Raw genomic sequence first — 144179 nt, 5'->3', positions numbered from 1 at the left:
CAAACCATGTGCAGGAGGTCAGCGTCTACCAGATAACAACGGGGGCAGGGAGGGTCTGTTCACTGGAAATAGCGATTTATTTTTGCTGGAGTGAGATATGCCCTGTGCACAATATATTCATGTGTAAGACGGAATCTGGTGCTGCGGGGATCCCTCCAGCTGCTTCATAACAGCAAATGACAATATCACAAATGCTCCGGCAGGCATTAAGATGTAGACCTTTTTACAGTGTGCTGTGTGGGCAGGACTTGAGTTACTTTCCAGGGGTTGATGACACTGGGCTCTGGAGGATTCTACACAGTGTTCTTTTAACCCACAAGGCTAAATGCATTTATGTGCATAACCTTGTGTTTATTCACCCTGGTAGGAATAGAAAAAATAATTGTTTGCATCTCCCACCCATGAAACTTTTATTTATCAGGAGGTGTAGCCTTTTTGGAGCTGGCGGGATGGGTGCACCCGATTTTAGGGCATACTGCATCACTGGCCAGCTGCAGTGGTTGGCCTACTGGCTGGCTGGGAAAAACCTGTTTGAAATTGGCTATACCCCGAACCAACTGGCACGTGGGGCCTTGCAGTCGATGTTGTGCCCCGGCGCTCCTAAACCGTCGGACCCACCGGCCCTGCTAATGAGAGCGGTCCATTACTAGACACAGGCATGTAAATATGCCAAAATCCCGAATCCATACTCCCCAAACATGCCGCTGTGCGGCCTCCCCACGAGATGGGGAGTTTTGCATGCCGGGCAAATACGGGCATGGGCACAACAGGGGGTGGAAACAATAGGGGCCTTTTTCCAAGAGGGCAACTTGATGTCTCACGAAGAGTTTGTGAGGGTTAACAGGGTACCCGACACCCAGTTTCTGCTCCACGCTGCGATCTCTCGGTATATTCGGACACACTGGCGGGCGACGCCGGCTGAACCCTCCACATTCCACCTTCTGCAACCCCTCCAGATAATGGGCCATGGACAGTTCCTGGTCAAATGGCTTTACCGGGGCCTCCGGGAGCATACTCAGGTCTCTGTGGTCGCTCTCCGGACACAGTGGGAGACAGATCTGTCACGGACATTTAGCGATATCTTGGTGTACCCTAAAAAAGTGTCCCGCAACTGCAGATTGAAAACTATTCAACTATTGGTCCTCCACAGGGCGTACCTTACTCCCCATGCACTGAGTAGGATGTACAACACGGCGGCTGCAACCTGCCCCCGCTGCCGGCGCCAGACGCCAACCTGGTACATATGCTGTGGTTTTGCCCGAAGTTGCGGGGATACTGGGGTAGGATAACGCACGTCTTGAGCACGATTGCTGAACATCCCTCCTGGGACACGGCAGGGGCCTGTTTATTGGGGCTTTTACCGCTCCCCTTGAAGGCGAAACTGCTGCGCTGCTTCGCCAGCCTGGCATTAATGCTGGTGAAGCGCCTGATAACACAGCGGTGGAAGTCCCGCACACCGCCGCGTGTTGAGGCTTGGGGAGACGAGGGGTTATGATGGGCGGTAGCAGAGCGAGAGGCGCTGTACCGTGAGGAGAGTCGGGGGTTGCGCAAGCGGCCTATCTCCCTGGAGTGGGCACACCTGACTGAATCATTCAAGAGCGAGATGGAGGAAGAGGAGGAGGGGGTAGTGGTGGTTACCCCCCCGGAGTCCCCACCGCATTAGCGGCGGTGCTTGTTGACGGAGATGGGTCGTTGGGATTGTGAGTGTGTGCCTGACTCCGGATTCTGGGAGGTGTGGTGATTTGTATGGTTGGGTTCCCCCTCTAGTGCTGCATGAACTGGCCTCCATCCTTCCCCTTCCATGGGCTTGGGGTGGGTCTGTCCTCCGCTCCGGTTCGCCATCCCTTGTCCTCCCCCCCCCCCAGGGGTCTGCTCTGAGTCCCCCAGACCGAGACTGCTTTCTGTGTAGCATGGTTGGGTATGGTGGGTGGGTTCCGGGTGGGATTGGGGGTTGTGGGACAGTTGGGCGGACACCGCTCCCCTTGAATACAACTGCTCGTAGGCTAGGTATGTAAAGCATAACTCTGGGATAGAATGGTGAACTTTCTAGCGGTCTTAGGATATTATAGTAATATGTCGTGGACACCTATACAATTTGAACGGATAACGCACAATGTCTGAATTGTATCCTGTATTCCCGGAATAATTAAATATTTACTGTGATGTGTACTACGATATACCTGCACATGAAAATCCCGATAAAGTTTGTTTTAAAAAAAAAAAGGAGGTGTAGCCTTTTGTTGCTCTTCCTTGCTGTTTATGTAATATTTGCAGTGCTAGGTGCAGGACCAGTCGTAGCCATGCCACATTCCCTGTCCAGAGTTCTGTGGAAGGGGCCAATCCTCTCGCCTGGGAAGAATCAGTCCTAAATGGAAGAGTACATCGATCTGCTCAGTCACACCCATAGCAAGTGATCCCTGCTTCCTGACTCCACGGGAGCTCTCATCTCTCTGGTCCCTCCCGGGGGTCTACCGCTCCTCTGCGGAGTGGGCGTCGTGGAGCACTTCTTTCAGGCTATCGATGGTCACATCGCATGCCAGGATCAGCCAGCTGCTCACGGACAAGAAGCAACCTGAGCAGGAAAGCTCTGCCTTTAAACCCAAGTGCACCATAAACTGCAAAGAGTTTCCACACTGTGATGGGCTGGCATTAACTGACCACCAGCCATCTGTCCCTTTTACAGCAGAAATGTGCAGAACACACACAGGAATTCTGGGCTGCTAATAGCATATATGATGCCGTCCCTCTGCAAACGATCAGTAAACACCACCACCATGGATTTAGATTCATTACTACTACGACTGCCCCTAATGTATTTAGCAAGACTGCAGCCAGACGTCCTGAAGGTTTCTTTCCCCCAATACACCAGAGCATCGGTTCCTGTGAAGGCAATGCTCCTGCATGTGGTTCCATTACAGCATGTCATTGGTTACTGAGGCCAGGAGGTATTAAAAGGGTGATGCCTTATATTTGTGTTGAACGTTTTCAACCACAAATAGAGCGCTTCACTTTCATCTGTACGTTGTGTTCCTCTCTCAATTCACCGCCAGTCATCCCATCACATGGCTGAAACAAGGATCGTCTGGGCTCTGATTGGCTAGTTGCTACATAAAGAGAAATGTTGCAGCTGCCATTTCGGTCCCCGTGTCCTGAAAATTAAAAAAAATAATAAGGTGGCACTGTAGGGGTATCCTAACCCCTTGCACCTTGGGGGGAGGGGGAGCTTTCAAAGGAACAACCCCCCCCCCCCACCACGGGCCAAATTAAAATAAAATGGGGTTGGGGGTCCTGTGATCGGTGTCCTGCGGAAGCCAGAGCAGCCCCCCAAGGGAGCTCAGGGGGACACACTACCTCTCGCAAGAGTTTTGTGGGATCAGAATTTTTTCTTTTTAAATTGGGCTTGGGACTGAGTGTCTGATGTGAATTGCTATGAACTGGTGAAGGTTGTGTGAAGCAAGGGGTTGGCTGCCCAAGGGTCTGGATAAAGGGCTGGCTTCAGGCCATGCATTGCGGAGGGTTGGCTGCATGCATACAGGGGGTTTGGAGCACTCAGGCCAACACCACACTGCGCACGGCTGAAGGCCATGTGTGGCGTGGTGGGGGGTTGGTTGCGAGCGGGTTTGGGCAGTGTTTGCTCAGGGAGGGGGGCTGCATGCCCCTCTCCCCTTTAAATAAAGTTCAGCCTTGGAGGATGGTGGCCCTGGGTGCAGATTTGGCTAAGGGAGGGGGGACACATGGCCCCTCCCCTTTAAATAAAGTTTGCTCCAGCCAGACCTTGCTGCCAACCCTCCGATGTGAACAGCTTAAGGATTGGCAAAGCCATTAGGTGAGCCAACGGGATAAAAAGCAATGCAGCATGGCCAAAATTTTAAAAGTATATAAATATAAATACACACATATGTGTGTGTGTATATATATATATATATTCACTGAAAAACCATAGGTTTCACACATGTTATAGTTAGCTGTACATTTTACTGATAAAAAACCAATGAAATTCCCCCGTTATAGTTACTGTAGGCAACTATAACTCACGCGACCGTAATCCTCAGCTGATGCTAATACTGTATTTAGACACTTATTTGCCCATGTCTTCTTCCATTAAATTTAAGCTATACATATATTACAAATATTTTTTTTTCATAAAGACACATATGTCATCAGCAGAGGATTACGGTCGCGTGAGTTATAGTTGCCTACAGTAACTATAACGGGGGAATTTCATTGGTTTTTTATCAGTAAAATGTACAGCTAACTATAACATGTGTGAAACCTATGGTTTTTTCAGTGAATTTGCAAGGTTTTTTAAATGCTAATTCCTAACTATAACGTGTGTGAAACCTATGGTTTTTTCAGTGAATTTGTACGTTTTTTTAAATGCTAACTTACTTTACGCCATTCGTGGCGTGCGCGCCCAGTTAACGCAGTTCGTTCCGTGCGCGCACGGTGCGCTTCACGCACCGTGCGCGCACAGTGAGCACGCGGTGCGCTTCGCGCACCGCGCGCCCACTTTACGCAGTTAGTGCCATGCACGCACAGTGGTCACGCGGTGCGCTGCGCGCACCGCGTACCCACATTATGCGGGATGGGCCATGTACGCACGATGCGCTTCGCGCACCGTGCGCACATGGGGGACATATTATGCGCATCGTTGTGAAATGTTTTGTTTATTATTTTCATTTATTTGATATGCCATGCACAAATGGAGCCCTTAGGGCACCATTTGCACATGGGGTGTGGAAAGTGTGGATAATTTTTTTTTTTTTTTTTAATTTTTTTACCGTACGCGTACGGTAAGCGTAATCGGCGATTTTTCGAAAAAAAAAATATTTTTTTTTGCCTTTGGGGGTTGTTTGGGGGCCCGTATATCACTGCTGGGTGATTAGTATCTCAATATACTGCCCCTTTACACATTTTTGGGCTTCATTTATGCTGCCCCACTCTGAGTGCGAGAGAGAAAATGGCGGCCGCCGCTTCCTGGTTTCGGCCGATTCGAATGTTTACTAAGATCTAAGAGCCAATCAGAATCGCACTCGCGCACGCCACCGTACGCGTACGGTAAGCGCACCGTAAGCGCACCGTAAGCTGGCTCAGATATATATATTGATTTAAAGGCTATTTTCTCAGAATCTACTGAACAGATTTACACCAAACCTACAAAAGGCACTTCCTTGACCTGAGGACTACCTCTCTGCCAAATTTCAAGTAATTCTGTTCAGCCGTTCGGGCTGTAGCTGTGTCTAAAGGTCCTATGGAAAAATGCATGGGAAAAACGCGTTTTGGGACCCCCCTTTTATCTCAGCCCCCGCTTGACGAATCCCCCCGAGACTTTCAGGGTAGGAGTGGAGCGTAGCGCCCCACCTATTTTGAAAAATTCACGAGGATTCGTCGACCGGCGCAAAAGTTATTCAAAATAGAATGTTGCGGATTTCCTATGGAAACGTGGTCCTAACTATAACTACCTACTGGCGACCGCCAGTAGGTAATATATATATATATATATATATGTTCCAAATATGCAGATATCGTGCGCTCTCAGGAACAGAGTGATCCAACACAGATGGCAGAACAAACGGGTGTTTATTCACAACGCGTTTCGACTTACAAAAGCCTTGCTCACGTGAATAACAGTGCTACAGTGAAAACAAACTAAGTAAAGTTTGGAGAGCTGTGAAAACAAACAATGGACCAAAAAATCAAGGTGGCCGAAACCCAGCCCAATGCAGCAGCCATCTTGGAGTGGTTGAATAACCATCTCAAACATGAATGTAATCATATATACGTTGTCCAGATAAGCTATAGGCAATCAAATTGACTACAAAATCTTTTGAGAAGTAGGTACTGATGAGGCATGATGTTAAAATACCTGGCAAGTGCCTGTGACGAGTTTATATAAACCACCCCATGTAACTACATTTCAATGGTGGTCAGAGGCAGAGACCTAACCCATATGTGCGGGATATCCTCTATCAACAGGTAAATTGATGGACAACAATCAGCAAAACAGGGGGGGTATATAGTATGTGTTCCCCAAGTGGGGCTAACCGTATTGACCAGAAGAAGGACCAAGTCTTTCACACGCCCAAATATCCAGAACTGGTGATGACCTCGGTGAAGTGAAGGGGGAGAGAGGGAGAAACTGCCCGTGCAGAGTGAGTGTCAGTGTTGGGGCCCCTGCCTCTCCTCCTAGAAAGAAATAAACAAAATCAAATGAAAAACATGGTTAAAAACAGATGCAAAAGAATCTGCATCTTTACAGTTCTAGTACATGTTCTAAAATTGGAAGAAGGGAGGAAGGGAAAAATGTATACTGGTTACACAGACATGACATGATGTAACTTGTAATACATCACACAAATCAGATGCAGATAGGCTGGCGACAGAATACCAATTTTACTCTCTGAGGTGTACGGCTAATTCTTCGTCCTGGTTGAGACCGCCAGGGTCCTTACTTTGAAAGTCAACAATGTATTTGGATTCCCTTTGTCTCAGCCTTAGTACCCTATCTCCTCCCCTTGGATTACTGAGGACTTGTTCCAAGATGTAGTACCTAAGTAGAGTGGAATCAGAGAAATGGTGGTCCCTGTAGTGACGTGCGACAGGATATTTTTCGTCTCTGTGTGTTATGGCTCTACTGTGCTCAAGTACCCGTTTTTTTGCTTGGAGGGTAGTGCTTCCTATGTACCACTTGTTGCAAGGACACACAATCACATAGATGGCAAATGTGGTGCTGCATGTTAGAAATTGCTCTATCTCCTTGTCAACTCCATTGTATGTGGTCGTTTTGAGGAATGTACTCTGTTTGCATGCTTTACAATGGCCACAGGGAAAAAATCCCTGAAGCCCATGTGTGTATTTGTCAGGGTACTCTGTCACATCACTGCGTACCAGCATGTCCCTAATGTTCTTACCCTTCCTATAGGTGATACTTGGACGCTTGGGAATACTATTGTCAATAACATTGTCAGCAGTAAGAACATTCCAATGTTTGGTCAGTATGTGTTTGATATTGTCAGAATTAGTGTTGTAGGTCATGATGATACGTGTGACATCGTCACTCTCCTTAGATGTCTGAGTGGGTTCACTTTCCAACGTAGAAGTTCTAGAGATCCCGTTGGCCCTCTCTCTGGCTCTATTGAGTACCCAATTGGGATAGCCTCTATTCCTAAAGCGTTCAAACATCTCCTCACTCGCTTGTAGATAGGCTTCTTCTGAATTGCAAATTTCTGAGCAGTCACCCAGAGACCCTTAAATGGAGCATCCCCTTTGGTGAGCTTATGAGGGCAAAAAGAAATTGCAATTCAGAAGAAGCCTATCTACAAGCGAGTGAGGAGATGTTTGAACGCTTTAGGAATAGAGGCTATCCCAATTGGGTACTCAATAGAGCCAGAGAGAGGGCCAACGGGATCTCTAGAACTTCTACGTTGGAAAGTGAACCCACTCAGACATCTAAGGAGAGTGACGATGTCACACGTATCATCATGACCTACAACACTAATTCTGACAATATCAAACACATACTGACCAAACATTGGAATGTTCTTACTGCTGACAATGTTATTGGCAATAGTATTCCCAAGCGTCCAAGTATCACCTATAGGAAGGGTAAGAACATTAGGGACATGCTGGTACGCAGTGATGTGACAGAGTACCCTGACAAATACACACATGGGCTTCAGGGATTTTTTCCCTGTGGCCATTGTAAAGCATGCAAACAGAGTACATTCCTCAAAACGACCACATACAATGGAGTTGACAAGGAGATAGAGAAATTTCTAACATGCAGCACCACATTTGCCATCTATGTGATTGTGTGTCCTTGCAACAAGTGGTACATAGGAAGCACTACCCTCCAAGCAAAAAAACGGGTACTTGAGCACAGTAGAGCCATAACACACAGAGACGAAAAATATCCTGTCGCACGTCACTACAGGGACCACCATTTCTCTGATTCCACTCTACTTAGGTACTTCATCTTGGAACAAGTCCTCAGTAATCCAAGGGGAGGAGATAGGGTACTAAGGCTGAGACAAAGGGAATCCAAATACATTGTTGACTTTCAAAGTAAGGACCCTGGCGGTCTCAACCAGGACGAAGAATTAGCCGTACACCTCAGAGAGTAAAATTGGTATTCTGTCGCCAGCCTATCTGCATCTGATTTGTGTGATGTATTACAAGTTACATCATGTCATGTCTGTGTAACCAGTATACATTTTTCCCTTCCTCCCTTCTTCCAATTTTAGAACATGTACTAGAACTGTAAAGATGCAGATTCTTTTGCATCTGTTTTTAACCATGTTTTTCATTTGATTTTGTTTATTTCTTTCTAGGAGGAGAGGCAGGGGCCCCAACACTGACACTCACTCTGCACGGGCAGTTTCTCCCTCTCTCCCCCTTCACTTCACCGAGGTCATCACCAGTTCTGGATATTTGGGCGTGTGAAAGACTTGGTCCTTCTTCTGGTCAATACGGTTAGCCCCACTTGGGGAACACATACTATATACCCCCCCTGTTTTGCTGATTGTTGTCCATCAATTTACCTGTTGATAGAGGATATCCCGCACATATGGGTTAGGTCTCTGCCTCTGACCACCATTGAAATGTAGTTACATGGGGTGGTTTATATAAACTCGTCACAGGCACTTGCCAGGTATTTTAACATCATGCCTCATCAGTACCTACTTCTCAAAAGATTTTGTAGTCAATTTGATTGCCTATAGCTTATCTGGACAACGTATATATGATTACATTCATGTTTGAGATGGTTATTCAACCACTCCAAGATGGCTGCTGCATTGGGCTGGGTTTCGGCCACCTTGATTTTTTGGTCCATTGTTTGTTTTCACAGCTCTCCAAACTTTACTTAGTTTGTTTTCACTGTAGCACTGTTATTCACGTGAGCAAGGCTTTTGTAAGTCGAAACGCGTTGTGAATAAACACCCGTTTGTTCTGCCATCTGTGTTGGATCACTCTGTTCCTGAGAGCGCACGACATCTGCATATTTGGAACATTTAATTTCCGGCGTGCTCCGCCGGCGTGTGCGCCAGCTCTCTCGGGTCCCAGCAATCGGAAGGAGCGCTGCTTTGGATGATATATATATATATATATATATATATATATATATATATATATATATATATTATCTACTGGCTGTCGCCAGTAGATAGTTATAGTTAGGACCGTGTTTCCATAGGAAATCCGCAACATTCTATTTGGAATAACTTTGGCGCCGGTTGACGAATCCTCGCGAAATTTTCAAAATAGGTGGGGCGCTCCGCTCCACTCCTACCCTGAAAGTCTCGGGGGGATTCATCAAGCGGGGGCTGAGAAAAAAGGGGGGTCCCAAAACGTGTTTTCCCCATGCAATTTTCCATAGGGACCTTTAGTCCAAGGTACAGCCCGAATGGCTGAACAGAATTACTTGAAATTTGGCAGAGAGGTAGTCGTCAGCTCAGGGATGTGCCTTTTGTATATATGGAGTCAATCTGTTCAGTAGTTCCTGAGAAAATCAAAAGTAAAATCATATATATATGTGGGCGGAGCCTAACCACACATCTCATCCTGAGATCTGATTGGCTGTCAGCACTTCATCCAAGAAGTGTTGGCAGCCATCTTGGGACCAATATACATGATAGCACCTCATTAAAAAGCATTGCAGTTAATAGAAGGTTTTAAGACTTTAGTTACATTATAAATCATTTGTTGATGGTACCATACTCATTTTAGGAATTGTGGTATGTTCTAAGGTGATTTCACCATGTGAAAAAGCCTTCTGCTGGGATATCATGATTGAGAGAAAAATATTTTCTCATGCTTTTCCCACAGAGGTTTGGAAGGTGATCTATAAGCTAAACTGAGAGCTTATTTTCTGTAAATTCACATTATCTTTCTCAGTCATGTGAGAATGAAGTCTGACATTCTCAGTAAAACATGTACATCCAACAAGGGCAGAGACTGTCAGTTGATTCCTTTGTGTTCTACTGCAGCTTCCCAGAGTGTTCCAAAGAACAACTAGAGCGCTAACAGTCCTACTTATGATAAACGTATGGCACACCTGAAGCCATCTTGCTTGGATTAAAGTGGTAACTCTTAAAACATTTAATTTAAAAAGGAACAAAATGAGGGGGTTCATTTTTCCATAAAAAGTATGATTAGTGCTGCAGAAAGAAAAATTAGGGCACATTTTGAGTGACTTCTCAAATCCTCTTCTATTTCATTAAAAAATTCTGACATGCAGACTGCAACATGCACTTTCAATACCAGCAGCAGTTTTCCCTGGTGAGCAGTAGCTTTACTACAGTGATCTAATGAGCAAAAAGAGTGCTAACATTCTGAATTTATGGCAAATGTGTGACACATCTGAATGCCTTCTTGATGGAATCAAAGTAAAAAACTGAAAGTATTTCCTACTGAGGAGACTGCAGTAAATGAGGAAATTAGGAAACTTCATAACAAATAAGTCTCCCAAGATGGCCACCAGAGACAAAAGAGCCCAAATGTAGCCCAAATATCACCCAGATGTAGCCCAAGTATAGCCCAATGACAGAATGTCCCAGAGTGTTCTTAAAAACAACTAGAGCGCTTACTGTCTTCATTATGACAAAAGTATGGCACACCTGAAGCCATCTTGATTGGAATAAACTGGTAACACTTAAAACATTTAATTTAAAAAGGAACACAATGAGGGGGTTCATTTTGCCATAGAAATTATGATTAATGCTGAAGAAAGAAAATGAGGGCACATTTTGAGTGACTTCTCAAATCCTCTTCTATTTCATTAAAAAATTCTGACATGCAGACTGAAACATGCACTTTTAATACCAGGAGCAGACTTCCATGGTGAATAGTAGTTTTACTACAGTGATCTAATGAGCAACTAGAGTGCTAACATTCAGAATTTATGGCAAATGTGTGACATATCTGAATACCTTCATGATGGAATCAAAGTAAAAAACTGAAAGCATTTCCTACTGAGGAGACTGCAGTACATGAGGAAATTAGGAAACTTCATAACAAATAAATCTCCCAAGATGGCCACCGGAGACAAAAGAGCCCAAATGTAGCCCAAAATCACCCAGATGTAGCCCAAATATAGCCCAATGACAGAAGTGTGCAAAACACTTATTATTTTGTGTTTTCGCAGTGTTATATAGTGCAGACTTGTCAGGTATTGGAGTGCTTTACATGAGTATTGGTTACATCACACAAGAACAAATTCATTTTGGTTGTAGACATGGGGAGACTAAGTGATTGGACCAGAATCACAGAATGTCGAGATGAAGCAGAAACTCCAACCTGGTTCCCCAGTTGCAAAGTCTGCAGTTCTGGAAGTAACACCACATCCTCTCCCCTAAGTGCAACATTTAATCAAGTGGTCAACTGGATAAAAAAACATAAAGGTAACAAATAATTTAAAAGTGCTTTCTCGCTATTTGAAAACTCAGAAAATATGTCCTTATTTTAGTCTTTTAGAGCACTAACCATAATTTTGATGCCAATAAGACCCTCTCATATATGTAATTTCTAAAGGAAATGCTCTAGGTATTACAGTTTTGATTACATCAAGATGACGTCAGGCGTTCCACACTTTTGTAATAAATATAGAATGTTAGCAATCTAGTTGTTCATTAGGATACTGTTGAGAGGCAGAGGCCAGGGGCACGGACTCTGAAAATTGAAGGCAGGTAGGAGGGTGCAAAGGCAACAATTTAACCACACTGAGCAGGCAGAAAGGGCCGTGGCAGCACAACAGACTATGGAGGGCAGTGGAAAGGGGGGCAGGGGCAACAAACCAACAATACAGGACTTGCAAGAGAGGCTGTGGCAATGTAATAGACCATTGTGGGCAGAAGGAAGAAGCAATGGTAGTACAACCATACATGCCAACAGACCCGATTAGGCCAGGAAACGTCCAATGTTTTTAAGCTCAAATGGGCTTTATTTGATCTGTCTCCTGTCTACAATCTCCTCTTTTTCAATGTAACTCAAAGGGGAAAATCAATACCCCAGTTTTTTTTCAAAATCTCCCTCTTACCAAGTTCAAAATGTTCGCAAGTATGGTACATTGGATCATGGAAGGAAATGGAGTAGGGACATGGACTTGGATAACAGAGGACAGGAGGGACATGGAGAGGTGCACCAAACTGACCCTGCAGGGCAGGCATCAGGGTTTGCAGCAGCACAATATACCACACAGGGCATGCGGGAAGGGAGTGCAGCACAACAATCCATAGAAAGCTAGAGGGAGGGCACAGGACCATGCACATGGACAACAGAGAACAGAGGGGCAAGAGGCAATGGTAGCTAGCTGACCATAATGGACAGACAGGAGAGAAAGCTGCAGCATAACAGACCATAAAGGGCAGGAGGGACGGATCAGGGGCATTACAATGGAACAGACAAGCCAGGAGGGAGGGAGTAGGGGTCTGCACATGTAAACAGAGGGCTGGGGGCAAGGGGGCAGAGCAGGAGCAGCAAGATAGCCATGGAGGTCAGGCAGGATGGGCACTAGAAGCAAGACACACCATGAAGAGCAACAGTGAGACTGTGATGGCATACACACAGACCATGGAGGGAAGGTGAGAGGGGTTCAGGGGCAGCTAACTGACCACACAGGGAAGGTGGGAGGGGCCATGGCAGCACAGAAGACCATGCATGGCAAGTGGGAGGGTTAGTGGCAGCACAATGGCTATGATGGGCAAGAAGGAGGGTGCAGGGACATGCACAAAGGACGATGGAGGATAGAAGGGAGGGTCAGGACCTGTGCACAGACAAGAAAGTTCAGGGGAAGGGGCCTCACAACAGACCGCACGGGGCAGGCAGGAGGAGCAGTTGCAGCACAACAGACCAGGGAGGGCAGAAGGGTGTGGCAGTACAATGGACCATGTAGGACAGGAGGAAGAGGATAGGGGCATGGCATGTGGACAGGCAGGGTGGAGGTGGCAGGGACAGGTTACAGTCATCTGACAATGCTAGGCAGGTGGGAGGGGAGTGGCAGCTCAACAGAACACTCAGAGTAGATAGGAGTGGCAGGTCCATGGAACATGGTGGGCAAAAAGGATGGAGCAGGGGCATGCACAAAGACATCGGAGGGCAGGGGGAAGGAGAATAGGGGCAGCAAGCTAAGCACAGAGTTTAAGCAGGAGGTCAATGATGGGGCATAGAATTGGGCAATGGAGGGCAGGAGGAGTGGACTGGTACATCATACTTAATTGAGGGCAGTGGCAGCACATCAGACCTTGCATGGCAGGAGGGAGGAGGCTAGTCCATGGATTCACACAACAGAGGATAGGGAGAAGGGGGATGGGGCAGCAAGCTAACTGTTCAGAGAAGGCGGGAATTAGGAACTTTATTGTTTTTAAAACGTGTGTCTGTGCGAACTACTTAAAATATGAACAAGTATGCAGCATAATCTCACTTTTATTCAGGAAGAAGAGGACGTTGGTGACTGTGACTCCGGGCTCACTTGGCAGAAACACCCCCTGACCCTCCACCCCCTATCGCAAAATGTAATGCCCGTGAAAAGGGTAGGTGAACACAGTGTTATATAGAACATAGTCCTGAGAGCACGATTGAAAATGAAAACTAGGTATAGTGTATTGTATAAACTATGCACCAAAAAGGGTGATATAAGATGAACCGGGCGTGAAATATAATATGCAATACATTGTGCGCAATGACAGATTCATTGGAGAGCGCGAGATAGCACAGGCACTAGCGCGTGCTATGCGATATGCGCCTTGGAGTGTAATATGCACAGGGCAGTGTTGTGTAACCTAACTTGTCTCTAAAGTTGTAATATAAAATTTGTGCTGGGGAGTGTAACGTTGCATATGCACTGTGACAAAGATATGGATCCCAGATTGTAATATGTATGGCATAGCACTGTGCGTTAATAACATAGGAATCGAGGAAGGCACGTTAGATGGGGCAATGTAACCCGTGCGAAGACAAGTGTGGTATGACATATTTGCGGGGTGGTGTTACAGTGGACATGGGCTAGAGAGTGTCATAGCATATGCACTAGCTAGTGGAAAACAACACAGAGGTGTGTGGCACTCAGCAGGCAATGGTGGGTGTAACACAGCATTGGGCTCTGCCAGGAGCGCGCTGTGACTCTCAAGTGATGTTCGTCCCCTTTCCAGAGAGTAAAATAAAAAGTATTACACATCCGGCAGTGGATGTGTGTTTTATTAACCGTGAGGGGGGTTTCTTGCATAGTTTTGGTCGAATTTTTGTCGAATTCCCTTTGAATGGCTTGGTGTGCATGTGTATTAAATGTGCCCGTCAATAGCTACCCATGTTTGTATAAATAAACGACAAGGGTGTCTACCGGGATTAGGCACGGTAGGGCATCAGACATGTCAGAGCTTCACTAGTGGTGTAAATACATTCCACGTGGATTCATTGTATGCATAGTCGCCTTTTAATGAATATCACGCAAATCGTCATGGTGATAGGTACGTACGGTTTGTCCAGCATGTCCTAGGTGTGTCTATAAATATATATTTTTTAAAAATAATAAAAAACAGTGGCCGGCCCTGGGGATTGGGGTCAAAAAAATATAATTAGGAGACAGGCCCTGGGGGATGGGGTCATCAGGGCCAATAAATTAGAATAAGAAGGGGAACCACACAGCCCCCCCTGCTTAAAAAATTAAAAGAAATAAAATACTGGCATCGTGCTGGAGGCCACGCCCCCTCCTTGCAGCACTCTGCAAACGCGCCCCCTGGCGAGTTGTAAGTTGGGGAATTAATTCCTCTTCAATACTGAGGGTCCCTGAGGGCCAACTAGCCCAACAGGCATCTCCAGTATGCGCCAAGGAGCTGAGCTGCAGACAGGTGTTCTGAGGCCAAGCCCCTTTTTACACCTCTCTGCAATGCAGCTCTGTGGCGCTTACTGGAGGTACCTAGTAGTCTAGTTTGACCCTAGGGACCCTTAGGATTCAAGGGGACTTAATCTCTCAACTTAGAACAGCCACAGGGCGCGTTTACACAGTGGTGAAGGGAGGGGACGGGGCCTGAGGTGACGTGTGCAAACACGCACTATGGCACGTTTTAAATTGGGGATATAATTTTCCTTCAATACTGAGGGCCCCTGGGGGCTAACTAGCCCACCAAGTGCTTCCAGTAAGCGCCAATGAGCTGCATTGCAGAGAGGCGGTCCAGGCCGTGCCACTTTTTACACCTCTCTGCAACGCAGCTCTGTGGCACTTACTGGAGGTACCTAGTGGGCTAGCTGGACCCTAGGGACCCTCAGGATTCAAATGAACTTAATCTCCCAACTAAAAACGGACACAGGGCGTGTTTACACAGTGGTGAAGGGAGGGGACAGGGCCTGAGTTAACGTGTGCAAAAACGCCCTGTGGCCTGTTTTAAGAGGTAGTTTTAATCCCCCTGCCCTATTATATACTAGGGGCTTACAGAGGAGGTCATGCTAATCACAGGGGGACCCCAACGCATAATGTTCCCTAGTGTATGTAGGTGTTTTCACTGTATTCTAAGTGTCTTTTAACATAGCACTGGCTCTAGGACTGGTTAGTCAGACTCAGTTACCACCAGTATCCGTCTGAAAAAGTTGAGGGTACAGGATGATTTTGCAACAAGGCTTCTTTCTGCTCTTCTTTTTGTTCTTTCTGCACGTTATCCTTCTTCCTGCACTTTTCTTCGTCTTTGAGGACTTCTGTTGCTTCTTTCTGCACTTCTTTTTTTTCTTTCTGTTCATTTTTTCTTCTTTCTTCACATGTCCTATCTCTGTAGGCATAGTTAGAAATTAGCATTTAAAAAACCTTTGAAATTCACAGAAAAAAGCATAGGTTTCAGGCACGTTATAGTTAGGAATTAGCATTTAAAAAACCTCAGAAATTCACTGAAAAAACCACAGGTTTCAGGGGTGTTATAGTTAGCTGGGCTTTTCACTTGTACAAAACCATTGAAATTCCCCCGTTATAGTTAGTTCAGCTAACTATAACTCACATGGCCGGCTTTAGGGCGGTGCGACCGGTGCCACCGCACCGGGTGCTGGCTTCCTGGGGGCGCCGTGCTTGAAAGTTTTTTATGCTTTAGAAGCACCTGCTGCAGCGTTTCTTTCCGCCGGCAATTACCAGGCCTCACATAAATGTCAAGATAACTCGTGTGATTAATTATCTTCCTGGAGAGAGTTCAGCATTTTGTATAGTTGAGGTTTTGACTTCGGTGAAGTTAGTGCAAAGAACATGTACCAAGTAGATTACAGAGTGCGTATGATGTAAACAGATCAGCAGGTTACTGCTTTCAAAAGAGACATCCTTTTGTTACTTGCAATTTATAACAAAGTCCTAATATAGAATAGTGAGCTATTAACTTTCATCCTAGAACTGCATACACACTGCAAAGTATACATTATTGGAGCATTGATTAATGTTGCAAAAAGGGTTAATTTGGCTAGAAATCGATTCTTATTATTAAAGAAAACTCTCAACTAGGCTGTTTCTTTTTCGACTTTGTGCTTCTCCACACCAAGCACTCTTAAACTATACTGCCTACCAGTATGGATGACATGTGACTCCTACACTTTTAGTCCTTTGGCTTATGTAACATTTCCTATACACTGATTTACACACGTATGATTGATTGTCTCTGTGTAATGTGTGTGTGATGCAAAGTGCTCAGACACCCTACACTGGTATGAGTGGCGCTATATAACTAATTCAATGCATCTGAGAGAGTGTGGTTATGGAGATTTGGTCACTGTTAAAGGCTGCTAGTGAGAGAATCCGTGGTGGAGGTGGTCATTGGAGGGGCGCAAACAAACATTGTCGCACAGGGCGCCACCAACACTAAAGCCGGCCCTGATAACTCGCGCGCCCGCAATGCACTGCTGATGACGTCACATATTACATCACTCATGACATGGTCAGTGACATCTCTCATGACATCACTGATGACATCTCAAATGACATCACTGATGACATCACTGATGACATCATCCTTGTGATAGAGTGGCAGACCTCCTCTCACCCTAATATAACCTTTGATACACACATTCAAAAATAGAGACTAAACTTTTCAAAACAATGGACATACCAATACCAGTTACAACAACCTCTTCAGTAATTCTAAGATCCACATACACATCCACTCATTCACCAACAGTCCTATACAGTCACTCATACATGTACTCACTCATCATATGTACTCATACACCTATACATCCTGTTAGGCCACTCATCCATAGAGTTACTCACACACATAGTCACTCATGCTCATAAAGAATCAAACATACATTTACTTGCATATACAGTTATACACACACAACCACACTTACTTCTACGGAAACTTACACATACTTAGTCTTTTAAACAATCACTTATAGAAACACATACTTATTCATACAGGAACTCTTTCAATCTCTCACTCTCACATATACTCACTTATATACACCAATAGTCACATATACTAGTTTAAAACATATGTAGTTACTCATAAAGACACTATTGAGACAGTCATTTACTCACTAACACACCCATACACACACTCATCCACCCATACAGTCCTGCACACATGCTGTCTTCAACACATACAAACAGTGAGTCACTCATTCATGCACCTATGCACTACGTAATACCCCCCACCGAACCATGCAGACACTCAGACTGATACTCAAAAAAGCAACTAATAACCTATATAGACACCCATGTAGCTACTCACCAACCCATGCAGCCACTTATACACAAAGTGAGAGACTGATACAGATATTTACATATTTAAACATTACTCACTAAGCCATGTATTCACTATGATACACTTAATCAGTCAGTTACACAATCAATTTTTTAAAAACAAATCATCCATTTAGACACTTATATACCCATTTATTCTTCCATCGACCTTGAGATATACATATATAAAACATATTTAATTTTCAGAAAAACACACATTCACTGGATGATGTCATCAGTGATGTCATTTGAGATGTCATCAGTGATGTCATGAGTGATGTCACTGACCATGTCATGAGTGATGTAATATGTGACGTCATCAGCAGTGCATTGCGGGCGCGCGAGTTATAGTTAGCTGAACTAACTATAACGGGGGAATTTCAATGGTTTTGTACAAGTGAAAAGTCCAGCTAACTATAACACCCCTGAAACCTATGGTTTTTTCAGTGAATATATATATATATATATATATATTCACTGAAAAAACCATAGGTTTCACACACGTTATAGTTAGGAATTAGCATTTAAAAAACCTTGCAAATTCACTGAAAAAACCATAGGTTTCAGACATGTTATAGTTAGCGGAAATTTTACTGATAAAAAACCAATGAAATTCCCCCGTTATAGTTAGTGCAGGCAACTATAACTCACGCGACCGCAATCCTCTGCTGATGCTAATACTGTATTTAGACACTTATTTGCCCATGTCTTCTTCCATAAATTTTTAGCTATACATATATTAGAAATATTTTTTTTTCATAAAGACACATATGTCATCAGCAGAAGATTGCGGTCGCGTGAGTTATAGTTGCCTGCACTAACTATAACGGGGGAATTTCATTGGTTTTTTATCAGTAAAATTTCCGCTAACTATAACATGTCTGAAACCTATGGTTTTTTCAGTGAATTTGCAAGGTTTTTTAAATGCTAATTCCTAACTATAACGTGTGTGAAACCTATGGTTTTTTCAGTGAATTTGTACGGTTTTTTAAATGCTAAGTTACTTTACGCCATTCGTGGCGTGCACGCCCACTTAACGCAGTTCGTTCCGTGCGCGCACGGTGAGCACGCGGTGCGCTTTGCGCACCGCGCGCCCACTTTACGCAGTTAGTGCCATACACGCAAGGTGGGCACGCAGTGCGCTACGCGCACCGCGTGCCCACGTTACGCACCGTGCGCACATGGAGGACATATTATGCGCTTCCTTGTGATAAGTAATCTGTTAAATTTAATTTGTAAGTGATGACAATAATATGCCATGCACAGAGAGTGTTTTTTTTTTATTAAAATTTTTAGCGTAAGCGCACCGTACGCGTACGGTAAGCGTAATCGGCGAAATTTTCAAAAAATAAAAATTTACCGTTTTTGGCCTTTGAGGACTCAACTAACATGGCTATGTGCATGGGCGCTGACTAAACAGCCCCTTTATATGTTTTTTGCCTTTATTTACAGCCCCCCCCTCAGAGTGCGAGAGAGAAAATGGCGGCCGCCGCTTCCTGGTTTCGACCGATTCGAATGTTTACTTAGATGTAACAGCCAATCAGAATCGCGCTCGCGCACGCCACCGTACGCGTACGGTAAGCTTACGGTAAGCGTACCGTAAGCTGGCTCAGATATATATATTGATTTAAAGGCTATTTTCTCAGAATCTACTGAACAGATTTACACCAAACCTACAAAAGGCACTTCCTTGACCTGAGGACTACCTCTCTGCCAAATTTCTAGTAATTCTGTTCAGCCGTTCGGGCTGTAGCCTTGTCTAAAGGTCCTATGGAAAAATGCATTGGAAAAACGCGTTTTGGGACCCCCCTTTTATCTCAGCCCCCGCTTGACGAATCCCCCCGAGACTTTCAGGGTAGGAGCGGAGCGTAGCGCCCCACCTATTTTGAGAAATTCGCGAGGATTCGTCGACCGGCGCCAAAGTTATTCAAAATAGAATGTTGCGGATTTCCTATGGAAAAGGGGTCCTAACTATAACTACCTACTGGCGACCGCCAGTAGGTAATATATATATATATATGTGTGTATATATATATATATATGTATATATATATATATATATATATATACATATATATATATATATATATAAAAGCTCCACAATTCCCTCGTTTTGTAGAAGGAGAAACGGCACTCACGGGACTTCGTTACAGCAATGGTTTATTTGTTAAACCGAAAACCGACGCGTTTCAGAATAGATCCTTCATCAGTGTTTACAGTACGCGCTGTGAGGCGCCATTTTAAAGCATCAAGTCAATTATCATCGAAACGGACAAGGGCTGGCAACGCGCCATATTGCGAGCGCCATCTTGGAGAGGTTGTTATTACATTGCCTACTATGTCACAAACAGTCAATATATCTTATAAAACAGAGAATATTCATTGAAAACTCATCACAAGTTCATTTGGTCATATGTTGTTGCTGTTATAGTGATCATAAATCCAATTATAATCTCGCCGTGTATCGGCCACTTGCAACCTGTTATCCCAGGTTGCAAATCTCCCATGTCAGTTATTATTATTGCCGTGTATCGGCTAATGCTGCGAATGTCAATTTCATGATTTCAGTCAATGACAGTGTTTCAAATCCCAAAAGAAAAATATTTGTTTAAACAAAGATTATTCTATTAACAAAAGTTTAATTTCATTAGTCAGTAAGTAGCATTAATTGCCCAGATGAACCGTTAACTCCTCTCCACCATTTAATCCATTAGGGGATTTTAATTGGAAATCTATAATATATCGAGATTCCAATCTTCTCAATTTCAATACTCTATCTCCTCCCCTGATGTCAAATGGTACACAATCGATGCTAAAGTATTGCAACAGATCCCTGTCGCTTTTATGTTTAAGGGCAAAGTGGCGTGCTACAGGATAGTTAAAATCTTTTTTTGTGATCACACGCATATGTTCCAGCACTCTTAGTTTCACACAATGTATGGTACTCCCTATATACCTAAGTCCACAGGGACATTGTAGACAATAAACTGCATGTGTGGTATGGCATGTCATGAATTTATTTATCCTTTTTGCTGCTCTTAAGCCCTTTATTTCATAAGTTAACACCCTTTTGCTAAGGGCACATGCCTTACATTTTCCACAGGGGTAGAATCCTCTCATTTCCTTTAGAGTTCCCTGTCTTTATGTTATAGCATCTAGATGACTATGTACGAGGCTATCTCTGAGTGACCGTGCCTTTTTGAAGGTAATTAAAGGTGCCGCTGGAATATCAGCGCCAATAATGGCGTCAGTTTTCAATACATGCCAGTTTTTTCTCATTATCCTTCTCAGACTGTCCGCGTCCTCCGAAAAAGTAGTTATCATTCGGAATTTACCGGTTTCCTCCTTACGATCTTTTTGTTTAAGTAAATCTTTTCTGGGTAACTGTTCTACCCTTCTGAGAGTGTTCTCTAGGAGACCTGGATTGTAACCTCTCACTATGAATCTATTTAGACTTGCTTTAGCTGCCAAATCAAAGTCACTTTCTTTTGAGCAGTTACGTTTCAATCTGAGGAATTCCCCATACGGAATGCTATTTTTTAATTTTTGGGGATGACTACTAGCAGCATGTAAAGCACTATTTCCGGTGGTAGGTTTCCTGTATAGAGCTGTTGTGATTCTGCCTTCCTGTATCTCAACTTTTAGGTCCAGATAGTTTACTGCCACTAAACTTATCTCCCCCGAAAATTGTAGGTTGACCTAGTTTTTATTAAGATGTCTGATGTATTCCTCAGCTTGATTAACGGAACCATTCCATACTAGGAAGAGGTCATCGATGTATCTGTACCATGATACTACATTATTAGTCCACTCTACATTGGCCGCAGACCATGCCACCTGCTCCTCCCACCAGCCCACAAACAAGTTTGCGTAGCTGGGGGTGAAGCAGGTGCCCATCGCGGTACCTGAGATTTGTCTGAAGAGATCTCCCTGGAAAATAAGGATGTTATTAAACAAACAAAATTCAATTAACTCCAATAGCATCTCATTATGGGTACTGAATTTCAATGCCCGTTTTTGAAGGAAATATCTCACTGCATTTAGACCCTGTCTATGGTTGATGCAGGTGTATAGACTCGTAATGTCAAGGACAATCAGACAGTAAGATGGTTGCCAAGTGAGATTCTCAATATGTCTGATAAAGTCTGTAGTGTCTTTAATATATGACTTCAACTCGAGTACAGCCTCAAATAAAAAATGGTCTAGGAACCTAGAAAGATTTTCTGTTAGACTCCCCATGGAAGAAACAATTGGTCTCCCAGGTGGTTGATTTTTATCCTTATGCACTTTAGGTAAGTGATAGAATGTGGGTAAAATGGGGTTGTTAGTTCTCAGAAATAAGTATTCATCAAAGTCCAACATTGATTGCTCATACCATTTTTTTATTAAGGTGTGTAATTGCTGTATGCTTTCTTGATATTTTGCAGACGTTGTCAATTCATGACAGTTCTTATTTCCCAATTGACGTAGAGCTTCTGCTACATACATTTCTCGTGGGATCAAAACAATATTACCTCCCTTATCCGAGGGTTTGCAGATAATCGACTTATCTTGTTCAAGATCTTTTATTGCAAGTTTCTGCACTTTTGTTAAAATGTAGACTGGACTAATAATGTAGTATCATGGTACAGATGCATCGATGACCTCTTCCTAGTATGGAATGGTTCCGTTAATCAAGCTGATGAATACATCAGACATCTTAATAAAAACTAGGTCAAATCATGAAATTGACATTCGCAGCATTAGCCGATACACGGCAATAATAATAACTGACATGGGAGATTTGCAACCTGGGATAACAGGTTGCAAGTGGCCAATACACGGCGAGATTATAATTGGATTTATGATCACTATAACAGCAACAACATATGACCAAAGGAACTTGTGATGAATTTTCAATGAATATTCTCTGTTTTATAAGATATATTTACTGTTTGTGACATAGTAGGCAATGTAATAACAACCTCTCCAAGATGACGCTCGCAATATGGTGCGTCGCCAGCCCTTGTCTGTTTCGATGATAATTGACTTGATGCTTTAAAATGGCGCCTCACAGTGCGTACTGTAAACACTGATGAAGGATCTATTCTGAAACGCGTCTGTTTTCGGTTTAACAAATAAACCATTGCTGTAACGAAGTCCCGTGAGTGCCGTTTTTCCTTCTACAAAACGAGGGAATTGTGGAGCTTTTATATTGTGCGGTGCACCGCCTCATTCTGGCACCCGCCCCCCTGAGTGACTCGCATTTCGGTGCATTGGAGCAGCATATATATATATATATATATATATTTCAAAAACTCTCTCCTGGTGGGAAAGACATAGCCGCACTCACAGTGATGAAGGTCAAATACATTTATTTACAGCGTGGGCAGTCCTGATGCATTTCGGTCTTCATGACCTTTTTCAAAGGTAAGCCCCGGCATATAGGTAAGACACACCCTTCGTAACATGCTCATTTAATACTTTTTTCCCTCTGGTGGACGCCCTGATGGGACCTTATTCTTAGCATGCTGGAACTTGTAGTGCGCTTACCCCACAGTCACACCCTCCAATGGGTAATGCCGTTTTGTTTAGTGTCATTTCTTTGCTGTATTCATCATTGCTCCGTCGCATGACCATTTTAAGGCTGCACAGAGTCCAAACCGAAGCCAGTCTTCGGCGGCAACCACTGTCCCTGATTGTTTTCACGAGCTGCAAAAGGCGGTTCAATTCGGGACAGTCACGGCGCTCTTTGCTGGTGGTGCGTCACTTGCGGTGGAACCAAACCGCTAAACATTTCAAAAACTCTCTCCTGGTGGGAAAGACATAGCCGCACTCACAGTGATGAAGGTCAAATACATTTATTTACAGCGTGGGCAGTCCTGATGCATTTCGGTCTTCATGACCTTTTTCAAATGTAAGCCCCAGCATATAGGTAAGACACACCCTTCGTAACATGCTCATTTAATACTTTTTTGCCCTCTGGTGGACGCCCTGATGGGACCTTATTCTTAGCATGCTGGAGCTTGTAGTGCGCTTACCCCACAGTCACACCCTCCAATGGGTAATGCCGTTTTGTTTAGTGTCATTTCTTTGCTGTATTCATCATTGCTCCGTCGCATGACCATTTTAAGGCTGCACAGAGTCCAAACCGAAGCCAGTCTTCGGCGGCAACCACTGTCCCTGATCGTTTTCACGAGCTGCAAAAGGCGGTTCAATTCGGGACAGTCACGGCGCTCTTTGCTGGTGGTGCGTCACTTGCGGTGGAACCAAACCGCTAAACATTTCAAAAACTCTCTCCTGGTGGGAAAGACATAGCCGCACTTACAGTGATGAAGGTCAAATACATTTATTTACAGCGTGGGCAGTCCTGATGCATTTCGGTCTTCATGACCTTTTTCAAAGGTAAGCCCCGGCATATAGGTAAGACACACCCTTCGTAACATGCTCATTTAATACTTTTTTGCCCTCTGGTGGACGCCCTGATGGGACCTTATTCTTAGCATGCTGGAACTTGTAGTGCGCTTACCCCACAGTCACACCGTCCAATGGGTAATGCCGTTTTGTTTAGTGTCATTTCTTTGCTGTATTCATCATTGCTCCGTCGCATGACCATTTTAAGGCTGCACAGAGTCCAAACCGAAGCCAGTCTTCGGCGGCAACCACTGTCCCTGATCGTTTTTACCAGCTGCAAAAGGCGGTTCAATTCGGGACAGTCACGGCGCTCTTTGCTGGTGGTGCGTCACTTGCGGTGGAACCAAACCGCTAAACATTTCAAAAACTCTCTCCTGGTGGGAAAGACATAGCCGCACTCACAGTGATGAAGGTCAAATACATTTATTTACAGCGTGGGCAGTCCTGATGCATTTCGGTCTTCATGACCTTTTTCAAAGGTAAGCCCCGGCATATAGGTAAGACACACCCTTCGTAACATGCTCATTTAATACTTTTTTGCCCTCTGGTGGACGCCCTGATGGGACCTTATTCTTAGCATGCTGGAACTTGTAGTGCGCTTACCCCACAGTCACACCCTCCAATGGGTAATGCCGTTTTGTTTAGTGTCATTTCTTTGCTGTATTCATCATTGCTCCATCGCATGACCATTTTAAGGCTGCACAGAGTCCAAACCGAAGCCAGTCTTCGGCGGCAACCACTGTCCCTGATCGATTTCACGAGCTGCAAAAGGCGGTTCAATTCGGGACAGTCACGGCGCTCTTTGGTGGTGGTGCGTCACTTGCGGTGGAACCAAACCGCTAAACATTTCAAAAACTCTCTCCTGGTGGGAAAGACATAGCCGCACTCACAGCGATGAAGGTCAAATACATTTATTTACAGCGTGGGCAGTCCTGATGCATTTCGGTCTTCATGACCTTTTTCAAAGGTAAGCCCCGGCATATAGGTAAGACACACCCTTCGTAACATGCTCATTTAATACTCTTTTGCCCTCTGGTGGACGCCCTGATGGGACCTTATTCTTAGCATGCTGGAACTTGTAGTGCGCTTACCCCACAGTCACACCCTCCAATGGGTAATGCCGTTTTGTTTAGTGTCATTTCTTTGCTGTATTCATCATTGCTCCGTCGCATGACCATTTTAAGGCTGCACAGAGTCCAAACCGAAGCCAGTCTTCGGCGGCAACCACTGTCCCTGATCGTTTTCACGAGCTGCAAAAGGCGGTTCAATTCGGGACAGTCACGGCGCTCTTTGCTGGTGGTGCATCACTTGCGGTGGAACCAAACCGCTAAACATTTCAAAAACTCTCTCCTGGTGGGAAAGACATAGCCGCACTCACATTGGTGAAGGTCAAATACATTTATTTACAGCGTGGGCAGTCCTGATGCATTTCGGTCTCCATGACCTTTTTCAAAGGTAAGCCCCGGCATATAGGTAAGACACACCCTTCGTAACATGCTCATTTAATACTTTTTTGCCCTCTGGTGGACGCCCTGATGGGACTTTATTCTTAGCATGCTGGAACTTGTAGTACGCTTACCCCACAGTCACACCCTCCAATGGGTAATGCCGTTTTGTTTAGTGTCATTTCTTTGCTGTATTCATCATTGCTCCGTCGCATGACCATTTTAAGGCTGCACAGAGTCCAAACCGAAGCCAGTCTTCGGCGGCAACCACTGTCCCTGATCGTTTTCCCGAGCTGCAAAAGGCGGTTCAATTCGGGACAGTCACGGCGCTCTTTGCTGGTGGTGCGTCACTTGCGGTGGAACCAAACCGCTAAACATTTCAAAAACTCTCTCCTGGTGGGAAAGACATAGCCGCACTCACAGTGATGAAGGTCAAATACATTTATTTACAGCGTGGGCAGTCCTGATGCATTTCGGTCTTCATGACCTTTTTCAAAGGTAAGCCCCGGCATATAGGTAAGACACACCCTTCGTAACATGCTCATTTAATACTTTTTTGCCCTCTGGTGGACGCCCTGATGGGACCTTATTCTTAGCATGCTGGAACTTGTAGTGCGCTTACCCCACAGTCACACCCTCCAATGGGTAATGCCGTTTTGTTTAGTGTCATTTCTTTGCTGTATTCATCATTGCTCCGTCGCATGACCATTTAATACTTTTTTGCCCTCTGGTGGACGCCCTGATGGGACCTTATTCTTAGCATATATATATATATATACACAAACACAGTCTCCAAGCACAAGGAGCCGCCGACCCTTTAGGGTGGCCTCATGGAACAGTGAGCATGGAGCAGCTCACCAATAGTCATCACGACAAGGCAAACAAATGAGACCCATTTCTGAGAGCAAGTCATTTATTCCGAAGGCAGCAGCACACATTTCCCTTTCCTTACGCGTTTCGGCAGATGCCTTGGTCACAGGTTGGAAATGATTAAAAAAGCAAAGTGCGTCGTGCATACTTTAAGTACGTAATCTCACATGACCAGTTCATAAAAAATACAGGTTCCACAATGCATTGTACTGAATTTAAAATGTTCCACATAGACTCTCAGTAGATCTGTTATTTAGCATGTGCAAAAATCATTCTTTCAAAGTACCTGCATTGTTTCAGTGGCAGTATAACTCATGCAGCCATATGTTTTTTTAGATTTATTCCTGCAAGTGCTCACAATCAACGTAAGCCTACGTGAAAAAATCATTGTTCCTCAGAACGGTCAAAAGCGGGATGTCATCCTATCCGACTCCCTTCACACAGTCACCTTTTTTCACGCAAGTGGCATTTCCTTGGTAGGTGGGTTGACTGTAGTGGGTCATGCTCCCGATCAAATTCACAAACACAGTCTCCAAGCACAAGGAGCCCCCGACCCTTCAGGGTGGCCTCATGAAACAGTGAGCATGGAGCAGCTCACCAATAGTCATCACGACAAGGCAAACAAATGAGGCCCATTTCTGAGAGCAAGTCATTTATTCCGAAGGCAGCAGCACACATTTCCCTTTCCTTACGCGTTTCGGCAGATGCCTTGGTCACAGGTTGGAAATGATTAAAAAAGCAAAGTGCGTTGTGCATATTTTAAATACGTAATGTCACATGACCAGTTCATAAAAAATACAGGTTCCACAATGCATTGTTCTGAATTTAAAATGTTTTGCATAGACTCTCAGTAGATCTGTTATTTAGCATGTGCAAAAATCATTTTTTCAAAGTACCTGCATTGTTTCAGTGGCAGTATAACTCATGCAGCCATATGTTTTTTTAGATTTATTCCTGCAAGTGCTCACAATCAACGTAAGCCTACGTGAAAAAATCATTGTTCCTCAGAACGGTCAAAAGCGGGATGTCATCCCATCCGACTCCCTTCCACACAGTCACCTATTTTCACGCTAGTATATATATATCCAACAGCCATAGACACGCTGCACATGTTTCGACTCTCAGGTCTTACTCACGGTGAGCAAGACCTGAGAGTCAAAACACGTCAGTGGTGGTGGAGGTTATAGATGTGCATCCAATAAAAAGGATTTTTCTTTACTAAGCTCCTGGAGTGCGGCTTGTCTATTGCTATTGGATTCTTTTCCCTGGGGACATGGTCCATTCCTGATGCCCGCACCAGCTGTAATAAGTGCGCGCCACTTTGGACCGTGTTTGAGATATATATTCTCACCAAGAGAGAAAACAGCAGAAGTTCGAGCAAGATGCCAGGGACTATGAGTTGGGGAGAATCCTGACCTTCGCCAGGAAATATGATACCCCAAGACGTGATTTGAAAGCAAAAAGACAGCCAGTGGTGGAGAATAGGGATACCTCAGAGTCAGATGTAACAAGTGCTGAACATTCGGAGGAAGAACGAAACTCCGGACAAGGGAATACTCGCCAAAGCCTTTTTCGCGAGGAATTCAGCCTAATCAGGCAGACATGGCTGAGAGGTGGAAAAGGACGACCGCCGGAGAACAAAATCACAGAGTCACGAGAAGAGGGGGCCGCAATCATCGGAGGAAACCCTGGGACTGCAAGAACCAGGCGGGGCAGAAATGTGAAATAGAGGAAAAGAACTTAACTATTGTCAATCTGTCCACAAGGAATCTGACCAAGACGGAGGAATCCGTACTAACTTTAGGTCTTACCTTTTGCCCTCCCGAACACTTCAAATATACACAAACAAGGATAGATTTATTTAAATATATCCGTAAGTTGATATTATATAAGTATTTCAAACAACGAAATGCTGGCCAAAGAAGTGTGACAAGCAGGAGCGTGGCAGATGAAACTGACATCCTAATGGCAAATGATCTAGAGAACCTGGCAACAATGGAGGAGGTGAGAATGGGAGGAGAATTCGGCACCAATCCATCTGTTAGTCCAAATGAAGATCTAGAAATCTAGGGAGTAGCACAGGTGGGCACACCATGCCCATTCAAACCGGTCTCGAGATTCTATCCACAAACACCGGTGGATGACATAGATATTTTCTCTGACAATGTCAACAGAGACCTATTAAAACTCAGGACATAGGAACAACCCCCGTGTAAGTGGAATCTATCCTATGTACAAAGGAGAGCGATAAAAGATCTGAATAGCGACAAATCAATTGTAGTGAAACCTTCCGACAAAGGAGGAAATATAGTTCTGCAAACAAGAGAAAACTATTGCAATGAAGCCTTGAGACAGTTGAACGATGAATCCAAATTGTTAGAAAGGCTAGCCTCAGGGACGGATAGAATAAGTACCTGACCCCCCTGCGCCTCACCCTTCCGGGAGAAGTAGCCGAGCACCGGCCGGAGACCCCCTCAGGGCTGGGTCTCGTACCTAGGATGGTACACGCTTGATTTAGTACCAGGCAACACAGAGACACCACACCGTAGATTCTGGAGTACGTATGCTTTATCTAGAGATATCAGGATCTTTATGATCCGCAGAGGTGTATATACAAGAAGAGCAAGGGCTCACAAAGTCTCGGTTGGGGTAGGGGTAGCGGGACAGTCTTAGGCTCTGGGTCAATGCGGGAGCGTATCCGGAGCACGGCTCTCAATCCTCAAGCCGGGGGATACGAGATGATCTTTGGGGCCCAGCCGGACCGGAATGTCTCTTGAGTGTGTCCCAAATCTGCAGGGCTCGAGTCCGGGTGTCGGAGGTCGGACAATCTTTCAGGAGCCGCGAGTCACTCAGCAGGGCTCAGAGTTCTCTAGGGTGCAAGGTGAGCTGCGACCACGTCAGCAGGGCTCGGATGTTTTTAGGCAGAAGTCCGTCTCTGCCAGGGGGAGCCGCGACGCTGTCTGCAGGGCTCACCGAGGTTCCAAGAGTTCCGTCGGATTTTGGGAGGATGTTCTTCAGCTGCGACCACGTCAGCAGGGCTTGTTCTGTTCCAGGATTCAACTGCCAAGGGTCCCGGGGCGCCCCTTGTTATAGGTTGACTCCTCTTTGATGTCCGGAGTCCTCACGGGCAGGGGTCTTAGCGCCTGGGGGTCGGTTGTTGGGAGTCCTTGCCCCGCGGCCCTTTGATCCTTACAAAGCGGGGTCGGGAGGGATCCCAGACACGCAGCAGGCGTGGAGCCAGCCCTCAGGGTGGCCGGAGGGGCGATCGAAACTATCTCTTGGGAAGAGGCCAGGTGTGAATGAAACTACTCCTCCCTCTCCTACTCACCAGGAGCTCTCTCTCCCCCCAGCCAGTATGGCGCGGCTAGGCCGGGGTTGCGCTTGGATCGAGGGCGGCCATCTGGGGTACTGGGCCGGGTCACTGGAGGCCGCGAGGCCGATGGAAGGGGAAGGGTGCCCGGTGTCGGGAAGATGGAGGGGAGGACGGGGGTGACCCCGGGTTCTGGGTCGGGTAGGCTGCGTTAGTCAGGGTCGGGTGGGGTGTAGAGGTTAGTCTGGTGTCGCTACGGGTCTGAATGGGCCACGCCACGAGGCCGGGTCCAACATGCGTCCCCCCCAGCTGAAGGCCCGGAGAGAACTACCCATCCTCTTGGGGGTTCTCTTCGCTGAGGCGGAAGAATCTGGAGAGGCCGTCAGCGTTGGCGTGGTCGTTGCCAGGGCGATGCTCTACTGTGAAGTCCATCCCCTGGAGGGAGATGGACCATCGTAGCAATTTGGGTTTCTCCCCCCCATCTGCATGAGCCACCGTAAAGGTCGATGATCCGTCTGGACTCGGAAGTGGGTTCCGAAGAGGTATGGTCGCAGTTTCTTTAGAGCCCAGACTACGGCGAACGCCTCGCGTTCAATGATGCTCCATCGTTGCTCTCGGGGCAGTAACCGTCGGCTAATGAAGGCCACGGGCTTATCTAAGCCCTTCTCATTGAGCTGGGATTGGACGGCCCCAATGCCATGCTCGGAAGCATCCGTTTGTACCAAAAACTCTTTGGAGTAATCGGGGGCTTGGAGCACAGGGGCCGTACACATGGCGAGTTTCAGGGCGTCGAACGACTTCTGGCAGGCAGGTGTCCACTGCACCTTTTTAGGTTGTTTTTTGGACGTGAGCTCCGTGAGGGGTCCTACGAGGCTGCCGTAACCTTGGATGAACCTCCGGTAGTAACCAGTGAGGCCCAGAAAGGCGCGGACTTCGGTTTGGGTAGTTGGTGGTTCCCAGGCCAGGATGGCATCAATCTTAGGTTGGAGGGGGGCGACCTGCCCGCTGCTGACCTGGTGCCCCAGGTAGACCCCCGATCCTTGCCCAATCTGACATTTGCTGCCTTTTACTGTGAGGCCGGCTTGGCGCAGGGCCCCCAAGACCCTCCGGAGGTGCTGGAGGTGCTCACCCCATCCGGAACTGAATACCGCAATATCGTCCAGATAGGCGGCGCTAAACTATTCCAGCCCGGCCAGGACTCGATTCACCAGTCTCTGAAAGGTGGCCGGGGCGTTTTTCATCCCGAATGGCATCACTCTGAAGCGATAGTGCCCAGCCGGGGTGGAGAAGGCGGACCGCTCCTTGGCGCCTTCCGTGAGTGCAATTTGCCAGTATCCGCAGGTCAAATCGAAGGTTCTGAGAAAATGAGCAGACTCAAGGCGGTCAATGAGCTCATCTGCGCGGGGGAGAGGGTGAGCGTCGGCTCAGGTGACCGCATTGAGCCCCCTGTAGTCCACGCAGAATCGTAGTTCGGGGGCAACACCAGGGGCAGCTGCTTTTGGAACGAGCACCACTGGGCTGGCCCACGGACTGTCTGTGGGCTCGATCACCCCTAGGGATAACATCTTCGATACTTCCGCCTGGATGCAGGCCCGGATTCGGTCGGGGACGCGGTAGGCTTGGTGCCGTACCGGTGGGCTGTCTCCGGTGTCCACGTCGTGGACGCACCAGTCGGTGACCATGGGGACGAGGGAGAACAGGTCGGAGAACTGGCCCAAGAGCCGGTGGCAGTCCTCGTGTTGTTGGGGTGTGAGGGAGGGGGCGAGGATCCCCCCTCCACGGAGCCGTCCTTTTCTTTGGCCCGCAGGAGGTCAGGAAGAGGCTCCGTTTCCTCTTCCGCCCCGTCGTCTGTGGCCAGAAGCAAGCTCAATTCCGTCCGCACGAAGTGAGGATTGAGGCGGTTCACGTGGAGGACCCGAAGCGGGTTCCGAGGGGACTGGACGTCCACCACGTATGTCACCTGACTTTTCAGTTCGACCACTTTGAAGGGCCCGGTCCATTTGTCTTGGAGGGCGCACGGCTACACTGGGGCCATCACCCAGACCTGCTGCGAGCAGCGTGGCGTTCTGGTCGTACCAGCGCTTCATTTCTTCCTGGTTCCTGGCTCGCCTCGAGGTTGGCTTCGGCCAGCTCTCGGAACTTCCGAGTCTGGTTCCTGAGAGTCAACAGGTACCGGAACACGTCCTGCGGGGGGTTACGGGGTGCCGTCTCCCATCCCTCTTTGACTAGATTTAGGGGACCTCTGACTGGGTGCCCATCTAGTAATTCAAACGGGCTGAACCCCAAGGACTTCTGGGGGACTTCCCGGTAGGCGAACAGGAGGCAGGGGAGAAGGACGTCCCACTTACGCCGCAGGGGCTCCTCGAGACCCATGATCATTCCCTTCAGAGTCCGGTTAAACCGCTCCACTAGGCCATTGCCTTGGGGATGGTGAGGGTAGTGAATTTATAAGCTACTCCACATTGTTGCCACAGGGATTTCATATATTTTGAGATAAAATTGGTGCCCCGGTCGCTCACGACCTCTCGGGGGAACCCTACCCGGGAGAAGATCCCCATTAAGGCCCGGCCCACCACGGGGGCCGTGACGGTGCGGAGGGGGATGGCCTCCGGGTATCGTGTGGCATGGTCCACTAGGACGAGGATAAAGCGGTGACCCTGGGCGGTCTTGGGTTCCTGGGGCCCCACGATGTCAATTCCGTCCCGCTCGAAGGGCGTACTGACGACTGGGAAGGGTTGGAGGGGAGCCTTGCGCTTCCCTCCACTTTTACCACTGGCCTGGCACGTGGGGCAGGACTTGCAGTGGGCCTCTACGTGGGCTTGCATTTTTGGCCAGTAAAAGTGCGTTACTAGGCGGTGGTAGGTCTTGTCCTGGCCCAAGTGGTCGGCCAGGGGTACATCATGGGCCAAGCCCAGGAGGAAGTCTCGAAAGCGTAGGGGGACCACCAGCACCCGGGCTGATCCTAGCTCGGCAGCCCGCTGTTCGCTATACAGGAGGTCATTCTCCCAATACAATAAGTGGGTTCCTGTTTGGTCGCCCCCGGCTTGGGCGACGGCCTGCTGCCGGGGTCCGACCAGGGAAGGACAGGTCGCTTGTTCTCTGCAGAACTTCTCTCGGGAGGGGCCCCCTTCGTGGCGCCACTGGGCCAACTCGGGCAGATCACCTAACTCTGTGATCTGCGCGTGGTCGGGCTGCACGAGCCCATCGTCGGTGAGGGGCTCTTCTCCTGGGGATAGGGCGTGAGGTTCAACAGGGTCGTCTCCGGTTTGGTCAACGGAGGTGGTGCTGGGGGTTTCGTCCTCGACTCCCCCGCGGGGGGGTAGTCGGGCCACCATGGATCGGGTGGTTGCGCACACCCATTCTGGCAGTCCCATCATCCCGAGGTGGGTCTTGCGCTCGACCTGTCTCCCGGGGGAACTTTCCAGGTCGTTTCCCAGGAGGCAGTCTACAGGTTGTGCGGTTCGGACAGCTACCCGTAATGTTCCGGTTACTCCCCCCCCATTCGAATGACACCAAGGCCACCTTACACAAACTCTCAGTGTTGTCGGAAGCTATCACAGGGCAAAAGACATTTGGGATAATCTGGTCCGTCTGGACTAAGTGGCTGAGGACACCAATGATGCTCGCCCCGGTGTCGCGAAGGGCCTCCACCGGGTGGCCGTTAACCTTTACTAGCTGGCGGTACTTCTTGGTGTTTGCGGGTAGGGGTGCCCTGGGAATCATATCTTGATCTCCTAGAGAGACCAGGGCCATGGCTGCAGGTCCCCATCCCTCGGGGTCCTCAAACTCCTCCCCTAGGGTCGCGGTGGCCATGTGTCGGGCTGGGGGAGCTGTCGTGGGGGGTTTCTGGGTCATGGGGCACTGAGGGTCGCTGGCGTAATGCCCTAGCCGTTGACAGCGGAAACATGTGATATTCACCCGGGGTCCTTGTCTGCCTGGGGTGGCGGCACTGCCTGGCGGAGGAGCTGGGAACCCCGGGGGTGGGTTCCTCGGGGGGCTACGCGGGGGCCCGGATGGAAACTCCCTCTGTTTCCCTTGATTTTCCCCCCTCTCTGACGGGGAGGTCCTTGATGGCTGCGGGGGTAGTCCCCGACGGGGTTCCGGGGGACCCGGGTGTTTACCCAGTGATCTGCTTCGACGGCCAGCTTCCTCGGGTCTGCGAGCTTGCTGTCGAGCAGGTGCTGGCTTAGTTCTACAAAACAGTTTGTGGACAAGTGTTCCCAGGCAATGAGGTCGGTCAATTCTTCGAAGGTGGTTACCTTGCTGCCCTTGATCCACCCTTCCAGCGTCCGGCTGTAAAAGTTCACGTATTCCACCCAGGTGGTGCCTGGGATCTTTCGGCAGTCCCGGAACTGCTGCCGATACATTTCGGGGGTGAGGCCGTATTTCGCTAGGAGGGCCTCCTTCATGTGGCTGTAGGATGTTTGCATAGAGGCCGGTAGGTCGAGGAGGGTGTCTCGTCCTTCGCTCAGGAATTGCCCCCACAACCCGGCCCTCCAGTCCTTCTGTGGGACGCGGTGGGAGGTCATGGCTACCTCGTAGGATTTGAACCACTGCTGGATGTCATCATTCCGACAGTACTCTTTGACCACATCCTTAGGGATGTGGACTTTCGGTTCCCCCAGGGGTGCGGGTTCCTGGCCCCCCGAGGGTCGAGCTCCCTCGCTCCTTGCTCGGAACTCTATTTCTTTCAAGCTGCGCTCGTGCTCAAGCTGAAGTTTTTTTTTCCTCGTGCTCCCGTTGCAACTTCTTTTCTTCTAGCTCTCCTTGTACTCGGAGTTGTTCCACTGCTAGCTTTTTTTCGGCTAGCCTTATCTCGCCGTCTATTTTCAGTTTGGCCATTTCTAGTTCATGACTTCGGTCCCTTTCCCTGTCTGTGACGTCTTCCGGGGACCAGCCCCCACTCGCTGCGTTGCTTTGCGCTTGGGGGTTATTGCTTGTTCTCGGGAAGTTCCTGAGCTCGTCCGCCCGCTCTGTCTCCTCACCGACGTCGTCCAGTCGGGGAAGGGAGGCTCCGGACTCCACCCAGGCTTTCAGGGCTTGTTGCATGTCTTCCTTGGTGTTCAGACCAGTGGTAGCGATCTTTCGTTGTTTGCAAAATTGTTTCAGCTCCTTGTGTGTGTATTCTTCTAATCGCTGTACACAAAATGTAGCACTCGCGTCGGTTTCAGCGGTGCTCATGGTGGTTTCTTCTGTCGTCTTTGTTCGGTAGTGCGTCAACCATTTGTTGTACGATCTCTAGATTGTGGGCTCGGATCCCGTCGCTTGCCACCAGTGTTAGAAAGGCTAGCCTCAGGGACGGACAGAATAAGTACCTGACCCCCCTGCGCCTTACCCTTCCGGGAGAAGTAGCCGAGCACCGGCCGGAGACCCCCTCAGGGCTGGGTCTCGTACCTAGGATCGTACACGCTTGATTTAGTACCAGGCAACACAGAGACACCACACCGTAGATTCTGGAGTACGTATGCTTTATCTAGAGATATCAGGATCTTTATGATCCGCAGAGGCGTATATACAAGTAGAGCAAGGGCTCACAAAGTCTCGGTTGGGGTAGGGGTAGCGGGACAGTCTTAGGCTCTGGGTCAATGCGGGAGCGTATCCGGCGCACGGCTCTCAATCCTCGAGCCGGGGGATACGAGATGATCTTTAGGGCCCAGCCGGACCGGAATGTCTCTTGAGTGTGTCCCAAATCTGCAGGGCTCGAGTCCGGGTGTCGGAGGTCGGACAATCTTTCAGGAGCCGCGAGTCACTCAGCAGGGCTCAGAGTTCTCTAGGGTGCAAGGTGTGCCGCGACCACGTCAGCAGGACTCGGATGTTTTTAGGCAGAAGTCCGTCTCTGCCAGGGGGAGCCGCGACGCTGTCTGCAGGGCTCACCGAGGTTCCAAGAGTTCCGTCGGATTTTGGGAGGATGTTCGTCAGCCGCGACCACGTCAGCAGGGCTTGTTCTGTTCCAGGATTCAACTGCCAAGGGTCCCAGGGCGCCCCTTGTTATAGGTCGACTCCTCTTTGATGGCCGGAGTCCTCACGGGCAGGGGTCTTAGCGCCTGGGGGTCGGTTGTTGGGGTCCTTGCCCCGCGGCCCTTTGATCCTTTCAAAGCGGGTCGGGAGGGATCCCAGACACGCAGCAGGCGTGGAGCCAGCCCTCAGGGTGGCCGGAGGGGCGATTGAAACTATCTCTTGGGAAGAGGCCAGGTGTGAATGAAACTACTCCTCCCTCTCCTACTCACCAGGAGCTCTCTCTCCCCCCAGCCGGTATGGCGCGGCTAGGCCGGGGTTGCGCTTGGATCTAGGGCGGCCATCTGGGGTACTGGGCCGGGTCACTGGAGGCCGCGAGGCCGATGGAAGGGGAAGGGTGCCCGGTGTCTGGAAGATGGAGGGGAGGACGGGGGTGACCCCGGGTTCTGGGTCGGGTAGGCTGCGTTAGTCAGGGTCGGGTGGGGTGTAGAGGTTAGTCTGGTGTCGCTACGGGTCTGAATGGGCCACGCCACGAGGCCGGGTCCAACACAAATATATTCGAGTCACTGAAAGGGACTACATTCGGAGCATACAAGAATTTGAAAGTATGTTAATGAAATGGTTTCGTCAAGGGATCCTATCCACAGAGGAATACCAGTTCTTGCAGAATAGACATCCAAGGATTCCGACTTTTTACCACCTACCGAAGATCCACAAAAATGCCACTAGACCACCGGGACGTCCTATAGTCTCCACTATAGGAGGCTTGACGGAGAACCTGTCCAGATATGTGGACTACTTCCTGTTCCCCTTTGTATTGCAGTTATCTTCATATACTCGGGATACGAAGGACTTTCTGAGACAGATAGAGGGGATCGAGTAGGAGGAAGATTTTGTGATGATCACCCTAGACGTGTCCAGTCTATATACCAGCATACGGCACGAGGACAGATTGGAAGCAATAACATTCTTCTTGAGGGGGAGGCCCCTAAAGTTCTTGGGACATAACAAAATGCTGGAAAAATGTATTCACTTTTGTTTAAATCACAACATTTTCCTTTTTCAGGACCAGCGTTTTAGGCAGATACAGGGTACAACGATGGGCACCTGCTTCGCCCCCAGTTATGCAAACCTTTAGTTGGCTGGTGGGAGAAGCAGGTGGCCTGGGCCGATTCGGCTGAGGAGTGGATGGATCATGTAGTGTGCTGGAGACGTTACATCGATGACCTCTTCATAATCTGGAGAGGGTCGATAGAACAAGCAAAAAGGTATTTCTCCAGCCTCAATGAGAACGATTTAAATCCGGAATTCACTGGGGAAATGAGTACCAAAGAAGTAACCTTCTTAGACCTGAGAGTGTTTGTGTATGAGAATAAACTGCATACAGCAATATACAGAAAAAAAGACAGCAGGCAACTAAGTCCTTCATGGAACGAGTAGCCATCCTCGGAGTCTGATCCAGAGCATCCCCTAGGGGGAGCTCTTGAGGATCAAGAGGAACAGCTCTAGGCCGGAGGATTATCTTGAAGCGGCATCTCAAAGTCTGGGTCGCTTCAAAGTGAAGGGCTACTCGAAAAAAAACCTACAGGCAGCTCACCTGAAGGGATTCAATGTGGAGAGGACAGACCTTATACGGGGGTCCAGCAAGAAAAAGAGTAACGTAGAGACCAACAATTTTAGGACGATCACCAGATACTCGAATGTTGCTAGTAAGGTGAGGAAAATCATGTATAGAAACTGGCGAATTGTGAAATCTGATGTGATTATAGGCAAGGATCTACCCGAGAGACCAGGTATCACCTTCAGACGAACAAGATCCATCAGGGACCATCTTGTGGAAAGTCATTTGGGGGCAGAGAAAAAACACAGGGTCTGGGTGATCTACGAGGCTCCTTTCCCTGTGGTAAATGCAGGGCCTGCGCCACCAGTAAGAGGGTGACGACATATGAGGTACCTGGGCTAAAAGGAGCAAGAAACATCACCAGATTTATGACATGCAGTACCACATTTGTGATATACTGCCTGATTTGCCCCTGCAACCTTAGGTATGTAGGGAGTACTATAAACCAGGTGAAGATGAGGGTCCTCGAGCATCAAAGGACCATTGCCAGCAACGACACGAGTTACCCGGTGGCGTGGCACTTTGCCAGCCACCACATGCGAGATAGATCCCTGTTACAGTTTTTCTGCCTTGATCATGTCCCCAAAGATGTTAGAGGAGGAGACAGGGAGAGAAGACTGAGGAGACTTGAATCAAGATTCATTATAGACCTCCAAAGCAAATCCCCGGGGGTTAAACAGTGGAGAAGAGCTCGCTATACATCTGGGAACACCATGACTCCTCTAGAGCCTGATAAGAACGTAGGGACAGGACTATAGCAAGTGTAACCTATTTGTGGTGAATAGGGCCCATACAGGGCTTAATAACATCCTTGGTACACAAGGTATTGTTGGTTAGAGGGGTGGGTCAGACCTATAGTGGGGTAATCAATTTGCTTGAACTGATAGCCATGGCCCATATAGGGCAAGAGTAAGGCTAACACTCCACAGGCGACATACTTAGATCTATAGTTAAATATAATGAGATATTTACTGAACAGTCCCCACCAGGCAATACAGTGTAAATATGTACATATAAACAATGTAATAATGTATATAATGTAAGTACCGGAAACAGGCTGCACTTCGAATGAAATTTAATTCAATTTAATTTTATTTTCACTCTCTGATTTAACTGCATTTGCATTTAAGGCTTGTGAATATTTGAAATTTCGTATGAATTATGGTAATATGAGAGTGCAATGAATTTCTCACTCTGTCCTGAAAACACGTTCAAAGATGGCGCCTATTGTATTCTAATATGCTTTGTCCGTTTTTTAATCACTGCGAAAGCTAAGTGTTTATATGTTGCCATGACAATGAGGGCGCCGACATTGACAAAGGAGGTTTTGCCGAAACGCGTTTGTCGTGTTTATTTTTGTTTCGCCCAAAAAATCTGTAAGAGATTTGCAGTAACGAGAGTGCTGGTTGATTTCTACTTGTGTGGGGAGTTGTGATATATTTATATATATATGTGTGTGTGTTTCTCTCCACACAGGAACGTCACTCACTCAGGAGCGATTACTGATAAATCTTTATTTAATTTTTACCACGACAACAAACCGACAGATGGATGTTGACATTGACGAAGGGCAGCGGGCCAAAACGCATCTTGTGGTAAAAATGAAATAAATATTTATCAATCATGTGTGTCAGAATGGTGTTGTATGAGTGACCGCCCTTGCAAGCTGCAGCACCCGTCATGTACGAGAACGGCAGCCACAGATGGAAATGCGGAAACTAACTATATCTATATATATCTATATAGACACAAATCTGGACCATGTAAAAAATATGGCACACATTTACTAATTGTGATTACAGACTTTTCGTGACTCTTTTGGATAGTTTGTGTTTGGGTCTGTTTATGTCTATCTTCCCTGATGCATTATTATGAGGGCACTGCTCGGCCTTGCCTACCCACTTACCTGTGCCCAGTCCTTTAACCAGGTCTGGCACGCGCACACCCAGCTCCAATACTTTCCTGAGGCTCACAGCTCGCACTCCTGCCAACCACCTCTGCCTCTTGTGCATCCTGCGTCTGTCTAGCAATTCTCCTTTTGCTGCTCTTAGCTTTTCCTCTTTTGCCTCTTTGCCATTTTCCTTTCACTCTCTGCACTCTCGCTCAGCTCTTTTTCTCTGTTTGCTAACTTTCCTTTCAGTGTTTGCACACTGACTCTTGCTCTGCTCTTTTGCTTTTTGCCTTGTTTTTTCTTCAAAGAAAACATACTCTGCTCCATCATGTCTGCCAACACCAGCGACCTTCTAGGATACTGGACTTCAAACTGCACCTCTCCAACAACTCCATCCGAGAGGCGCCCTCATCTACCAGTCTTGAAAATGCTCTTCACTGGAACAGTCCATCCCGAACTGCCAGGCCAGGTTCTCCCAAGACCAGAAACAAGCATCCTGGGATATGTTTCGGGGTAGCACCCCTCATCAGTCAGGCTAGCTTGAATCCAGTGGCGCAGCAAGCAAGGGACCCACATCTGGGCATACGGTTGGCCACTTAGGGCGAACATGGCAAACACAACAAGATGATGGATGGAGTACTGAAACTTTTTAACCACTCGCACCAGGCAAGAGATCTGGGTTTAATCCATCGTTCTTTTGCTCACTATGCCACCCCAGTTTGGACCCAGCCATATGCAAATCAGTCTTGACCCTGCTCCTCTTGGGAACAGTCTACCCGGAAACCGGCCCCAGGATGCTTGTTTCTGGGCCAGGGAGGACCTGGCCTATCAGTTTGGGGTGGGCTATCTCCATGGGAAGCAGGATCAAGACTGATTTGCACATGGCTGTTTTTAAACTGGAATGGCATGGGGAGCAAAAAAAGGATGGATTTAGGTGCAGATCTCTGAACTGAGGTGAATGTTTAACATTTTTCAGCATTCTGTCCATCAGTTGTTCTTTTTGCATATGTCACCCCATAGTGGTGGACAACCAACTCTCGATGACCACCCAAGTCAAAACTGTTGCCTCTTCCTGCTTCTGCATCCTAAAGATCCTCAGAAAAATCTTCAAATGGCTCCCAATAAACACAGGCCGACCGCCACCAAAGCACTTATCCCCAACAACTGCACTCTATGTCGGCATCACCGCCCAACTGACCAGGAGATTTCAAGTCATACAGAACTCATCGATCAAACTCACTCTCAGGTTCCAACCCTGCACACACATTACCCCACATCTCAAAGAGCTCCACTGACTACCCATCCACAAACGCTCACTCTTCAAGCGCCTCACCCACACATACAAAGCCTTTCACAACCTAGGCCCTGCTTACCTCAACAGCTTCCACACCCTGATCAGAAACCTACGCTAGGCCAAACTCCTGCTTGCTCACATCCCCTACAGCTACAGAACCGGAGGTTACACATTCTCGTACCTCGCACCGATGGGCTGGAATAACCTCCGCCTGCACATCAGAGCCATCTCCTCTGTCCTTAAGTCCGCAAGAAACTAAGTCATGACTCTTTACCTAGAACTCAGACTCAGTCTGCTCAGATCCCTTCTTATCTAGCGCCTGGTTACCCCCTGGGTAAGATGTGTACTCTACAAGTAGTCATAACAATAACATGCCCACGTACAAATGTTCCTGGCACCACAGCCCCAGCAGCTGTACTGCTGAGCTCCTTCAGAAAATGTGATGTGTAATGCACTGACCATTAAGGAACCAGCCTGCCTGGCCCTGTAAGCCAGCTCATATTGACAAATATTGAACCAGCTTTCACTGGCCCTATGTATGGTCCTGTCCATTACATAATGACATATAAAACCAGCCTTCACTGGCCGTAAGTTCCAGCCCATAATGACATATAAAACCAGCTTTCACTGGCCCTATGTATGGTCCTGTCCATAACATAATGGGATAAAAAACCAGCCTTCACTGGCCGTATGGTCCAGCCCATAATGACATATAAAACCAGCCTTCACTGGCCGTATGGTCCAGGCCGAGCCTGCAAGCAGTGATACACAGCTGACACTTTCTTACATGGCTTTTCCAAGCTGGTTCTGTGAGCTGGTGGTGAGTTGTTCGATGGGGGTTGTGTCATCTGATGGTCCATCCCCACTCCTTGTTTTCCCTCCTCTCTTTCCACGCCCCTCACAGCTGTCAGAGCTGATGGAGCGAGTGGCCATAGGCTGGAAAATGAGACTGGCAGGGATGATGGCAAATGCCAGAGGATTGTCCTGTGAGGAGCGGCTCAGCCCTGCAGACAAGAACATCTGAGATAAATGCCCACGAGAGAGACGCCGTGAGCTAGAAGCAGACAAAAACTGCTGCAAAATCAGCAAAATGGGATCCACTCACGTGGCTCAAAGAAACTGCCCCAAAAATAGACAAATACATCTGTACAGCCTGGAAACTGTAACAACCCACAAGTGGTGAGGCCGTGGTAGAAATGTGGTCCATATACTTACTTTGGAAACACTTGTATGACGTATCCTGCCAGCACAGTACCGCGTTTTTTATTGGCTGCAGGAAGGCGGCCCCTTTCCTTCCCCCTCCGTGCTCTCCGCCCCGTCTCCTCCTTCGCTCCTCCCACTGGTCTCGTCCTTCTCTCCTCCTCCCGCCTTCCCCCCGCTGTCAGTGCTGGGGGATGCTGGGCCGGCTTCCCTCCCCTCCAGGCTGCAGAGGATGCTCTGGGCTCTTTCAGGCTCCCTCCCAGACTGAACTCTCCTGGATTCTCGCCTTCCCAACCCCCACCAGAGACTCCCTCCGCGCCTCTCCTTTCATACTCGGGACCGGTGACGAGCGGCGGCAGCCGAGGGGTCTCTGCCTGTCAGTGCTGCACCGGGAGAGGAGGTGGGGTAAGGGGCTGAACTGCCACGTCCCCTGCTGACTGCGGGAGGCCGGTGGGCGCCGCTGATGTAAGCGGGGAGTGCAGACTGAGAGCAGGCCGGCACCACGGCTGCAGGGGTCCCGCCTGGTACTGCAGTGCCCAGCCCGGGCAAGTCCTGGGCATGGAGGAGTAGGCAGTAACAGCCTTTCATACCAGTCAGGCACCAGCTTCTCTGGTTGCCCAGGAGGGCCTGCCTGGCACAGCCTCTCGGGAGGCCGTCCAAGACTGGCACCAGCCTGGATGCAGGAGAACTGCCTGTCACTGCTTGGCACTACCCTCTCTGGATGTGGGAGACCTGCCTGTTACTGCCTGGTACCAGCACCCCCGGGTTTCCTTGATCTGCCTGTCTCAACCTGCCACTGCCCTCTCTGGAGTCAGGAGAGCTGCCTGTCTCAGCCTGCGACTGCCCTCTCTGGAGTCAGGAGAGCTGCCTGTCTCAGCCTGCCACTGCCCTCTCTGGAGTCAGGAGATCTGCATGTCTCAGCTTGGCATCCGCCTCTGAATGCTCAGGATCTGCGGTGCCCAGCCTGGCAATAACCCCTCCCGATGCTCCGGAAGTGCTCGCCCAAGCCTGGCACCAACCTCTCTAGGTTCTCTGGACCAGTCTCTCCCAGCCTGGCACTAACTAACCTCTCGGATTCTGAGGTCCTGCCTTCCTCGGGCTGGAGCCAGCCTCTCCGGATGCCACGGGCCGGCCTGCCAAAGATTCATGCCGCTGTTCAGGAACGGGTGGTCCCAAAAGAACAACATTTAACTACTCAGGAGCTGGCACTGACATCTGCATATACCCAAGATCTGCCTCACCCAGCCTGGCACTAACCTCTCCGGTTGCTCAGAATCCGCCTCTGCCACGCTGGGAACTTTTCTCAGTTTCTGGTAATCCGTTTGCACTTGTGGTAATCCTTGTACTGGCCTATCTTGAAGCCCAGGGTCTGATTCTACCAGCTTATTCCAGAACTCTGTCTCCATGCCAGCCCCAGCCTGGCACTAGCATCCCCAGCTGCCTGGTAATTGCAGGTCTGCGCCGGATATTACATTCTCTGGATGCTCTGACCCTGCCAAGTTCCATCCTGGCACTGGGCTCTTTGATGTTGTATTTTTAGTACACACCATGCGTGAGAGCCGCAGGCTGCTTGCTCCAGCTAAGCTTTGAAGCACTTACCTCCTCACCTTACTCCTCGCCCGACCTTCCCGATCTGCCCCTGTGCCAGGGACGTGGCGCTGATGCTGAGCGCAGGGAGAATGGAAGAGTTCCAGAGTGAAGAAGAGGAGCCCTGGTACCATCAACATGACCTGGAGCAGGGTAAGGCGGGCACCACGGGGCTGGGCCACAACCGGGTAATGGGATGGAATGGTGGTGGAAGGGAGGCGTAAGTGATGATATGGTGCTGGGAGAGAGGTGTAAGTGATGGAATGGCGGTGGGAGAAAAAGAAAACGTATGACAGAGCATTCTCAGGTATTGCACCAAGAATCTGGAACACCCTACCCCCTGAAATCAGACTGACCCCCTCAAATGCTTCATTCAAGAAATAAGTTAAAGTGATATTGATGAACACATTTCTGCCATAGAATCCACGATCCCCACTCCTGAACACTATGAAACCACTCAGTCTCGAAGGCATGCTTATCCCTCCCATTTTTTAGGTCTCGCTGAGACAGCGAAAGCTGTCTCTTTGAGACATTTTGTAGTGGGCTTTTAAAAGTGCAACCAAGTCAGCCTAGACCTACAGTGCATGTGCGCGGGCGCGCGCGCCGCTTTTACCCGGATTACTTTCACTTTCGCGGCCGCACGGCTGCTTTGATGTTTGATCGCGATCGCGATCGCGATCACTTTCGCTTAGCTGTCTGTTTGAAGTTTGATGTAGGGGCACCTACAAGAAGAAATCCCATGAAGTCCTACAAATGTCAGCTCCTTTGTGAGTATCTTATCCCAAGAGAAAGCTGCCGTCTGCATCATGAAGCGTATCTCTGCTTTTAAATGTAAAAGGGAGCTATTCTTGATCATCAAGGAACATGAACTCGGCAAAGTCCGAAACTTTCAAAATCAAACCTTTCCAATCGCTCGGTGACAATATTGCCTGAAATGCAACAGGAAACATTATTAAAATCTAAGAAAGCGTTCTGGTTTATTTGTTTAGGCCTGCTCGTGGTTTATAACCTGCTGCTCTTCCAATCATCACAGTACTTCTCTGCATCACCATTCCTGAGGAGGCCCATCTGCCCTTTTTTGAAACCCGTTCTCCCGACACTCAGTCCCTGCCTCATTTCTCTTCTTGAGGCACGCTTCCACTTGCGTTCATTTATTCAAAAATACTCGGATCCCTCCTTATCTTCAGAAATGGCCTCACAGGTATGGAAAAGAATAATAATCACTCCTTTGAAAAATCTTAGTTTGGTTTCTTAAGTTACCTTGGCCTATCTCTGCCACAAACTGGCTAAAACGTCATATCCAGCTGGCCGCGTGACCACATTGCGCTGCCTTTAGTATGGCTAGTGTTATGAAGTTGGTGCTAATTGCTGTCCTTGCCTGTGCTTGGTTCTAGACTCTGGTAATGGACAGTTCTGGTACTCGTCACCATCTGCTGCATTTGACATGGTCAACCAATCCGTTCTGATTGGGCGGCTAGTGATGCTAGGAGAGTAAGGGCCACTGTTGAACTGGATTAGCTCTTTGCTGAGCCATTGGCCACCGGTTTTCTGCACATCCATTTTTAGGTATCGCTGTTGTCCTTTCTTTTGTGGCCTCTGAATTGTTCCCCAAACAGTTTATTGTGCACGCCAGGCTGCTAACAGTCCTTATCTGAACATTAAGTTTTTAGATTGTTTTGCTCTGCAAGTGACTGGAAAGAACTATCCAGCTAGTTAAAAATGTGATCCACATCGTTCCCTGTGCACTTCAGAAATCACCAGCAGTAATCCAGGAGGTCCCAGAGTAATGACAATAATGTCTAGCCCCTTGGAGAAGGGCTAGTTGTTCCAGCTATGTCAAAGCAAATTCCACTGCTTTATTTCATTCTTTCGCCCTCTCTGCTCGTTGGAAAAGGCCTCCCCCTTCCTACTCCTTCCTCACTCTCTGCCTCGGACCTGGATTTAATTCTCCCACCCACACGTATACAGACTTCAGGCCCGCTTGCCGCAGGCTTCCGGAAACAAAAGACTGCACGGCTACTTGTAAAATTCGGGGTTGCAGGGCCCTAGACTACACACTATGCCAAGCTGCGCTGAGTGGGGAGGGCAAATGTTCTGACCCATTTAGCCACATAAAACCGTCCCTTTCACGTCTCCCAGGTAGGCCAGTGCAATGATCTTTTGGTGAACATAACAGTATTACAAATAAATAACATTTGGAAACGTAATTGGGAAAGCATTCTGTTTTTTTTCTCTCCATTTGTCATTGCTTTTCTGCTGGTAAAAATATACATTTTTTGCTTACGAAATGCTCATTATCTTATTCTCCCTTGCATAGCGAACATTTACTATGCCAATCTACAATGCCTACTTTGCTGTGCACTGGACTGTTGCAGACCACACTTGGTGACCAACTTACTATCGGCCATACTGGAAGGCTACTCTGATGCTCGTCTAACTATCTGAGAAATAATCCTATTTCTACTTACACTGCACCATTCATGTTATATGTGTATATGTATGTGTGTTTATATATATGTGTATATATATATGTATATATATATGTGTGTGTGTATGTGTATATATTTATATGTATGTATGTATATGCATGTTTATGCCTATGTGTGTGTGTATGAGGGGTAGCAAGCACTATAAAAATGCAAACCCTTCCGTCCTCTATCCCGATTCGTTTACAATCCAAATAACAGACTAACCTTCCCACAGCTCAAATCAAATTAATTTCATTTCCCTGCACTAATTCATCACTAATCCTTCTTGGGTTCCAGGGTAGCGTGCTACTCGCCAAAAAGCGCTTTGATACCTCATTTGGGGTAGCAAGCACTATATAAATGCACACATTTCCCTCTTTCATACCTCCTCTATTCTTTTCAATCCAAATAAAAGACTAACTTGTCCACTGCTCATTTGAATTTCATATTTCCCTCACTAATTTACCACTTATCCTTCCTTGGTTACGGAGTAGCATGCAACTTGCCGAAATACACTTCAACGCCTCATCAGGGGTAGCAGGCACTATATGAACTAAAACCTTTCCCTCTTCTATCCCTCCACTATCCTCCTCAAGCAAAATAACTGACTAACATATCCACAGCTCAAATTAATGTCATATTTCACTATACTAATTCACCACTAATCCATTTGGGTTCGGGAATAGAATGCTACTCGCCAAAAAAGCCCTTTAACACCTCAAAAGGGGTAGTAAGCGCTACATAAAATCAATTACAATAAAATACAGTACATAAGCTCTGGTTTCATTACACATAGTAGCATTCTTTTTTGTCAGCTTGCCCATACAAATGGCAGTAGCAATGTTCAAATATCACTCAGCCGCATAAAAAAAAAAAAAAAATTGCAAAGCAATAGGTCTCGCACTTGCAAGAGTTTGAGCTATTGGTATTGTAAATGACAATGCCTTTTATTTATGTGTTGGTTTTCAAAACAGATTAATAAAAGGCATCATCATTTACAATGCCAATAGCTTAAACTCTCGCAAATGCGAGACCTATTGCATTGCAAATGCTTGTTTAAAATTGTTTTTGGATTCTGGGTTTTTGTATGCCTCGACCCTGCGGTGGTCTCTCTTGAAGGCTTCTATCCCCCTCTTTGATAATGTTGTTCTTTATATTCCCTATCTCGTTAAACACTGTAGAGCGCCCTGGTACCCGCAAGGGTCATGTTCAGCTATATATAACTTTATAAATAAATAAAATAAAAAAGTGTGATTGATTGAATGGGGGCAGGAGATTGGTGTAAGTGATGGAATGGGGTGGGGAGAGGTGTTCGTTGAAGGAATGTTGTGGGCAGAGGTGTAAAGAGAAGGAATGGTGATAGGAGAGAGGAGTAAGTGATGGAATGGGGGTGGGAGAGAAGTGTAAATGATGGAACTGTGGTGGGAGAGAGGTGTATTATGGAATGAGGTGGGAGAGATGTGGAAGTGATGGAACTGTGGTGGAAGAGAGGAGGAAGTAATGGAATGGGGTGGGAGAGATGTGGAAGTGGTGGAAGAGAGGTGGAAGTGATGGAACCGTGGTGGAAGAGAGATGGAAGTGATGGAATGGGGTGAAAGAGAGGTGGAAGTGATGGAAGGGGGTGGGAGAGAAGTGTAGAAGCAGAATATCATTGGCAGGCATACATATCGTGCTAAATATCGTCTGACATAAATGTCGTGTGTTAAATATCTTTGACACAAATATCGCTCCATTATGAAAAATCTACACCTAATGGGGCAATATTTTTATAAGCAATATTTAGAACACAATTTTAAAGTCAGATGAAATTTCTTTTTCCGATATTCTGACATACAAGCAGAAGGGAACCATGAGGGGAAGACCCGGAAGGAAGGAACAGAGAGAAACATAAAGGAAGGACTAAGTACAGGCTGAGGTGAAATAGGACAGGGTTAACCGAGTCAAGAAAGGAGTAGAGCAGCTCATGTCAGCTACTGCTGAGATTTAAAAGAAAATGGAGGCTCCTGGATTGAGAGCTGGGAGTAATGCCTCGAACAGTCTTGGGCGAGGAGGAGGAATGGGGTGAGCAGTGGAGACACTGTTGTAACCCTTAGGCGCAGCCAGTGCTTCAGGGGGAGGCTCCCATCTAGATTCCTCTTAGAGGCTCCAATAATAGGTTCTTTATCATAGGCTGCCCCAGTGACGAAGCAGGCGGGCTATAGGCCCCAGTGCAAGCAGTGAGAAGGGCTCCCAGGTATACTGGTTGTATAGCAAAATGCTGCAGTAATCAGGATTCAGTGGGCCCTCGGATCTTTAGGGCCCTGGGGCCGCTGCACCTGCTGCACCCCTGCTCCCCTAGCCTCAGATCCCACTTCTCCTCTCTAGTCTTTCACACTCCTTCATACTCTACCCGTATATATTCACCTTCCCACTCGTGTTCATTCTGATATGTGTACATCCTTCCTTGCATTGCTCCACTCCACTTGCTTCCTATCTGTCTCGCCACATTCCACCTTTCACTCTCCCTAAACTCCAACCTGTACCTCTCCACTTACCCCCTCCTCACTGTATTCCTCACTGGTGTTCACTCTACTTAACCTTCATCTCTCTCTTTTCTCCTGCATCACTCAAGTCATCGGTATTCCCCTTTCACGTCCCTTCTCTTCACTCTCACCATCTATCCTGCATTGTCTCCCACAACTCAACACACGTCCACATCTAGTTACTTTCCAAATCTCTTAGCTTCTGTTCTTCTCTTAAGAGTCTCCCTGCATCTGTACACCCTTCCCTGTACACCTCCATGCTCCTTTCTCCTGGCTTCTCTGTGTATTGCTACTTTCCACCTTTCATGCTCCCTCTACTATAGCCGTACCACTCTTCTCTTTCTTTTTCCATGTCTCCCCTGTACTTTTCCATTCCCCTGGGATCTCCCCACCTTACCTTTTCCTTATTCCCTATACTTCTCCTTGCTTCCATTTGCTTTCTGCTTTATCTCTCCATTCTCCACAGTGTCTCAAGAAAGGCAGAGGGCAGAGAGTGGGGTGGGTACAGAGACGAGAACAGAGGCACCAAGAGAGTCAGAAACAGTGAGGCAGAGGACAAGAGGAAAGGGGAGTAAAAGAGATAGGGGCAAATGATGGCAGAATGAGGGACAGGGATCGAGTTACAGAGAGAGGGTGCAGGAGGTACAGAAATTGATAGTTCCACATAGATACATAGTTAAGTTCCGCGATAGACAGACAGGTAGGTAGATAGATAGATAGATAGATAGATAGATATGGTATGTAGATAGGATTGGGCAGATATACATAGATAGGTGTAGGTAGACTAGTGTAGAGTAGATAGGTGCAAAGAGATTGAGATGGGTGTAGTAGGCAGATAGGTATAGTGTAGATAGATAGGTGCAAAGAGATTAAGATAGGTGTAGTAGGCAGATAGGTATAGTGTAGATAAATAGGTACAAAGAGATTGAGATGGGTGTAGTAGGCAGATAGGTATAGTGTAGATAGATAGGTGCAGAGAGATTGAGGATAGGATAGGATAGGATGGCCACTTATAAAGCGCGACGAATGCCGAAGCGTCTTGGCGCTGGTGAGTAGAGAGAAACAACCCCATCTTAGCACCGGGTCACATCAATAAGCCGTGTTTTTAACAATTTTCTGAAAACTTGATGACTGTCTGTTAGTTTCAGAGAACCAGGAAGCTTGTTCCAGAGACTGGCAGCAAGAAAAGAGAAGGCTCTGCCGCCCCATCTGGCTTTCCTGACACGATTTAGCTTAAGAAGGCATTGAGTGGAGGACCTGAGTGCCCGAACCGGGGAGTAAGGAATAAAGAGCTTCTGGACCTCCTTAGCTCCCCCCCCCAAACACAGCCTTGTGTACTAGGCATAAAGCCTTAAAATCTATGCGCTGCTGGACTGGGAGCCAGTGAAGTGCTTTGATTCCCTCAGCGATAGACTGATCTCTGGGGACATCTAGCAGGAGTCTGGCTGCCGCATCCTGCAGAACCTGCAATCTCCTCATCAAGGTCTTGTTTATTCCTAATTGCAATGCATTACAGTAATCCATTCTGGACAGCACTAAGGCCACCTCCACATTCCTGCGAAGATCAGGTTTAATAAAAGGGAAGATCTTCCGCAACGTCCTTATTAGATAGGAGCAGGAAGAGGCAAGATTACTGACATGTACAGAAAAATTGAGCTGATTGTCGAACAACACTCCCAAGTCTCTGACCTTAAGCACAGGACAGGGGCATTCTCCAGCCTCTGCTGGCCACCAGGAACCATTCCACACGGGATTACCCAGGCCAAACTCTATTATCTCTGTTTTCCCCGTATTGATTTTGAGAAAGTTCTCTCGCATCCAGCTCATAATTTCTGACATGCAACTATGGAATTTAATAGCCGTGTCATTGGCTTGTTCACCAGCGGACACAATGAGCTGGGAGTCATCAGCATAGGAGATTATCGTAAAGCCATGTGTCCTAATGAGCTTTGCCAAGGGGGCTACATAGATGTTGAAAAGCGTAGGAGATAAGGCAGAGCCCTGTGGCACTACACACGGTAGGTGAAAGGGGTCGGACTGCAGACCATCCCATGACAAGCTCTGCTCCCTACCCTCCAAAAAAGAGGCTAGTAGGGCCAAAGCAGTTCACTGGACACCAAACTCCTGGAGCCTCCGAATCAGCACCGTATGATTCACGGTATCGAAGGCAGCCGAGAGATCTAACATCACAAGGACTGCCCGACCTCCCCCGTCAACTATAGTATGGACATTTTCTGCTGCCATCAGAAGTGCTGACTCTGTAGAGTGCTGAGCGCGGAAACCGTGCTGAGAAGAGTCAAGCAGATCGTGGGCCACCAGATATGCCGTCAGGGAGCGTTTTAGCTCCCTCTCCAGAATCTTGGCTGTAGTGTACTATGGGTGTAGTAGGCAGATAGGTATAGTGTAGATAGATAGGTGCAAAGAGATTAAGATAGGTGTAGTAGGCAGACAGGTATAGTGTAGATAGATAGGTACAAAGAGATTGAGATGGGTGTAGTAGGCAGATAGGTATAGTGTAGATAGATAGGTACAGAGAGATTGAGATGGGTGTAGTAGGCAGATAGGTATAGCGTAGATAGATAAGTACGGAGAGATTGAGATGGGTGTAGTAGGCAGATAGGTATAGTGTAGATAGATAGGTGCAAAGAGATTGAGATGGGTGTAGTAGGCAGATAGGTATAGTGTAGATAGATAGGTGCAGAGAGATTGAGATGGGTGTAGTAGGCAGATGGGTATAGTGTAGATAGATAGGTGCAGATAGATTGAGATGGGTGTAGTAGGCAGATAGGTATAGTGTAGATAGATAGGTGCAAAGAGATTGAGATAGGTGTAGTAGGCAGATAGGTATAGTGTAGATAGATAGGTACAAAGAGATTGAGATGGGTGTAGTAGGCAGACAGGTATAGTGTAGATAGATAGGTACAAAGAGATTGAGATGGGTGTAGTAGGCAGATAGGTATAGTGTAGATAGATAGGTACAGAGAGATTGAGATGGGTGTAGTAGGCAGATAGGTATAGCGTAGATAGATAGGTACGGAGAGATTGAGATGGGTGTAGTAGGCAGATAGGTATAGTGTAGATAGATAGGTGCAAAGAGATTGAGATGGGTGTAGTAGGCAGATAGGTATAGTGTAGATAGATAGGTGCAGAGAGATTGAGATGGGTGTAGTAGGCAGATGGGTATAGTGTAGATAGATAGGTGCAGATAGATTGAGATGGGTGTAGTAGGCAGATAGGTATAGTGTAGATAGATAGGTGCAAAGAGATTGAGATGGGTGTAGTAGGCAGATAGGTATAGTGTCGATAGGTACAAAGAGATTGAGATGGGTGTAGTAGGCAGATAGGTATAGTGTAGATAGATAGGTACAGAAATGTAAAATGTAAATTGATACTTGTATAGCGCACTACTCACCCGCAAGGGTCTCAAGGCGCTTCTACGATTACCGCTGTGGAACCCATCCTGGCTTTCCCTGTGAGGCGTCCACTCCTGGGCACCCCCAAGGTGGACGCCAGGCATCCTTAGCGTTGTGGGGGCCGTTGTGGAGATTAAGCAAGCTATTGCCCAGAGTTGCAGAGTGGGACTCCATGATTGGAATAGGCACCGAGGCGAGAATTATCAGGTCCGTGGAATTTTTTAGCCCAAGACCCGCCGAGGCCGGGAATTGAACCCTGGTCCCGGGCTAGACCTCTGCATCAGGGTCTGCCGCTCTAATCATTGAGCCACACTTCTCCACGAGATTGAGATGGGTGTAGTAGGCAGATAGGTATAGTGTAGATAGATAGGTGCAAAGAGATTGAGATGGGTGTAGTCGGCAGATAGGTATAGTGTAGATAGATAGGTGCAGAGAGATTGAGATGGGTGTAGTAGGCAGATAGGTATAGTGTAGATAGATAGGTACAGAGAGATTGAGATGGGTGTAGTAGGCAGATAGGTATAGTGTAGATAGATAGGTGCAGAGAGATTGAGATGGGTGTAGTAGGCAGATAGGTATAGTGTAGATAGATAGGTGCAAAGAGATTAAGATGGGTGTAGTAGGCAGATAGGTATAGTGTAGATAGATAGGTGCAAAGAGATTGAGATGGGTGTAGTAGGCAGATAGGTATAGTGTAGATAGATAGGTGCAGAGAGATTGAGATGGGTGTAGTAGGCAAATAGGTATAGTGTAGATAGATAGGTACAAAGAGATTGAGATGGGTGTAGTAGGCAGATAGGTATAGTGTCGATAGATAGGTACAAAGAGATTGAGATGGGTGTAGTAGGCAGATAGGTATAGTGTAGATAGATAGGTGCAGAGAGATTGAGATGGGTGTAGTAGGCAGATAGGTATAGTGTAGATAGATAGGTGCAAAGAGATTGAGATGGGTGTAGTAGGCAGATAGGTATAGTGTAGATAGATAGGTGCAGAGAGATTGAGATGGGTGTAGTAGGCAGATAGGTATAGTGTAGATAGATAGGTGCAAAGAGATTGAGATGGGTGTAGTAGGCAGATAGGTATAGTGTAGATAGATAGGTGCAGAGAAATTGAGATGGGTGTAGTAGGCAAATAGGTATAGTGTAGATAGATAGGTACAAAGAGATTGAGATGGGTGTAGTAGGCAGATAGGTATAGTGTCGATAGATAGGTACAAAGAGATTGAGATGGGTGTAGTAGGCAGATAGGTATAGTGTAGATAGATAGGTGCAGAGAGATTGAGATGGGTGTAGTAGGCAGATAGGTATAGTGTAGATAGATAGGTACAGAGAGATTGAGATGGGTGTAGTAGGCAGATAGGTATAGTGTAGATAGATAGGTGCAAAGAGATTGAGATGGGTGTAGTAGGCAGATAGGTATAGTGTCGATAGGTACAAAGAGATTGAGATGGGTGTAGTAGGCAGATAGGTATAGTGTAGATAGATAGGTACAGAAATGTAAAATGTAAATTGATACTTGTATAGCGCACTACTCACCCGCAAGGGTCTCAAGGCGCTTCTACGATTACCGCTGTGGAACCCATCCTGGCTTTCCCTGTGAGGCGTTCACTCCTGGGCACCCCCAAGGTGGACGCCAGGCATCCTTAGCGTTGTGGGGGCCGTTGTGGAGATTAAGCAAGCTATTGCCCAGAGTTGCAGAGTGGGACTCCATGATTGGAATAGGCACCGAGGCGAGAATTATCAGGTCCGTGGAATTTTTTAGCCCAAGACCCGCCGAGGCCGGGAATTGAACCCTGGTCCCGGGCTAGACCTCTGCATCAGGGTCTGCCGCTCTAATCATTGAGCCACACTTCTCCACGAGATTGAGATGGGTGTAGTAGGCAGATAGGTATAGTGTAGATAGATAGGTGCAAAGAGATTGAGATGGGTGTAGTCGGCAGATAGGTATAGTGTAGATAGATAGGTGCAGAGAGATTGAGATGGGTGTAGTAGGCAGATAGGTATAGTGTAGATAGATAGGTACAGAGAGATTGAGATGGGTGTAGTAGGCAGATAGGTATAGTGTAGATAGATAGGTGCAGAGAGATTGAGATGGGTGTAGTAGGCAGATAGGTATAGTGTAGATAGATAGGTGCAAAGAGATTAAGATGGGTGTAGTAGGCAGATAGGTATAGTGTAGATAGATAGGTGCAAAGAGATTGAGATGGGTGTAGTAGGCAGATAGGTATAGTGTAGATAGATAGGTGCAGAGAGATTGAGATGGGTGTAGTAGGCAGATAGGTATAGTGTAGATAGATAGGTGCAAAGAGATTGAGATGGGTGTAGTAGGCAGATAGGTATAGTGTAGATAGATAGGTGCAGAGAAATTGAGATGGGTGTAGTAGGCAAATAGGTATAGTGTAGATAGAGAGGTACAAAGAGATTGAGATGGGTGTAGTAGGCAGATAGGTATAGTGTCGATAGATAGGTACAAAGAGATTGAGATGGGTGTAGTAGGCAGATAGGTATAGTGTAGATAGATAGGTGCAGAGAGGTTGAGATGGGTGTAGTAGGCAGATAGGTATAGTGTAGATAGATAGGTACAGAGAGATTGAGATGGGTGTTGTAGGCAGATAGGTATAGTGTAGATAGATAGGTGCAGAGAGATTGAGATGGGTGTAGTAGGCAGATAGGTATAGTGTAGATAGATAGGTACAGAGAGATTGAGATGGGTGTAGTAGGCAGATAGGTATAGTGTAGATAGATAGGTACAGAGAGATTGAGATGGGTGTAGTAGGCAGATAGGTATAGTGTAGATAGATAGGTGCAGAGAGGTTGAGATAGATGGGAGTCCACATGTTAACTGACCTGCTTCACTGCCTCCCTGTGCTTCAGTGCCTGCGCGGGAGGGTCTGTCTTGCTCTCTGTGACTGTGCCCTCCAGGCCTCTCCCTATCACGCCCCCCTCTGCCGCGCCAAGAATAAACAGGGAGCTGCCTAGTCTCATGCAAATACTTACCAAAAAAAAACCATTGCAGGTGGCCTAATAAGTAACGTGCAGCCGGTGTAGGGCAGGCTAGGCCCCCACCCTTCTTTCTGGGCCCCGGTGCTGCTGCACCATTGGACTTTATGCCCCTGTGCTGCACCGCTAGAGTCTTAGCTTGTTCGTTCCCCTCAGGTTCTTCCTATCGGGCTGCACTTGTAGGTTCTGCGTCTTAGGTCGCCATTTACGCTTCCTGTTTCATGTGCACATCTGGGTTCTGATATCAGCTTGTGTGATGCTCACTTTACTTTTTAAATCAAAATATTTGCACAATAGGTGTTTTTTTTTGTTTTTTTTTCAGTGATCCTGTTGTCCCTAAACTCAACCAGAGGGCAAAATATAATACATAAAAATGCAGTCACGATTAAAGAAGGCACAAAGTGTGGACGTTAGTCCATTTCTGAATCTTTCTAAATAATGGAAAGTGTTTTCTGTTGACATTACATTTTATTGTGCAAAGTCTCAAATTAATTATGCACTCCTTACGTTTCATAAAAACCTCTCTATCCGGTGCACATAACTTTCCATCTCCGAGCAAAGAAAGAAGGATACCTTTGTTATTATTTTATGAGCTGAAGTAAATACAAATCATGATATTCACAATGTAACAAAAGGAACAGTTTAGCGTTCAGTGTCTTACTTTTGCCTGCAGCGGTTACTAATTTACGGAGATTAGTAATTGTAGCTGCAAAGGTAATCCGAGCCACCCACACAACGCCACAGCATATGTTGAATGGCTTCTTGTGTTTCAAAACAGAAATTGTGCTGGTGATTCATTATTTTCTGCTGATCCATATATAGAATTTATTTGTTTTTTGTATCACATTGTTACACAAATGTGTAGCTTTGAAATTCATTCACACCTTTTGACCTTACAGTGTCCAAAAGTGATCCACCAACTCTCACTCTGTAAAAACGTGTATTTAATGTTAATCCCTTGAGGAGGTGTTAGTATGATTTATAAACCTGATATTTCAGAGTTGGGAAATGTAGTCCTATAAATGCCACGCAGCACTCGGATTCACGCTCCTAGTTCGTGTTTCGGATTTATGATTCTCACGCCGGATCTGGATGTTTCGTGACATCTACAGTCTGACAGACATTCTCCCCGCATGGACACTTCATCTCTCTGATTCTGGTGTCTTATCATGTCTCTGCAAAATCATGCGTCCTTTGGGTGGGCGGATTCGATTTGGGCCTTTAATCACGTTGTTGAAATCACCAAGATGTAAACAGGACACCGTTCGCAGGCTGATGCACAGCAGTAGCAGTTTTCACTCGTAAACACTGGTAGACATTGAGTAAGACATTGAATGCTGAGGGGTTTACTTCCTTACCTTGTAAATGTAGTGCTTTTCATCGTGTTAATTTTATGAGGCACTATAATAAGTTTATCATATTTCTGGTGTACATTGATGTCAAGTTGTGTGCTCCTGCTTAATGTATTTTCTGTGAAACGTGGTTAACAATACATTTAACTCTGTATTTGTAAACCTCACCTTGTTTCGCAGACATCTGAGCCAGGGGCTTAGTAAGATCCACTTACCACTGTCCCATTCCTGCTTTAAGCTGGGGCACAACAGACATGCTGCAGTGGCAAAGAGGGTCTTGCCCTGGAACAGGACTTGACATTATCTGCTGGGTTGAATATTATGCGGTATGAACAAAGGCAGCAGATTTTATAACCTATCAGTGTTAGGGTAATTACAAACATTTTCAAGTGAATCACTTATGAGATCGCATAGAAGGTTGTATTCTCGGTCTAGGCAGTGGCAGACAGTGAAAGGAGAGTGCTTCAATGCGTTGGATACAGGGTGGCAGAAGGTACCCCGGACCAGTCCTGAGCCAAGCCAGGCAAAACTTATGAGCCCACTGAAGAAGCATTTGCAGTGCAATAGGTCTCGCATTTGCTAGCGTTTAAGCTATTGGCATTATATATAACAATGCCTTTTATTTAACTGTTTTGATAATTAACACATAAATAAAAGGCATTGTCCTTTACCATGCCAATAGCTCAAACTCTTGTAAATGCGAGACCCATTTCATTTCAAAGAAGCGGGCACCATTGTCCCAGGCTGCTTGGAAAGTGAAAGTGCGCATGGCGTGCTGAATGTTGAAGGAAAGCTTGTCGTGCCTGCAGTAGGAGAAACTTTTCAAAGAAAATAGTGCTTACAGACTAAACAAGACATTTAGTGTAGCAATAGAAGTAAAAGGGCCAGTTCTCATGGGAGGTTATAAATGTACACAAGGCGGTACTAGGGAGGGACTAACAAGCCTATTAGTGGATCAGAAGACGGCATTTACAAAGGACAATGACACAAACCATTGAAAAATATGGGCGGAGAGTGGGCGGAGCTTCAAGTCCATATAGAATACACTTGCAGAGCGGCGCATGCGCTGCCCTGGCTCGACCTAAAAACTATGAAGAAGGGCGAACACACCACAGAGTAGTTTGTACAATGAGGCTTGTAGAAGCGGGCACTTTGGGCCATTGTAGACGAAATCCCTAGCATATCCCTGGCAACCCGACCCACTTAAAATTGGAAGAATGGCTAGCCATCTTTCCTGAGTTATGTTTAGGGCTCCCGGTTTTATAGTATTTTTTTTGGAACATTTCCATCTGTATTTATCCATATGTATTTTTGGGCCATTTTATTGGTATTTATCCATATTTATTTTGTGTTTTGAGACTAAATGGAGCTTCAAGATGGTATGTTTCTACTTTTATTTAACTCTTAGACATGCACTCATGCATGATTGCCTGTCACGTTTTAGCAAATTAAGCAGCAACATATAGCAAAACCCTATGCTCACAGGTCCATATTAGCATTAAACTACAAATATATATTAATATGTGCCTCTATTTAAGGAAACCTCATCCTGTGTTTTTTAACTCGCCATGCTGTCTGTCGGCTCAGCTGTTGCCTGGAATTCATGAAATACATACCGCATGGAGAGTCTCTCACAAGAAACACCATTTTCAGTATTTTTCCGCTTTCAAAAATAAATCCAGACAGTAAACACATTGTTTTCTGTCTATATATATCTGGAAAAATCAGGAAAAACTAAAACCTGGTAGCCTTAGTTATGTTCCCCCTTTTTTAAATGATAAATTTATCTTTTTTTATTGTTTTCCATAAGAACACAAAACAATCGACAGTACACTGCGTAAGAAACATCACAGTAAGAAACATTACAGATTATCACAGTCTGCCCCCCCCTTACTAATTCCACTAACTTTTAATTCTTCGCATCCATAATTTGCTAGAATGAGTTTAAATTTTTGCTCCTAGGAAGATGTATATTATAACCAAAATATCGTCTGGCAGAACTATTGTGTCCTAAATATTGTGTGCTAAAATATTGCCCCACGGTGCCGGCTCTAGGGCGGAATGACCAGTGCCACCACACCGGGTGCTAATTTTGGGTGGGGGCTCCCTATTTGCAAGTATATTATTCTTCTGAAAGCACCTGCTGCCATGTTCCTGGCCTCCAGACATTTTCAGGTACTATATAAATGCCAAGATAACTTCCGTGATTAATGTTCTTCCTAAAGCGAGATGAGTTTTGTCTAGTGAAAGTTTTCACTCATCCAAAGGTAGCGCAGAGGGTTAATATGCCTGCTGCAAAGAAAATGTACCATTCAGATCACTAAGTGCATATAATGTAAATAGGTCAGTGGATTACTGATTTGCGAGATCCCTTTGTTACTTGCAGTTTATACATTATAATCCTAACATAGAAGAGTGAGCTATTAACTGTCATCAAAGAGCTGCATGCAAACTGCAAGGTATAGTTAAGAGCGTTGTGATTTTTTTACCCAGTCTTTCATTATCCTAATGTTGCAACATTTGGATAGAAATCAATTCTGATTATTAAAGAGTACCCCCAACCCTGAAGTTAAGTTTTAAATTCTGAGGTTGTGCTTCTCCAGACCAAGCACTATTAACTATACTGTCTACCTGTTTAGATGACATGTGACTCCTACACCTTGTAGTCCTATACCTTATGTAACATTTCCTATACACTGATTTACACACCTATGATTGATCGTCTTTGTATAGTGTGTGTCATGTAAAGTGCTCTGACAGCCTACACTGGTATGATTGGCGGCGGCGCTATAAAATTAATTAAACGCATCTGAGAGAGAGTGTTTATTGAGACTGGAGGGGCATTGGTAAAGAGTGGTAGTAAGGGAATCCATTGCAGAGGTGTTCATTGGGGGGTGCCAACAAACAATGTCGCACTGGGCGCCACCAGCGCTAAAGCCGGCCCTGTCACCCCATTTAGAGTTAATAATAGAAAACCCAAAGGAATGCTTTATCAATACTTAGGATACGGTATTCTGACAGACGATATTTTTATTAATGATGTCCTGACGTACAGCCTCCAGGAATATACATTTAATTGTGCTAAAGTAGTCCAAGTAACATTGTGTACCTGACATTAAAGCATTTACCAACGCTTTCATAACTTGAGCTGAGCTCATCCATAATGTACACTCTGCATTTGTTTTAGAAGGAACCTGGCTTTACAGTTCATGCTGGTCTGTTCCTATTGGAGCCGGACCAAGACAGATTTGCATATTGCTGGGTCCTGTGTGAAGTGGCATGGTGGGCAAAAAAATACAATGAACTTGAATGTAGTCTGAGTAATTACCAGTGATTCACATTAATTCAAGCATTCCGCCCGCCACATTTTTGATTACTTCAGTGCAATGCCTTAAGTGTCACGGGTAGGCCAAGAAGTGGGTCCCACTCTCACTGAAACAAATCAGCACCGTGCTGATGAGGCAGGAGATGGCTGAAACCAGTCCGGGTTGCTTGTTTTCTAGTTCAGAAGGACCTCTCTTAGCAGTTCAGGCTGGACTGCTCCTACTGGAGCAGGACAAAGCCAATTTGCACATGGCTGGTTTCTGTTGGAGGTAGCACATGGGTAAAAAACACAACAGACTGCAATATGACCCCAGTTATTACCAGTGGTTGAAATTAATTCGAGCTTTCCACCCATCACTCTTTTGCTTTCCTCAGTGCAATTCTCTAATCAGTGGGTATGTCCAGACAGGGATCCTTGCTGCACCCTACTGACCAGCCACGAGTAAGCTAAAACTGGTATGTGGTTGCTTGTGCTCCGGTTCAGAAGACACCTGGTTTGGCAGTTCTGGCTCGACTGTCCCTATTGGAGCAGAACCAAGGCTTGAAGGTATCACCAACAAATCATTGATTTCAGGTGATAAGTCTAATTAGCTTGATGGAAGCAAAGCAAGAGTACAAAACTCAGAATGCATTAGACTGTCACACAAAAGTCCAGGACTGGAAACAGTGTCTGTAATGGACTTGAGGGAGGTGGTCACCCTACCCTTTTTTACTTACAGGGGGGGAAAACGAGTGTTTAGTAGTGGAAGCTCCCTTGTATGTCCATGCCTCCCAGAAGTAGCCGTATTTCTGAGCTTCCCCTGAAAAGCTAAGGAGTGGCATAGACATATGCCCAAACATTCAAGGACAGGGTGATTTATTCCAATGCGAGGTCTCGAATACTTGGGGGAAATTGTATTTTCAGGTACATTGCTGACGTCTTGGCAAGCAGGGAGAGTGTAATATAGGTCAGCCTGTGCGCATGCGTGCAATGCATCTGCATGCTCAGTAGAGTTGGCAGGGCATAGAAAGATATGTAGCTCCAAAAGATAGCAACCAGTTTAAAGACTCCATTGAAGGACTGAATGACAGCCAACTCCAAAGACACACTGCGATTGCCTAGAATGGATCGGCCATCATACAAATGCATGTAGCTGTATGAGTGATTCTTGGGATGGAGGAGACTGCTACCCATGGACAGACAGAGGAGCTGCACTTAATATATTTATTGCACAATGCACTATTATTGTCACAGTCAGTCGTAAGAGACCCGTATTAAGCATTGTACATACCGACTAAGGAGAGGTGCAGTGCAGTCACTGTAAAGTTAGTCGACCTCCCTTGGCCGCTGCTGAGGCATAGCCTTCCCTTGGTCCACAGACAGCGCCCACACAGTAACTATGGTGTCTTATGCACACTGACCTCGAGCAGTCAGGCGCCCTTTATTTAACCCCCCAGGCTGCGGACAGCCCTTGGGGTGCGTGCTAAGTGGGAGTAACGTAATGGGCAGGGCGGCTCCCTAGTTACATCAGGGGTCTTCAAACTGGGGGGCGGGCCCCCCTAGGGGTGCCTTAAGTGATCCTGGGGGGGCAGGTTCTGGCCAAAGGAAGAAATATGCTGATAACAGTGCTTTGTTTTCAGCAGAATGAAATGTAATGTGCCACCACTAACATCTTTTTAGGTCTCGTTAGCATAGGCTACGCACATGCGCAGTCTCGCTGGCGAGATTTAATGTTTACAGGTATTTTCTGTAAGGGGCTTTAAGCCCCGCCCCACTTTTCCATTGGCCGGCGTCACCGTTTATGCTAAACGGTGGCCAGCCATTGGAAAAGAGCTTGTTGTAACGTTTTCGCTCGGCTTTTTGAGCCGTCCCACTTGGACGGCCTCACCTGCTTTCCTTCTGAAGTAAAAGGTTTCTTATCTTTATGGGACCAAACACATGGCCCCATAAAGATAAGAAACCTTTGAGCAGGCGAGGCCATGGCAGAGAAAGCCAAACGAAAACGTCATGGCGAGCGCTTGTTTTTATTGGCGTGTGCTCGTGTGTCTTATGGGGCCCCTCGAAAGATTCAATACAGCTCATTCTCAAGCTGAAGAATGAGCAAGTAATATTTCACCAATTTGAGGGATCTTCCAGGTCGCCCCAGACACTCCAAATCGCTTCTACTCACCAGAACTTTTAGTCAGTATCATGGGGAGTTTTGAAGGTTACCGGCGCACTTCCCGACAATCCATTCCGAAATGAATTTCTTTCTCCTAGAACACCCATATCGAACCTTTGTAAATAGTCTTAAAACAGTAAATCGTTTCGTGAATGAAAGAGTGAAAATCTCTTATACTACCAACGATGAGCATGAAATGATTAGTAGTACTTATTAGTAGTACTTATTCTTGCAGTTGGAGGAGAGTACCTGAGTTCACACCGTACTTTAACTTTTTAACAGTAACTATATCGCCCGCTCCAATATGGACGCGCTTTAACACTTCACCGAATGCGAAGTCATGCCTGTATTCAGCGCGTCATGTTGAGTACTTCTTCTATGTTTATACTCGTTGGCCGTGCAGCTGTCTTGGGTCCCGGCTGCGCGCTGACGTCAGCCGCAAGCTTCGTGGAAGTTGACTGTCCTGTTGGGAAGGAGTACAGGACTGTCCCGCTGGGAAGTGATGGGGGAGAGGCCGAACACTGGGTAGTAGGCTGCCAGACAGTGGCAGATGATATCAAGAGAAGACTGCGGTCGGGAGCCGGGGAATGACCAGAACCCCAGTGACGGTAAGAGTGCGCTGCTGGCTTGGGGTGTGCTCTGGGACTGTTGTTTGTCCCTGCGTTCGTCCTGAGGCCTCTGTCCACCTCTGGTGCGCCATAAGCACTAAAGTAAGCTTCTCTTTTCACCCTCCGACTCTCAACCTGTGAGTGTTTCGTTGAGTCAGAATGCGCCATGACTGGTGCAACTTTAACTTCCTTTGACTTATACGGGACGAGATGAAGATTTTGATGAGTCACGGCGCCACGCTGATTCTTTAAAGCTAAAAATAAGGCTTAAGGTCTCGCCTTGCATGCGGGCTTACTAGTTTCATTCATATTGCTTCAGTGGCCATTTCAGATTCTGTCTCTCTGGGAGTAAATGTGAAACAAACCCTTTAAAGAGGAAGGGGTCTGACTGACGATTCCCAGCGCCTTTCAATAATTAGACTAAGTTTCCTTTGCAAAAATGTTATTGCATTTATAGGCTATCCAGTATTGTCAAGAAGCCCTTGATTTCAATGGAAGTTTCTTCATTTTTATATGAGACTTAGTAGTAATCCAAGAGCTCCAGTTTTCGGGTGGGGGTGTGTGTGTGTGTGTGTGTGTGTGTGTGTGTGTGTGTGTGTGTGTATATATATATATATATATATATATATATATATAATTTGGAGTTTGTTTTTCGTATATCAATCTGGGAACATATCCTTTGCAATGAGGGAGATCAGGCGACGAAAGCTTTTCTTTGTTGAGATGATTGGTGCTTTACTTTGTGACTTGTTTATAAACGCTTGTACATCTCAAAAATACTTACTCTGAATTTCTGTCGCTCTTGGTCTGCCAATAATACCGGTGACAAGTTGTCGTAGTCTGCACAGCACCCAGCTCATGTCCTCTCCAGAATATTTTTATGAAAGACTGCGCATTTGACCAGGTGCGGCTGCCCGGGGGTTCTCTTGTTACCTAGTAGTTTGAGTTTAAAATAGGTCCCTAAGTGTTTATTCTTTCTCGTGCCTCCTTCCCCATTCACCACCATCCGAAGATACTCATCCTGCACTTTAATCGGAAAGTCCCCGAGTCGCTTAACAAAAAAAGCCCACATACTTGCCTTTTCTCAGATAACCTTTCTTAAGTGGGTAGTTGTGCTGGGGTAGCCTCCTTGCAGTGCGAGCAATGTAGGCTTCCAAACAAGGAAGGTTTTGAGAGTGGTGGAGAGCTTCACTAGTTGTAAAGCTGAAAGTTCTAGTACAATGTTGTACCTCAGACAGCGTCCCTTGTAAGATAGATATATATATAATTTTTTATATTTTTTGTTACGGATAAGCCCCAGTTGCGGCCGAGCCAGTAGCTTGACTTACTGCTACATTCATACTGAGAGGCCTGATCTGTCACCAAAGCGATAACTGTAAATTGGACTTCAAACGAGTGAGTCTATAAATTAGCATCCTATGACTAGGATTCAAGCCTCTACGGTTTAATTTATAGCATGCAATTATACATATTAAATTTTGAAGGTTGTGGTGTTCTCTAATTTACCTGTTGTGCTCAGCACTTGGCCATCACTCTCCTGTCAAACTACATTTCACCATTTGTGAAAACAGTGATTGCACGGCGCTCTGCACTTACGTGTGACACATAAGCGGTTATAATAAGTTCTGAGTTGGAGTGCTTTGACTCACTAATCTCTTGTTAGGAAGAAAAGTGGCACGTTTACCATTAGAATAATGTATCTTACTTCAACTTGTGCTATGTGTGGTCGCATTGTAGACTTACAGATTTGTTTTAAGTTACTTTAGTTCTCCCATTCTATTAGCTTATATAACTGCATCCCCATCACACAGATGTGCGTGGTTTCTCTCTTATCTGCTGACATATTGCAAAGTTAGGCGTTGTAATGCAAATAATTAATCCATCCAAAGGCAACTTTAAACTATCTTGCAACTTTATGGTGTTGCTTCGTACACCTAAAATATTTTTTTGTCTGTATAAATGGTGCTGTGAAATGTAGTTCTGTGTTTGAGACTGAGATTTGTACGACCTGTCTTCACAGAAACATTCACCATTCAAAGATTTACTGTAAAGACTTTCAGATTCACTAGCTTCTTTCATTGCTAATTAGCAGGGATATTTTAATTTGTCTATCCCTTCAAACTGCACACTCGTATTATTTTGTTTCTGTTATCTAATTATTTAACAACAACAAAATTACATATGTGTATAATAGTATTGTGCTCTGGAACACAGCACTTTCAAACAATAACAGTGGGAGATCTGGTTAAAAAATAGAGGTAGGCGAGCCCCTGGAAACTCGAGCTAGGCTCGAGCTAAATGCCTGGCTCTGATCAGCTCGAGGTCCTCCTGGAACCTCAAGCCCCAATGGAGTCCAGCTTTCATGTGGCCTCTGCCTTCCTCCCTCGCTCTATCCTCTTGCAAAGATTTAAAAGCAAATCATTAGTATTTGAGGTATAAAAAAGACAAGTCAAACACCCTTTTAGTAGCTGGTGTGTACTAAGTGGAACCTGAATACATGGGCTTAATCCCGGCTTCCTCTCTGAACTAGATTGTGTGATCTTAGACAAATATTTTATTTACCGATCTCCTTTTACTTCGTTACTGCATATGAAAGCACCTTCAAATTCGCGAGTTAAGAACACAAGCTGTGCAAACATTTATTGCGTTTAATGGTATAGATTATAATGTCAAAGCTTCCACAAGTTATAGAAAGACATTTGTTAGAAATTTCAAGAGACCGTACCATTTTTTACATGCTGTCTGTTGCATGATTTACAGAGAAACATTTTCAGGTCTCAACTCTCTTCACCCTGGTAATTTGTTGGCTCGCCCACCTCAGTTAACAAGCATTTACAATACAATAGATCTCGCATTGACGCGAGTTTGAGCTATTGGCATTATATTTAACAATGCCTTTTATTTATGTTTTTAAAAAGAAATCAAAAATAAAAGGCATTCTTATTTGCAATGTCAATAGCTCAAACTCGCGTCAATGCGAGACCTATTGCATTGCAAATGCTTGTTTCATTTGTATCCATGATGGGGAGAAGGTGTCAAAAGGAAAGGGACTCCAAACATTCTTGAAAACCTCCGCCCCCATTCCTAATAATCACACTGTGGATACTTTCACATGTTAGTAGGGCCTGCCTGAGCAGAATAGTATGTTTGGCAATCATGTTTTTGATTGTATTTTTAAAACGATAACATAACTTAACAGCAACATTTAAATAAGTCTAAACATATTTTAACATTGGCATTTTAATAGAATTATTGTGAAAATTTTAGAGGGGGGTCCGGTGATTCCCCCCCTACCGCCCCCCACCCCGGTGAGGTGCAGAGTTAAAAAGTTTGAAGACCACTGAGTTGCATGCAGGGCCGGCGTCACATGGAGGGGCGCAGCCGGGTGGATGGGCGCGGCTGTGGCTTGCTATGGTCTCTATGGAGGCGAGCGAGCCCTTGCAAGCTCGAGCCCGGCTCAAGCTGGATCCCTGGCTCTGGCTCAGCTTGGGGGGCCTCTTAGACCCCCGAGCCCAAAGCGAGCTGAGCCTGGTCCCTCTCAAACTGATCTTTCATCTCCTTGGGTCTCCAACTATTCCCTTTCCGCACTACGAAGTCCACTGGGTTGCTGCATGACACCAGCAGCACAGTGGCCACGTTTGCACACTATTTTTCCTTTTGTCTGAAAAGTATCTCACATCTTATTGGCCAACAGATGTGAGATACATTTCAAAGAAAGTTAAAAATAGCGCGCATCTTCAGTTGCTTCCAGCTGCTGACTTTGGAACTGTGGAACCAGGTTTGAGTCTTGGGTGGGTTCAACATCCTGTGGTTCTGGACAAATCACTTGAACTCCTCCTGCCTAAAATAAGAAATGGGACCTTGTGTATTGAGACTGGTGCTCGTGTAGAGCACTCCGATACCTTTGGGTCAAGTTTGCATCATATAAAACTGTAAAAACAAAAAATTGGTTAAAGAAGATGTCTTCAACATGTGCTGCTCCTTCTAGACCCGTAAGGCCTATCTTCAAAGATTCCAGTCACAGCGTTTCTGTGACCCCCGTGGATGAAGCCTCCAGGTGGCTCCTGACCTACCAGGCCACCTCGGGCTCTGGGCGTGCAGCGAGAGTGCAGGCAGGGCCGGTGTTCTAAGGAGCTGCGCTCCCCCATCGGTATGTGCTCCCCCTACGTCATAGGGGAGCTGACAAATATAGCATCAATCTATCGAGCTGTGCTCCCCCATCGGTATGTGCTCCCCCTACGTTTTATGCTTGTTGGTGCCTGGCCATAAGTCTATGCCTCCCCTAAAGCGCTGCAGCTATTTTACCTCCCTGACCGAAAACTGTTATGGCATGGGTAAAGTAGTCAAACCTTTATGTTTTTTAAGCAATATTTTTGAATATATTTTCATATGTAGCATATGCATCAGGCATTTGAACATTTTTCTTTTCCCGAAATTTTTGTTATTTAAAGTATTTTTAGATTTTTAAAAAAGGAGTTTATTCGTGTTTGAATAATGCCATAATTTTTCCAAAAAATATGTATATATTTATACATAAAAATAATAGGGCCTTTCCCCACCCCCCTGTGCTCATCCTTTTTTTTCTTATTTTTGTGTTATTTCGCACTTAGGCCCTTGTAACTTTTTGTCCAAATAAGGTATCAATGTTAATTTTTCCCCTTTTTTCTCAACAACCTGAGTATTCGAAAGGTACGCAGGGTTTTTTAATTCCCCTGAAAGGTACCCATACATTTTCTAAATATTTGCCTTTGCAGACATTGCGCGCTGGGCGATCTTACCGTGGGGGAGTGGGAAGGGCTTTCAATTCTCATGTCCGTTCCTACACCCTCCGCTTTCACTGATTCACCTATTTAGATGAAATGGAAAAACATCAAGGAAGGGGGAGGAAGAAAAGAATGGAAGATTTAGTGAAGGGACAATAAGATCATGTATGCAGCGCCTGGAAAAACCGAACAGGCGTCAGTGCGCTGAAATAAAAAAGAAATAATTAAAATAAGTAATTCCAGACTGCCTCTCTAAAACTAGCGCCTTGGGCTTAGGTGAGAAATCGTCTAAAGGCTGTATGTTTGTATACAGCGTGCCCTGGGGTCTAGGAAAGAGCAAGTTTAAGCATTATTATTTTTTAATCCCTGTAATTTGTATTTGCGCAATCGCCCTGCAGCACCAGCTCAGCGCCTCTTCAGCGGGAGCTTTGCACCACCACGGTCTCCAGGTTAAAGCTTCATTCTGGTTGTTGTAGAAATTTGCCGTCAAAGACTTTGAAGGCGGGGATTCTTTTTTGTTCTTCTCTACTTCTGGCGGTTGGTTAGAACTTGCTTTTTAGTATAGCGCCAAATGCCGCAGTTTGCATTTTCTAAGCGCTAATCAGTAAGTAACTTGATTTTCTTTGTCCACATTCACCAGTGCTCGGTTTGTTGTCATTTGAAAGACGTGAAAAGCTGAGCTGGCATTGTTTGTCTCACCCACATCCACTCTTTCTGCACTCGTGGCAAAGTCGTCAGGGCTGGAGGCGTGAATGTTCACGTTCATGTAAAAAAAAACTATCACTTAAAAGAGATTCCCAAAACACTGTAAAGATTTATAACTGTTGTACTAGGGTGAAAATCTTTTGCACTTTAAAGAAATTTAGCTGTTTGAATTTGGAAGAGAGCGTCACATTTGTACATGATATTTGTTGCATGAATATACATGCCAAACATGTTTAGGGCTGGGCTCGTGCACACACTCTTAGAGCCCAGAAAGAGCCCTGGCTCGCCCTGATTATGTCTTCGACTATAGAGTTTGTCTGAGGCACTGTGTCGTTTCGGATTGCAGGATTAATGGAACAGGTAACAGCACCCACAGAACACAAAGCACCCCTTGTTGACTATTTCGTTGCCTTTGACCGTGTATGGGCCTCTGTTGTCTTTTTTTCACGCTGCATGAATACCGTGTACAAGCTACACAACACTTTAAGACACCGCAGACATTACCCGGCTGCTACAGCAATAGCTGAATGCAGACAGAGGTGACAGAAAGCCGCAGCACAGTGTACTGTGAAGAGAGGCCAGCTGGTCTCACAACGCGCACCCGCGGGACAGGGGACTCACAGGCGACGTAGTATGCACAGACTCTTAAAAAGAGGTGGCAAAAAACCACAGCCGCGCCGGTCCTTCTGATTTCTCCAATTATTCTCAAATGTTTCCGAGCCGCTTAGGCCCTTTGAGTCGAAGGCCTGCTGACGTTCTCTGCTGCCCACCACCGTAAGTATTCCGCAGCCTGGCACGTGGCCTTTGGGCGTGTTGCCCTCTCCCGCCTCCTCCTTGCAGAAGAGAGGCCAATTCATAGCAGGGTCATGAGCCCAGAGGTTTTACATCGGGCTCTCCAGCTACCGGCAAGCAGCTCTTCTGTGTGCAGCTCAGACTAGTGATTTGGAAGCCTGGGCTTGGTTGAATGAATTGATGTATATCAACAGTGAGACAAGAACGTGTGTATTTTCAGAACTCATTAGATGATGTTTGTTGACAAAAGGCTGAATTTTAAAAGTATATTTAAAGCTGCTATTTCAGCGATAAACAATGAGGTGTTGGGGAAACGTATTACTAATATTATTGCCCTTGTGCTGGGGCGTTGCAGATGTGGTTGTTTTTGGATTAGCACAGAAGCATTTCACATTGACGAACCCTTCTTTGCATAAGTGCGTGTGCCCGTTCCTGATAAACTGAGGTGATCATTGCAGCTGCGGCCCGTGCAGGTAAGGGCGGCGGGGCCCGGTAAGGGGGATTTCTGACGGCCGATGACGAGGTACAATTAAATTATTTATTTAATTTTCCCTCATCATCGCCTTTGAAAATCCCCCTCACCTGGCCCACCGCTCTTAACTGCACGGGTCGCGACTGGATCATTGCTGGTGATCTTGCGTACAGTGACCACTAACGTAATGATAATAGTAGCTCGGGATAATTTTTATTGACTATAAGTAGCGCTTACTAAAGAAAGGTTGGAGATCCCTGTTCCAAACATTGGCAGACTCCTCCTGGTGCGCCCTCACCAGGTTTATGCCCCAACGGAGGAGACATTTTACTTATTCCAGTGGTAGGTGGCAACCCCCCTGCTCGGGTGTAAAGGGGCTTCCCTGGAACCTCCGGTGTGAAGTCCACCATGCTGACAACCAGGCTAGGCGTTGCTTCAGTTTATTTAGGGAAATAGATGTAATTAACTAAATTCAACTAAACTATCATTAGTGCAGCAGGTGCAGCGGCACCACGGCCCTAGTGGGCGAGGTTCAAATTCCTCCCAGTTGCGGCTGTCTTGTAATATGCCACTGGATGGCTGAGGACCCATTTCCATCCTCCCACGCCACACCACGGAGACCACTGACGACAAATAACGAACGCATCTGCAGATGCGAGTCTCCGTCGCTCCCGCAGCCTCCGCCTGGTCCTGAGGAGGCCGCTGTCACTTGTAATCTGCCTGGGCCTCTTTACAGCAGCCCTTGACAGCTCCTTGGCTTCAGGGGGTGACTGTTTCTCCCTGTAGGGAGGTCTCAGTTTACAGTTGTATGAATGACCCAGGTAGCACAAACCGCCTGTTTCAAGATCTTAGAGGCAGCTTTAGCAATAGTCAGTCCTGCCACTTCGATGACCTCACCATCTGGCATGAATTAGTTATGGATTCTCTACTATATCCGCTCTGGCACACTGTGACTGTACAGGTATGTGCTCGTTCACTGACCTCTTACCAGGCCTCACTGGTACCAATAAGAACATCTCATGTGGCTTTTTAAAAGAGGGATCTATAGAAATATAGTTATTCCGTGGTCGCAGATTAGTTCTGTTAGCTCACAACAAGCTGGAGGTAAGGTGCTGCCGAAAGCCCCAACACACACAGCACCAGAGGTCTTGGCTAGCTCTGGCACAGCATTGGTAGCCATCTCAGTCAGATCTAGAGACCTCTTACCTGCTGCATCTCACCCATGCTCTCAAGTTCTCAGAGCATCTCTGGGCCCATTTATTTGTACATGAATGTTGCTCTTTGGTATGTTACTCACCAGTGATGCATCCAGTAAGCTGTTCACAAGGTGTCCCAGCAAAAGGAGGCTACAATGAGAAAGCCGCTCGGCTGGGAAGGCCATCAGAACACACAGTAGCAGCACACAGCTTCCTGCCATACAAAATGTTGACACAGCTTCTGGGTACCAAATCCAGCATAAAACATGTTCCACTGGTGCTGGGGTATCAGAATAACCTGATGAGATCCAGCCCTGTTTTATGGACCCCTCTTAAAGAGCTGGACCAGAATCAAGGGAACCTTGATCTATTACCTCCATTTTGCTCAATTAACTTGCACCCTAGTCCCGTCTACCCATGCCACTTCTTGCCAGCACTGACGGGGCTTCCAAAGGAAGGAACCTGGAACCAGAACATGTTACTGAAATCTTCTCGCCGCTCATCAAGAAAATCTGGTGGTGAGGCAATCTTGGGAGCTTAGCCCTGTGAGTTATGGGCACCCTCTTCTGAATGTCCGGTGGGCTGAGAATACATCAGCTCTCTTTCTCTGGAGATCTTGATGGGAGAAGAGCATTCTTCAGCCAGTAGAACAGTAGCCCCTTGATTGGTGTTGTGCAGTAGTGCAGGTCCATGAGCGAATGGTCATTCCTTAACACTTTCTTGAACGTGGCCTGTTTGGCAAAGCACGTAGAAGATGGGGTGCACACTGCATAGAATTTCGTCTTTCAGAGGCCATCAATTCCCCTTCTTCCTGAAGCACCATCTGCTTGCCCACCCACTGCTGTAAATTAATTTAGATTTCTTTAGGTAGGTGTTTTGTAGCGCACAGCATACATCACTCTCAGAACGCTTGTCCTCGATTCAGGCGTTGTGGAGATGGAAGTTTGGATGTTGAGTTGATTGGCTTCGACAATCGTCTGCTTTGCCAGTAGTTTATCATCAGGAGTCTGAAGGAGAGCGACCGACCGCACACACGTCATTCGATTGTGGTGGTGACTCATCAGTTTGATGGGAGAGTACATGATGTCGAGCTGGTTGACCACAGACTCAAGGCCCTTGTTCCTCTAGCTGCCAATACCCAGAGCACCTGGAAAGCTGGCAGTATTCCATGTTACAGTAGAAACATAATTGTATTTAGTTGCAGGCGTCAGGAGGTGACACGGTTACAAGAGCAACACGTTCTTGACCCTTAGAAATCAGGGAGTGTCAGTTACAGGATTCATGGCTAGTCCATGAGACAGAAAACAGGTGGATGGGAGCAGGGTCAGACCGCGGCCTAGGATACGGTGGCGGTGCTTTCGCTCACGCAATGTCTTCAAACAGCCCCTTCCTTGGCCTCTCTCGCTGAGTGATATGTTTACCCGTGAACCCTGCCTAGTGTGAGGGAGAGCAGGCAGGGAGGAGGTGATTGGACCGGGTATCCTCAGCCAATTCTCTCGCTTGCCTGTGTACCTGGGGCTTCCGTTAGAGCAGATGCCGTCAGGGTTTAAGGATGTATCGTCCCTAGGATGACAGAGGCTAAGCTGCATGGAATTCCATTCCTCAGCTAGAGTGAAAGTGACATTACATGCCCTTTGACCCCATTACCTCGCAGGGATGATCCTCTGACCTGCTCTTGGCCCTTTAACAGTTTTCTGTTTGCTGTTGAGAGTCTAGGGAAAGAGCAAACAGTAGAAGCCTGACTGAGTGTAAGAAGGGCTGTGCCAGGGGCATCATTGGCAAGCCAGAGTAGCAGCTGCTGTCCTTGGACATCCTGATTAAAGTCTGGGCCAGGCAGGTCTGTTGGTCTCATAGCCCAAGCCAGCTCGGCTGAGTACTCCACAGTAACCTTCAGAGGCCTGGGTGCCCTAACTGTGTCGGCCCTTTGACCTGAACCGATGAGGTGTTAGGCTGCGTACAGACGCGTGGCGGGGGCACAGGGCAGAGCTCTATAGGGCACCAGTACAGGGAGAGTTGCAGGGCACTGGCTTTGATGCCTGTGGGGCCGCTTGCCACGGGTATATTGCCTGCGCACATCATCCTCAGAGGCCCCCAATGGCAGAGACCCCCGTGGACCCTCACCATGCGGTCTGTGGGCTGATCATGGGCGCCTGGAGGGGTTCCACAAACCCTTTCAGAGACAGACAGACCGGGACAAGGGGCTGATTATCAAACTCGCTGCAGAGGCGGCAGCTGCTGTCACGCGGAACAGATAATTAGAAAACTGTGGTGGCGGGTGAGGAGGGGGGCGATGGAAGGTCGATAGGACAGGGCGAGAAGGGCGAGATCAGACTAGAGAGCGGATGTGGCAGGGGAATGAGAGGGGGGGTTGGGGGCTGCCCTGTGGGTGCGCGAGAAAGAGCTTTAAGCATCATAAGAGGTGACATTTAAACTCTCACAAACCGTGTAGCTAGCCTGATGTCTTACCGCGGTGCACATTCACACGTAGGCCAGAGGCCTGTAACGGGGAGCCTGGCACGGCTCTGAGGAATGCACAGCCCGCCTGGGTGCCACTGCCTGTAACCCCCATCACTGCAATCTCCTAAATGCAGCGCCCTTCACAGCAGCAGAAGGTGGAGGGGCGGGGAAAGAGGGAGTGAATGTCACGCTTTGTTTGCGACTGATTGCTGTTCACACTTCCATTCCATAGGAGGAATTAATTCACTGCCCACAATGACGAGGGCAGGTTATTAAAGAAGCCCATTCTTTGCGTGGGCAGCTATAGCATTGCGCCTTCAGACTGGTTTGATGGGCACAGATTACAATTAGACTTTACGAGGCAGCGTAAGGTGCAGTCTTAATGCTCGCAACGCAGAGCAAGGGAACGGCCCCTCGCGCCTTTCAGGATTCGCTTAGGCATTGCTTCATTTGTAAAACAATAAGTCCGGGGCCCTAAGTCCCACAGCCGGCACTATGAATGTTCGGGGTGCTAAATACCAAGGCAGCGTGGTCTTGATTCCGCCTCATGCCTCTTTTATTCGCCAACAAACATCCCCTTAGGGCATCATCATCTCGCACTTGCTGGTTCTTTCTCATCTCTGCGCTCCACCGTTGTCACTGGTTTTTGTCTGTCACTTTCTCTTCCACTTCGCATTTTTTGTTTTTCTCTCTCTCTTCCTCTGGGTGAAAGTCTAATGAGGAAAATAAGCGCAGGTAGCCCCCACTGGCGACCACCAGCTCAAATTAAGCACCGCTCTCAAGGGCAGTGATGCTGGAATAATTTTTAGAGTGAGGGTTCTGGACAATAACATCACTTCACTAAAGGTACAGGGATACGTGACAGTCTGTATTTGAAAACACAACAAATGCTGCCAGAAGAAAAACATGTGAAGGCCCCTTTATTAGTCGTTCTCCATCTAACCTCTTTCAAGATTTATGGGGGTGCTGCAGCAACTCCTGCACCCCAAATTCCAGTGCCATGTCTCAGGGTTGTAGCTACCATTAGTGGCACTGGTGTAAGGAAACTCGAGGGGGCCTCCCTGCAGGGCATGTGGAGGGGCCCCCTCCGGGCTGAATCAGGAGCTCTGCTGCCCCAGTGCTGTGCTGAGGGGGCCCCCTGGAGTTTGGGGTCCCACCGCACCGTGGGGGCTGCAGGGGCCTGTGTAACAACCCTGATTAGTGGAGCAGGTTCTCCTGCACCAGGGCCATGCGTGTGTTGCTCCCTTTGCACATCAATTATTTCTGTCTTTCAATACCTAACTGGGAAATGGGGCCCATTTTTAGGTCTCGCGCCTAGCGGTACAGTGTGTAGCATTGCTCGCGCAGCGAGAGACCTCTTGTACGGGATTTTAAAATCACCCTAGGAAGTGCACACGCTTGTGCGTGTGCTTTTCCTTTTGGGCCATGCCATTGGCCTTTGCGTGCGTGTTTTTTTACAAACAGAGCATGCAATAGGCCAAAGGCGGGCGCATTGCTCCGCCCATGGCCTATTGGTGTCTATTACGCGCACCGGCCGTCATGTGGTTTCAATTATCATGCCCAGACGCGGGCGCGATAATTGAAACCACGTTTCGCTGTGACCACGTTTTTACTCGCGGGCGTGTTTGTTTTAGCATAGCGATCGTTTTCGTGATCGCTTTCACTGCCGCTTGTTAAATAAGTCGAACAGCATGAATGTTTGCTCAGTACTGCAATGTATTTATTATACAAACCAAAGAACAAAAATCCTCTCTTTTGACTTGTGTCAGCTATGTATGCTTGTCTGTGTATGCTTCTCTTCTGCACGCTCTCATTTGTAAAGGTTTACAACCTCTCTCGCTCCTCCTTGAAACCAGCCTTTCTTAGCCCCCTTCTGCCTCTTTCTCTACCCCTCTGTGCCTTCACAGCTTTCCCCAGTTCTCGGATTCAGGTGCCCGCAGGCACAGGTAGATCAAAGGCCGGACGTGCCCTGTGATATGTCTGTTTTCCTCTCCCAGTCCTCAGATCGCCCCTACCCTGACAGCCCCATCGTGCCTCGGCTGACACCACGGTCATGAGAACAGCTGGGCTGAGCATCGGGTCTGCGCGTGCGCTCACGCCTGCCTCCTGACGTGTGGTCGTACTCTGGCTTTGGAACGCTAGCTTCCCATTGCAAGCATGGATCGGGCTCCATGTTGCCGTTCTCAGTTAGTGCTGGCGGCTGCCCTGCTCCTGCTGGACAGTTCCTGGAGAACGGCGGTGTGCGACGCCTCAGGTGAGACCAGTAGAGCCCCTGTCCGGTCTGTGGCAAGCTGCCTCTCTCTTCCTCTGCAGGTCAGAGCTTGGGGCCCTCCCTCCATCTGATGCTCTGAAGTATTTTGTTGTGGCTCCATCTGGCTCCCCTGACCTGACCCCACTCCATTCCTCTGAGACGTTCTGTGTGTCACTAAAACTCACGTTTCAGCTGCTGCCCTTTAGCTGTTCTCCAGCTGAGGGAAGCCGGTGCTGTCGTTGCCTTCCCTACAACTTTTGAGTGTGGGAGGGTTGCACTTTACAGCCTTCCCTGTTATAATTTTGTATCTTTGGGAACCTTGACTTGTTTTTTCCTCCCATTGCCTGGTCCTATGTGCCTGGAATGCTTCTGTTGAAACCACTGACGCATGCGCAGTTCGTGACATTATAGTAATGGTAATTGCAGCTTTTACCCACCAGCACTCCTTTACAATGGCTGTGAGCATTTGGGCACATAAAGGCAGTGATGTGCTGCCCAAATGTGTTTTAAGTTAGTGCAGAGATGCGGGTCCACTTAAGAACGCAGTCCCAGATTTGCTATGTATTGCGTGAACACACATTACTAACTGTGCGTGCATTCAGAATGACGCAAACATATTTTTAAAAGTACAGCTGTGATGCAAAAGGTACAAACGTGGCACTTGCGCAACTTCCAGCAGACATGCACTGTCTTTGGGTCGCACTTCCACAGCAATATAACGCTCTCCCGTTATTTTGGTGACAAACTGTGACCTAGCAGTTGCTAAGGACGCAGACTGCTGTTGCTGGGGCGACGAAGGTGCAGCGCATGGTGTAGAATTGTAGTGCATTCAGCCACCTGCCTGTTTTAGCGCCCATTCCATTCACTATACATTACAGGCATAAAACATATGCAAAAGGCTGTTGCTCTGCCCCTGCAGCAATGGATAGCTTTCGCCTGCGTTGATTTGATGTGCGGTGCGGGGGTAGGGGGATTTGTCAGCAAATAAAAAATAAAAAAATCACTTACGAAGGCTGACTCACAGTTTGACAGTTGAACAAAGAACCCCCCTTCGCAGGATCACAGTGATGTCATGAGGCAAACGGGCAGACATTAAAACATCCCAAGTATACCCCACACAGTTACCAAAAGAATGTCCAGAGCCTTGGAACTAAAAATAGCCTGTCATTCCAGAGACCCTATTGAGAACCGGACAACTGTGGGCAAATCCATGCCCTGAGAGTTTGATGTGTTAGAGCAGAGTGGAGCGTTGCCCCTGGTGCCCTCAGATGACTTCCGTAGACCCTAGTGCAGGTGATGGACCTTCCCCACACTATTCACCGCATATGTGGGCACAGGTTGTCCACAGTGTCCCGACCATGGTACAGGGCACCCGAAGTGCGAAGAAACCGCAGATAGCACAAAATAGCAGCAATGCTTAATTTGTTAACAAATAGTGCAGGTTTCCAAAGTTTGTCTTTGAAACCCACACCCCTGCTGCTGAATGCTGGTTGATAAATACCAAGGCTATCTGTTATTAATTACACTTCATGCCTCTTTCTTTCACAACCCAACACTTCCCATCTTTTGGTCTCACTATCTTTCTCTTCCTCGTTTCTTCCTTTTCTTCCTTTCTTGCTCTTCTTCTGGGTCAAAGTCTGATGGTGAAGTCCTGGCCCCCCAAAAAAAGCATTTGCAATGCAATAGGTCTCGCATTTATGCGAGTTTAAGCTATTGCCATTGTATATGCCAATGTCTCTTTATTTATGTTTTAAAAACCAAAACCATTTACAATGCCAATAGCTCAAACTCGTTTACATTTCGATCTCCGATACCAACAACTTAAAACTTTGCTAATGCGAGACCTATTGCACTGCAAATGCTTGTTAGGTTGAGCCTACTAGACAGTGCTTGCAGTGTCGGCTGTGAGACATATTGCGGACTTCCCGACAACATACAGGGGGTTGGAGCCCACCCATTGCTTAACATTTGTTGTCTTTCCTATGACTCTCATTTGCTTGCTTCTAAATCAAAGGTTTGCTTGCCTATCTTGTTACTGTCCCACCCCTTGAGCATTGCCAAATTACTTCCTTCCACTGGTCACTTTTAGGCACCTACTTTTTAGGTGGAGCCTGGGCAGTGCATGCGCTGCTCTGCAAAGCATGCTGTATTCAGGTAGGGACTTGAAGCTCCGCCATCTCTCTGCCCGTATTTTTCATTGGCTTTTGCCATTGTCCACTGTAAACTGTGGCTGTTCATTGGTCAATAGGCTTAGTAGTCCCTCCCAAGTACCGCCTTGTCTCATTTTGTAACCTCCCTTGGCGATACACCTTGTTACATGTGTTGTTACTCGGTAGGCTTTAATTACAGCCTCCGAGCACTATTTTCTCAAATAGCCTGCTGTCGCAGGCAGGACATGCTCTCTCCTAACGTTTTTGAATGTTTTTTATAGCGCAGAACGCATTTGCAAAGCAATAAGTCTTGCATATGCGAGAGTTTAAGATATTAGCATTGTAAATAACAATAACTTTTATTTATCTGTTTTAAAAACAACACTTAAATAAAAGGCATTGTCATCTAAAATGCCAATAGCTCAAACTCTCGTTAATGCGAGACCCATTGCATTGCAAATGCTTGTTTCTTTTGTCTTAAGCACTCCGGGAGAGTAAATGTGTTTTCTAGTTGTCTCCCTAGTGTGCTTGATCTCTCGTCTCTGTCTCCTCAGGCCCTCTTCCGATGCCGTACTGATTTTTGTTGTTTCATTTATCCTTCCATACTTACACAGCAGTAAAACTACACTGACAGGAGGAACGCAAAACAATGCCATTCCTGTCAAACTGTTTCAACATTCAGTGCTTCTGGTAATGAGCCAGATGCACGTAACTGGAGAAGGGGGATGGGGTGAAGGAATGAAGGGAGGCTTGAAGTAGGTTTTATGATAAAAAAAAAATACGTTTTAAGACTAGAAGTGGATAAGAGGTGGAGAAAAGGAGGGACATTGTGACCCTCTCGTCATGAAAATAGGAATGAGGTGAGAACACTGAAGACAAAACGAAGAAACAAATCACAAAAAATAAAGACCAAAATATTGACGCAGAAGAGTCAATATTAAGTATATCAATATTTCTTTGATAGTATCTTCATATGCAACGTTTGAAAGAGTTGATTTCCTTTCCCCCAATCGTGTCCCAGTGTAGCAAAGTTCTCCATCTTTACATTTTTTAGCAGCCTGTCTAGATTTGTTTCTGTGATGCACCATTTTTAATGGTGGGGGTCTTTGCCTCCGGGCGCAGGTGGTTTCTTAGGTCTCGCCTAGAGCGTAGCACGCAGCGGTGCTCTAGGAGGGGGCTTTAGGAATCGGTCCGTTCTTTTCAGGCACTCATGCTTGTGCTGGCATCCACCTTGCAGAAGCAAGCAGCAGCACGCGTGCTAATTGAAAACAGATGGCCCGCGAGCCGCTGCTCCCTTCCGCAAGGGGGATGCCATAAGGGTGTATGTGTTTTCCAGCTCTCGCCTTCTGTTCCCTGTGTGCTCCCCCGGATGCCCACCCCCATGTTCTGTGTACTTCTCACCCACCTCCCTTCATGCTGTGTTCTTGCCCATGTGTACCTCTCCTCTGCTTCCCGTGTTGCTGTCACTTTCATGTGCTGCTCGCTGTCATGTGTGCTTTTCCCCTGCGCTGCGTACTTTTCTCTCTCCCGCTCCCCTGTCCCCGTTCTGTGTTCTTCTTCAATGTCCGCTTCTCCCCATGCCCTGTGTTGTCATCTCCCTCATGCAATGTTTTTTCCTGTCTCACCCCATCCCGCCCCCTTCACTTCTTAGTCATCCTCCCCATCCCACAGTCCTTAAGCATCAAAAATGTGCATTTCTCCCTAAAGAGACTACATTTTTTTTATGTTCGAGGCATGTGGGCTGCTGAATTCATATCTGTGCATAGATCGCCGCCTAGTGTTGGGTCCGGATGTTTGCACGTTGTTGTCCTGGAAGAGTCTTCGAAGTATCCTGGGATAGGTGACTCCTCCCCTGGACTACAGTGCGCATGGGCATCCTCTCCATCCTCAGATTGTTTTTTTCCGCCATTGGGTTCGGATGTGCTTATCTTGACTCAAGTTAGGAAAAACTTTTTCTAGGCCAAAAGGCCTTTAGTTCGCGTCGGTACTGTTCACCGATCGGTATCGATAGTATCTTGTTAGTTTACTAACTTCCAGAACCAACTTTTTCGCTTCCTACCCGACCATCGACCCATCATCGACGATGGAATCGAGGACACCATTCAAGCGGTGTCCGGTATGTAATGCGAAATATCCCCACATCGACGTCCATCCGGTGTGCAACAAATGCCTTTCACCGGATCACGACGAATCTACATGTATGGCCTGTGCCCGATTCCGATCCAAGAAGACTCTCCGGAATCGACGAGCAGCGAGACTCGAAGCGCAGCAAGCGGCACCGGCCGACATCTTCAGCGCTGAGACCGAAGATGTCGAAGACGTGGAGAACCTACCCTCCAGCCCCGTTTCCGAACACGACTCCGGCTCGGAAGACGTCGAAGAAAGCCTCTTTCGCAGAGATGAAGACGACACCGAGGTAGGAGACTACAATGAGGCCTTAGGGGCCGAAGAGAGTAGCTCCGGTGACGAGCAAGGCCTACCCGTACAGACTGAGGACATCCCAGTGCGCCAGTCTATGGCTCCGGTCGAGGGATCGCCTTCGGGCCTTACCCAAGACCTATCCCGCAGTTCTTCGGCCCCGCCCTCTGGCCCGGCCTCGGACATTCAGCGGCAGCCATTAATACTCAAAACGGCTGGTTTCCCTTCTTCGAAACCGAAAACGAAAGCTGTATTGGTTCAACTGAAACCGAAACCGAAAGTACCGCTGGTCGGATCGAGGCCCACCATACCTTCGACGCCAGCAAAACCCATCGGCACTGAGCGCACCAAACGAGACTTCGGTGCCGAGCTTGCAATGGCCGACGTCGGCGTCGACATACGGAAGAAGACCTTCGGTGCCACCAAACCTACTCGGCTCTCGGCACCGACGCAATCGACTCAGACCCCAAAGGTCAAACTGCCTGCTGCGTCTCACACCGCTTCGACAGCACCACCAAAGGCACACTCATCGAAGACGTCGACTGCCATTACCGCCCCTCGACTCGATGACTCACCGGCGCCGAAAAAGTCCACGCCCGCTTCTACGGAACCGGTCGGCGCAAAGGAATCGATGGCGCTCCAGGTGCGGCCCGTTGCTGCGCAACGCACCAAACACAAAACAGTCCTCCAGGACACATCGGGCTCCGAGCCAATAAAAGCTCCAACAGCCTCTTCGGCACCGGCCAACATTACTTTTGGCCTGCCGCCATCCACGGCCCCGAAACTGTTCCAGATCAGGACACGGGTCACCCACACCACGATCACGCCTGCCGAACGTTCTCCTGCGGAGACGTCTCCATCACATATCATCGACGCCGACACCGGCAGGATGCTGCTCCACAAAAGGAGAATAACTTCAGAGCCAGCTTTGGACTCCTTCCGGATCCCACTTAAAAGAAAGCTGCCAGTGGCTTCGGAACCAGTTCTTTACGAACCTCTCCATTCCCCCTACCAGGATCCACAGTCCTTCTCTCCCACACACTCCGACACAGATGTTTTGGAGGACTACATGGGTGACCACGTCCCCTACCCCGGAGAGATGGACCCTGAAGGCCAACGGGACCCTGATCAAGCTTGGGATGACCCTGTCGACTCCGTTGCACCTATAGATGCACAGGACCCGCAACTCTATGGAGCAAAAACATCTCCCACAGAAGACACTGCCGCGTTCAACGCCCTAATTGAACGTGCTGCGGCCAATCATGGGGTGCAACTTCACTCTGACACCGTAGAGGACGACTTTCTCATGGACACTTTCGCATCCTCAGAAAGGAACATAAAAACTCTACCCATGTTGAAGGGTGTCCTCAAACCAGCAAAGGACATCTTCAAGGAACCCACCAGGGCAAGAGTAATAAACCCCAGGATCGACAAAAAATACAGATCGGCGCCTGGGGACCCCACCTACATTAGAGGCCAGTTACCTCTGGATTCAAGGGCACACTCGCAAACAACAGGTGATGCTCCTCCCCCGGACAAAGAGTCCAAGGTGCTAGAGACTTCCGGCAAACGGGTTGCCGCACAGGCAGCTAACATATGGCGTATTGCCAATACTCAGGCGCTCCTCGCTCGCTACGATCGAGCACACTACGACACATTAGAACAACTACTCCAACATCTCCCTGACCAATACAAAGAAGGTGCAGAGATCCTCATCAGGGAGGGACAGCTCCTCACAAATGCATCCATTAAGTGTGCACTGGATGCCGCGGATACAGCTGCCAGAGCCATAAACACTAGCGTCATGTTACGACGACATGCCTGGTTGCGAATCTCCGGATTCAAACCTGAGGTACAAAATAACATCCTCAACCAACCTGTCAACCCCGACTACTTATTCGGGCCGGAGGTTGACACCACCCTAGAGAAAATAAAAAAAGACACGGACACTGCAAAGTCCATGGGGGCTCTACAAACGCAGTCCTTTCGGAGCGGCTCCTTTCGTCGCCCCGGAAATAGAGGAGCAGGTAGAGGACAGGGGTCACAGCAAACATACAACAAGGGCAACACACAGAGCACCTACGACAAAAACACCCGGGGTGGATATCGTGGCTCCAGCACAAAGGGCAGAGGACGCGGCTACGGCAACACCAGGTCCTCCCCCAAGAACAAGCAGTGACGCCCTCTCCCTTCCTCCCGACCACATAACACCTGTCGGGGGAAGGCTACAAAGGTTCCTGTCCACGTGGAACTCCATCACCACGGACAGGTGGGTCAAAGATATTGTCAAATACGGTTACTGCCTAGAATTAACCTCAACTCCACCCACAATACCTCCAAAAAACCGTCCTATGTCCTCAGAGCACTTAACGCTCTTACAGCAGGAGGTGCAAAGTATGCTACTAAAAGGTGCAATAGAGGTCGTACCCGTCCACGAGCAAGGTACGGGGGTGTCCTACCTGTACTTTTTAATACCAAAAAAGGACGGGTCGCTCAGACCTATATTAGACCTGAGACCCCTGAACCGGTACATTCTCTCCGAGCATTTTCACATGCTCACTTTACAGCAAGTCCTCCCGCTGCTCAAGCAGGGAGACTTCCTGGCCACACTGGACCTCAAAGATGCGTATTTCCACATACCCATTCACCCCTCACACAAAAAATACCTCAGGTTCACTGTTCAGGGGCAGCACTACCAGTTCAAAGTCCTTCCCTTCGGCGTGACAACAGCACCCAGGGTTTTCACAAAGTGCCTAGCTACTGTAGCGGCACATCTGCGGAGGCAGCACATACACGTCTACCCTTACCTGGACGACTGGCTCATTCAAGCAAAGTCGGCCCAACAATGTGCCAGCCACATGTCCCGCACCATTCACCTCCTTCACAGTTTGGGGTTCTCACTAAATTACCCAAAGTCCCATCTCCAGCCCGCACACGTACAACAGTACCTAGGCGCGACCATAGACACTCTGGCGGCCACAGCTCAGCCGAATTTAGTGAGAATCAACAGCATGCAAATGCTTATTTCCAAGTTCAAACCACAGCACTCCCTTCCCGCCCGAGTGTTCATGCAGTTGATAGGCATGATGGCCTCCTGCATTTTAATAGTCCCACACGCGAGACTACATATGCGCCCGCTTCAGGAGTGCTTAGCACGTCAGTGGAATCAGGCTCAAGGACAGTTGAAAGACCTAGTGTTGGTGAGCGGTCGGGCATACAACTCTCTGCATTGGTGGAATCCACAAAACCTTTGCAAGGGCCGACCGTTCCAAGAGCCTGTTCCACAAATAATACTGACAGCGGACGCGTCTCTCCAGGGATGGGGAGCTCATGTACTCAACTACACAGTGCAGGGACTATGGACAACACAACAAAGGAAGATGCACATCAACATTCTGGAATTGATGGCGATCTTCCTCGCAATGAAAGCGTTCAAAGTACACTTGTGCAACAAAGTCGTGTTGATCCGGACGGACAACATGACTGCCATGTACTACATACAGAAGCAGGGAGGAACACACTCTCCACAGTTGTCTCATCTGGCTCAGAGCATGTGGAAGTGGGCCATTCAGAGGAACATGTTCCTCATGGCAGAACACCTCCCCGGCAAGGACAACCAGATGGCAGATCTGCTCAGCAGACACAGCCACCAGATGCACGAGTGGGAGTTACACCCATCAGTACTCCAACCGTACTTCCAGCAGTGGGGTCATCCAGAGATAGACCTATTCGCCACAAGCGAAAACGCAAAATGCCAAAGCTTTGCCGCCAGGTTCCCACATCCGCAGTCGCAGGGCAATGCGATATGGATGAACTGGTCCGGCAGATTTGCGTACGCTTTTCCCCCAGCACCACTAATACCGCTGGTGGCACGCAAACTCAGACAACACTCACTGACACTCATCCTGGTTGCTCCAACGTGGGCACGCCAGCCGTGGTACACCACCTTTCTCGAACTTTCCGTGGTGCCGCATCAACGGCTGCGGGTCAAACCCGAGCATTTGACGCAGAACCATGGAGAGGTTCAGCACCCAGATCCGCAACAGCTGAACCTGGCAATCTGGCTCCTGAAGTCCTAGAGTTTGGCTACCTCAACCTGCCACCTGACTGTATGGACATCATTAAGGAGGCCAGGAGACCCACTACCAGAGCTTGCTATGCAGCCAAATGGAAGAGGTTCATCATTTATTGCAATACTAATGACATCAACCCGCTAGACGCATCCATCCAAAACATTATTTGTTACCTATTACACCTCTACCGATGCAATCTGGCGTACACCTCTATACGTGTCCATTTGACCGCAATATCAGCCTATCTACAGACCAGGCAGCACCTCTCTCTATTCAGAGTGCCTGCCATCAAAGCATTCTTGGAAGGACTCAAACGAGTCACTCCTCCTAGCCACCCACCAGCCCCAATGTGGAACCTCAACTTGGTCCTCACACGCCTGATGGGTCCACCCTTTGAACCTCTACACTCATGCGAGATTCAATTCCTTACCTGGAAAGTAGCTTTCCTAGTAGCGATAACTTCTTTACGAAGAGTTAGTGAACTCCAGGCACTGACCGTCCAAGAGCCATTTATACAAGTTCACCCCAACAGGGTCGTACTACGTACCAACCCCAAGTTCATGCCCAAGGTGGTATCGCAGTTCCACATGAATCAGACTATTGAACTGCCGGTTTTCTTTCAAAACCCACAGACTGTCGCTGAAAGGGCACTCCATACCCTAGATGTAAAGAAGGCCCTCATGTATTATATCGACAGGACCAAACCCTTTAGGAAAATACAACAACTTTTCGTTGCCTTTGCCCCACACCACAAAGGTAACGCTATCTCCAAAGCAGGTATAGCCAGATGGATCGTTAAATGTATTCAAATTTGCTATCAAAAGGCTAAACGCACTTTAACGATTCCCCCACGAGCCCACTCAACACGTAAGTTAGGGGCCTCCATGGCTTTCCTAGGAAACATTCCTTTGCATGATATATGTAGAGCAGCCACCTGGTCCACTACACATACATTTACCAAACACTATTGTGTAGATGTACAATCAAAACAGCAGGCAGCTGTAGGACAGGCTGTTCTCAAAACTCTTTTTCAGACCGCTGCAGCTGGCACTGGTAGCCGCCGCTAATAGAGGGCACTGCTATGTATTCTATGCACAGATATGAATTCAGCAGTCCACATGCCTCGAACTGAATATGCTACTTACCAGTATGCATCTGTTCTTGGCATGTAGGGCTGCTGACATTCATATCGCCCTCCCTCCTCCCCGGCGCCTGTAGCAGCTGCAGCTCTCAGAATTACTGTAAAGCATGGTCATCACTTTCTGTATCTACTCCATCACTGCCACAATGGCGAAAAACAATCTGAGGATGGAGAGGATGCCCATGCGCACTGTAGTCCAGGGGAGGAGTCACCTATCCCAGGATACTTCGAAGACTCTTCCAGGACAACAACGTGCAAACATCCGGACCCAACACTAGGCGGCGATCTATGCACAGATATGAATTTCAGCAGCCCTACATGCCAAGAACAGATGCATACTGGTAAGTAGCATATTCATTACACATCCAAATGGCGTCCACCATCATGGATCGGTAAGCAATCAATTAAATCGAATGATGCCTATATAATTCTGTAGATGGGTATGCATTCTGACACATGCATGCACATGCAACATCACACGTGTGCCCCGGTGGAATGCAACTTTTGTATTTTGTCAATGCTGCACAACGTCTGTAAAAAGTCTGTAGAGAATTGCCAAAAGGCATTGGTAAAGTCAGTAGGTCTCAAAGGCGAGACCTATTGGCTTTGTCAATGCTTGTACTGTCCATTGGCCGAAGTACGCCACAGCCACCTCATCGTTTCCTTCCCTTGGCTTTGCAGATCTACATCTGGCTGCCGAACTTGGAAAAACCCTTCTAGAGAGGAACAAGGAGCTGGAGGACTCGTTACAACAGATGTGCACAACAAGTGAGGAGCAAGTGCAAGAGATAGAGGTAAGGCAGCAAACACAACCCCAGCAGACGCACCAACATCTGAGTAAATGAACTTCCACTTGTCCTTCTTCAATACAACCTCAGTGCAAAAATCTTGACAAAATTTACTCTGAAATACATCATGTTTATGAAATGTGTGCAACGCTTTATGTTGAAAGTTACATCCTTATTTAAAATGATTTGGTCACCTGAAATCAGGGCAAATGCAAGGAATGTTGGTGCCTGTTAGAACCGGGGTCTCTAGTTGGCCGGGGTAGGCACCATAGTACAAGTAAGGACCACCGCTTCTGACAGGGTAGCTTGGCGCAGAGCAGGAAGGCTTAACTTCAGAGGCAATGTGTAAAGTATTTGTGCAACACAGATCACGAATGACACAGTAAAAGCACTCACAAAAGGGACACCATACCAGTTTAATACAAAAATAAAAGTAGCTTTATCTAAAACTTATGCAAGATCCCAAAAATAACAAGGGTCTATTATAGACAATCAAAGGTTTCCAGTGATAATGCCCTTGAAAAGATTGTCGCAAAGGTAACTTGGCAAGAATCCAACATATGCAATCAAAGGGTGTCAGTGGAAAGAAAAGGTCCTTGGGACTGTTGTTACAGGTATTCTCGTAAGGCTGTCTTTTAGCTGGAAAACATGAGGGCAAAGACTATTCCTTAGTCACTTATAGTAGAATAGGCAAGAACCTGATATTGGCATGGACGTCTTTCGGAGGGAAAACCTCTAAAGCAAACAGCTCCCCAGGTGCGGTGGATTTAAGACTTGATCGCCGGGTCAGGAATGTGTGCCCCTTTTAATCTTTTCGGGCGGTGTTTTAACTGTCCAAAGCCCTCCCCGCGGATGCGCTACTGATTATGCCGATAATTACAGTCCCGCTAGCAGGTCACACAGTTCCCGCACTTTTAAAGGAGAATGCCTCCTCAAGCAAGACAATCACAGTCCCAGGCAGAGAGAGTTCAATTGCACCCACTTAAACTTAGTCCCCCAGCAGGGTAGTGCTAGAGCACGCAGGATTGCAGCGCTCGGGTAGGAAAGGCGACGGCTTCGAGCGGAGCCGAATGCAGCGATCCCCAGCAGACCACCTTACAGCAAGGCCGCCCACAGCCTCTCGGTGCGCACAAGCGTTACCTGGGAATGGGAATCTGACACGGGTCCGAGGTCCTTACTGGTGCCACCCGGTTGTGAGCGGCAGTCCTTCTGTAGTCTGAGCGCGGCCTCGCTCTGAGACGAGCCCTTCGTTGCCGGGCAACGATCCCTGCCGGCACCAATCCCAGCACGGCTCCTCCCTGACGTCAGAGGAGCTGCGCACGGGATTCCTGAGGCTCCCGGCCCCGCGGTGGTGATTCCCGGGTATTAAAAGCGTCTCGGATGCGCCTTCACTCGGGGGCCGTTCCTCACAGTGGCAGTTTCGTGTTAAGTCCGATCCTCAGTGGAGTGCAGGCACCCGCTCTCAGCACCCCGGGGGTAATTTAACTTGCGCACTCAGTCCGGGCCGGCAGCGGTGACTTCGGGGGTAATTTCAGCAGCGTCTTGACTCAGGCCCACGGCGGTGATTCCAGAGCAGTTTTTGAAGCCCTTTTCCCCACGGGCCAGGGGCGGTGACTTCAGACTCGCAGTGCTTCTTCCTCACAGCGCTTTACAGTTCATTTAGGGGTGATAGAAATAGCCACACACACCCTCTCTTATATACCCTGCAGTCTAGTTACTAGAAGGGGGTAGAAGTCTCTGGAAGGGTCTGGGGTCAGGGGTTTCTGAAAGAGACCAGGGAGTTCTGGGATGTTCCCTGCCTTCCCTGACCTGGCTGTCACAGTGACGAAAGGCAGGGCCGTTAAGGCTATAGTGGGCAGCCATTCACAGCCAATTCAAGGGGAGAAGGTGTGAATCACCACTCCCACCTCCCAACCCAGGCAGCTATCAGTGTGTAGATGAGAGGGGGGGAGTCTGCAGTGCCCAGAATAAGTGTAGGCAGGAAAATGTCTACTTTCTAAAAGTGGGTTTTCAGAGTAGTAGTGGCCAAACCCCATATATCATTGGAAAGGGTTCCCCACCCCGATTCCAACAAGACCAAACATGTCCCAGTCAGAAATTATCCCATAAGGGGGGTCTCCAATGTTAACCTATGGAGGGTTAGGCCTCACTGCGGTAGCAGGGACCGGTGACAGGTATACCAATGTCACAATGTTTTAGGGGAGAGCACCTGCGCCTCAGCACTGTTTAGCAGTGGCAAGGCGCCCAGTGTCCTAAGTCCAACAAAAAGGTATGGTGAAAATGGGAGGCACTAGGACAAAAATGTAGAGGAAGACCACCCTAAGGCTGACAGGTCCAACAGTGCCTTAGGAGAAAGGGCAATCTCCTGCCCTTGGTAAATAGGCTACATTGGATGATTGTTGGGGAATACTCTAGAATATTGTCTTAAGACTCACATCTGGAAGCATTCTGAAGACCTACACCTTCATAGACCTGGAGAGTGTGAAAGACCGTACAATATTACAGAGACCTCTTCGGGGAACATAAAAGGCATTTCTATTGTTTGACAGCAAAGTCTTTCTATTGCTTCTTAGTTGTAAAAATGTTTTCCACCAATTCCTCGAGCAGTAAGAGTGCTTGCTACTAAATAGTATTTCTCCTAAGTTAAGGGTCCTCTTTAGGGATTCTTTGTAAGCTTCCTTTTAGTTTAGGTTTGGCTTGACAGTGCAGCTGCTGTTATGTCTAATGCGTTTAACACAATAAGAGCTTTCAGAAGCTCTACCGAGAGAGGGCTTTGGCTCTGCCTATTGTTGATAAACTGGAACACAGCTTTTGATTGGCCAGATGTTGTGTGCTTTCACTGGAAAAAACCACAAAGAACACTTGTATTGTATTTAAGCCTGATTGGAAAGCGTGTGTTCACTACAGCAGGGCAGTGTTTGTGATTATGGCCAGCTAATGATCAAGCCTAAAGACCTGATCTGTTTATCATGAAAAATTGCAAGAAAGGCAGTAGGTCTGATGTATGTATTGTGAAAAGTATGTGCTAAAGCCAATAGGAATTAAAGGGTGGACTGTTATTACTCTGTATTAGAGACTGCAGAGAGGTACTCTGTTACATAGAATCTCATACATGTATTATAGTAGGCCTGTGTTGCTTATGGGGACAATCCAATGATAAAGACAGTAAGCCTGATTGGTTTACTGGAGAAGGTTGTGTCTGATGTCATAGGTCTGAGCTGTTTATTATTAAATATTATGACAAATGCACCCTTTTTATTGTGGGAAGCCAATGGGCCTTTAGGGTGGATTATTATCACTCTGTGTTACAGACTGTGGGCAGTATTTTGTTATATGAATTCTCACAGATTGCCATAGTAAGCAACAGTTTAGGTGTTGGTCATTCCTTGTGACAAATCCCGTGTTTAGAAGTTTATCATTATGATAATCCTTGTTCGGTCCTTTTGAAACTGGTTGTTTATTATTTTGCAAACTGTAATTGTGTAATGAGTGATTGTTGCCAGCTTATGCACAGTTCAGACTTGTAGTGGAGGGTACTGTGAAAAGCTATATAAGGCTATAGGCCTTATTGGTTCAAAAGGAAATTAAAAGTTATGTCAGATTTAATTGGTTAGATATGTTTATTATGAAAGTTATGGCAAAGCCAGTAGGCCTGACTTACCAATTGTGAAAAACGTGTTAAAGGCAAAAGGTTTTTAAGAGTTGACTGCTATTACACTGGGTAAATGCCTGTAGGCAGGTCTTTTCTTATATGGAATTACACGGATTACGATAGGAATCTATGCAAAAGGGTTCTGTTGTTTTAGTGACCCACTCGAAAAAAGTGGGGCTATATTTGCACCATGATAACCTTTATAAGACCCTATTAGGAGGAATGTGATGTTTTTTGCCAACTGTATGGCCAAATTGCCAATTGTGAACATATTTGTAACTTGATTAGTTTGTTAATGTAATGGTTGCCTTTATTTATTTATTTTTCTTATATGTTTTATAAAGCATATCTGTCACCCCACTGTGGTGTCTTGGTGCGGAAAACAAGTCTTAAACCCGTTTATTTCTGCTATGTGTTATTCATCCTGGGGAAAGATTAATGTTGTCCTAATTCCTCCTGAATCTGAATTGGTATAAAATTATTTTTATATGCAGATGAAACACAGATACTCGCTAGCGTTAGAGAGGGTGATTCCAAAGTTGGAACTGTTGAGTTTCAGATGCTTCAAATTCATCCAGCCCTGCACTTACTCTAAACGTGTAGATTTACTGTAGATTTACTGCAGCTTTGTAATCACCCTCTCTAGCGCTAGCAATTATCTGTGCATCATCTGCATATAAAAATAATTTGAAACCAAATGACTCAATCAGCCAAGCCAGTGGTGTCAAATACAAATTAAAAAGCAGAGGCGACATGATAGAGCCCTGGAGGACGCCGCATGAACACTGCCTCAAAGAAAATTCAAGGCATGTTAACTTTACTCAAAAAAACATGTCTGATGCAAAAAAAATCTTTATACCATTTTAGGACTATACCTCGAATCCCAATATTCTCAGGTGCGGTAAATCAAGCAATATCAAAGCTGTGGGAGTGTCACTGTCTGCCAAAGCATTAACTTGTTAAGACCTGATGCAATAGTCAGTTTGGTACTGTATCCTTCACTGAAGCCTATTTGCCCTGGATCTAAAAATAATTTAAATTCACATCTAGAACCCTCATGCTCAATATAGCGGGTCTGAATTGCTTATGGTGATAAGCCAGCGATCAAGGCTATAACTGGTTGGTTCATTGGAAAAAATGTAATAGGTAAGATAGGTTCTTATGAAAAGGCAACAGGCCAGATTTAGTTATTATGAAACACATATGTTAAAAACAATAGGCCTTTTAATTGTGGGTTGTTATTGCAGCGTGTTAAAGCCTCCAAGCGTATTTTGTTACATGGAATGTCCCGGATGAATCCAGTAGGAAAGGGTTTTGTTGTTAATTGCCCCCTTTCCATAATCCATTGGGCTAGAAGATTTGCATTGTACTAATTCTTGCTAGAATCTTTAGAATCAGAGGGTCTGACAGGTTTAGTTGTCTGCCAGTCTCTAACATAAGACAATATTAGATACATATCATTCAACGTTCATTCCCAGAGAACAAAGTCTTCTGAGCCCTCCAGGAGCTAGTGCCACCACCAAAGGAAGGGGAAATCCTTGTATATGCAATGTCTAAGCTTAGAAAGAGGCGGGCACTCGGTTTCATGCTATAAAGCACTGATGGTTTGTTGATAACAAAACTATGACGGTTGGTATCAACAAGTTTCGGTCTTGTGAGTTTTGGCCTTGATTCTCCAGTTTTGGTTTAGTGAGCTAACTATAACTTGCACTGCTTATGACCTCATATATCACATCACTCAAGACATGTTAACTTCATTGATGACATTACTGATGGCAACACTGAAGATGTCATTCGTGGTACTGTTGTTCACATTACTCCATAGACGCTTAGATCATTATAAAAGAAAGTACGTTGGAAGTAAAAGGCCCACAATCATATACAACATAGAATTACTGTGTTTACACTGGTGCGTATATAGAATACAAATAGCGTATACCTGAAGTCAAGTCTTCTTCAGTGTGCAGAAACGTACATGGTGTGCAGTATCCCTTTGAGTTATGTTTCCAGTGCAAGCACTACTCCATGTTAAACAAGGTAAAGAATGAGTTCAACTGGTGTGGGCTGTAAAGGCACATTAAGCTTAAATCTAAAGTCCGTTGCCAAAATATATGAGAAAAACTAAAGCTTCCTTTTACATTATATTATAACACTGTAGATGTCAAGTTAAATATATATCATATAGTGCTATAGACAATTTCTTCATATACTTGGGATTTACAAGTTGCGAATACTTATTTTCAGAACATCATTTAATATTATGAGACATTGTTATAGACTATACAATATATGAGCGACCCACTTAGAGATGGTTTAACTTACAGTGTGATTGGTTGTAAACATGTTTCCAAGGTTGTACTCCATTCTGCTCATTTAAGGAATGTGTGTGGTATATTTTAACAAACAATGAGGGTTGTCTCCATAGAACATAGCTGATTGTGTTTTATCAGTGGGTAATGCATAGATATGAAGCTCTTGACTTAAATTGTAGGTCTGATGAGATATTTAAGAGGTTAATACCAATAAGGTTAAAAAAAAAGAACAAACTGTTTTTGTTTTTGGAGGCTATTGCAGGCGTAATACGTTATTGACCACATTAATGTAGGCAGCTGAATGCCAGTAAAAAGAGGATTACATCGAGCATATGTTGGTGATTATGTAGGATAGATATGCAATGTATTCTACATATTGCAAAAGGTTATGTCCATTGTCACTTGATTGGTGATGGATAACTGGCCACAGCTGTATCTTAATAAATTCCTTCCAGTCTACAAAGCCTAAAGCACACTATCACATTTCTTGGATGATGTCCATTGTCACTTGATTGCTGATAGAAATTGTGCCACAGCTGTAGCTTATTAAATTCCTTCGCAAAAAGCCTATAGCACACTGTCACATTCATTGGATGTCATCAATGATGCAATTTGAGATGTCTTCAATTATATCATTTGAGATGTCATCAGTGATATCATCAATTATGCAATTTAACATGTCACTAGTGATGTGTAATATATGAGGGCATAAGCAGTGCAGTACTGGGGTGCAAGTTATAGTTAGCTCACTAAACTATAACTGACAAATGTTCAGCTTTGAAATGTAAGCTCTAGTTTTATTTCAACACCTTAACTATAACATCACTTTAACCTTTGTTTTTTCCAGTGAATATCTGTTTTTTATCACATACTAAATGTAGCATTTGTAACACCTTCTTTCAGACATCCAACTCCACTGTGCATGTCCCACAGCCAAGTGCAGTGGGTGTTGGGTGCATGGCCTGCCTTCCGGTGCAGGCCCTGCACCCAACCCTCTGTAAGCATCCAACATGACTACCTCTGCACACAACCAACAGCTGTGTGCAGAGGAGATAGGATGCTAGACGTTTCCTTTAGTCAATTCGTTTTTTTTGTTTTGTTCTTAAAGTTTTCTTTAGTATTTATTTAACCTTTTTTGATTGAATTTTCTCAATTTTTAACCTTGTTTTAAACCTTTTTTTCCAACATTGTTGAACTATGATTTTTTCAAGTTTATAACTATTTTGAATTCTATTTGGTGCAATGAACTGTTTTTATTTCTTATGTTTTTTTGTACAAGTGCGAGTGTTCTTTCTCAGATGGTCCTGCACTGCTTTTGAGAAAATTATTTTATTTGTCTTGTCAGAATCTGCGACTTTCTGGCAGGGTTTGCAGTATTTAGCAGAATACTGCATAGTGTCGCCCTCCTCCTCTTCTTGTTGATGCTGTATTTCCTGTGGTGCAATTTCATCTCCTTCTGTTCTCTGTAGTGCCTTTCCATCTTTGAACAAGCTATGTGATTGGGGTGCATAGCCCGTCGGTGCTTCCACATCCATAGAGTCAAGTCAGGTCATACCTTATTGAGCTCCTGATTGTGCAAGGTGCATGTAACTTTTTGGGCATTGTTGTTGTTGTTTTTTGCCCAGCTGGAAATAAAAAGAACTTCCACACACTGATTCCCTTTCAGGCATAGTTGGTTATGCCTCTGAAAGATGTTGATGGCGGCACAATCATGTTGTCATCCTGTGAAGTGATCAGTGGATTGTGTGGTAGGTAGATGCTGATCTGGAGTTTCTTGGAGGCCAGATGGGCTCTGATCGTTTGCATAGCAATTGCCATCTGTAGAACAGCAATGTGCTAATGCTGTTTAGAAAATTGCTTTCTACTTTTTTTCAGAAGCGTGGGGCTTATTTTTTGAGTAATGGTCCCTGTGGATACCCTGGGTATTGTGGTGTTCTAGTGGGACCCATAAATTCAATGATGGAGTGCCTTATTACTCTCAAAGTTCCACAGAGAAGTTGGCTGCAAGACCTGGTCTTTGCCTGGCCCTGCACCCAACCCCGCTTAGTACATCCTTCGGCCATGCTCAGTGGGGGTTGGCCACAGGGCCTGGTCTGTGGCTAGGCCCTGTGCCCAAGCCACCATAGTACAGCCAATCCCTGCTGGCCATGGCCTTCATGGGAAGGTCACACTCTTTATTTTTTTGCTACAGCAATTCTACCGTAGTACTATTAATACTCACAGGTGCCTCGCTGGGTCCCACAAGAGTATCTCAGGACTGGGACAAACTCAGCTTTTTAAACATTTGTTATTTACTTGGGGGAGGGGTGTCCCTATGGGCCCCAGCCCCTGCATGGGCTTGGGAATCCGGGTGTGCTCAAGCTGTCCCATTATATACCATTTTTCTCTTTAATTCAGAGGACCACATCCCTCAGTCCCGTAATGACAGCCACAACATTTTAAGGTCACGCCTACGCATGCTGCATAGGAGGAGACTTTTAGGAATCAATTCACTTTTTCAGCCAAAAATGTGCACGCTTTACATTGCTTTCAACGGCAACACGTGCACGTTTGGGGATTCCCTTGCGGGAGCGTGCTTTGAAACCATCTGTTTATAATTAACTTGCAAACAGATGGTGCCCCTGCTCCCTCTCGCAAGGGAAACACTTTGTGTTTCTCTCGGCTGCACTCCTCCCACCCCTCCCCCCTCAGCATCTACAGACCAGCAGGGGCGCAGCTATCAGCCCTGCGGCGGCACCAGTGCAGAACTGTCCGAAGGAGAGTTGGGCTTCTCCTGGTGAGCATAGGTATGGTTGAAGGTATGGTTAAAGTGGGGGGTAGTTTAATAGTCTGGCTACTTCCTTGTTTGAGACCGTAATCTGCGTGTTTTCTTACCTGGGTGCGTTTGTGCGTGTATATTTATCTTAGTTATTTAAATGGCGCGTTTCTCGCCGCAAGTGAAACTGAAGACTCTCTCCACCCACCCCCTCGGCCAGTCTGTCCCACCCATAACTCCGAAGTCCCAGGACAAGCCGCAGTTTGGATTGAGGTGCACAGACACCTGTGTCTGTAGATCTGTAGAGCCCAGTATGTGAATAGTGGGGTGTTCTTACGACGGCCCAGGATTGAGGTTCATTGCCAGGGCTGAAGAGGGGGGCGGCCGAGCTATACATCTCACGCTCCAGATAAATGTATGAATATTTCAGCAGATTCCTGTTCTCCCGGAGCGCGGCCCACCAGAGGAAGGTCAATCCTTGCACGGGTGGGGGTGGCGGGGGTGTAGAAGGACAGGTGATGGAAAAAAACAGCAGTGGCCTCTCCTCCTCCGGGGCAGAGTCTGGCACTGCGTTGAGCCCTGTGCCTCGCAAGAATCTGCTGTTGTCGATTTCCTAGAAAGCCGCCAGTTCCTGGAACCAGTAATAACAGTGTGCGCCACCCACAGGCGCTCCACACCGCTCTCTCCCCCTCCAGGCGCTCGCCGCCTTTCCTCACTGTACTCTTACACCTCCCAACTCTCCCCCACTTTAATATACTCTTCCCCCTACCCCGCCTGCATTCCTTTCTGTGTTGTTTTGCTCGGAAGAGTTATACAAAAGAACTAGGTACAGACGCAGCTGAATCTAGAAATGCACAGCTCATATCCGCGTGCCCCTCCCTGGCGCGAGTACAGGGCCGGCCAGCCAGTCTGTCATGAACCGTACAGACACGGGCAATGCAGATACCAGCCATTGTGCCAATATCGGCAACAGTTGTCACAAAACACATAAGTACATAAATAAACCACACAACACTGTATTGTGAGTGGAGAAATATTGCTGCAGGTTTATTAGCATAACCAATATGCAAACATGGTGGGTTATCTTACGGGTGATCCCAGAGCAGGCCAGCCCCTATGCCGGCGGCCAGTCTGATAAGCCTAAAGTCACCATGGCAACGCCAAATGGTGTATACCAAATATTGGGAGGGGCCACCCCTCCCATCCGTGGACCCCCAGTCCACTTGCTTCACACGCCCCCCGTGAGGGGTGGGCGGAGCATACATGGCAGCCCCCGGTTGCTCAGACCCACAACCGCCTTTCGGCTAACGGGGGCGCCGTCGTTCTTCCAGGGGCCAACGCTAAAACATCCCTGGGTATCCTGGCTTAGCACCCCGCGGTGCTGCTGCATGATGTACCCCTTGGTATGTGCAGACCCTGGATCACCCTGTAACTCCTCCTGCAACACAAAGTAAGATGTTAGAAAACCTAAACCCCCCGCTTTGTACCTCCGGACGCTGGGTAAGCGGAGGGGCGGGCAAGGCGAACAAGAGGGACAAGAGGGCGAGGAAGGGGCGGAGACCGTATAAATACCCCTGTCCCCTCCCCCGCCGGAAGTAGCCATCTGCTGGGGTCTCCCCTGGTGGACCCAGGGACTAGACCTCTCACCCCTGTGCCTTCCTGTGGCACTAAGGCGGCCGCCCTTTTAGGGGGGGGCTGCTGCGCAACACTCCCCCGGGCAGCCTTACAGTCTGTCAGTTCCATGTTCATGCCATAGAACTAAGGCAGCTTGTGTGTTTTCAGAAAAGTTGGTGATCTTACCGCCACCTCATATCACCTCAGGGTCAGAATTGGTAGCATGCACCTTTTGTCTTACAGGATGTAGAATGTTACAGTGTCTTTGCATGGCTGATATTTGTTAGTTATCTTTTGTACCATGCCTACTTGGTGATTGTGCTTAGCTCAGGCTAGTGATTAGGAACATACTTCTCTCATCAACATCCCTTCAGGGCTTACTCTCAATGACTGGTCCTGTCATAGTTAAAATTGCACTTGCACCTTGGGAAGGCATCAATTGGAACCATTCTGACATGAAAATCAAGATTTTAATACCTGTTTCGGAATAAACAGAACGAAAAACAAGCTTTGGCATAGCCAATAGGTCTCGCCTTTGGGACCATATAAGTGTTTAGCCATGCAACAGTTGATGTTGTGCACCAAGGATATTGTGCTGCATAACTAAATACTTATAAGGTCCCAAAGGCGAGACCTATTGGCTATGCCAATGCTTGTCTTCAATGTTGTTAATAGCCGTGGCAGCAAAATGGCTGAGAGGAGGAAAAGGTCCCTCGACCAATCACACATAGCAACACTGATATCACTGGCCATTAATACCAGTTACGATATCTATTCACAGGTTTTAATCGTGCCAAGTAGCTTCATATTAAATGATTAGGAAGCACACCGCTGACACTTTTAATATATCACTTTTATTTTTCATCATTCACGTTTTTCACTCACCTACACACACGAAAACCCGCTCCGCTAGAATTCCAGGCGTCGAAGCATACCCTGACGGCATTCGGCGGTCAGGGTGAGACCCAGATGATGAAGCATGTCACCAACCAGGTTGGTGAGTGATGGGTCTTTTTCCAAATAGGAAATTCTTTTGCCCTGAATTATTCCTTTCTCTATCTCTCCCCCTTCTTTTCGATTGAATCTTTTTCGACTGCATCTCTCTCCCTCCTTTGTTTTATACTCATATCCAGACCGGGGGTTCGGGATCCTCATTACCCTCACTCTCTATTGTTTTTTTGCATTGACTTGAGCTACACAGAGTTAGTGGTACCTGAAGCACTCAGCGTGTGCGCAGCTAGCGATGATGCCTGGTCCGGGCGGGCCGCACTGGTAGCAATGTCTGTTGCCTACTGGACTACGTCATCTGCAATCGTGACTCTATCTGAATTGTCAGCCCTGCTAACTGCAGTGTAGGCCGGAGGCAGCGGTCAGCAAGAGCCAACAGCCACGTGGTGTTCACTTGAGCTACACAGAGTTAATGGCACCTGAAGTACTCAGGTGTGTGCAGCGAGCAATGATGCGTGGTCCGGGGAGGCCGCACTGAGAGCAGTGTCTTTTGCCTAATTAATTTTGCATCGATAAGGCCACGTGGCGGTGACTTGTGGTGCACTGAGTTAGTGGCACCTGAAGCACTCAGCGTGTGCACAGCCAGGGATGATGCGTGGTCCGGAAGGGCCACACTGGGAGCAAAGTCTGTTGCCTACTGGACTGCGTCATATGTAATCGCGACTCGATGTGAATTCTGAGCCCTGCTGGCTGCAGTGTACATTGAAGGCAGTAGTCTGTACAGACATAACTCTGCGGTGCTGGGCCACTGGGTTCGCAGGGGGCCTTTGTCGAGGAGGCCCGCAGTCACGGCGGCAGCCCCGTGGCAGGGTGAGGACCGCCACTCTGGCAGACGCGTTGGCCTTCACAGAAGTTAACCACGCCCAGATCCCTGGCCTATTTATTCACACTCCTACGCTGGAGTGGCGTATATGTTGGACCAGCCCACTCCGCTTCCCGTTCCGCTTACAGGGGGGGACGACACGGCTACATGACTGAGATCTTCCCCACTGCCTGAGGTAACATGGTTGCGTCCACCGTCCACAACAGTACAAGCACCAGCAGTATATGTACACATGGAGAGGTCTGTGCTCTGCATAGTGAGGTCTGTCGAGCACATTACCGCTACACTTGGCATTGTGTGCATTGTTATTGATGGGTGACTTGCCTCCTTCACACATACTTGGTTCCCACGTCTCCCAACATTCAGCTATTGTGTGGCTGAGGGGCCATGCCGTTTTGGGAAGGTCCGCTGTTCTGTTCTGCGCTGCCTCGTGGTAGTAGGGGGGGGGCCGAGGGGGAGGTCCTGGGGTGGTGGCGGTGGGTGTTGTGGCCTTCTTTGGTGTCGAAGATGCATGATCAGTAGCTCTATGACATGTGTTGGTCTTCAGATGTGGTTCTGGGCTGGGCTCCCTTTCATACTGTAGGTAGTCGTCCTGCTTTACACCAGTAAAAGGCAGATGTTAAATTCCTACTGCTAACGTGGTTTGTCGCCTATTTTTGAATTGCATCGCAGATTTCGCTAGTGGTTGAAAATATTGGGAAGTGGTGTTTTCGTGTTTTTTTTTCACGGGAATGCCTGTGCTGCATATCATTAGCGTTAGTTGTCGCTCTCATTGGTGGTGATGTTTTTTTGCGGAGGCTATCACTGGACAGCTGGCGATATCGGCAGTTTTCACCAGGTTGAGAATGGGATGATAATTATTTTGCTGCGGTAAAGTGCCGATAACTCAGCGATAAGTTCTTGAGAATACACCCCATCGTTTGTTTTTTTAATTGTTTCATCCGGGTTGGTGCACCCAGCCGCTTTTAAAAAAAAACAAAATAGTAATCATTTTTTGGCCCTGGGGCTTTTAGTGGGATCCCCTGAGCAGGCCTAGGGGGTCAGGGTGTTTGTACCCTGCCCACTTTTCTTGTTTTTTCATCTTTTTTCTTGTGATCCGCATGTAGCTACAACAAAGTCCTAATAAACACAAGGGCTCATTTTAGAGTCATCCTATAAGCCAACAGTTGGGACTTATCGCCGAGTTATCGGCAGTTTAGCGCAGCAAAAGTGGCGAAAGAATTACCGCCCCATTCTCAAGTTGGTGCACACTGCCACTTTGCCCACAGGCTGACGGTGCCAACACAGTGGACTATCAACATTGTTACGCAGACAAAGCTGCTGGCTGTGCTGCACCTGTTGGCCTCTGGTATCTTCCAACTAACAACTGCGAGAGTCGGAGGAGTCTCACAAGATCCAAGATTGTAGTCACTGAAATGTGGGTGCACCTAGTCAACAGTAGTGGAAAAACAGTACTTTATTAGAAAAGCATAAATTAACAACACAAAAACATCAAACAACAAGTTACCTTGCCAACGGGGAACATCAGCTTGTGGATCGAAATAACTTTAGATTGTCCTGGAAATCCCAAAACTCCGTATTCAGAAACCTGTTGGATAAATGAAGACAATGGTCAAGCGTAAGTATGGTCACAAACGTAATATGGTACAATGTATTGTACTTGGACAAACCGGAATGCTTACAGGTATGATCAATCCTGCACAAAATGACCGTAACAGAAGCTTGTGTGGTCGTAACCTTCGTAGGAAAGAAAAGGAATGTTACAACTACATGAACTTCTGTTACGGTCTCATTATGCAAGATTTATCACACCTGTAAGCATCAGGGTTCGTTTCTGCTTGATAAACCTGCATGTTCACTTCACCTACACTGTGCAGAAACAGCTGAAGACCAAGCAAGGGAACCATGCCATAGCAGCCTTCCTGCACGTGTTGGGGGCAACTGTACTACTTGTGCCCCCTGCCGACACTGCACACAATCACCGTAACAGAAACCACACGCATTTCAACAATGTGCAGGCAAAACTGGACCACCGGGGCCTGTACACTAATGTTGTCGCAAACTTCACAGGCAGTGTGCATGATTCCTACATCTTTAGCAAGCATCCCAGCCCTGGTCCTCAGACCAGTCCGCCGCCCAGCGATGACTGCCCGACCCTGCGCACCCAGACCTCAATGCTCACCTGCCGCCACCGGCGTGTCTCCAAGAGGGCCCACCACGTGCCGGAGCAACCCCCTCAGCCGTCGCTGGATTCCGCAGCACAGGCCCCCAGCGCATCCTGCTGCACCGCGCGAGGAGTCATATCTGTACAGCCATCTGCCACTGGCGTACACGCGGTCCAGCCGAGCTCACAATTCAAATTGGGTCTTGATTGCCAGGGTAGAGTATCGAGGTCACGCATCATCGCAGTCTGCACACCCGCTCAGCTCTGGTGGCACTAACTCGGTGCAGCTCAAGTCATCGCCACGTGGCGGGAGGCCGTGTTGACCAAAATGCCTCGGCTGCCACCTACTCTGTGCACCTCAAGTTATCGTCACGTGGCAGGAGGCCAGTGTCCGGCAAAGTGCTTCGGCTGCCACCAACATAATAAGCGCATGGATACACCCAGATAGAGAGTGGACATGGCGTTGAGCACGTGCGCCCGGCCCTTTTTATTGGCATGGTCATATGTCCTGTGACACCTGTGATGCATGGGTGTGGTGTGGGTGTAAAGCAGCCGTGAGGGAGTGGCTGTGGCATGCTGACAACTAGACCTGTGATCAGTAGATCACTACAGGGAAGACCTGGGACATGTAGCTTTGTAGTGCCCTCCCTGTAAGCGTAAGCGGAGTGGGCTGGCTGAAACTCGCATCGTTCACGTCTTTACCAATATGGCGGTTTGAATCCGCACACCCACCGAGATAGGTACACGATGGGTGCGCGACTCCACTTGTTTCTAAAATAAATATATATATATATTAATATTTAAGAAAACAAAAGACATTATATTATTTTAATAACAGACAAAAAAAATTACAAAAACTATTTTTGGGATATTAAAGTTACAAAATATCACAATTTGTTTTTCAAAATTGCTGAAAATACCATCGGTTTAATGAAAATTATAATTCGAAATTAGCATTTAAAAAAACCTTTGAAATTCAAAAAACCATAGGTTTCAGGCACGTTATAGTTAGTTGGAGATTTCTCTTGTACAAAACCATAGAAATTCCCCCGTTATAGTTAGTTCAGCTAACACTAACTTGCGCACCCGGAATGCACTGCTGATGACGTAACATATTACATCATTCATGACATGGTCAGTGACATCCCTGATGACATCTCAAATGACATCACTGATGACATCATCCACGTGACAATCTGATGCACCTCCTCACACTCTAATATAACCTTTGATACACCCACTGTAAAATACAAATTACTATTTTCGAAACCATCGGCACACCAATACCAGTTACTACAGACTGATTCCTAGGTCTACACACACATCCACTCATTCACCCATACAATCACTCATACATGCAGTCACTCATCAATACAACACTATCATAAGCACTCATACACCTATACAGACACTCACACACCACCACTCATCCAGAGTTACTCACACACAGTGCTTAATTTGTGCCGGGGCTTTCCGGTGCTTAGCACCGGCACTTATTTCTCAGCTCCGGGTCTACAGGCTGGTTGAGTCCACATGCAGTATGAATAATAATTGTATTCGCTACGCGCCTGCGCGCTGCTCAGAGTAGGTGCCACTGACTGTTCAAGTCTCCTCCCCTCGCCCCCCCATGAAGCGCTGATGTCGCACATTAATGCGGGCGCCTAAAACATTTCAAATTGGTTGCAGCGGCTCTGCCGCCCACCTAAATATGAGCCACACACATTACGATTACCGCCAGAAATTGAAGCAGCGTGGGTCACCAACACCGTCACACCCCATTCTGCAGTCATTCATGGTTGATAGCGCCGCTCACGCTAGCGTAGTGCACTACCAATAACCGATTGCAAAACATATTGGTAGCCTGGTCCCGTCCCTCCTTGTCAAATCATCAAGTTTGTGCCCTGCATTGGACCAATGAGAAGTGTTTTCACCCGTGCCCGCCCAGCATACTGCGCAGCTGCCGCCTTAATCATTATCCGAAGTCAGAGGCAATCAGCGTGTCTTGCAGCAGGCCTCATTCGTCGCAGATTAATTAAAATGAAAAAGGCCGTCCCGCAGTGCCAGTAAGTTTAGCAGCGTTATATTTGTCTGCAATGTTATCTTTGAAATGTAATATTATGCTAAATAACATTTTATAGTGTTGGACCCGTGGCTGCAGCTCTTCCTCCACTGCTGCTGGCTTTTAACTTTTGCAGCGAAATCTTTTTTTAAAAGTTAAAGCCAGCTGCAGTGGCGGAAGAACAGCAGCTGTGGGCCCCACACAATAAAATGTTATTTTGCAAAATAAGCAATGTGAATGCTTTGTAGACAGATAGGCGTGGGCAGGCAGTCCGTCCGGTGGCCCCGTGTGATGCCAGCAGTTTCTGCAGAGAGGAAGAGACGCAGCAGGCCTGAGGGCAAGAGGAGAATCGGAGTTAACAGTGACCCCGGTACTGCCTCTCACCTTAAAGCAGCTCTGCACTGTTCCTGCCCGTTCTGTCACTGTCCTGCCTGTGCTGTCCTGATTAAGCGGTGCCCAAGCCATGCTTCCTCTTTCTGTGCTGTGCGGCCTGTGCCTCTGCCTTCTGTGTAGGCGCTGTGCCAGCTCTGTCCGTGGTGTCATATCGTTCTGCCTGCACTGTACTTGTCCTGCCAAGGTTGTGCCTACTCTGTCTGGACTGTGCCTACTCTGTGTGGACTGTGCCTCTAGTCTACCCTGCATGCTCTGGGCATATGCCCTGTCTGCTCTGTTCCTCTCTAGCTGCACGTTGCATCCGTGTGCCCTGCCTGCCCTCTCGATCTGCCCTACACCTGCACTATGCCCAGTGCTTAATTTGTTAAATTAGCGTTCGTTTGGTTCCACGGGCACAGTGATTTTGTGGTTTTTGTTATAGCCACATAATCCGGACCACTGGCCATATTTTGAGCAAACACGGGACCAGAAGTCTTATATTTTCTATGGGTAGCGCTGGTACTCATGACCGCTGCACAATTTTGCGCTGCTCTTGCGTGCTTTTTAATGATTAGTATATCGACACGTTTTGCATAGCTTTTCGCACCGTGACTGCCTGTGCAAAACCTTAGCAAATACGAGCCCACCCTCAAAGAGCGGTGACTTTGCATACCCTAGAAACACCAGCACGAGTACTTTAAATTACAGGGCAAAATTTGGGGAGATTTTTTATCACCTTTTGGGCAAACTCTGGACGTTGGATTTGTCTTTCCCTGTTAATGGACTGATTACTTCACTGTTCTGATTGAATGTATCAGTTTTTCAAACCACTACCGGAGGAAAAAACAATTCACAACAATAGATTTGCACGTTGCCTCCGTGTGCCCTGCCTGCCCTCTGGATCTGCCCTACACCTGCACTATGCCTGCTCACAGTTTGCCCCACTTACGCTACAACTGTCCGGCCTGCTCTCTGCGGGTGTTAATGCTGCTGCTGTGCCTGCTTTGGCCGTACTATACCAGTCGTGCCTGTCCTGGCCCACTCTGCTTGTAATATGCCTGCCATGTCTGTGCTGTGTCTCCCCTGCCTGATCCTTGCTCTGGATGCTCCACCCACAGCTTTTTCAAAGTTCCTACAGAAAGGAAGTATTTTATTCATTAAAAAAAAATGAAAATAAAAATGCGGTAGGGCTGGACTTCTAACCAAGCACTCTACAACTACCGGGCAGGGCCTCTCAATAACCCTTGGGCTCTTCACCAAGCACATCGTCGCTGATCTAGAGGAGCCGCTCTGCTCACTAAGTCTCAGGCTGCCAAGCACGCACTCTACAAAGCAATGGAGGAGACACTCCCATTTTAACCAATAACTCTACCCCCGAGTTGCAGGAGCAGCACCCGAGAGAACAGCTTACCTTTTCCAGGCTGGTGCTTGATGTTGGGCGAGTGCTCTTGACTCTGCTCTGAAGCGCGGTTCTCGTCGCTATAGGTCCTGTCTTCTTGGTGTGCATCAGTGTTGGCGTGAGCCCTGAGTACTGGCGGCAAAAAATTGCCTTGAGTGGCACGTTCAGTTAATCTTGTTTTTCTCTAATCAGCTGTGTGCCAGTGTTCAGTGTTATATTTGTCTACAAAGTGGCTGATTATTCTATATAACATTTTATAGTATGTGGTGCTCACGGCCGCAGCTCTTCCTCCACTGCTGCTGGCTTTTAACTTTTGCGACGAAAGACATATTTTTTTCAAGTTAAAAGCTGGTAGCAGTGGCGGAAGAACTGCAGCTGTGAGCCCCACACACTATAAAACATTATTTAGCATAAATGGTTTGTAGACAGATATAACACTGAACACTGGCACGTTCACGTAGACTTGATTTTCTTGTTTTTTTGCGATCAGCTGTGTACTAGTGTTCAGTGTTATATTTGTCTGCATTATGTTAAATTACTTTTTATAGCGTGGGCCCACGGATGTAGTTATTCCTCCACTGCTGCTGGCTTTTCAGTAAAAAAAAAAAAAGATTTATTTTGCCTTGAGTGGCACATTCAAGTAGTCCTTTTTTCTGTCATTAGCACACATTCTTGCAATGTTATAAAGTAAAACTAAAAGTCCTACAACGCATTGTGTTCTGCTAGTTCTTCAAAGCCTTGTACTGGCTAAAGGTAGCATACATTATGGGTCCCTTGGATGCTATTCAGAACAGCCCACCAAGTGCTGCCGAGTTCCTTCCTGGCCTCCAGTAATATTCAGGCATAAATTAAAATGTCAAGTTAACTCTGCCTCTGGTGATGAATTGTCTTCCTGGAGGGAGACAGGAGTTTTGTCTAGGGGGAGTTGTGACTGCTTGTAAGGTGGTGCAGATGGTTAATATACCTGCTGCATTAAACGTTTACCATGCAGATGAAAAAGTGCATATAATGTAAAGTAGGTCAGTGTGTTACTGCTTCTGTCAGAGAGATCATTTTGTTACCTGCAGTTGGTAAGTTAAAATCCTATCATAGAACAGCAAGCTATTAACTAGTCTGAGTGTCATCAAAGAGCTGCATGCAAACTGCAAGTTATATATTACAGCTATATGGTTTTTTTGCCCAATCTTTCATTATCCTAATCTTGCAAAAAGCGTTCATTTGGGTAGAAATCAATTCTTATTGGAGAGTAACCCTAACAATGCTGTTATGTTTTTAAATTCTGAATTTGCGCTTTTCCATACTTACAACACTTAAACTATATTGTCTACAATGACAATCATGGATGACATGTGACTCCTATACCTTGTAGTCCTGTCTGATGTAACATTTCCTATATACTGATTTACACACGTTGGATTGTATCTATACTGTGTGTGTATGATGCAAAGTGCTCTGACGCCTTACACTGGTGTGAGAGGCACTATAAAACGAAATTAATCTGAGAGACAGTGGTTATGTTATGGAGACTTGAAGGGCAGTGTAAAAGGGTTGTACTGAGGGAATGCATGTGAGGGGTGGTCATTGGGGAGCACCAACAATGTCACACACGGCGCCACGCCGCCACCAGTGTTAACTCGTTCTGTGCTCATGACGGAACCACGCCGTCATGAGCCACGGTTGCCGTGTGCTCATGACGGAGTGGTTCCGTCATGCTGCGGCCGTTGGCGGCCGCGCCGCCCAAGCGGCGCTAATTCCTGTGCGGGCGATTAGCGCTGTGGGCGGAGTCATGACGGAACCACTCCGTCATGAGCACAGCCCAACCGTGGCTCATGACGGAGTGGCTCCATCATGAGCACCACGCCACCGCGCTGCCCCCCCGCACCCCCCAGCGCTGTGGCGGAATTTCCGCCGCAGCGAAGGGGTTAAAGCCAGCCCTGAGCGAAGTAACCTTTTGCAAAGGGCAGGAATATTGCATAATGTGCAGTGTGGTGGTGGCGTGATGCCGGTCGCAGCAGGTCACGTCACCGCGTGGTAGTAGTAGCATGATGTAATATGTTTTAATACTCTACTATACTGAATAACCCCATACCCCTTTGGCCACTGGTAGTGACTGTGACTGACTCATTCAATTGTATTGCCTGATTTTATTCAGTTTATCTGTTTAGTGTTTTCACAACATTTTGGTTTATTTTGCCACATAAGCTATGTCAAAGTGGTACCTTTTAAATCATAGACTCTGTAAAAAATGGCATACCCTACCCCAGTATTGTCCTTTCCCCAAATCAGCACATACAGCACTGAAATTATCCCTTTTCAATGCATTAGTGATTTTAGCTAATTTATTCCAAAATTGTGCTTTAAAAGCACTTTTGATGTAATCTTTTTCAAAATGTTCACAGGGCAGGGGAACCTCCTATCAAAACCTTATTATAAGGAAGACTCCCTTGGAGAAATTTAGATCAGGTATATATTACATCTGACTTTTAGCACTGCCAGTTGATGATGTGGGTGGAGCTAATATAGTAAGTGGGTGGAGCCAGTGGAGGAAGTGGGTGGAGGCAGAGAAAATGGGTGTGGCCTCCGACAAACATTTGAGCACCTGCACTTCATATTTTACAAATTAAGCACTGCTCACACACCTAGTCAGTCATGCAAAGAATCAATCACACTTCCATTTACTGACTTGTACAGTTATACACACACCACATCACTTATCCAAACAGAAACAAATGCATACTTACTCTCTTATACAATCACTGATACTAGTACACACTCATCCATACATCCACTCTCACAATCACTGACTTTCACGTATTGTCATTTATATACTTCAACTTTCACATACACTGCCTTTTACATATGTAGTTACTTGGACATGTACCATTGAGACATCCATTTACTCACCAACACACCCATACACACACTCACCCACCCATACAGCTGTTTCCACATGCACTCTTGAACCCATACACACAGTGAATCAACCACTCAAACATCTATGCACAGAGTCGTACACCTCCCACCCACCCAGACACACACTCAGGCACCCAAACAAATACTCAGGCAACCAATCGATAACCCATATAGACACTGCTGTAACTACTGACCAACCCATGCAGCAGCTTATACAACAACAGACAGACTAATACACCAATTCACAGAATTTAGTCACTAACCCATGCATTCAGTAAGACACATGTAATCACTCACTTAAACAGTCAGTCACGCACCTACTAAATCCTCCATTCAGACACTTATACACCTACTCATTCTTCAATACACCTTGGCATATATATAATACATATTTAAACTTTAAAGAAAAACACAGTCACTGGATGATGTCATCAGTGATGTCATTTTAGATGTCATCAGGGATGTCACTGACCATGTCATGAATGATGTAATATGTCACATCATCAGCAGTGCATTGCGGGTGCGCGAGTTATAGTTAGCTGAACTGTGGTTTTGTTTTGTACGAGAGAAATGTCTAACTAATATAACGTGCCTGAAACCTATGTTTTTTTCTGTGAAAATATATATATATATATATATATATATAGATATATATATATATTCTGCTCCAAAGTTGTCCACCTGTAAGTAGCACTCGACCAGCAGCTTGATTTTTGTGTAGGTAGGGACGGGGATCCGCTTGTAGGAGCCGCTCCGTAGTGCATTTGCCTGACGCGTTTCGAAGCTCCATATGCTTCTCTTCAGAGGCTTTAACGGAAATGGTGTGCACAACCGCTAACCCACTTCGCCATTTAACATATGACACACCCACCAATGGGAGGCTCAAATGAGACTGTGCATTATGGGAAGCGAAGTGCGGAAAGCACATAATCAAGTCCTGTATGGACCCTGCAAGTGGGCCCGTCCTCGATCCTATATACGGCTGCTGTTCCACTTTCGTGGCCCCCAAGACTTCCGGGGTGGTGCACACTCCGCGGCTGGACGGCCGCTTGTTATATTCTGCTCCAAAGTTGTCCACCTGTAAGTAGCACTCGACCAGCAGCTTGATTTATGTGTAGGTAGGGACGGGGATCCGCTTCTAGGAGCCGCTCCGTAGTGGATTTGCCTGACGCGTTTCGAAGCTCCATATGCTTCTCTTCAGAGGCTTTAACGGAAACGGTGTGCACAACCGCTAACCCACTTCGCCATTTAACATATGACACACCCACCAATGGGAGGCTCAAATGAGACTGTGCATTATGGGAAGTGAAGTGCGGAAAGCACATAATCAAGTCCTGTATGGACCCTGCAAGTGGGCCCGTCCTTGATCCTATATATGGCTGCTGTTCCACTTTCGTGGCCCCCAAGGCTTCCGGGGTGGTGCACACTCCGCGGCTGGACGGCCGCGTGTTATATTCTGCTCCAAAGTTGTCCACCTGTAAGTAGCACTCGACCAGCAGCTTGATTTATGTGTAGGTAGGGACGGGGATCCGCTTGTAAGGAGCCGCTCCGTAGTGGATTTGCCTGACGCGTTTCGAAGCTCCATATGCTTCTCTTCAGAGGCTTTAACGGAAACGGTGTGCACAACCGCTAACCCACTTCGCCATTTAACATATGACACACCCACCAATGGGAGGCTCAAATGAGACTGTGCATTAAGGGAAGTGAAGTGCGGAAAGCACATAATCAAGTCCTGTATGGACCCTGCAAGTGGGCCCTTCCTCGATCCTATATACGGCTGCTGTTCCACTTTCGTGGCCCCCAAGACTTCCGGGGTGGTGCACACTCCGCGGCTGGACAGCCGCGTGCTATATTCTGCTCCAAAGTTTACTTGATACAAGTAGTGCCCTGTTTACGCTCTGTGTGCCTGGCGGTCCGGCTCATTACAAAAACCTGCATAGAAAAAGGCAGACCTTTTCGTTTGGTTGTTTTCATTTCTGCTGTGTTTTTGGAGAGAGGCGCTTTAGCTTCCTGGGTGAGACTAAGGTTGGCGGTCCTTGTATTTGAAAGGAGTAGGTTGTCAAACTGAAGTGGGTGGGTTGTGTCCTGAAATTGGTTTCAAGAACACGAAACTGGTTTCAAGAGCTTGCAGGCAGCTAGACCTGCGCTTTAAGCCCCGGGCCATGGAATGCGCACAGCAGTCCTCGTCTGTCCTACCATTAACTCGGATGTAGAAGTTTGCTTTCTTGCTGCCTCGCAGAAACGTGACATTTCGAGCTCCCAAGCAGTGCATTCGCCGGTCAGTATAATTTACCACAGTTAAATGAAAGGAATTCACATTGTATCATGTATGAGATGTTTGCGGTTTGTTAGACTCGTGTTACATGGAGGGAAGGAACATGGGTGGAACGGAAAGACCCAAGTTAGCTTGCATTTGGAACAGAGCAACGCGACCAGAAGATGTGTCCTGCCCTGTACGAGAATGCCGCCCACCAAGTCCACGGCGAACCTCTGGGAGACAGACTGAGCGCGTGCACAACCAGAGCTTACAGAACGATGAGCGAGGGAAAGTGAAAGCGCACCAAGCACGCTTTACGTGTGCACATCGCCTGTCCTCTGTACGCGCATGCACATTTCCTGTCCCCCTTCAACAAAGAAACCGACAACAATAGATCTCGCCAAGGAAAGCGGCGCATGCGCTGCGTCGCTAGGCGAGACCTAAAAATGGAGTACACTTAGTTGGAATGGAACCTTTGGGGGCAGCTGTGGTAAGGAAAAATATTTCTAAATATATGTTATGTGCCTGCTTGTAGGTGAGTGTGTTTATGTGAGAAAAGACTGTGTGTGAGCATGTGTCTATATGTGTAAGCATGTGTGTGTGAGTGAAAGCTAGTGAGAATCAGTGAGAGGTAGTGTGTGAGATTGAGGACCAAATTTACTATACTTTGACGCAAGGCAACGCTGCACAAATGATGCAGTGCTGCCTTGCTTTATAGAGACAGAAAAAAGTACCTGATCTACTAGGATATAGTGCATTGTTTCTCTCTCGGTGCGCTGATGCACTTTTGGCAGCCACACGCCAATGTACACATCCTTGCGCCATAGTGCAAGCATGTGTGCGTTCTCTGAAGCATAGATTTTGTACTGGAAGGGGTACCTTCCAGTTTAAAAAAAACTATACTTTAAGGCTTTTCACATTTTGTATTTGTAGTGCACAATGCAGCACATATGCAAAGTTGGAAAAACGAGTAGAAATTTAAATATTTCTCCTTATAATGCCTGCCTTGAGGAGTCGTTAGATTTTGGCATAAATTCCTCTCTACCAATGTTTGTAAATAGGGATTTGCATCAAAACCTACGGGTAGTTCCATGGGAATGTCCATGCACCACCCATGGAATGAAACTTGATACAAAATAACGCAAAGCAGTACACAGTACAATTTTTTCATTCTTTGGGAAGCTATTCAACGCAAATCATGACTTGCGTGGAATGGTAAATCCCACCCTAATACTTGTCTCCGGGTTTCCTCACAAAAGTGATGCAAACATGGTAGAAAACTTTAGTAAACTGTGGCCTGAGTGTCAATAAGTACGACTGAGTACGAGTGGTATAAAGAATTAATGCAAATGAGTGAGAATGAGTGTAAGGGGGTGTAAGAGAGTGCGTCTTTACAAGTTCAAAACTGCCCCAATTTGCAAACATCTGACAGCTATCTCATTTATTAATTGGGGACACTTTTATTTTGGGGCTTGTGCCTATTTTCTGTCCCTGTCCGGCCTTCCAACTTCTTTGGTACTGCCCCACCTGGCACCCACAAAAATTGAGAGACCAAAGGTCAGTGAGGCTGCACCTTGCTTACACTTGTGTTACCGATAAATAATAGCGCTTTATTGTTCGTGCTACAATGGGCGTGCGGACAATGTTTACTCCAAGTTTGTGGCTTGAGTCCAGTATCGCCAGGGCTTTCTCCTGGCCACACAAGCTTTATTCTTGACTCCTTTAATGGCTAGGAGCGGTTGGCCAGAATCAGTCACACGTCAGGCTCATGTCCTGTATTACGACCTCACCAGGTGCACATGGAAATTGACAGACTTCCTCCCACCAAGCTGACCTGCAGAGACGGAAGCCTGTTGGGAGACAAACAGATCTCCTGATAGCCGATGCGCCTCTTGAGACTCAGCCATTTAACACGCCCCAGAGAAGGGACACAAGAATTGTGCATCGTGATCCGACTTTACAGATGTCATTATTCTGAACAAAGAAAGAAATTGGCGCTGCTGAAAAACACTGGCGGAAAACATTTGAACAGAAACGGATATCAGCACAAAAAGCAATTAGAGCCTCTTCATGAGCATAATGCTGCAATTACACTTCTTGTGTCGCGAGGCACAGACATCAACGAGTTTCTGAGACAATGATTCCGCAACACATTTAGTCAAAAGCAGAAGAGTTTTTGGTAAGACTGGTGCAAGTGTTAGTGCTTGACTGATGCTCCCAAGACCTCCCCACCCTTGTACAGCGCTAAAGGCAGCAACAATCGGGCCTGATGATTTGAAAACCGCTGTGATGTTCCCAGGATCCTCTTTGCAACCGGTTATAGTATCCTAAAAACGAACAGAATAGCCGTGGCTCCAGCAGTGGGTTGCTGGACCCGGCCCGCGTCTGAGTGGCCTCCAGTGCTCGCAGTGGGTTTGACCTCAAGGAGAGGCCATGCTTTGCAGTGTCGTTCACTGATGTCCAGGTCCATTCACCTCTCAGAGGCTCAGCTCACTGCAGCCTGTTTCATCTTCAGGCTGGTCCAGGAGTCACGCGCATCAGAGGGGAGGAAGGATTACTATCAAAGGAAGTAGATTTGCAGCTGTACAATTCATCACACAAACCATATTTGGAACAATATAGGAACAGCATACAAATACCGTTTTGAAAGGAATTCTTTTCAAGCACCCAATAGGATAAAAGTATAAAAGTTTCACAATCTCAAGATTAAAACGAAAATAGCCTTAGTAGCACAGTCTTCTAAATTATTTTGATGCTAATTGATCCATACAGTGAGACCTGAAATAACAGATACTAAGAACTAGTCCCTGCATAAAAATCTGAATTACTGAAAATAACGGTGATGGGGTGTTCTTCTGACTTTTATCCAGGGGGAGAGGAGGAACACATGTTAGCCCTGACGCTGGTCTTTTGTCATCCCAGACTTTTTGGAGTATTGGCAGGGGAAGGAAGTACTTTCCAGAACCAAAGTCAGGGGTAGTATAGGGAATTCCCCCTCGGCAAAAGCTGGCTTCAGGTATCAATATATTGGACCTCCTGAGCCACTCTTCAATACACTCCTGTTAGAAATGGGGGTCTCTAGTTGGCAAGGGCTTGCACCTTTGTCCAAATAGGGACCCTTCTTCCTAGTCAGGATAAGGGAGTTACACTCCTAAAATAACCCCTGCTCACCCCCTTGGTAGCTTGGCACGAGCAGTCAGGCTTATCTTAGAGGCAGTGTGTGAAGCATTTGCCCATAACCCACAGTAATACAGTGTAAGCACTACAAAAGGACACCACACCAGTTTGGAAAAATAGCCAAAAATAGCCAATATTTTTTATATATTTTAAGTCAAGACGAAAAACAATAAAAATCCACAATACAGTACTTAAACATCTACAGTTGTCAAAATAAGCTTTAAAAACAGTTCCTTGATGTCGATAGGTCCGTCCGGGGCAATGACGGCGTCGTGAGCAAACAAATCCAAACAGTTCTGGCTGACCGCGGCATCGCGGGCCAGTTACGGTGTCAGAATGCAGAACAATGTCATACATTCACCCCAGTCTGTACTGGGGTGAATGTATGACATTGTTCTGCATTCTGTCCATCAACAGTTCTTTTTGCATTTCCCTGGTCTAGGAGCACAACCAGATGACATGACCACGAGTGGTGCATTGTGCTTTTTAGATGCTATACTTACCTGAAACTTTGAAATTCAATATTTCCAGTTCTACTCATTGGATTTTTGTCGTTTTGGTCTGATTTATTTATTAAAAGGCATCCTATTTTTCTAAATCGTTAAATATTTTTATTGTGTTGCGTTTTCACTTTATTACTGTTTGTGTGCTGCATAAATACTTTACAGTTTGCCTCTAAGTTAAGCGTAACTGCTTTTGTGCCAAGCTACCACAGGGTTAACCACAGGTTAATTTATTGACTTTTTGTGGTTCACCCTGACAAGGACTGTGGTTCTTGTCAGGGTGAACTCCACGCTGGGCCCTACATCTTATCATCAGTGCTTAATTTGAGCCAGTGGTTTCCGGTGCATGGCACAGGAATTTAATTGTCAACACCGGCACTTATGACAGGCTGCCACATAATGGCACTGTTTGCCTAATTCAAAGATCAGCATAATAGCAGTTGTTTATTAGTTCAATATACATTAAAAACTACTAATACATGCCGCCCAAGCCATTCTTATAGCTTTGGGGGCCTGGAATAGTCTAAAATGTTGCGCTTGTAGATGTGTGATGGTTAGCTGTTGTGCTGTTACTGTCACTGGCAGAGCTGGTAAGGGCAATGGGTGGGGCAAGCAGCAGTGGCCTACTGACAAGGGCCCTGCCACTTATTTATATACAAACTAAGCACCGTCTGTGGAGGGTTAAGAACACTCTGAGTTGGATGGGTAACTCGGGGGACTGCCCAAAGGTGTGTGTCTCCTCCGTAAAAAAAACACGTGGTACCATATACAACTTGTATGGTTTGCCTTGAACCTGTGCTAGTGTTGGTGCTGGAGGAGAGGTGTCTATGCCGGAATTCTTTATAAAACTGGCCCCTCATGGGACTAGTTGGGGTTAGAGAAAAACCCCATGCAATGTCTTGCTGGCGTAGAAGGGCTATCATGCAGAAGCCTTTTCTCCTTGTTGCCAGAACGACTACAAAGATGATACTTGGCTCAGAGATCAGCTGACCTCTGCCCCTTCAGCTCCCAGACGACCGTGCTTCCCACCCAAGTTGTGTGCTGCTTGGTGCTGTTTGGAAAAGATGCGATCCTTCTGATTCCTTCTTTTATACTTCAAGTAATACTCTCAATTCTCTATAAATTGTGCTGAGAGCAAGGGGAATCTTTTAGCAATCCTGAACATTGTTTACTGCTGCATCTAACAAAAGTTTCCAAAGGTCACCTCGAGTTGGAGCAGGGATACTGCCAGCTTTCCAATATGTCGGACTGGGAACATACTGCCCTTCTGCGGGCATGTACCTAAAATATGCTGTCTGCTTTCTTGAAGCTGAGTAGGACCACCTCCAGCTTCTTCTGTCTGTCCATGTGGACCTGCCACAGATTTATCTCCAGAGGCAGAATGCCATCCTTCTGTTGTGTATGTGACCATCCACGAGCCTGTGTTTCAGCCATGAGGGATCCCCTTAAAAACAGTGAGTCTCAGCAGGGAAGTGCCCAGCAATCCGCCCCTCTCGCTGTGAGCACTCGCGGACTGATATTACCAGTTCAGCCTCCAGTATGGTGTGCCCATTGGCTCAATGTAGCAGCCACCATGAGCAATTGAGCTGCAGGACAGTTTGGACAGAGAAATACATTGTTTACATATCATTACGTGGACAAGCAGCTGGCCCCACTGCAGAAGAGCACCTAATCCTTTTGTGCTGCTCCTGGGGTGTAGCTACTCCACACTAAATAGTGTCTGCGGCACTACATTTGTACATTCTGCTCCCTAGCTTACTTTGGAGAGCTAAATCTGTACCTACCGGGACATCGTGCCTTGAGTCAGATGCTCTATCCAAGCTGGGGGGCGGTGTGGGAGAGTGGGGGCCTGAGCAGAGCAGACGCACTGGTCCAATCAGCACATCATTTTTAAACACCATTAAACCAAAGACGAAGCCCTACTTCTGCTGAGACAGTTTTGAAAGAATTTTCAATAAATCAGGTTAACCCATGCAAGTAGTTGAAAGTGCATGGGAAGAGTTGAGTAATAGTGCTAAAAAATGTGCTCTGGCTTCCTGCAGCCTCTGCACGCGAAGAGTCGAGGTGCAGACCCTGGACCACAATGCATAGCGTAACTGATTACATTCTAGCAGAAAACTGTGTGCCATATTTGACTCACAACAATCCGGATTTACGATCAGCATGGTGCTGGGCACCTGGTGATCGTTATGAAAATCCACATGCTTAGTTATTTGCTTGTGCGTAAAGTTGCACATACTCCTTATTGATACCAAATATTGCTTTAATGCGTTTTATCTAAAGAGTTCACACAATGTATTTTCCATATTCTTAACAGGTCATGAGCAGGTCGTCTACAGTGTTTCTGCAAATTTAATGTTAACAATTTTACGACACATTACATTAAACAATATCCCTATTCGAACAGCCAAAGAAGTTGCTTTGACATATTGTTTATTATAATCAAGTCCACTGGTAAGAACGCAACTGCTGCCAGGGCATTTGCCACACAATTATGGATTTGCAATACATGTCATATATTCCACCGTCTGCTGTATATTTTACAGATTTCAAAAAAACATTATTCTAGCTCGAAAGGTTCAAAAGTTGCAAAATAATGTGCCACACATGGTGTAATTGGAATAATGCTGCCAAATCCTTACTTGCTGCTTCCGGCTCCCTTGAATATGACTTTTAAACTGAAGTTTTATTGTTATTATCCATACACATCAACTTTTTAATGAAATCATCGTCTTAAATTAACCTCGAATTTTAAATGTTTGTATTTGCAATGGTTTACTTTTAAATCACGCAATAAAGTTTATTATTATTATTATTATTATGTGCCACACATGGTGTAGCACAATGGCAGACAATTTGCAAAGGTTAACTGGTCACTTTTTAGTTGCTGATTACTACAATTGAGTGAAACCTTTTCCCAGAAAATATTAATGTCCCAAATTGATAGCTTGGCACGAGCAGCCAGGCTTATCTTAGAGGCAGTGTGTAAAGCATTTGCACATAACCAACAGTAAAACAGGGTACGCACTACAAAAGGACATCACACCAGTTTAGAAAAATATCACATTTTTATATACTTATGACAAGACCAAATGCGACAAAAATCCACAATACTATACTTCAAAATCTTCACTTATCAAAATATGCTTTAAAAATAGTTCCTTGATGTCGATAGCTCCGTCCGGGGCTATCACGGCATCGTGAACAACAAATCCAACAGTTCTGGCTGGTCGCGGGGTTGCGGGCCAGCTACAGTGTCGGGAAGACCCGCAAACAGTACCTGTGAGAGATGCAGGGCAATGAGGTCCTCGAAGTCACTTCGCGTTGCAGGTCGGCTCCTTTCTGATAGGATCTGGAGTGCTGGCGTCGGGTGTTGTGGTGTGAAGTGCAACGGTGCAGCGTGCGGTGTCCCCAGGTCGCGGTGTGAGCAGCGGCTCGGTGGCGGCGTCAGATGGTGTTGTCGGAGAGACCAGGGTCGCGGTGCGAGATGGAGGCGGTGCTCGTCGCAGTGCTAGCAGGTCACGGTGCAAGCAGCGGCGTCATTGTTGCTGAAGTGCTGTCGTCGGCTAACGAACTGGAGTCGATGGCGCCGGTAGGCCAAGCCTGAGGTGTGGGATGTGGGCGGTGCGTTGTGTGAGTTATGAGCGGTACCCCCGAACCACGGTGCAAGCAGCGGCGTCAATTTCGTCGGGAAGTGGCGGCGTCAGGAAGGCCACGGCGTCGTCGTGTAGCGAGGCGGTGCAGATTGCGGGCCCACAGGCCGTGGTGCGAGCAGTGACTCGGTGAGGGCATCAGCAGGCGTCGTCGGTGATACCAGGGCACCGGTGCGGTGTGGCGGTGGTGGCCTCTGCAGTGCCAAAGCCTCGGCATGAAGCAAGGCGGTGCGGAGTGCGGTGCCCCCAGGTCGCGGTGTGAGCAGCGGCTCGGTAATGGCGCCAGCCAGCATCGTCGGTGAGACCAGGGTCGCGGTGTGGCGTTGTGGTGGTGCCCTCAGTGGTGCCTTCAGGACATGGGTTCGATAGGGTCGTCGTAGATGTCGTCGAGTGGCGTTCTTTGGGTTGCAGCACAAAGCACACAGTACCCAGTGCTGCGGGTCGAAGAACCTGAAGTCTTTGCTGTTCCTGAGACTTTGTGAACAGGGGGCAAGCTCTACCTCAAGCCCATGGAGAGTCTCACCAATTTGGTTGCAGAAAGTCTAGTCCTTTCACTGCCCAAGACAGAAGCAGCCACTGCAGGTCAGCCCAGCAAAGCAAGCAGCAAAGCGGTCGTTCCTTTTAGCAGCTTCTCCGGCTCTTCTTCTGTGCAGTCTTCTTGATCCAGATAAGTTCTATAGTTCAGGGGTCTGGGACCCAGCATTTGTACACAAAAATCCTTTGATCTGCCAGGCAGAGGGTGTCGTGTCCGGCCAAAACCAGTTGGGCCTTCTCTAGCATGAATTCCTGGCAGGAGGTGGAGAAGGCTTTGTCAGAGGCAGAGCAGGTCCTTTGAGGTGCAAGGAAATCTCCTCCCTCTTCCCCCATCATAACCCAGGTCTATTTGGCCCTTTCCTGACCTACCTAGACTATCGTGAGCCACCCTGCTTCCTCGCCATCTGTCGTCCAAAAACCAGACAGGCAATCCACATTCCAGCAGAAGCACACGAGATGGCCGAGCAAAATAATACCCACTTTCTAAAAGTGGCCTCTAGGAACTCAGAATAAAAAGGGCACCCTCGCTAAAGGCTGCGTCTTTAGGCGCTGACTTCAGGCATACCAAACTTCATTCACTTATACCTTTTCCGGGCTACGTACGTGGGTGGCACTATCCATGCTGCAGGCCCACAAGTAGCGGTTGACTCACAAGCCCCGGCACCCGCAGTACCCTTTACTGGGGACTGACAAGTAAGTCACACATCCAATCATAACACAATTTACCACAGGCGCACCAGCGCGTTACCACTTCTCAGCAGTGCGAAAAGCACGCAGAAACGTTATACCAGCAAAAACAGAGTCAAAACTGGGAGGGCAGAAAGCAAAAACTCGGGGGAAATACGCCAAAAGATGCCAAGTCTAACACACGTCCCCTCCAGCTAAAAGTAGGGGGAACTACCCACACTCCTGGGAGTTCTCCTCACTAAGGCAGAAGAACTGGGACAGGCCATCTGCGTTGGTGTTTTCTGTCCCCGGGCGGTGTTCCACTGTGAAGTCCATTCCCTGTAGGGAGATGGACCACCTCAGCAGTTTTGGATTCTCCCCCTCATCTGCATTAACCACCTGAGGGGCCCGTGGTGGGTCTGAACCCGGAAGTGAGTCCCAAACAGGTAGGGCCTCAGCTTCTTTAGTGCCCAGACCACAGTGGAAGCTTCCCTTTCTATGGCACTCCACCTTTGCTCCCTGGGGTGTAATCTCCTGCTAAGGAAGACTACCGGCTGGTCCAGGCTCTCTTCGTTCAGTTGTGAGAGCACCGCTCCCACTCCATGCTCTGACGCGTCGGTCTACACGACAAATTCTTTGGAGAAGTCGGGGGCCCTGAGCACGGGGGCCGTGCACATGGCGGCCTTCAGGGTATCAAATGCCCTCTGGCAGGACTCAGTCCAGATCACCTTTTTCGGCTGCTTCTTGGAAGTCAGCTCAGTTAAGGGGGCCACGATGGTGCCATATCCCTTAACAAACCTCCGGTAGTATCCGGTGAGTCCTAAGAAGGCCCTCACCTCTGTCTGGGTCTTGGGGGGCTCCCAAGCCAGAATGGTGTCAATCTTGGGTTGTAAGGGTGCCACCTGGCTGCTCCCTACCTGGTGTCCCAAGTACACCACCGACCCCTGCCCGATCTGGCACTAACTGGCCTTAATCGTGAGGCCTGCTATCTGCAGCGCCCTCAACACTTCCCTAACGTCTTGTAGATGTCCGTTCCAACTGGAACTGAACACTGCGATGTCATCCAGGTAGGCGGCGCTCAATTCCTCCTGCCCGGCCAACACCTAGTTAACCAACCTCTGAAACGTGGCAGGGGCATTCTTCAAGCCGAAGGGCATCACACGAAACTGGTAATGCCCGTCCAGGGTCGAAAATGCAGAATTTTTCTGTGCCCCCCTCGGTTAGGGCGATCTTCCAGTACCCTGACGGTAAATCGAACGTACTCAGGAATCTGGCCGCTCCCAACCGGTCGATGAGCTCATCGGCTCAGGGGATGGGGTGTGCGTCAGTCCGCGTGATGGCATTGAGCCCCCGATAGTCCACACAGAACCACAGTTCCGGGGTGGCACCGGGCGCTGTTGCCTTCGGGACCAAGACCACGGGGCTGGCCCAGGTGCAGCTGGACGGCTCAACCACCCCTAACGCCAACATCTTTGAGACCTCATCTTTGATGCTGGCCTTGACCCGGTCAGCCAACCGGTAAATCTTATGTTTCACCGGGGGGCTGTCACCAGTATCCACATCGTGGGTACACCAGTGAGTAACACCTGGGGTCAAGGAGACCAGTGGGGCAAACTGCTCCAACAACTGGCGACACTAGCTCAGTTGTTCCGCGATCAGGGCCAGGCAGAGGGTCACACCATCCACCGATCCATCCCCCTCTTGGGCAGACAGGAGGTCCGGGAAGGCCTCACTCTCCGCTTCCTCCCTGTCGTCTGTCGCCAAGAGCATGCTCAGTTCGGACCTCTCGATGTGGGGTTTAAGGCGGTTCACGTGGAGGACCCGCAACGGGTTCCGAGGAGCGTGCAAATCCACCAGGTCGGTGACCTCACTTTTGCGCTCCACCACCTCAAAGGGCCCCGTCCACTTGTCCTGTTCGGCACAAGGTTCCACAGGGGCCATAACCCACACTTTCTGTCCAGGTTGAAACTCTACCAGAGTGGCATTCTGGTCATACCACTTCCTAATTTCTTCCTGGCTGGTCTTGAGGTTCGCCTGAGCGAGTTTCCTGAAGCGGGCCATTTGGTTGCGGAAGGCCAGCATGTAGCAGAACACATCCTGGGATGTCTTTTTGGGAGCGGCCTCCCAGCCCTCCTTCACCAAGCTGAGAGGTCCTCGCACGGGGTGACCGAACAAAAGCTCAAAGGGGCAGAACCCGAGAGACTTCTGGTGTACCTCCCCGTATGCAAAGAGCAGGCAAGGTAAGAGGACATCCCACTTACGCCTCATGAGTTCAGTGAGACCCTTGATCATGCCCTTTAAGGTCTGGTTGAACCTTTCCACCAGACCGTTACCTTGGGGGTGGTAAGGAGTGGTGAACTTGTACGTAGCACAACACTCCTTCCACAGGGATGTCATATACTTCGATCTGAAATTGGTCCCCCTGTCGGAAACCACCTCTCTGGGGAACCCCACGCGGGAAAAGATCCCCATTAACGCCCGGCCCACCACTGGCGCCGTCGTTGTCCTGAGAGGGATTGCCTCTGGGTACCTGGAGGCATGGTCCACCAGGACCAGGATGTACCTGTTGCCCATGGCTGTCTTGGGATCCAGCGGCGCCACGATGTCCATCCCTACCCTTTCAAAGGGTGTCCCCACCATAGGGAACGGTTGGCGAGGTGCTTTGACCTTCCTCCCACTCTTGCTACTCGCCTGGCAAGTTTGGCAAGACCGACAATGCACATCCGACTGCCTTCGCATTTGAGGCCAGAAAAAGTGGGTGACAAGCTGGTCAAAGATCTTGTCCTGCCCCAAATTTCCAGCCAAAGGCACGTCGTGAGCCAAACCCAGTAGGAAGGTCCGGAAGCGCTGGGGTACCACCAGCACACGGGCTGATCCAGGTTCCACGACCTTAGGCTCGCTGTACAGGAGATCATTCTCCCAATAGATCCAATGTGATCCGGACTGATCACCAGTCGCCTGGGCTGCGGCCTGCCGCAGCAGACCCTCTAGAGAAGGGCACTCTTTCTGCTCCCGGCAGAACTCCTCCCTGGTGGGACCCCCTTCTTGCTGCCAATGGGTCAGCTCAGAGATGTCCCCCAGTTCGGCTACCTGCTCTCCTGTAGGCACTGGGGTGACCCCCTCGAGGTCCGCCTCCTCCCGGGCCGTGGGATCCTCAGGTGCAAGTTTCCCGCGCCCCTTGCCCTTTCTCTTGGCAGGGACCTGGGCCACTGTCTCAGGCTCCGGGTCCCTCTGATCACCCTCTCTGGCCACCAACGACCGAGTGGACACGCATGCCCACTCTGGCAACCCCAACATCTCCAAGTGGGACCTAAGCTCAACATCCTTCCATAAGGACTGCTCCAGGTCGCTACCGAGCAGACAATCGACAGGCATGGAAGGGCTCACAACTACCCTCAAGGGACCTGAGACCCCCCCCCCCCCACTCGAAGGGAACTTGCGCCACTAGACAGTGGCACTCTGAATTGTCGACTGCGATCACCTGGTAGAATGCCCCAGGGTCTACTTGCGTCTGAGGGACTAGGTGACACCGAACTGAGGTTACACTGACTCCAGTATCCCTGAGAGCCTCTACACTTTTCCCGTTGATGGTCACCCAGGTACTATATTTCTTTCTGTTAGGGGGCTCCTGGGACCATATCACTGTCCCCTAGTGAGACGAGGGTCATTTCTGCGGGGTTCCCACCTTCCTGTTGGGACTCCTCCTCCTCCCAAAGCGCTACGCTGGCCAACACTTTGGACTGCCCACCGGTGGGTGGCGGTGTCCCCCTTTGGCAGCTGAGGTCTCCCTTCATGTGCCCCACCTGGTCACATGCAAAACACTTGCGGGGGCTGTTCATGGCAGGCTTTCCTGTCGAGGCCCCTTGCTTCTTATCTCCCACTTTACTGCTGGGGACCCTGCCCACCTTTTGCTGAGTCTCCCCCAAACGCTTTCTTGTGGACCCGGGTACTCACCCAACGGTCCGTCTCCATACCAAGCTTCCTGGGGTCAGTCAGCTTACTATCAACTAGGTGCTGGCGCAGACCTGCAAAACATAGACTGGACAGGTGCTCCCATGCAATCAAATTGTAGAGCCCCTGATAATCTGTCACATTACTGCCTTTTATCCAGCCATCCAACGATCGGCAGAACACATCCACACGCTCCAACCATGTGTTGGCATCGGACTTCTTACTGGACCTAAACTGGTCCCTGTACTTCGCAGGAGTAAGATCAAACTTAGTGAGGAGGGCGTCCTTCATGTCTGGATAGGTGAGGTGATACCCCTTACCCAAAGCTATTAAAGTGTCCCTCGCCTCTTCAGGGAAGAGAGGCCACAATCCTGCTCCCAATTCTCCTCAGGGACCCCATTCATGTGGATTGCTGCCTCGTACCCCTGAAACCACCTTTGTATGTCGTCCCCTTCTTGAATTCCTTGCCCACATTCTTAGGGATGTGCACGATTCTGTCTGCCTGTCTTGACGAGTTGCTGCCACCATCTGAGCCGGGCCTACTCCTTAGCTCCAGCTCCTTAAGACCTCACTCGTGGTCTAACATCATCTTCCTTTCTTCCATGGCTATTCTTTTGTTTTCCCTCTCCCTTTCCATCCTGAGTTTTTCCAACACAAACTTTCTTGCTTCCCGCCTGTCCTCCAGTTCCTCTGGGGACAGGCCACTGTTGCCTGGCAGGGAGGTTTCCGCCCCTCCCAACAGCACATCCACCCTAACACTAGGCTCCACGGCTTCTCCACTAAGGTCACCAGATTGCCCACTTGCGTCTCTGGCTGCTACCCAGGCCCTCAGCGCCTTTTGTAGCTCGTCCTTCTTAGTGAGGCCTCTGACTTGGACTTTTAGGTTTTTGCACACAGACTTCAATTCTCTCACCGTGTAGAGATCCAACCTATCCTCCTCAAAGGCAATGTCCATGGATGCAACGGATGATGCTATTGATTCCAGCATGATGAAGCAGAAAGTTCACCTGGCAAGATCACAAAAATCGGCCAAAAAGAAAACTGGTTAGTATGTGGTACGTAATGGTCTGCGATATGGCCGTAGTGCACACCAATCACTGTAAGTCAAGTGCAAACGCAAGTCCGATCCTCACCGCTGACAACCAATGTTAGAAATGGGATTTCTGGCTAGCTGAGACTTGCGCCAAAGCGAGGCAGAAACCATTACTCTAGTCAGGATAAGGGAGTTAAACTTCTAAAATAACCCCTGCTCACCCCCCTTGGTAGCTTGGCACGAGCAGCCAGGCTTATCTTAGAGGCAGTGTGTAAAGCATTTGCACATAACCAACAGTAAAACAGGGTACGCACTACAAAAGGACAACACACCAGTTTAGAAAAATATCAAATTTTTATATACTTAAGGCAAGACAAAATACGACAAAAATCCACAATACTATACTTCAAAATCTTCACTTATCAAAATATACTTTAAAAATAGTTCCTTGATGTTGATAGCTCCGTCCGGGGCTATCACAGCATCGTGAACAACAAATCCAACAGTTCTGGCTGGTCGCGGACCAGCTACGGTGTCGGAGAGACCTGCAAAAAGTACCTGTGAGAGATGCAGGGCGATGGCGCCCTCAAAGTCACTTCGCATTGCAGGTCGGCTCCTTTCTGAGGGGATCCAGAGAGCTGGCGTCGGCTGGCATCGGGTGTTGCGGTGTGAAGCGCAGCGGCGTGCGGTGTCCCCAGGTCGTGGGGCGAGCTGCGGCTCGGTGGCGCGTCAGATGGCGTCGTCGGTGAGACCAGGGTTGCGGTGCAAGATGGAGGCGGTGCTCGTCGCAGTGCTAGCAGGTCACGGTGCAAGCAGCGGTGGCGTCGTTGCTGAAGCACTGTTGTCGGCTGACGAACTGGAGTCGATGGCGCCGACGTCGGTAGGCCAAGGCTGCGGTGTGGGATGAGGGCGGTGCGTCGTGTGACTTACGAGCAGTGCCCCCGAACCACAATGCAAGCAGCGGTGTCGATTTCGGCGGGAAGTGGTGGCGTCAGGAAGGCCACTGAGTTGTCATCTAGCAAGGTGCTGCAGAGTGCGGGCTCACAGGTCGCGGTGCGAGCAGCGGCTCGGTGAGGGTCTCAGCAGGCGTCGTCGGTGAGACGAGGGTCACGGTGTGGCGTGGCGGCGGTGCCCTCTGCGGTGCCAAAGCCTCGGCGTGAAGCAAGAGGGTGCAGAGTGCGGTGCCCCCAGGTCGTGATGCTTGCAGCGGCTCAGTGATGGCGCCAGCCGTCGTCGTCGGTGAGACCAGGGTCGCAGTGCGGCATTGCGGTGGTGCCCTCTGCGGTGCCTTCAGGACACGGGTTCGACAGGGTCGTCGTAGACGTCGTCGAGTGTCGTTCTTCGGGTTGCAGCACAAAGCACACAGTCCCCAGTGCTGCGGGTCAAAGAACCTGAAGTCTTTGCTGTTCCTGAGACTTCGTGAATAGGGGCAAGCTCTACCTCAAGCCCTTAGAGAGTCTCACCAGTTTGGTTGCAGAAAGTCCAGTCCATGCCTTACACTGCCCAAGACAGAAGCAGCCACTGCAGGTCAGCCCAGCAAAGCACGCGGTCGTTCCTTTTAGCAGCTTCTCCGGCTCGTCTTCTGTGCAGTCTTCTTGATCCAGATGAGTTCTATAGTTCAGGGGTCTGGGACCCAGCATTTGTACACAAAAATCCTTTGATCTGCCAGGCAGAGGGTGTCGGTGTCCAGCCAGAACCAGTTGGGCCTTCTCTGGCATGAATTCCTGGCAGGAGGTGGAGACGGCTTAGTCAGAGGCAGACCAGGTCCTTTGAGGTGCAAGGAAATCTCCTCCCTCTTTCCCCATCGTAACCCAGGTCTATTTGGCCCTTTCCTGACCTACCTAGACTATCGGGAGCCACCCTGCTTCCTCGCCTTCTGTCGTCCAAAAACCAGACAGGCAATCCACATTCCAGCAGAGGCACACAAGATGACCGAGCAAAATAATACCCACTTTCTAAAAGTGGCCTCTATGAACTCAGAATTTAAAGGCCACCTTCGCTAACGGCTGCTTCTTTAGGTGCTGAGTTCAGGCAAACTTCATTCACTTATACCTTTTCCGGGCTACGTACGTGGGTGGCACAATCCGTACTGCAGGCCAATGAGTAGCAGTTGACTCACAAGCCCTGGCACCCACAGTACCCTTTACTGGGGACCGAAAAGTACGTCAAACATCCAATCATAACACAATTTACCACTGGAGCACCAGCGCTTTACCACTGATCAGCAGTGCCAAAAGCGCGCAGAAACGTTATACCAGCAAAAACAGAGTCAAAACCGGGAGGGCAGAAAGCAAAACCTCGGGGGAAACACGCCAAAAGATGCCAAGTTTAACACTTCCCTACCATTCTTACTCTGATTCTCCTCTGTGATGAGCCAGGCATGGTTGGCAGCCTTGGTCATACCCTGGATGTTGTTGCATTACACTGTCCATTGCTGCTCCTCTCTGTGGTGGTAGACACTATACTTTGCAAGTGCTTGAAGCTTTTAAATTTCCCTAGCACTGGCAAAGCCAATATAATTGACCGTCTATATTAAAGATACAGAAAACAATAAAAAAATGTTTTCCATACTTTCAAGATGGTTGCAACAGTGTGTGATGCAACATGCACGGCGTCACCACATCGCAGCAACGCTCATGACAATGCAACAATATATTTTGCTGCGCATCTCAAAAGTATAGAAACCAATGGTTTCAATGCTTTTATATTTTTAACATGGCTAGTCGGACATTGGCAGTCGATTGCATTGCTTGGTCAACATTGCCTAAGCAAGACTGATTTACTGTGCGGCCATTGCCTGGTTGATTGTAAAATAAAATCAGCAAACTGCCCCGACTGCATTTCGTTTGATGATTTTGTGTTATTAAGAACACTTGTCCTCTCATCACCTGCATCTCACACTCACATGATCCATCCCACTCTATTTCAGTACCTCACAAAGCAGTTGGAGATGCTGCGGCAAATGAACGAGCAGCAAGCAAAGGTGTACGAGCAGCTGGACCTCACCATGCGGGACCAGGAGATGGCCAATCGGAAGCTTGTGGCAGAGAGCAAGGCTGCCCAACAGAAGAGCCAAAGGTAAGTGCCAGCTGCGTTCTTCAAGTCTCAGACCTAAAGGATGCGTGGAGGACTGTGGGTGTGAAGGCGATACGGATGAGATTAAAACATGCTATAAACGGCAGTAGAATGTTAGAGTTCAGGGACTAAAGTGCTGCCAGTAGAACAACTTCATAGTTTACCATCTGAATAATCAGATCAGTTTCCCCAAACAACCAAGACATAAGGGCAATAAGGACCTCAAATCAGATCATGCTCTGTTGAGCCCACATCAGCACATACCACAGGGGTTCTAAGAGACCCAGATCAGGACATTATGGGATCCAAGATCAGAACACCTCTTACGAAGCCTCAGATTCAGACATTAGGTCAGTCCAACCCCATGAATCAGGGGAGCCCCAGATGAGACTGTTAAGAGAGTTCAATATCAGGGCATTGAGGGATCTTAGATCTGGATCAAGTACCTCATGTCAGGGCATTAAGGTATTTCCTTATCAGGACAAAAAGAGAGTCTATGATCAGGATTTATCAGTTCAGGGCGTTATGGAACCCCCTCATCAGGTTTTATGGTGGCCTGAGATCAGAAAATTCCCTAAGGAACACCAGCTCAGGAGATTACAGGGCCTGTCATACCAGAAAAGAACATTTCACAAAGAGGCACAATATGGAATTTTGAGGGGCCTGAAATCTCGGCTACTTTTGATAAGTCCCTGATCAGGACTTTGTAAGCATCCAGATCAACACCTCTCCGGTCTGTCACATCACTCAGGTTCATTTAGGAAACACCTGGTGTGAGAATACAGAACCCTCTAAAGGAGGACCATTTCCTTCCAGGTTAGTGATAAAGCCTCGCTTTAATGAGCTTACTCTAAGTTGATGCTAAAATTCCTTCCTCCTCAGACAGTGTAGTATATGATTGTATATTGTTTTTATTTTATATATGCCAACCGAACACATTGGTAGTTCGCTGCACTTCACAAAGGAAGAGTTGGGGATTGGGGAGTGAACATTTTTGCCTGCGTTAGGAGGGTAGGCGGGTCATAAAATGTGGCTGATGAGAGTGGCGGCACAATGGTTGTTAGATCAGATCATCAGGTGATTGACTATGAGGTGGAGCTTTGTTTAAATGGTTCCAGTGCAGTAATTTTGGGAATCCTAGGAAGTTAGTTGTGGTCATGATGTTTAACAGGAGTGAACTCCAGAAGAAATGGACACAACGTTTAAGATAAACTATAGGAACCAATCATTTGATGTTTGGAATAGTAGGTGTCATAGCAATGTAGTCCGAGCATCTTCTGTTGGAAAAACCAGCATTATAGTGTTACAAAATACGTCCAGTATTTTAGAGCAAAACAAAAAAACTGTGGCTGTCACATTTTGGACCCATTGGAGAGAGTAGAGACCAGATTGGGATCGATGTGGAAGCAGCAAGTTGCAATATTAAAGAAAGGAGAGGAGCACAGGTTGAGGGTGCTTTTAAGTTGCTGGGATGGAGGAGGAGCTTCAGTGTACTGAGCAGGTTGAGGGTGCCATAGCTGGGGTCACTGTTTACTTGACGGGTAGTAAATGAGAGATGGGAGGCCAAACAGGATTTCTAGGGACCTAGCCTGAGACTGATATTAGACAATGAGTAGATTGGGAAGAAATACTTTGGTTGTTGGAAGATGGTTTGTCTAGACATATTAGGATACATTCTGTTTCAGTGTCATCCAAGCAATCCCAGCTGACTGCACTGTCAGCTGGATTAGATATAGCTGACTCACACGTGTGTGTCTTGTAAGCCTGGAATCTTTACGACTAAGTATGTGCAGGCAGTGTAAATGAAGAACGACAAATAAACCATTGGCCATGATATCGCAGTGGGCAATGTAGATGTTTAAAAGAAGCAGTAAAAGAATAGATCATTGGGACACACTAAAGGTTGACACAAGGGCCATGAATGTCAAAAAGTCCAAGTATAATTCTCTGGGTTGAGCTTGCCAAGAGAGATTTGACCCAAGGCAGAATTGTCACTGAATGGCCTGTTCACCTTTTCATAGCTTGCAGGCTATAGCAGGTTCTAAAGAGGCCATGACATGTCAAAAGCTACCAAGGAGGAGGAGGGTCTTAAACCAGGTTGGAGATTATTAAGCAGGTTAATGTGCTTGAAGTGCTGTTGAAGAATGGTAAGTTACTGCAAGCTCTAAGTTGTTGATGGCTGTGAAGTCTAGACAGGGATTTTCTAAAATATGGGCTACCACTCTCTTTAGCTGTTTAACTATAAAACCAGTAGATGGCAGGTTATGTACAAAGTACACACAATGAAAGAAAAAGGGGGAGAAGGATTAAACCCTACCTCATCCTTCTCAAAAGTAATGTGGAAACACAAAAAGAGGTAGAGCAAACAACAGTCGTCCTATATCTGTTTACAGAATGTAGTAGATTAGAAGAGCACACTAACTTTGTAAAAACTGCCCTCACCCACAACAAGTTATGGCATGCTTCATCATAGGGCTGCTACTGACGCCTCTGCGCAGACCAACGCTAGAGGCGGAGCAATAGGGAGGGGTAAACAATACAACAGTGACAAAGAAAGAAGGAAAAGACAGGATCCCATAGAGGTGCAGATAAATCGTGAATTTAAAAACTGGCTATGGGATATCTCTATAATATTTTTATTCATAGATTCCCTAGCCAGAGTTAAAAAGGTATAATAGATATACCTAACGGATAGTGGTGGTGTTAGTAAATTAGGTACTCACCACCCCTCTGTTCTGCGTAGAGGTCGACATGTTTCTGCCGGTTTTAAACTTATTACCCGGCATTCATCAGGACAAGTTGGATCCCTATGCTACTTTTCCCAAAAAACCTTCAATACCCACTTAGATGGGCTATACTCCACCTATAAGTCTGGAGTAGTTTGTAACTTTACTCTTCCAATAGGAACGAGTTTTTTAACTAGAAAGCTAAAACTGGCACAGGAGTAGAGGGCGACCCTCTGTAGTCACACATTCGTCAAGAGTGGTGTGCCGCAACTAAAATCAGTCTCTCTCGGTGCCGTGCAGGTCGCGCTCTACTCCTGTGCCAGTTTTAGCTTTCTACTTAAAAAAACTCGTTCCTATTGGAAGAGTAAAGTTTTAGCTTAGTATTCAGATTAGTATGTGCTTGGATCTGAGGACCCTCAATCGGAAATCGGATTGTGCAGCCATAACTTTCAAAATCCTTATGCAGCTACATGTACGGTTGGTTGTTAGGACTTGCTGCCAGATGTGAACCACACACAGTGCATTTGACATATATACACAGCAGTTGAACTGTTTAAATTTCACTTTCTGTTTGTAGTGTCAGGAAGGCCAAATATCATCAACTGCCTTCCTCATGTGGTAATATAACACAAACAAAAAGTAGAAAATAAACAAACTCATGAAACCATTATTTAAAAAGAACTTGTCAGATGCCAGTGTGTAGGCAGAATGGTGCTCATACACCGATGTGTTTGTCTATTGGTTTGCCGTCTGACCACTATTTGGGCTTTACTTCCAACATCACAGGTCCTTTTGTCATTTTGAAATTTTTCATAAGATTTAGAATGATATGTACAGGCCTTCACCCTGTTGTATGTGATTCCACAGAAAAACTATTTAATGGAATATAATTATTGAGAAGCCATTCCATCCAAACAGTTTAATGGATATTTTCAGGATGAATGGCATTTACCATATCATAGAAACCAATCCATAGAATATCTATTTCTCAAAATTGGCGTCTGCATACTTATTTTTTAAGATGCAATTGAAATAGTTGCAGGTCTTAATTTCAGAAACATTATTGTTAAATGAATTTATTTAAATCCTTTACATCAGAGGACATTATTTTGGATGTATATTGTTTCCAATGTCAAACAATTACTTTGTGCGCATTTAATTTGCTGAACCTTCACCACCCCTAAACACCATCTATCTCTGCCCCCTAAAAATTCCTCCCTATGCATAAACTACACACATCCCTGACCCCTGAACTTCACCAATCTCTGAACACTAATAGCCCTTTCTAACCCTACGCTCCACCCATCCCTGAACCCTAAAACCCCCTCACCACACCTAAACTCCACCCATCTCTGACCCTAAACTCTACCCAACCCTGAACTCTTAAAGCCCTTTCTACTGCAAACTGTACCCATCTCTTAAACCACAACCTCCTCACTACCCCTAAATTCCACCCATTTCTGAACCTTAAAAGCCCCTTTCTTTACCTAAACTCCACCAATCCCTGATCCCTTAAAATCCCACATCACCCCTAAACTCCACTCATCCCTGAACCCTAAAAAAACCCTCACCATCCCTGAAAACCAACCATTCATGACCCTTAAAATCACTCACCACCCCTAAACTACCCCATCTCTGAAACCTAACAACCCTATCTACATATATATTCCCGAACCCTTAGAACCCCACACCACCCTAAACTCCACCCAATCCCGAACACTAAAAACCTTTCACCACCCCAAAACTCTACACACCACTGAACCTTTAAAATTCTCACAAGTCCTAAACTCCACCCATCCGTAAAACCTAAGAAACCTCAAAACCCCAATAAGCCACCCATCCCTGAACCTTAAAAACCCCTCACCACCCTAAACTCCACCCATGCCTGATCTTTAAAAAACAACTCACCACTCCTAAACTCCACCCATCTCTGAAACCTAAAAACCCTAAAAAACACATCATCCCTAGGCATCACCCCTCCATGAGCCCAAAAACTCTCATTCCCCCTAATCTTCACCCAAGGGTGTGATTTTATATGTTTTCATTAAATTACCTTTCCTTTAAAATGTTTCCTTTAATTTTTGATTACTTTGTATTTCCTTAAAATTATCTTTCCATGATTTGGTTTCCTCCAATGTGGTTTCTCAGTTTTTGTTTTTCCATTAATTCACCACACTCCATCTGGTACTTACATATGTACAAACTGGCAGTGACATTTACAGGCTGCATTTTTAAATGTTGTTTGTGGGATCTTTGCTAATTCTGATGCTCTTTTAGACAACAATATTTCAGGGCTATTTTTAACCAGTGGATCCTCCTCCAGTGCTGTTACGAATGCGGGTTATTTTAATGCAGTTAATGCTATTGGTAAATAGTTTTTTTGTGATAAAATCAGTGCAATTGTTGAAGACACCTAAACTGTCAATGTATCAGGCACGTGGACACCAATAGCACCAGGGGCACTGCTGTCAATGGTTTAGCAGGTACAGTGGCACCTGGCTGTGAGTTGCCGCTGCAAATCAATTATAAATGGTTTTGCTCCATGAAAAAAGGGATAGGGCATGTTCCATGCTAGTATTAGGGCCAGTTGCGCCCCTGCTCTGCTGCTGCGCAGCACAAACTCACTGTCTGAAGCTAGATGCGGTTCGCCACCCGGTATCCTCACCAGTCTCTTTTCTCCCAGCCTGACAGACACCATCGAGGGGCTGCAGCAGCAGGTAGAGGAGCTTCAGCAGCAGGTGGAGGAGCTGCAGACCCTGAACGAACTGCGATTGCGACGTGAGAAGCGGGAGCGGCGGCGCACCATTCACACCTTCCCATGTCTGAAGGAGCTGTGCTCCAGCCCCAGGTAGGGAGCCGGGGAAGGGCAGGGAGGGGAAAGAGGTATCCACAGAAAGTGACTGTTTCTACACCCACAACTGAAATCTCAGACCAAGGCTAGCACTAACGGTCAGCCAAGTAAAACACAAATGGTGCACACGTAGAGTGCCGTAATGTGCAAAGGTGTATCAAGTGTGAAGTGTAAAGACCTGTACAGGCTGTACAAGTGTAAGCACCTGTGAAAAGCTGCCCCATATCTAAATCCTTGTTCACAGTTAGTCCTCCTTTAGCTGGCTAGCTGAGAAATAAGACACTTCCCTCCCCTCCCTAAACTTACCCTTTTCGACCTGCTTGTGTTTTCTATGCATTCTGGAGTTCTGCTGATATACTTTGGTAAGGAAGACATATTTAGGGTTGTGTTTGCATTTACATGTCGGCCTCTAGAGCCACACTTCTGGCCATCTTTGCTCCCATCCCCATAGCCTTCTAGGACTGCATCAAGATAACCGCTTTTCTGAGTGCCATAAAGAATCCCAACCCGCTCTAATCCTGACTATTGGATAGAGAATCTTCTGGTTTCTGTGGCTTGTGTTATGTTTACAGGTAGCGTTCTTTGTATTAGACATGCTTAAAGTGGCTTTGGGAATATTTTAATGAGCTTTCAGTCTATTCCTCAAATCAGATCTATTTGCAGTGAGTAGGCTCCGATGGGATCCATCCCAGATCACCCCAAGGATGGTAGGCACAACGATGTGCACAGCTGTATCCCACTCTCCTTCGTTTCACTCTATGCGTAGGGTAGCTATCGGTTCTCACCGACACAATATAAGAAACAGTTCTCACATAGGCCACACTCCATTAGGAACAAAATCATCATATATGCCTTTACTGCCACACCTCAACTGCAGCGCCTCTCCATTTATACACCAGCATCTTAGAAGTATAAGTGCCTTATCTCTCAGTCTTTTTGCATCACTATACACTACAGGCACAGTGACACCAACATAATAAGAGCACAACTCTGATCTAACCAGGCTTCCTTGTTTTAGGTTTTAACCTAGAGTAACTCATAAAACCCCACTGAAAGGGAAATATGCGTTATCATTGTAGTGCAGTGTCCACATGGATGGCTACTGGATCTCGAACCAATGTTGGCATTTACAGCTCCTCTTCTTCCTGAGTGCTGTATAGAGCATCCTGTGCAGTGAGCCTCTAGGTCAGCGGCATCTTTTCCTACAAGGCCCCTGAAGGTCTATTGGATGCTGTACTTCTCATCACTGGGAACAGAGGAGGGGACTCTGAGTTTATTCTGAAGCCTCCTTGCTAATGTGCTTCTTCTACTGCGAGACACTTATTTGTCAGAGATTTCTGTGATGAAACCCTGTTGGCTAGAGAAAATGGGTCTATCTCTGGATTTGACAGCTCAGGAGTCGTCGGGGTTGGATTTCAGAGGGGCTACATTGCTTCCCACACTCTGTGATGTAGTGGGGATTTCCAGGGTATTGATCCTCTGGTGGCTCTAATTTGTTGCTGTGTATGAAGGGGAGTGTGCTGTTAATTTCCCTGGGACTGTGCAGGACCTGCTGTTAGGTGCACCAATAACAGCAACATAACTGTTCGCTGCCCCAACCACAGTTTCCAACTACAGGCCCATCTCCCTCCTACCATACACGGGAAAGGTTTTAGAGAAATAATCAACCGATGCCTCACTGACCACCTCAGCAACCACCAGCTCCTCAACATCATGCAGTCCGGAGTGAGGCCCAACCACAGAACAGAAACAGCACTCATTACCGCCACAGATGACATCCCCATGGCCTTTGACAGAGAAGACACTGCAGCCCTCATTGTCTTGGACCTCTCTGCACCATTTGACACAGTCTCACACCCCTTCCTCATCAGGCGCCTGCACGAGATAGGCATCCAAGGACCCGCTCTCCACTGGGTGTGCTCCTCCTTAACGGATAAACACAATCTCTCAGCCTGGCACCTTACTCCTCGGAAGCCCACAAACTCATCTGTGGAGTGTCTCAAGGCTCACGGCTCAGCCCCACCCTCTTCAATGCATACATGGTCCATCTGGCCTGCGTCATCCACACACACAGCAACATTCTCTACTATGCAGACGATACTCATACTCTCTCTCTCGTACAAGACCCCCAACACAAGAAACAAGCTCACCGCCTGCATGACCAAAGTCGCTACCTGGATGAAAGCCAACTGTCTCAAGCTCTGCACTGATAAGAAAGAAGTAGTGATCTTCGACAACAACACCTCACCACAGGACTCCAACTGGTAGCCCGCCAAACTCGAACCCAAACCCAAAACCCATGTCAGGAGCCTCAGAATAATCATTAACAGCATATTGGACATGAGCGCACGGGTCAATGCCATCGCTGCATTCTGCGTCCACTCCCAAAAGATGCTGTAGGAGATCTTCAAATGAATCCCAAGCAACACTAGAAAAACTGTCACTCATACCCTAGTCACCAGCAAGTTGAACTATTGGAACACCCTCCACGCCAGGATCATCAAACAACTAGCTAGAAGACTACAAACCATCCAAAACTCAGCAGCCAGGCTCATTCTCAACCTCCCACACGGACCTCACATCACACCACACCTCAAGAAACCACTGACTCCTGATACACGTTTGATACACAAACGTACATAATTCAAACTCCTTCCACACACATTTAAGGCACTACACAACTCAGGCGCCATCTACCTGAACAGTCGCACCTCCTTTCACGCACCACCCATATACCCCCGATTTGCAGGAGTTCTATTCACACACATCCCATGTATATACAGAACCAGAACAGGAGAGCAGGTGTTCTCTGACAGCGCTTCTAAAGCGTGGCGCACCCTCACACTCCACATCAGAGGCTCCTCCTCTCTTCTTGAATTCATCAAGAAGCTGAAGAGATGGGTCTTCAATTAAGCAACCTACCATTGGCAGGGATAGGCACACATACGTGCTAAGCACCAAGAAACTTTTGTGAGTGATTGTGAGCTTTACAAATACACATACCATACTATACCATAACATAACATAACATAACAAGCTGTCCTCATCTGAGCACCCTCCACCCCCTTTTCCTTACATTTAAAAACACCCACTGAAAGGATATTCTTCATGCCCCCTCAGAGCCATCAGTAGCCCTTTGATACTGAGATAGCACCAGCTGAGCTTGCAAACGACCATGAAATCCCATAGTATCATTCACCAGCTATGCGATTTTGCTCCTGGGAACGTTTACGGCTCTGTACAGATTACTATATAGGACCTTCTATGGTATGAGTTCACAGCTTGAGGACTCCCTATATTTGGTTCCTTCCTCGGCTCCCTGATCACACACTGCTACTACTGCACATGCATCGGTCGAGTGTCAGCAGTTAGTTCACAAACTCTCGCTTAAGTCGATCTACCGACCCTATCAAGATATACCTTATATTCTGAAATCAGGTATAGCACCGCAGATCAAACCACAACTGGGTTTTGCCCAAGGTCTGGACAAACTGCAAAGTTGTCGGTTAAACTGATGAAGAAATAAATATTTATTTGACCCCTAAAATATTAAAGAACCCTGATGACCCTAAGGAGGAGTTAGCATACAAATAAGACAAAAAAGCTGAGCAGGACTACAACTGAGAAGAGAGGCTGACAGTCTGAGCTGCCAACCAAAGGCAAGCTGTGTTCAGGGACATGCTAGAGTCGGAACCAGGCACCAAAATAAAAGTGGTTCCCATTAACGAATCAGATAGCTAAAAAAGTCTGCAAATCGGGCCAGTTCTGAACTTGTAAAGATAGTCTGTATGGGTGTTTTTCAAGGCATTGGAGACTGCAGACATTTGTGCTTCCTGCAGAGAATGTTTGTGGTGAAACTAGACCATAACACATGCCCATAAATAGCCACAATACTGGCCAGAACACTGATCAGTCAGACCAGCACTGCCACTTACAGATTGTCCTATAGGCCCGACCCTGCCAGCGTTAAAACGTATATCAGTAAAATTAAACGTCACTAACCAAGATCATTCAACACAGATATTATGGATGTACTTTGAGGAACTCTGGAATTGATAGTAAAGCACCTTACATCCCTCACTGCTGCTGAAGAATTTGTAAATACAATACCCTTTCTCATAGCGCTGTATAGATGTTTAGTAGGTGCTATCCGTATTAACATAGTGCTGTATGGTAAACCGTAGAGGAGGAAGGTGTTTAGTTCTCTTCCTGAGAAGAGCGTAAGCGACTTCAGTTATTGATAACTGTGAATATGACCGTATGGAGATGATCCACACATCGCCAGTGCAAACCAGAGAGCATCGGAGGAGAACCTTCGCTCCTACTCTATGCCTGTGCATCACTTTCAGATTTAATCAGATTATATCATAATACACTTGTCAATGCGGAGACGCAGCAATATGAATTCTCCAAAATTGAATTTTTCTCTCTTGGAACTATAAAAGAGGCAACTCACATTTGGATCAGAGAACAATCCCTCAAATCCCTCTTTGCCACTACAGATCTGAGCAACAATACTCAGGACCCCCCTTAGTTCCTAACCATGTGAAACATACAAGATGAGGGTAGGACTTCACTAACCCTGTTCCCTCACACATACCTCTTATTCACAACCAAAAATGTACCTAACCCTACCTATGGACATCTTCCATCTGTACCATAAGGAAGCTTGGTTGTCCATCCGTGACTATAATCGCAAAGTACCTCTCAGCCAGTCCGCATACTAGGAGTATAGTGTCACTTGACTACGTTGGACCATGACAATGAGAACCTGGGACCCCCTCCTTTAAGAGCAGTGAGATAGACCCAGAAAGGGCTTTCCGCACGTGCCCCGAGGCCTGTGGCCTCGGGGATGCACAACCGTGCACAGGAGACCTTCAGCTCCTTCCGGTTTCCCAGTCCCTCTCCAGCTTCCTCATTGACAACACTCAGCCTCACTGAACATTTTAATCTAGCATTACAGGCAGCAGACCAGTGCTTAATTTGAGCAGGTAGTTTCCGGTGCTCAGCACCGCACTTGTTTGTCCAATATAGAAATGAGCAAAGCAACAGTTGGTTATTAATTCAATATACCTTAAAATAGCTATTACCTGCCCTCCAAGCCATTCCTACAGCTTTGGGGACATGGAATAGTCTGAATTGACACACTTGTAGGTTTTCATGGTTAATAGTTGTGTTGGTTCTGTCATAGGTGATGCTGACAGGAGCTATGTGCTGGTGCAAGCAAAAGTGGCCTCCTGACGAGGGCCCTGGCACTTATTTTTTCACAAATTAAGCACTGCAGCAGACTGTCTGGCTGATATCAGCATGATGTGTCTCTCTACAGACAAGTACATCTGCTCCACACACAACCAAAGTAATGCTGTCCCATGAACATTCAAACAGGGAAACTGCATAAAAGACAAACCCCAGAACATGCACAAGTAAAGCCTCCTGACTGCAGATGTCTTACATTAGCAACTCTGAAAATGCATGGAAGAATTGCAATCCTATCTATTGGGGTTGCAGATACAACCAATATCATTCACAGCAAAGAATGACTGGGATGTTTCTGAACTGTAAGTTTACTAAGACACAAGCACAAATGGACAAAAGGGTCCAGATAAAGCAACAACATTCAAAGCAAGTGTTTGTCGGGATGCAAAACACTGGGAATCCAATCAACTCAAATGCTGGGTCTCAGGAGTCAAGCAGAAGGTTTATTACAGAACCAACTCAAGCAAGAGAGAAACAGGGAGTCATGGAAGGCAGAGACCATGCCCTGCTCTCTGCCCCTGTCCCTGTCCCGCTGTAGAGACCCACTCCTTCCCGTCCCACCGGCTTACCCTTGCACGTCCCATAGCGCAGTTCTGCTGCCTAGCCCTGCTCTAGGGAGACTCCCTCTCCTGCAACACCCTTCAACATCCTTCCCCCTGCCCCACTTAGGTTACAAACACCATGTCCTGCTGTGCAGTCCTTTCCACACTCTCCCTGTAGAGACCCATTTTGAACCTTTTCTGTTGCACAGTTCCACTGCTCCTCCTGCCCTGACTTGGCTTCCTAATGCAACAAGCTGGAGCAGGCAGCCTGGTGATGAATCCTACCCCCTCCCCCGCTATTGCCGGTCTCACCTTCCAGGTTGGGTGACGTAATAACAGGCAGTGAATTTTAAGAGAGGTACGTTCAGAAACATGTATCGTTTGCAGCTTAGCCTGTTATATCCTTGTTCTGCTTCTAAGTGCCCATCCATGAAGAGACAGGAGGCCACCTTAGCCTTGTTTCTCACTTGCTGTTCTTTGTCTTCTCTACTTCCGTTTTTCTTTTTCAGGTATGAGGATGCCTTCCAAGTGCACAGCTCCTCCCTGGACTTCGGCAACCAGAAGCCCCTGGAGAAGGAGAACGAGCGCCTACAGGCCATGGTGGACTCACTGCGCTCACAGGTGAGCCAGGAGAAGCAGCGAAAGGAGAGGGTGGAGCGGGAGTATACGTCGGTCATCCAAGAGTACTCTGAACTGGAGCAGCAGGTCTGCCAGGTTGAGAGCTGCAAACTGCGCATTTCAGAGCTGGAAACCGAGTTGCTTGAGCTGAAGCAGATGAAGCAGGTGAAGAAGTATCTTCTCAGCAGAGAAGACAACTTTTCTGCTGTCCTCTTGGAGCCTCTGAACAATGCCCCGGAGGCCGATTACATCGACATCTCGGGGGAAGGACGGGGAAGCAGCCAAGATCAATCCATGTCTGACCCCATGAGCCACCCAGTTCGCAAAAGCTGCAGCGACACCGCACTCAATGCTATCGTTACCAAGGATGCAGCCAGTCGCCATGAAGGGAACTACACTCTGCATGCCAACAATGTACGCAAACGAGGAATGTCCATCCTGCGTGAAGTGGATGAGCAGTACCACGCCCTATTGGAAAAGTATGAGGAGCTGCTAAGCAAGTGCCGGCGGCATGAGGAGAGTGTGCGCCATACTGGCGTCCAGACATCGCGACCCATCTCCCGGGACAGCTCGATTCGGGACTTTCGGGCTGAGGGCCATGAGCTGGATGAGCGAAAGGTCAAGGGAAAAAGCCTGAAGAAGCAGGTTGAGGCCGTGGACAAGCGGTTGGAGCAGAGCCAGCCTGAGTACAAGGCCCTCTTCAAGGAAATTTTCACACGCATTCAGAAGACCAAAGCAGACATCAATGCTACTAAAGTCAGCAAGAAAAATGGCAAGTGAGGCCCTGAAGGTTCCACCACAGTGCTTTCTCCACATTCCCTCATGACTCCCACTGACCCTGGCTGCGCGCTGCCTTCTGAAAGGTCAGTGCCAACTCCCACCTTCCTGTGAAGATGAGACCTGCCAAGTATTCAGTGTAGGGCAAAGGAAGGAATCTGCTTTGAGCCCTTAAGGATAGTCTGAGCAGAAGTCTGTCAAAGCTGCTCAACCTTTAGAAAAGCAATATTGTGGTGTCAGGGGACCTTTGCGGTCTCTTGTACTTCCTGCATGTGTGTTTGGGGGCAGTCGCCTAAAACGGGACCTGCTGCCTCCCCCGAGCATCCTGACGCATTCTGTCTCCACTCTCTGGCTTCAGGCTCTGCAGGGCCCAGCCACCATGAAATGCCCTTCACCGCCATTTTAAAAGCTTTCGCGTGATAGTTTCTCGACACCCAGTCAGTCTTCATTGCACAGTCGCATTTTACAGAGAAACGTGAAACTGCTACTCTCAAAGGAAGCGAGTTCTCCTCAGCAAAGCCATTGTTTCACTCGGCAGGTTGTGTCAAGCATTCTCAATGCAATATTTGTTGCAAACTGGAGACACTTGAAGACCAAACAGAGAACTTAGTGTTGTTATATTTGCACCAAGTGGCTGAACCTGTAATTCCACCCCTAGACGCAAGTGTGTGGTATTCACTTTTTCTTCTGGTCCCATACTTTATTTAATTTCAGGTGTCCCATTAAATAATGCCTGTCTGAGCCATTTAAAATAACAGCTGTTTTAAATGGAGTATATATCTTTCTAAGCATTTCCATCACTGCTGCTGCGTAATGTGGGAATTGTGTGAGTATGCGACTAATGCAGCAGCAATCAAATGTTTTAAAATGCCTCACTGAGGGTTGGAAGCTTGGTGATGTCACTAACGCAGTGACGTCAGTGCAGCATTCCAGACCATTCATTTCTAAGTTTTTCCTCGGATGCATTTACAATGGCAAAGCTCTAGTTTTCAGTAAGATGCCTGGTTATGCAAGGAACTCTGCTTTCAATGGCAGATTATGCGGTACTGATGTCACCAAAATGACTGCACCCCATTTAACAAATGTAGGCCCTCATCCTGAGTTTCTTGGTTAATCTAAAATCGGGTGCAAACAGCGTATTTTGGCCAATATTAGATCTAAGATTCACGCAAATTAAATGTGGATCCCTTTCAACCTGCAGAATTCTGGAGGCATTTCTTCCTCATTCCGACTTTTACTTGTCTGTAGAGGGAGTTTTTAAAGTGTAAAAAAAACTACAGCTACAACTATACTCCAATCACAATTCAGAATGGGGAGGTAAACGTGCCAAGAAGAAAAACCGGTAAGTGCGGTAAAGTCTTTTTTTTCCCTGAGTGATTTTGCTTGCTCTACTAACTGCACCCCTTGGAAAGTCCAACTTACCATCTTAAAGTGTCTTTTGTTGTTAATGTACGTGCCTGCAGCCACAAAGCAGCAACGATGGAAGCAGGCAGAGCTGTATGGACCCTTTATGAGCACTTTCCCAGAACGAAAAGCAAGGTGTGATGCAACTGGCATGTCGATCCCCAGAACTTCCATTCACAATGCCCTTATGTCTAAGATACCTAGATATTGAGGCCAGGCACTCAATGCCTCTCTTTGTAGCCTTCATCTTATTCTGCTGTCTGCTCGTTCTCTAGTTAGGTCTTTCTTCTCTTGCCATGAATACATCCTTGTTTCAAGCCTCTTACTTTCTCTCCATTCCTGCAGAAAGACTGTTCTTTGTGTGCACCATCTTTGACACAGATTTTCCTCTCTTATGTTACTCCTAAACAAGACATGAGAAGACTGTCACCTCCCATTTTTTTCTACATTACTTCCATAATGGAATATGCTGACCTCTTCTACTATACTTACATCATACATGTATGTAAACAACTCTGCCTTAGCCATCCCCTCTTTTTTCTGACCTCTGTTCTCTGAAATGAATGAGTAAGAGGTGTGCTGCACGGTACCACGCTCTTGGCGCACAGGACCTTTCACCACGTCTTCCTCTGGGGTAAAATATAGTGTCCTCTCTGGGATCAGTATCCTGAGCTCAACTGGAAAGGAGGCACACGAGGCTATGTACTGCTTCTCGCCCTGGTGTGAAGTACCGTAAAAAGACAAGGGCCTTGAGAGATGTAGCAGCTTTAGGTGATCCTAGGATGCGGATTACAACATCTTACACAATATACTCTTGACAATGAAAAAATAACCTGAAATTTGCATAAACTAATAAACAAGAGTTTATCCTCCTGGGAAGGGAAGAAATATGTTAGCCATAGGAAAGACTGAAGTATACAAAAAAGTGATGGATGGAATGCTTGAAGTAATGTTAGCCACTAGTAGTTACTCTGGGCCGCATCTCAGTCCATCGTTATTTTGCACACCATGCCACCTTAGTTTGGACCCAGCTGTATGCAAATCAGTCTTGACCGTACTCCAATTGGAACAAGCCAGCCCGAACTGCCAAGCCAGGGCCCATTGGTGATCTGAGGGGCATTACCTAGACTGAGGGACTGGCTGTAGTTGCAGCTGAGGAAGCAAATTTTGTAGTGGCAGTTAGTCTTACTGCCTCAAGAGTGTGTGGCAGAATAATGAAATGTGGAGGGGATGAGCACTGGTGAACGAGTAAGACCAAAGGAAGAAGTTAATAATGGGCTGCTTTCATGCCTAATGTGTGCAAAACTGCCAGCAAGCCTTTTTCTAGGTTCCCCTCCAAGCCCTCTCTGGCAGCAGAGAAGTAAAAAAATAACCGTACTTGTTTCTTCATTGCAGCAGCTGTAGACCACTGATCAGGTCATAGAAATACTGTGTGGAAGGGTGCAACAGAAAATGGGAAATCCAACGTTTTCCAGGACCTATTGTCGAAAGGGCACAAGGCACGGCGAGATGAGCCTCCTTAAAATGCTTCTCCATCAGGGGTCCACCCTCTGTGCAGCAATAAACAACTCAAGAAACTGCTCACGAGGCCCCTCGCCAAGCTCGAAGCAGTACAGCAACAGCTTAGATGTCCTCCATTCGTGCAGTGGACATATCAGAAGGCAGAGCAAGGGCTCTTTCTTGGCTTTGCATAGATTCTGCCCTCTGGCGAGACTGACAGTGGTCGACCTCATAGCCAAGGCTATGTGCAACCTGTATCCAATGGAGAACTGTTATGTTCACATTATGATCAAGCTTCCCTTTCTCAGAACTTTCCTTTTTGTCTTGGAACGTTCCTGATGACAGCACTACCTCACGATTTCACAAACTAACGTGAGACAAATGGCAAGTCTACCTGCCCCTGCATTTTCAGTTACTCCCAGAGGCCTAGCTTTCTGTGGAGCTTCCAGGAAGCCAGGGACTCGAGTAGAGCAGTGATGTGTCCACGGATAGACCATTCAAGGGGATGAAATAGAATAGGGAATGGTAGCGGCACTCACGGCTTACTGTCCACAGACTCCATACAACACGGATCAAACTGGAAATTCCAGAGAACCAGTGGTCTCCTGTGGGGATCCTATTCACAGATGAGGCCAGTAAATGCAGGCGAGGCAGTCTCAAATAGGCCTCTTGTTGGATTGTAACATTTTTCATTCTAAATAAAACCAACACATTTAGGCCCTCCTGTAGATTTCTAGGAAAGATCTTGCTCCATCTTTGAAGACTTTCTGTTAACTCTGTAATCTGTATGTACCTTTTGGCAGACAGAGTACTCCAGGAAAGGAATAGCTCCTTACACACCTACATTTTCTATTGCTTAGCCTTTTCGACACGCCCTTATACATCATGGTCTACAACTTGTTTAGCATTCTGATAAAGTTTTCTTTAATTGGATGACACAGAATGACAGTGTTTTGTGGGATTAGGGGGGTAGTCAACGTTTCCTTTTTTCTATGCAGGTATCTAAGACAGCATTGTTTATTTCTGTTTGGAGCCTGTAGGAGTTCAACCCAGTTGTGATTATTATGGCATAAAAGAGACAAGGGAATAGGGGTAAGAATATGTTCTTTAGACTTGACGGCGTTCATAGCTCCTTACCCACTGCCCAGGCGCCCACCCAGGCTCTGAATAGGCGCAGTGGGTCTCTTTCCTGCCAGGCTCCTCAAGGTCCGGTGTATCCGATGTGGAGTTCACCGGCCTAGAAAGCTACTGTGACAGCAGGGGTTCCTGGCAGAAGTAGCCATGACCCTGAAATTGGAATATCGCAGTTTAAATGCCAAAACAAGAGCTTAAGCACCTGCAACCTCACAGATTTGGAAATAGCACCGTGATTCTGTGTACTAGCAATGACTTGTGTACAGCACTACGACCCTGTGCTGCTTTGGAAGGAGATGTAGAGTGGGCCATTATGCTGCATCTCTCGTAGACATAATAGGCAGCGTGTTGCCTCTGTACCGGACACTGTAGCAGCACAGTCCTAGCAGCATAGTTCAGAATTGCTGTTTTTATTACACATCTGGATTCAAGCAAACCCCATGTGCTTTATTGCAGCATGGTGCTGCTCTGTGTTCAATTACATAGGTAGTGGAAAGATAGCGGTGTTTATACCACAGACCAGCAATGTGCAGCTGGATGGTTTTTTCAGAAACCTACATATAGAAAGGTGCTCTGCTGTACTGTTCCTGTTACAGACTTAGGAACAGTATGGCGCAGCCCTGCTGTTTCTCAGGGGCAACGCTGCTTATGGCAGTAACAATCACTGAAAATAGAGCATAGTCCCTTAAATATCAGACCTCCAGATGAATTTCAGGTGTGCGAAGAATGGAAGCTGCACCTTTTTAAAGCAACGTGTTCCGGTAGGTATAAAATAGGATGGCGGACCAGGTAAAATGGACCAGAGTTGAGAACAAATGAATCCAAGAAGAGGACCTTATATTTTATTTATATTGGTGAAAGAACCTCTGATTTAAGACTGGGTGTATCGTCAATATCTCAGACTCCTTTCCAATTGCATAAATGTACATAAGATAAGCTTGAGCTATGGGTTGGTTAACCACCCTCTGGAACATACTCCCACAGATGGCCTTTCAGAAGTTAACCTTTTACTTGCAATACCATTTCACTGCTTGCAAGGTCTATTCTATGCCTTTAGAGGTCTCCCCAGCACACTTGTACTCAGCTTCTGTTCTCCACAGTAGTGTGATCTGTCCTCTCTACTGCATACATTCTGTTGCCTGGTGCCCATCCTCTTTTGATGGCCGCTTCTACCAAGGACAGTTCCCTTCCCAACTGGTGCTCTACCTCCCTACTTAACCCCTTCTTTGTTTGTTCCCCTAATCCCCTTTTGACCCCTTTTCTCTGGTAAGCATTTTCACCATTCCAGGCACTTCTCCACCCTGATAGACACCTTTCCTCCACACCAGTTAGTTTCTCAGCTGACCACTCCCTTGTCTGTGGTTAACTCCTTCATTGGTTAATGCCCAATGTCCTTCCCTCATTGGCACTCTCTCTTTCTCTCTCTGGATAACCACTACCTCCCTGGAGGACATATTTACCAGGTTGATGCTCACCCTGAATATATTATCACTTCCACCCTGAATTAATTCTTTCTCCCTGGCTGGCACCCTTACACCTCTCTAAGAGGTATCCTTCCTCCTAAAATGCTATAATCCTCGAGGGGGGAGGGGGGTTAGGGGGTTAGGGGGTAACGTTCTTAGACACATTTCCTTCTTTGTGAGGCCTTTCACTCTGGTTAGTCTCTTTCTTCATGGAGCAACCCTTCCTCCCAGGGTCACCCTTCCCTGAGTTAATAACCATACCTCTGGAAGATGTAACTCCTTGATAGGGACCCTCTGTCTCTAGATGAACCGTTTGTTTTTAGATGAAACTCCTCCCAGGTTTGCTTCCTCTCTGTGTACATGGCCCTTACTTGCTGGATTACTCCTCAGTCCCTGTATGACCCTATATTCTGTAGTTGGGACCATAAGTTCCAGAATTACCGTTTTCTTCTGGGTTAAACCCTCCCTCCCTCTATGGCAATTTGCGTCTTTGCTAAGCCCCTTTTGCTGCCTTTTTTCCATAGGTGACTACATTTCGATCAACATATGACCTGCCTTCTTGGATTATCGCTCTGAACTTCTCTCTTTTCCTTGAGTGCTCTTCCTCACTAGATGACTCCTTCCTTCCTGGACAATGTCCTTCTCCTTTGATGGCTGACACTATTCCCCTCTAGGTTTTCCATTCATTCTT

General features: G+C 47.1%; 1 protein-coding gene across 1 annotated transcript; it reads left to right on the top strand.

Moving 5' to 3' along the window:
- Nucleotides 1-42616: 42616 nt before the first annotated feature.
- CDR2L (cerebellar degeneration related protein 2 like) lies at nt 42617-138752 on the top strand. Its single transcript, XM_085617065.1, has 5 exons — nt 42617-43417; nt 85191-85303; nt 125072-125220; nt 130627-130791; nt 137102-138752. The coding sequence occupies exons 1-5, from the start codon at nt 43339-43341 to the stop codon at nt 137988-137990; spliced, it is 1395 nt and encodes a 464-aa protein (XP_085473191.1). The 5' UTR covers nt 42617-43338; the 3' UTR covers nt 137991-138752.
- The last annotated feature ends 5427 nt before the right edge of the window (nt 138753-144179 follow it).

Source organism: Triturus cristatus, chromosome 7, assembly GCF_964204655.1.
Source record: "Triturus cristatus chromosome 7, aTriCri1.1, whole genome shotgun sequence".
Lineage (NCBI taxonomy): Eukaryota > Metazoa > Chordata > Amphibia > Caudata > Salamandridae > Triturus > Triturus cristatus.
This window is presented reverse-complemented; position numbering and strand designations above follow the sequence as displayed.

Excerpts from the sequence above, each read along its gene's own strand:
- CDR2L (XM_085617065.1), top strand. The coding sequence starts at position 43,339 with ATGCTGAGCGCAGGGAGAATGGAAGAGTTCCAGAGTGAAGAAGAGGAG. Across the intron at positions 43,418-85,190 it reads TCAACATGACCTGGAGCAGG|ATCTACATCTGGCTGCCGAA; the intron begins GTAAGGCGGGCA and ends TTGGCTTTGCAG. Across the intron at positions 125,221-130,626 it reads GCCCAACAGAAGAGCCAAAG|CCTGACAGACACCATCGAGG; the intron begins GTAAGTGCCAGC and ends CTTTTCTCCCAG.